The 121,896-nt window shown below is 37.7% G+C and overlaps 2 protein-coding genes and 1 non-coding gene across 3 annotated transcripts; 2 read left to right on the top strand and 1 right to left on the bottom strand.

The window, feature by feature from the left end:
- Window positions 1-39,865: 39,865 nt before the first annotated feature.
- On the top strand, window positions 39,866-39,938 carry Trnaf-gaa. The gene has a single exon. It is a non-coding gene; the product is annotated as a tRNA-Phe (tRNA).
- A 2,822-nt stretch (window positions 39,939-42,760) lies between these two features.
- On the bottom strand, window positions 42,761-111,982 carry LOC125231597 (peptide transporter family 1-like). The gene is made up of 15 exons (XM_048137056.1): window positions 111,926-111,982; window positions 107,107-107,188; window positions 106,520-106,661; window positions 105,942-106,028; window positions 96,423-96,577; window positions 89,050-89,169; window positions 83,707-83,789; window positions 60,963-61,133; window positions 60,167-60,292; window positions 58,422-58,544; window positions 56,716-57,035; window positions 49,706-49,925; window positions 49,017-49,103; window positions 43,650-43,799; window positions 42,761-43,075 (listed from the first exon to the last, which is right to left on the bottom strand). The coding sequence occupies exons 1-15, from the start codon at window positions 111,968-111,970 to the stop codon at window positions 42,902-42,904; spliced, it is 2,085 nt and encodes a 694-aa protein (XP_047993013.1). The 5' UTR covers window positions 111,971-111,982; the 3' UTR covers window positions 42,761-42,901.
- On the top strand, window positions 90,462-92,399 carry LOC125231598. Its single transcript, XM_048137057.1, has 4 exons — window positions 90,462-90,729; window positions 90,832-91,007; window positions 91,471-91,590; window positions 92,247-92,399. The coding sequence occupies exons 1-3, from the start codon at window positions 90,636-90,638 to the stop codon at window positions 91,534-91,536; spliced, it is 336 nt and encodes a 111-aa protein (XP_047993014.1). The 5' UTR covers window positions 90,462-90,635; the 3' UTR covers window positions 91,537-91,590; window positions 92,247-92,399.
- Window positions 111,983-121,896: the final 9,914 nt, after the last annotated feature.

Raw genomic sequence — 121,896 nt, forward strand, 5'->3', positions numbered from 1 at the left:
CGGAGCCCATAACCATAACCATAAGGCGCGTTCCTAGCACACAGTCTAAGCTCGTGTAGGTGAACGCGTACTACGCTTGTATGAGTGAAATATGACAGGTCGACTGTTCGCGTTTTTGACAGGCGGTAACTGTGAGGTAACCGAGAGGGAGTGGGCGGCACTTTCAGCGGGGAGCGGTAGTGGCCATACTGTACTATAGTACTCTTTATTATACTGTGGTAACGGGTTCAAACGCTTATTCTTACCAATGAGTTTTTCGATATTTACTTATGTGCGAAATGTCATTTTGATATTTGCCAGTCGCTTTTCGGTTAAGGGAAACATCGTAAGGAAACCGGACTAATTCTCAATAAAGCCTAGTTAACCTTCTGGTTGGAAAGTCAGATGGCAAGCACTTTCGTAAAAACTAGTGCCTACGCCAGATTCTGATAGTGAGAGGATGATGAGAATGCAGAAAGTAATTACCTTTAATTCAACTGTAGCCAAGAATAAAATCGGTGACGCTCCGTAGTAGTATTAAGTATCATAGCTACATACTTATATATTTAGCTCTCCGTATTTTCTGGTATTTTGAAGAAATTATGATATGGATGTAAATAAAAATACCATAAATAACAAGTACATCGTATCAACGAAATTCTTTGTAGCTAAAGGTATCTTAGAATATTCTCGCTAAAGAAAAATCTAAAATACGTAGAACATTGCAATGTTTGCAATTTGGGATATCTGTTGAAAATGTTGAAATGCAGTAAGCGAGGCTTTTTCTTTGCTCACGTTCTTGTCTTGTTTCAAAGGTTTTCAAAATCTCATTACTTTTAGTAAGTTTTAGAGAAAAATTCTACTGCTAGAAAAGAAATTTACCTTGTGAAAACAGGAATGAGATAGACTGTTAATGTTAATTCCATCATAACATTCATAAAATTAGCTTATAATCTAAGGCATACACCAAATGACATATTCAGATTTTAATAGTTATTTGTTATACAAGGGGGCAAAGTTGTATTTTAACGCCGAATGTGGAATTGAAAAACGAGCAAGTGAAAGGATTCTATAGTTGAACCACGAGCGAAGCGAGTGGTTCGAGAATAGGATCCTGAACTTGCGAGTTTTTTAACACACGAGAAGTAAAATACATTTGCACCAATTTGTAAATCATCTTTATTACTAGATTCACCTACTTATATAAATCTTAAAGCAGTTAATTTGACTTTATTCAAGGTCAAATTACTTTACCCACTAGTGGATAAAATGCGTTTTTACCCGCTGGTATTAAAGGACAAAACACGTGTTTCCGAGCTAGTGAGGGCATAAACTACATATATACAGACTAGTTCGTCCCGTACAACAAAATGCGACCGTCAAAACGAAACTCTATTGATTCCAGCGAAAATGATAGATGTCACTCATAGTCCCATTTGGCATTGATCTAAATTTAATAAATTTTGAAACATGGCTAATTTTTAAATTTACATGTTAAGATCTAATTTTCTTGACATATAGTAATAAAAACTGTTTCAAAAAACATTAGAAACAAATTAAATCTATGTTTACAGATAATAGAGCAAATTTTTAGCGCCATCTATCAAAAAAACAAAAAATCACTGGTATCTAAGCGGTTAAGGTTTCAAATTTACCTGAACAATTTGACAAAATAGACGTTTAGCACATACAAATATGGTCGAATATTAAATGAATAATAACCGAAGCCGAAAAATTGGGACCGTGTACAACGAGAAGTAAGTAAACATTGTGAAAAAATTAATGGAATCTTGTGTTATTTTACTATATTAGACAATTTTGGACGATGGTGGTTATAACATTATCGCCAATAACATTAAAATTGTTGTTTTCAGTGAGAAATTAACAAACTGGTGACTAAAACGGGGTTTCGTGCCATCACTCACGAAATCATTTTCCAACCTGAGACAATGAATAAAGGCAAGAAATTGGTTCTAGCTGGGCATTTTCTAGAGATTGAAGACATTATTCCACCATTTGTACTTATGTGCAATAAAGTATAAATAAATCATTGGCTTTTGAAATTGTTGATATGTCATTTTCATAGGCTAACTGTAGGTATTATATCATTCAGGGACAGGGTACAGGGTTTATTGTAAAATAAAAAGAAACTAGCTATAATAACTTTTAATTATAATATACATTACAAAAACTTGTTTCATTTACTTGAAAATATTAGAGGTTTACCATATCACATCAAATATGTAATCATCAATGCGATGAAATAAGTTCTCAGGAAATTTATTTAAAATGTGATAAGCCTTTGGTGGATGGCCTGCTTCTGCTTTTCTTGTTTTCGTGCTCCTTCATCCCATTGAAACTTCGATATTTACGCATTTTTGTCAATCCGTTTCGATTTGTACACAGGAGCAGACATGAGGAAACAACTCGAATGATTTTGTAACATACTCGTAACTGGGATTGGCTTCCACATCGGCTTTTCTACCTCCAATAAAGTTTGCACTACAAATTCACCGTAAATTCAATGCAATACTTGTACCAAATGATTAATGCACTTTAAATAAAACTTCAGAGGTTAGATGGCATATTTCTTCTTACGGCAATTATCCACTTAAACGGTGGTTTCGTTTCCACCACGGTCTTGGAAATAGCTAGAATTTAGTCGCTATTTTTCTTGGTGTTATTACAATTCACCATAACAATTTTTACTAGGCCCATATTAAATTTATCTCGAAAATTTTTACTGCAATATGGATTTGACAGCGTAAGTCAGGAATGTCAATTTTGGCCATAGTGAGCGCTGTGATCCTTTTAGTTACCCCCTCCATCCGCTTTGCACCCTGCACCTTGCCAATACAGTACAGACTTGTCATCCCATACATCCGTCTCACGTTTTTCTCTTCGATCATTTGACAGGTGCAACTTACTAACCTAAGTATTTACTTTTCAACAGGGAACATCGAAACGCCTGACACATTAGCGAAAGCTAGATGATGGCGAATTTCGGGCCAATTGTCAAGGCACGTTATGGTCTCGTTTGAAGTTGGTTTGCTTTTCAAGCCAGATATCACTGGTTCAAATCCCGGCGGAGAGACACAAGTTTAGTGAAGATAACAGTTTTTTTGGGTTTTATTTTATGGTTTTTGATTTTTTTTTGCATAAGTTTTAACGATAATTCTGAATTATCTTGAACGTACATTCCAGGATAGGCAAAATATGCTACGTAAAATATTACAACTCTAAGTGCGTTTTCACATTATCCGATCCGCGATATCGGATGAAGGAAGAATTTTAAAGGCGAAAATCAAAGATGGCGGCTTAAATATATATGTGATATCGATATCGGTCCTACGCACTAAGACGGAAGTATTACTTTCTGATTATTTTATTTTTAGTAGTATAAAAATGTTTTACCACAAACAGCTATATAATATCAGCACGACAGAGTCAGACGGCACTATGATCAGAATGAGACAAAAGTTGTCAAAATGATTTACGGATTTTTTAGATATTGTATATTAATGGGGAATAAAACAATATATTAATAGGCCAATTTTATTCACCAAATTCTTAGAAAAGTTTCTTCATTTACCATACTAAGTGTTGGTCCAGATTGTTAAAACATTGAATATTGGTAGTTCGGGGTGTAAAAACATTTCAAACACTTATTTTCCCATCAAATATAATGAATAAAAATAAATCAAACACAAAGTATTAAAAAAATACAAAAAGATTCACAAAAAAGCCAGGTCTCCGGCGAGATTCAAACCTCTGATGCTTAAGTTATCGCAGCTAAAAAGCAGTAGGTATCTTGACCGCCACACCAAACTTCTACTTAATCAGAGTGACGAAATTAGGTAACTTATAGGTATAATATGAGTAGTAAGTCATGAAGACTTTTCGTGACAAATTGAATGAATATTAAATGTTTTGTTACTTAAAAATGCAACGTTGCCAGACTGCAGACTGCAACGTCGCATAACTCTAGTTTGGTCGTAAACTGATTTAGACCTTAGTAAATTATTATTAAAAATCAATTTAGAAATAGAAGATGATGGCTACACGGCGCTGGACTGATGGATGCGTTTTGTTATATAAAAAGAGTAGGTACAAAATTCTGAAATAATTTTTATCTTCTTGCTTTAAACTCAAAAATCATCTTGATATTCATCAATTATCATCATTTTGATATTTTGATATTCGTATATAATTAATAACCTAGATACAAAAAGAACATAATTAATGATACTTCGATATTTTAACAGTATCGAAACGCAGTATGTTGGCCATGACAGCCAGTGACAGTACTAGTATAGTACTAGTACCTAGTACTGAGGGCTTATTGCTGTCACCTGGGTTAACACATTGCGGACATCTTTCTCTTTTACTCCTATCCAGGCATATAGAGTGACATATATAGCCACATAGCGCAAACTCTAGTGTTCGTGGAAAACTTCCTATCTAGACTTGCCATTCATTCATTGTAAAAAGATTATGACTCCAAAGACTACTGTTTAAGTGAGTTTCAGTCTTATGTCAAAGCTGATTAAGACGTCGATGGCGGCAAAGCTGTAAATACATATATTGAATCACGGAATTAAGCAACACAAGGCAATTTTTGTTATGTATTTATATTCCGCGTTTTGTTTAAGCCGTATATTATATCGTTTTTCATAACAAAATGCGTAAATAATTTACACCTTAGTCTGAAACGTATACGCAAAGGTTCCTGAGCGAAACCAAAATCGACAATATCCACCTACACTCAAAAAAATCTTTATTTATTAATTATATTATAAAGCAACATCTGTTGACGGTTTGTAATTGTCGATATTAATATATCTAGACTAACTTTCAGCTTTTTTAATTCATTTTTTTATGTTTTATTTATAATAACTAGTCACAGTTTCGTTTTCTTTCAACCCCTTATTTGCCAAGAGTGGCACTGAAGCTTTAGTAGTTTCATGTGTTCTGCCTACCCCTTTATGGGATACAGGCGTGATTGTATGTAGGTATGTATTAGTTATAACTAGTTTGACGAGTACAAGCTACTGCAATGACATTAAATACAAGGACGCACAATTCATAACAAAAATGTTTTAAAAATCTGGGTCTAAATGACATTTATAACATTCTTGTTGATGCTAATAACGTTAACTTCTTATCTGCTTAGGAAAAAAATCGTTCATGCCATAACCAACTTCGTGTATTAAGACCTAAGTATCAAAAGTGCAAATGGAACTGCGATACACTAAAAACTCTTTATCAAAATACCTTTTGTCGCAATATGCACAAATGACTTACGTCAAAATGAATTGCGAACGAATATTGAACGAATAGAGCCGCTATCAATATATAATAAGTATGTATTAGATATTTCCAATTTATTCCATAAATAGAAATACCTAAAAAAGGCCGCAATTTTACTTCTTCATTACATAAACTTTAAAAATACCCTACTGTATCATCTTTATCTTGGTCACTTATACTCCGTTTATTACAATAAATGTATGTAATGTATGTATGTGTAAATTTCCTGAAATAAATGTCATATCGTATTGTCACAAAGAAAAAATTACATGGCTTCCAAGAATCTATAGCTGGAAGGATACAAATTAAAATATTTTCTATGAAAATAATTTAATTCGACAGCAGACACCCCAAAGGTTAATCGGATTTATTTATTATAGGCATTTGTTTTAAATTAAATACCAGTGGCTATCTGATAGTGGGATATTCTTTAAAATTTATTTTCAAAAGGAGGTTTAATGTTGGTAATGCCATTCAAATAATATTAGAAGTGTCTACGTGACAAATTCAAAAGTAATGATATAGTTCAAAAACTAAGGAGTCTTAGAACGCGAGTGTTCAAATTTCATTATAGGATAACACATATTGAAAGTACTGTAAAACGGGTACAAAAGCCTGCCTATTGAAATATAAAATACATAGCAAAAAGTGTAGAAAGGACCTACGACTTTTAGACTTTTTATTTACACTACATACCGACCATACAAATGACTCTAATTAATCTTGGTTTTAAAAAGTGTAAAATGTAGACCTAAGTGCGTTTTCACATTATCCGATCCGATATCGGATGTCGGACCGATATCCCATACATTACAGGCGCCATCTTGGATTTTTCTATTGAAATCTTTCTGACATCCGATATCGGATCGGATAATGTGAAAACGGTCTAATAGCGACTCAATAGTTTTTGATCCTTGACGGTCTTTAATTTCAACTAATAAAATTATTTATTTAAGTCCATTAAATTACAACGAGTATACATTCATTTTGTACTGTAATCCAAAGAAATAACTTATAGAAATATATTCCACCTTTTTGCTTGTTTTCTGATTACTATTTAAGCAATTATTCATTGACCATTTTCGTCATACCGGACAACTGTCACTGTACATTTGTAATCCTTATTACAAGGGCATAACGTCTAGCGATGGTTAGCTAAGATAGAGTATTGCTGTTAGTAGGTACGATGTTGAACCTTATGTTACCTTCAATCAATACTAATACTGAAAGACAATTTTTAAACTTATTGCATTACATGTGTCTAAAAAAAGTTCAATGAAATGGGTTGTGAATCTAATACTAAAAAACATCAATATTTAAAAAGAGAGGGGTGAAAAGGGTATAAAAGATTTAAAAAAAATAACAAGAAAAAAAAGATTTTCACTGCCGAGGATCGAACCCACGACGTCAGAGCCGCGTCCATCGTCTTACGCTACTATAACTGAGCTATTTAAGCGATAGTAAAGGTGGCGAAATATTAACTAACTTTCAATATGGTACATGCATGGCGTTACGAGTCCTAAATTTCATTATATTCTTTTAAAGATTGATGTCTCGAAAGTGACACTTAACGCCATCTAACAGTGATCTCAAGGCAACAAGAAATTTGTAGTGACGCCATCTAGATTTGGCGTGCTTTTAGGCGGTCGCATTTTTTTGTATGGGATGGATATATCTACTAAATCCATAATCTCTGGTGAGGGGAAAAATACATTAATTAAAGGAGCCTACAGGGTACGTACTTACGTAGTGAAATGGACAGATTCAGATTCAGATCCAGATATATTTATTGATAATTTTAGATCTCATGTACATGTCAAAAATAAATTATTATAATTAAATTAAAATAAACGGTTATGATATTAACGTTATCGTAAGCTATATCTATCGGTCTTCTGTATTGGCGCGACAGAGCCAAACTGCGTTTCGATCGGCGTCTAGCGTCAACGATAGTACCGAATAGCGTCACCAATTATCTCTTCGGCACGTAGCGTCAACAATTGCCACTTCGGCACGAGGCTATTTTCAATTTTTGCACGTATCGTAAAAGATTGTCACTTCGGCACGTAGCGTCAACGATTGTCACTTCGGCTCGAAGCGTCAACTATTTTCACTTCGGCACGAGGTTATTTTCAACTTTCGCACGTGTAAGAGTAATTATTTATTAATGCCTTATATTTTGATTTATCTTACTGTTATTTATGATGAAAGTATTAAAGAATATCAATTGACTCATACTAGTCACTGATTCCCGCCATCTTGGATTGTTATAAAAATGGCGGAAATGCAGTGATGGGGTCCAGTTCGAGTACAGCCGAGTTGTAGTGAAGAAGTCTTGAATTATTTATTGTAAATTGGTTGTTATTATGTTTGTTATAAACGAATAAAGTAAAAGTGTTGGTATAAGTAATAGTTTTCATCATCAACCTAGTAATATCCCCAATACATGTATCGTTAACGACTGTCACACGTAGCGTCAACGCTTGTTCGGCATACCGGCTGATGTCTATACATTAACTTGTCTCTGTCCTAAGGAATTTCCGCCATGCTTTGTTTAGTCAGTCTCCTAAGTCCCAGGTCTTACATAGCCTTTAGGCACTAAGCTGATTCAAACTCGGTGCAATCAAAACGTTCATTCCACGAGCACTAGGGACTTAGAAACGTTTCTATGCAATGCGAAATTGTAATTTATTTTTAAGTAGGGCTTTCTAGAAATGACTAGCTTCTTTTGAGATCAAGCTTTTAGTGTTGTTAAAATGGTTTAAAGTTCAAAGTTTTTATTGTATGTAAGAATCAGGTTACATTGCAGGTCGAAATATACAATTACACATTCAGTTACACTGAGACTTTACCTTTACAGGCATACATACATTTACAGCTAAACTTAAATAAAAATATTATTATGAGTAACTTAAATAATCATTTACTGAGTAAAAACATTTTTCAATCAGCCACATTTTTACATTAAACTTATATACCTAATTTAATGTCCATGTGTTTAAAGCGATCAGGTAACTTGTAGATTGTGATACACATGATATGGGTGTTTTATTTTATTTATTTAATCTTTATTGCACAGTAAAAATATACAGTTACAAAAGGCGAACTTAATGCTACATGGCATTCTCTACCAGTCAACCTTTAGGCCAAACAGAGAAGACCAAAAAAAGGTGCGGGATATGTAAAGAACACTAAAGACTTGATTTTATTGGACTACGTTATAGAAAAAAAAAATAGGGACATATAAATATATTTACCTATTTAAGACACTAATAACTATAATAAATACATATATTAAAAATTATAGATTTAAAAATTATAGATTTACTTAAATATAACATATATACATACATATACATTTAAATATATATATATATATATATATATATATATATATATATATATATACCTGCTCTAAATATACTTAGTCTTGATACTTCTCAAAAAGGTGTTTATTGCAGTAAGTGACAAGTTTACATACGGCTTGGGCAATCTATGTTTATACTTAGGTCTAGTTACTCTGGAGCATAAAGTGTTTTGAGCTACACGATAGAAGTACTGAAATTTAAAAAGAGTGACCATAAATTAACAACTGATCTCTGAAGCCTACTATAGCACACAAGACTACATGAATGATGAAACACTGTGGGATACAAGTATTGCTGAAAACCATTAATTATATAGCTTATTAATGATGATATTGATAATTCAATGTATTTTTATACAATTTTTTTGACATTTAGAATTTATTCTAAAAGTTTTTATACTAGTATTTTTTTATACAATTTAGATTGATATCATTTTATTAAATCAATGTAGTTTTAAAACAATATTGTTTATTGCACCAATAAATTGCTCTGATATTTAGAATAAGATGAATATTGTACACTGTTGACAATTTAAAAGTGCTTATTGTAAGCCTATTTGAATAAAGAATATTTTGATTGATTGATTGATTGAACATACGGCCAAGTGGGTGACAGGGCCTGACAGGAGTAAAATGTTCCGATTGACACGCCCCCTAAACGAGGAGAAAAATGAGGTTTCGGAATACTTTGTTCATTCGAAATCTTTAGTAGTTACCAAGAACGATATAATACGGGACTAACAAAGCCCATACAAAAAAGCGTACCACTGATTTTTTTTTTAACTAGATGGCGCTATTACGCAGCCGGGAAATGGCCATATTTTCCCCAAAAATATATCAGACATATTTCTTTAAAAAATATACACATTAAAAAAAAATTAGGCGTTATTATCAATGTAGTTATGACAGTATTTAATAGGTGGTGCCATCTATGGCATCTATAGATTAAATACAAGAAGATCATACCATCCCATACATTAAAATGTGACCGCCTAAGAGCGCGCATACACTACATCACACAGATGGCGCCACAAAAAAAATGTCTTGTAGCTTTCGATTATACTTGTAGATGACGTTAAGTGCCACTTTTGACATTATGTCTCGAAAATGACACTTAACGCCAATCTACAAATAATCGATGGCAAAAAGGCATTTTTTTGTGGCGCCATCTATGTGTGGTGTAGTGTATGCGCGTTCTTAGGCGGTCGCATTTTAATGTATGGGATGGTATGATCTTCTTATATTTAATCTATGGTGGTGCTAAAACATGGAGGTACGATTTTTAGTATGAAGATTGTAAATCCTCTGTAAATAATCCTTGGTTTTAGTTTTTTATTTTTATTTAAATGATGTTTCTAACTTTGCTCACAGCGTGTAATGTTCAAATGGTTCTCACGTAGTAGAGCCTACTTTGTATTCTCTAGCTTTAAACCTCTATAATATACATGTAAGTAATACGTGTATATATACTGAATTCCGGGAGTTATGAGTTTTGCCTACTTGCGAGTGGTTTCAGTGAAAGTCGAATGGGTTATTCTGTAGGAGCACAGAATAAACAATGATTAGTTAAATTTTAGTAACGGAAACACTACGTCGTCGTTTTAGATGCCTCAACCTCACCGTCCATGGCCCTAGGTCACGCGGCCGCGGTAGGCCTAAGAAGCGCTGGCTGGACGTCGTGACAGCGGACATGGAAGAGACAATCTCTCACCTCAGGATGCCGAAGACCGGGCAAAGTGGAGAAGGCTGAGCAGGAAAGCGGACCCTGGCGCTAGGCCGGGAAAATGCTAGGTTGAAGAAGAAGAAGTTAAATTTTAGTAACCTACAGAATGGAGACTTCTCGAAACCGAAGTTTGACAGCTGATCAGAGCCCGTAGCCGAATGGCATTTCTACGACGCGAAACGAAAACGAAACTCCGCGAAAGGTAGTCTGGCTCTGTCGCGCCAATACGCAAGAGCGATAGAGATAGATATCTACGAGCGTTTCGTTTCGTGAGCGTTTCGTGAGCGTTTGTGCCATTCGGCTACGTACCCAGGGGTACGTTAGTGGCACAGGGATGACGACTACATAAAAAAATGGTATTCTGTTTAGTCCGTTATTAGATCGTCCAAAAATACTGAACACATATTTTTCGCTTTTTCTAATTAATGAGAAAATACAAAGATATAAAGCATCAAAGTTCCGGAGTGGGGGCTTGCGACGTCACTTCTAAATAAAAATTGTACAGTCAACCAATTGGAACCCTAGGCCACTGTAGAACTATGTCATAGTGACGTTATAAATCAGATTGTAAGAAATCTCTTATTGCTTGTTATTTTGACATGGTTGTAGAGTGGCCTATGGTTCCAATTGGTTGAGTGTACCTAGGCGTGACGTCACGCGAAACTTCAACGTACTGTACCGTCGTCATTTTTTGTTTACGAGAAAAAAGAAAAAATACGTGTCTAAAATTCTTTGATAATCTAACTGACGGACTAATTAGTTTTTTTAGTCGTCTCGCCTATTATCGTTATCGTAGCTATTAGCTATCTCTATCGCTCTTACGTATTGGCGCGACAGAGCCAGACTGCGTCTAGCGTCAACGTTTGTCATTTCGGTTAAACCGGCATGGTCGAACCGTGTTGTCTCTAATGCATTATCAAAACAACCATCACTAATTTAAAAGGGGCACCATCCCTTCCGAAGATTTAATGTAATTTAAAATAAAGTTAAAAATTCACGTTGAAGATTCATACGATTTCTTTAATCCAGATGAAACTTTGTTTTTTTTATACCACGTCGGTGGCAAACAGGTATACGGCCCGCCTGAAGGCGGTCACCGTAACCTATGGACGCCTGCAACTCAAGTGGTGTCACATGAGCGTTGCCGACCCATTAGAAACTTGTAGGTACACTCCTTTTTTGAAGAACCCCATTCTGTAGGTAGTTCATTGGGAATACCTGGGCCATTTTTTTCAAAGTCCACCCCACTTTTTTTGTAACATTGGTATTTTTTACGCGATTCATACTCAGAATCGAGAGCTCTTTCGATCCTGATAGGAGAAAAACAATGTCCCAAGATTTCCATACATTTTTTTGAACCTTCCATTCCGTTACCGCAATACAAAATGTATGAAAAAATGGTAACGGAATGGGAAAAAAATCTTAGGGCACTTTTTTTTCTCCTATTAGGTCTGAAAGAGCTCGCGATTCTGAGTGGAAAACGCATAAAAATTTCCGAATCTAAAAAAAAGTGGGGCTCATTCCACAGCCGGAGCGTTCTGTGCCGCTTATTTGACCTCCCTCCCTCCTCGCTTATTCCCTCGTTGCTATTATATTGCACACAGCTGCAGGTGAAATAGCTCCAACTTTAATGAAAACTGGGAAATGCGTCGGCAGTGCAAAACCTCTACTATGATTTATTTATGATATGATTTAGATAGATAGATATACGTTTATTTGTTTGTCACAATACACAAAGAATACACAAAAGAAATAATTTACAAAAAAGAATTAGAATACATAATAAGCAAATTGGAAAACAGGAAATTACACAGATTTTTACCATAGCGTACTATGATACTGTGCGCGTCGCAACAAGACAAAAGGGTTACGGCTCAGTATTAGGTACGCTACGCCCTGAGGCAGCAGCACTGATATTCTGCCGGAACCAGATCAGATCATTTTTGATTATGGTTCACGTTTATGACTCAGAACTGGGAAGCGCTGGTGGCCTAGCGGTAAGAGTGACTTTCAATCCGGAGGTCGCGGGTTCGAACCCCGGCTCGTACCAACGAGTTTTTCTGAACTAATGTGTGAAATGTCATTTGATATTTGCCAGTCGCTTTTCGGTGAAGGGAAACATCGTGAGGAAACCGGACTAATTCCAATAAGGCCTAGCTACCCTTTGGGTTGGAAGGTCAGATGGCAGTCGCTTTCGTGAAACTAGTGCCTATGCCAAATCTTGGGATTAGTTGTCACAGCGGACCCCAGGCTCTCATAACGCAAGGAGGGTGACCCAAAACTTCCATACATTTTTCAAACCTTCCATTCCGTTACAAAATCTATGAAAAAATGGTTACGGAATGGGAAAAAACCTTGGGACACTTTTTTTCTCCTCTTAGGATTGAAAAAGCTCGCGATTCTGAATGGAAACCACGTAAAAATTTCCAAATCCAATAAAATGGGGTGGACAACTTCGAAAAAAATGGCCCATGTGCGATCTTCTTCCTTGCTATATCTGTGGTGGTAACTGGTAATCTAGCGGTAAGAGCGTGCGACTTTCAATCCAAACGGTCTTTAGAACTAAAAGTTACTGACATTTATCTTTGTGTTTTCGCTACCGAGAAATTCATTCTGTCAATAACTCGCGGTAGAAGCTCCTAGCACAGTTTGTACAGGAAGTTGGCAGGTAGCTTATTTTTGTTTAAAAGTTGAGGCAATGTTAAACAGTAGTTTCTGAACTCTCAACAACCTCAATCCGACATTAGAATATTAATTTAAATTTGTGTACTGCTGGACTTCTAGTAATAATTTCATTTAAAGAATGAGATTACCGTGTAGGGACATGATCTGTCATTAGAGAAATCATAAACACATAACTATATTTATTAGATAGAAAAAATAATAACAAGTATAAACAATAACTTATTTCACTTATTTGAGACTTAATAAAAAACACGAAAAAAAAAATATTTTAACAGCAATTCCCGTTAAGTTTGTACATTTGGATCACGTCTCCGATTTGGATAAAAATTGGTAGGCTGATAGAGTCCATGAGGCTGAGCAAGATCCACTAGGTTTCCCAAAATGTCCTAAGTTGATTGTATGAAACTTTCCTTTTTTGTTACCGAAAATGTATAGAAATCTGGTAACAAAAAAGGAAGGTTTCATACAAACTACATAGGACATGTTGGGAAACCTAGTGGATCTTGCTCAGCATCATGGACTCTATCAGCCTACCAATTTTTATCAAAATCGGAGACGTGATCCAAATGTACAAACTTAACGGGAATTGCTGTTAAACAGGTTACTCATGTATTAAGTCGATATAACGCTCGACATGTTTCACTCCATTTTTTTCAAGAGTAACAACCCCGCCTCTACGCGTCGAGAATGCGGCGCATGTACACTTTTTTTTTTTAATGTCTGAGTCTCACGGGTAGGTTTACTTAAGTAGAGTTAACATTTTATTAGTTCCCAATTCGCCGGATTTTTGATTCCAGGCCCAGTAGCCGAATGGCATTTCTCCGACGCCAAACGAAAACGAAACGCCGCGCCAGTTAGTCGGGCTCTGTCGCGCCAATATGCAAGAGCGATAGAGATAGATATCTACTAGCGTTTCGTTTCGTGAGCGTTTGTGCCATTCGGCTACGCACCCAGGCGCTTTAGCGGAAGTAACAATCGTTGACGCTAGACGCCGACGAAACGCAGTCTGGCTCTGTCGCACATTGGTATCCGTATTGACGGATGACCGATAGAGATAAGTGGCTACGGTAACGATAATCATAAGCGTTTGTAAATTCGGCTACGTTCCCCGAGCTCTTAGTTCGTAATAAGTATTAAGACGCTACAGGAGCGAAAATGCTAAACGACACCGATTTAAAATCGTCTAGGTCTTTTTAGGGTTCCGTAGTCAACTAGGAACCTTAGGTCCGTCTGTCCGGATAATAACAGTAACCGTTAGCACTAGAAAGCTGAAATTTGGTACCAATATGTATATCAATCACGCCAACAAAGTTCAAAAATAAAAAATGGAAAAAAATGTTTTATTAGGGTACCCTCCCTGCATGTAAAGTGGGAGCTCATATTTTTTTTCATTCCAACCCCAACGTGTGATATATTGTTGGATAGGTATTTAAAAATGAATAAGGGTTTACTAAAATCGTTTTTAGATAATATTAATATTTTCGGAAATAATCGACACACTCTTGGCCGGTTTTTCAATTGGTCTAACTCTTTCTTTATAGCACTTTGTTCTCGCATTACCTCGATATCATTGCGTATAATAGCCATTTCTTTTACCGTTCTTGTAGCATCTAAATGCTCGAAAAGAACGGGCGGCAGACAAACAACACAAAGACAAACAGAAAGACAACACAAAGGAGCCCCCCCTTTTAATTTTGGAATTTTAGTTAAATGTACTAGTGTTATTATACCGGTCTGGCTCAGTCGGTAGTGACCCTGCCTGCTAAGGCGCGGTCCTGGGTTCTAATCCCGGTAAGGGCATTTATTTGTGTTATTATTATTAACTAGATTTATCGAAAAAAAATTGTCTATTCAGAACAACTCAGTAAAAAAGATATTGCAAAAAAATCTTTAAAGTGGAGGTTCCGCTTTCGACTGTTTCCTCTTTCAAAACTTAATCAATCGTAACGACACTTGAGAATCTGAATAATAATGAAATTATCTATATCGGACCGTTTTTTTTTTGGTTAATTGTTACCACTTTTGAATACCATACCTTTTTTTGCGCCATAATCAATAAGGCCGTTTTTGGAAATGTTTGATGGGCTCTAGCATCTTTAAAAAAAAGAATATCAAAAAATCTTCAAAAACCAGGGAGGAAATAGTCGAGAGCGTTTGTATGGAGAATGGACCCCTCCTGTATCGTCTTAAGTTATTATTTATTCAGAGGTTTATCGTTAAACTCTCCTATTTAATCTTCCCTTTGACCGCGTGTATCTAAATATACTCGTAGATATTCAAATGGCTGAATAAACCATCTTAATAAACTCGAATTGGTTACGGCTTTGAATGAAGAGATTAATATTTAATCTTATCAAAGGTTACTGGGGAAATATTTATTATTCAATACATTACGTAGAACTCTATTTGTAACGTATTTTTTTATAATTATTGTGAATGGGCTTTTATTAAATTTACTCTTGAGCACAGACTAGCCAAAGGCAAAGACGTGGCCTACGATGGAGAAAGCAGACCCAGAAGATGCCTGTTCACCCTTGATTTTAGGGTTGCCGGTAAATTTTGCGCGTAAATATTATCGCTTACTTGATCCTAATGTGAGGTTCTTGAAGCTTTCCGTGATATTATAATGAGAGAGCGGATTTCAGGTAGTGATTTAAATATTAATATGGATATGACTCGCATAAATTATATTTTTTTCTCAAACATGGTATGAAATATTGATGTCATGTGCCTTATAATTGGCAGCGAAGTATGACGTAGCAGGTGCGGCTAGGACGATTGATAGATAATGGAATTTCATACAAACCTTGCAGGCCAAGGCCGGCAAAGTCTTCTTTTTTCATTTCCAAACACAGATAATTGTGACATAACATCCAGGATCCAGGTATTTAGCCAATTAAAAAAAAACTATAAGGGGCTTTATAGACGTGCCGACTGCAACTGGTACGGGCCCTAGACAATATTTGATTTTGGGGTGCGTTTTCATACAAAAAAAATTTTTTTCGTTTTTTTTTTAATTTTTTGTTTTTTTATGCGAGGCCGGATTATATGTCTTCGGCCGGCAACCCCATTTGTCCCGGCCTCTGTAGTAATGTACTATTTCTACACACAAAAAATGTATCGGAACGTAAAAATTGATGTTTTTCTGAATATTGCGCAAATGATATGACATGATAATAATGACACTCGGGTGCAAATGTATTTTACTTGTCGTGTGTTAAAAAACTCGCAAGTTCAGGATTCTATTCTCGAATCACTCGCTTCGCTCGTGGTTCAACTATAGAATCCTTTCACTTGCTCGTTTTTCAATTCCACACTCGGCGTTAAAATACAACTTTGCCCCCTTGTATAACAAATAATTATTTTTGTTTGTATCTTTTTATAGCCAGTTCGTTTCATATCGAGTCAGAGTCACATATTACAATGGGGGCATCACGCATCCTACATTATTCATCTCTTCTTATTATGGTCTCGCATTTCGTCATATGTACTCGAATATTACTAAGTTAATATCCTTACGAATACAATAAAAACCGTATTTACAACTACATACATATATATAATCACGCCAGTATCCCATAAAGGGGTAGGCAGAGTACATGAACTACTAAGTTTCAGTGCCTCTTGGCAAAAAGGGATTAAAAGAAATCCAAATTGTGACATTGCATTGCAGTGACAGGTTGCCAGCCACAGTTTAACCCACATCAAACAGTCGACTTCTACGATAGCGACACCCACGGGAAGAAAGGGGGTGGTGAAATGATTAACCCGTCACCACACGGGGCATTTATAACTATTTATGTATAAATACATAAAGTAGGACAATACATTAGGTATCTTATCTTATACCTTTAAACGAGCAACTCTTGTATTTTTTTTATATAGATATATATTATATACCGTCGAACTCGGAAACCGCTCTAACGATTTAGCTGAAATTTGTTATGTAGGGGTTTTCGGGGGTGAAAAATCGATTTAGCTTAGCCTTAGGTCTCGGAAAACGCAAATCTTCGAGTTTTCATGCGTTCTTCTTTCGCGTTAGTATGTAAATGCAAAATACGGTCGTTTATTTCGCCGACCGCGCATCGGCTGAGCGTAGTTTAGTCGTAAGAGGTCGGTCTAATGTTCGCAGGCACATCGCGGGTGTCAGGGTTTCGAAACCCGGCCAGAAATAAAGTTTCTTTTTGTACTTATGAGTTTTTTTTTTGTCTAAAGACGTGATATAATAAAATATTAGAACCGAGCGAAGCTCGGTCGCCCAGATGTTTAGGTACGTATAAGTATAAACGCTCACACCAGCACGGGAAGCATGGTCGCGCGATAGACGATAAAATAGCAGGCCATCCCTATCGCACTATTTGTAAGTGCGATCTGGACTGTATTACAACTGAACCATTTTTGCGATTTTCTCAGATTGAAAATACCTGTACTTAAGCATTGTTATAACAAAACAAACTATCGCTAAACGAAATAATCATTCAATTAGTCTGAGACCTAACTTTCTTTTCGTGTACGCAGTAATAAAGCAAATTGATCTCCTAATCGAATCCATGTCAATAATCAAAAGCTTTCACCCACTTATTATAGTCTGGTAACAGTCGTCCATATTGACTTGTTAGACCCAGGCTGTAAGGGTGGATGGTTACAGATAAAATATTCAAAGAAAGTCAACTTTGGGAATTAATGAACGCTCGAAAAAACTCTCGTCATTTTGAAATCACAGTCATAATGTAGGAGAAACTACATGAAAAGTACATACGCAATTACGCAAGCACGCACGCACGGAAAAAGTATTGTGGATAATCTACATAGTAAAATGCTACAGGGAGCCGATTTTTGAATCTCGCATGCGGGAATTTGTCATTAGAATGCCGGTTGAAAACAGTGACTTGCTATTTTTGAAAGTCATGAGAATGAATTCGAGATTTGAGTGGTGTATTTTCGTATAGATATTAAATATTTCGTATAGATATTTTCAAGTGCATTTTAAATACTTAGGTAACTCTTGTAGCGACTAAATTAACGGCGAAAATAACGGCGAAACGAAAACGAATCGCTGCGAAAGGTAGTCTGGCTCTGTCGCACCAATACGCACGAGCGATAGAGATAGATATATCTAGTGAGCGTTTGTGCCATTCGGCTACGTCCCCTGAACAGGACAACAAATTAACGTATTTTTAACCCCCGACGCAAAAACGACGGGGTGTTATAAGTTTGACGTGTCTGTCTGTCTGCCTGTCTGGTAGATTCAGTTTTTTTCAAAGCTGAGTTAGTCGGAAGTGTTCTTAGCCATGTTTCATGAAAATCGGTCTACTATGTCGCGGTCGGGGTTTTTTTTTTTTTTTTTTAATTTTGTAAGTTTTTTATAAAGTCAAGTGGTAACTCTGTTGTTCTCTATGGTTGATTAGAAACTGGCGGCGGTGACGCACAGAGAAAGTTCATCTTTGTGTCACGAGAAACTTTGCATTGTACGTATTTACAGATTACACGTGTAAGATAGGTACGTGTACCTACTCTTTGAGGATGTTTTGGTAAGAGACTTATTCAAAATCATACATGTTTACTCACACCAAAGAGGATCAAGTATAATACAGAGTTACTGTCAAAGTAAAATTTGTAATCACAGTGCATTAGACTGCCATCTCTCGACACAAGCTTAAAACTTTTGAACCTCTGTTTTGACAATTTGGCTCATATTGTTAGCTTGATATGTCGTCACTACTTTTAAAAAAACTTGTATATTCGTCTGTCAGTGAAAATAAAATTTTAGTAAGTATGTATGGAATGCATAATATATAGACTTACTGCGTTTAAACTTTGAGGAACAGCGTGAGATACGAGATTTTTTTAAAGTAGTGACGATGTGTTGAAATGACAAATTTTAACATTAGCGCCATCTAGCCGAGCGTTCCCCAAAGGTATAACGCCATTTAGGCCACCGTACCTTTTTCTCTATGGCTTTGAGGTACGTTTTTTTCTCAGACTTATCCGTCTATACGGAGTTACATATGTCTTTGCTCACACGTACCTACTTCCAAAAGTGCATAGCATAGCAGAGCATAATTATCAAACCTAAATTTTTATCATGCAGAATCGTTTCCGAGCAATATTCTATTCTAGCTTTAACCCGCAGCTTCGCTCGCGTTAGAAAGAGACAAAAACTAGCCTATATCACTCTCCATCCCTTCAACTATCTCCACTTAAAAAAATCATGTCAAATTTTATGTTTAGGATAAACAAATTTTGCTATTCAGCGCGGTAAAGGTGCGAGTGTGATGGGCACCTTTGCACCATGGGTTGCGCGGGGAGGCCTCTTCCAGTAGGTTTTTTTAACACATTTTACTTTTAGAGTTATTTAGGTTTTTAGATTTATTTTAGCTTTATTGTAGGCTAATTTGTATCGCTAACAAAATCATAGGTTTAGTATTCTTCAAAGACTCAAAACTGATTATAAGTTTTTTTTTCAGCTTTAAAGTTTCATAATGTGAAGAGCACTTAAAATATTTACGATCTAAGGATTCTAAAATATTTATATTCTATACAACTACTTGAAGTTCGAAGTCTTAGAAGACAAATACTTATTTAATAGGATCTTAAGTCAAAAAATCTTAAACTTTGTTAAGAAACCATGTTTACAAAGTTTAAACAAGTTTTTATCTCATTTGCCGGGTTTTACTATGTATTAGGCATTAAATATTCAATGTTTAGTATTTCAAACTCAAATTAGATCCATTTTGTCCCAATTATATTTAACATTTATCGAAATTGTTAAAGTTGTATTGGGAAACGCTTTAGTAAATGAAACTATGTTGGTGCCCTGCCTATCCATAGGTTAAATAATATGTAGTCATAATAATATATTATAGTTGAAGTTTGACCTTTTAAAATACCATTTGCATTTGTTTAGTCGTTAGCTGCGTCGCGCGATAAATGATTTTTCTACGATCTACCTACCTATTTCTTATTAGTTTTCTAAAATAACTATCGTGAAATTCACAGTTTGAAATTCAGACGCAAAGATTTGTACCTACTGCCAGCGCAGCTGCCCAAAGCCATCCCCCGCCGGCTTCCCGCGCACCGCACGCCAAGCCACACAATACGTTTTCAATTTTTTCGTTACTGCGCGCATGCGTGGAAAGCCGCGGACGCTGGCTTTGGGGAATAGACTTTTATGTACGGTTTTAAAGACCTATGCACGACCTTGTAAATGACGAATAACAGTTCGGGAGTAGAAAAAATGATAAAACATGGGTGCCCTCTATTTCGCCTATCATTAATTCGCATAATTTGAATAAGCATAACAGATTTGGCATAACATAATTGTTCATAACATTGAATAAGCATAATATTAAAAATGCATAATTCTTATTTCGCATAACAATGAATCTGCATAATTGAAATTTGCATACTATTATTTCGTATAACTTTAATTATCCTAAAATGAATGGCCATACTTACTAACTGTATGGAGCAAGCGATAGGATCAATCAGGGGCTGATTAACCAATTTCGAGCGCTCGATTTTGAGTGTTTAATTTTATACTGTCTCACTTATTAAGCATGAAAAAAATAGGGCTAAGTAAGGTACAGCGGGGCAAATATCGAGTGGGGGGCAAATGTAACTGGTCAATTTCTTCCATGTTTTACAATGTTTGCATTATTAAAAAAAACTGTTTATTTTTAAGAAACATACATGCATTTATGAACTTATCTGCTAATCTCAAATTAAGATTATTTGAGTTAAGGAGTCTTTATTTTATTTACACATTACTTATTAAGTTTTTTCGTTTTTCATAAGTGTTTTTCAGAAAATAGAGTGTCTATCAGTTATGTAGGGTTTATGCGTCGTTGGACTAAAAGTAAATATGGCGATGTATAAAAATGTCTACATATAAAATAAAAATTGGTCCGAGTATTAGAAAGCCAATACTTCAAAATGTTTAAGTCTTATCAAGTCGGAATATAAAAATGACTACTTTCAAAGTATACAAATGTCTAAGTCTTATCAAGTCGGAATATAAAAGTGACTACTTTCTTTACATAGGTCCAGGCCCCTATTTCACCAAGTTGACAGGTTCTACAAACTATCTAATCTTGGCTCACTGCCTGCGGACGACCTTCTTGAGAAAGCGATTATTGTTATAATTTTAGCCATTTATTCCTTAATAAATTTTACATACATACATTTTCGTTTCTCATAATAAATATAACAAAGAGTAATTTTAAAATACATCGCCATATTTACTTTTAGTGTCGCAACATATTTATATTTGTTCTAATATACAGATGCACATTTTTATACTTCGTCAAAATTATATACGCCCGAATTTATGTAAGTGGACATTTTTATACATCGTCATATTTACTTTTAGTCTAGTGCCGCAACATATTTATATTTGGTCTAATATACAGGTGGACATTTTTATACTTCGTCGAAATTATATACGCACGAACTTATGCAAGTAGACATTTTTATACATCGCCATATTTACTTTTAGTCCAACGACGCATAAACCGTTTTGCCTTTTAGTCTAGATTTGCCCCGCTGTACCTGTAGTATTTAAATAATATTATTTCATCGTTCAGATTTTCGCAGATCGCACGTGCCAATACTGATACACGAGCAAGCGGAAGATTCCAATATTGAACCGCGAGCGTAGCGAGTGGTTCAAAAAGTGGAATCTTGAGCGTTGCGAGGGTTTCAAGGCACATTAACCTTCGTACGGCACGTTAAACATTGCCACCGAGATTGAAAACCAAATTTTTCACCACCCCAACACGAACAAAATACTGACTATAAAACATCAAACTAAATCAAATCCTTTTTTTTAATATTTATGATTCAAAATCATCATTTATAGGTAAATTTCTATCAGCTAGCTTAAGACATTAAGTTAAAATTTGTATGAAATTACTTTGCACTCTTGTGGATAAAATGCAATTTTGCTATATGTTTTCGAACAGAAAAGTAAGCCGTTACCCGTTAGAGTGGTGAAAATATAATTTTCTTGTATGCCAATTAAACATTCTATGAAACAAAGTTATGCTTATTATAGTTATACCAATTCATCGTTATAACAATTTACATTATGCGCATTAGCATTATACGAAATCTGTTATGCGAAATAATGATATGCGTATTAAACGTTATGCGTAATAAACGGTATGCCAATTCATATTAGGAGTATTCAGTTATGCGAATTAATATAGACCCATAAAACATCGGGCCGTCCCTATCGCACTTACAAATGTTTTATCTTTTATCTTGCGACCATGCTATCGTTGCTGAACTGACTCCTCAAAGCCTGCAAAGGTAGAGTAGTTAAGTCCAAAATAAGTTTGCAACGATTTTGACAGAACCAGAATCAGAATAGTATATTAATATTAACATATGGTACATGATGTTGAGGTACATTAAGTGACAGTATTCAGTCGGTGAACGACACGCAAAAATTATAAAAACATGTCATTATCGATATCAACACGATAGCATTTCCATAGCACACCTTAATACAATTACAATCAATACGAAAATCACACTAAAATTACAATGCAAACAGCCTCACCGGTGCAAATGAGATTACAACGTCAAGCTTCGATGGAATTGTGATTCTGACTCATAAAATTCTCGGATGTGGACACCCTCCTAAAAGTTAATGTGGACGCACAAAAAAAACCTTTGAAAACATTGATTTCTCCCTTCTCCCTTTTACCCACTAAATTACGTCCGACCAACTTCATTTGAAGTAAATTATCTTAAGCACCTCATTTTTTGACGGAGGGATGAATTTTATATGGAAATAAAGTTAATACGCTTTTAATTTATTTTCCTTCAATTCTTTATTGTAAGACGGTTTTAATGGGACTGAGTTTTGAATTTCATTCATGGTTAGTTTGATGGTGGAGAAAAAGCCGGAAAGCGGACCCCGGGCTCCGAAGCGCCCGAGCTGAGGATGCAACCGGGAAACCTTAAGATGAGAGAGAGAGAGTTTGATGGTGGAAAGACCTGGACTCATTTTTGTGGCGGCTGGCGAGAGCATGCACAGAGCCGTGACGAGTGGTGGAAAACAGGGGAAGCCTTCGCACTGGGGATCAATTTTATGAAAGAAGCGCGTTCCTAGCACACAGTCTAAGCTCGTGTAGGTGAACGCGTACTATGTTTGTATGAGTGAAATATGACATGTCGACTGTTCGCGTTTTTTACAGTTTATTTTATCTTTATCTTTTATGCCTCTTTCATGGATTTCCATTCCCTTCTATATGAGGTTGTTCTGTGCCAGGTCGGCCCTGCCATCTTTTTGATGTCGTCCGACCATCTGCCTCGTGGTTTCCCGTCACCTCGGCTTCCCAGTCTAGGTCTCCACAGCAATACTAGCCGGCCCCATCGGTCGTCATCTCTGCGACAAATATGACCGGGATATACCTAGTGATTACTTTTTGTTGAGCTCCCGATATTCCTAAAATAATATTATATTTATTGAAGTTATAAAACACAAAAAAGGTAATTAGTAGGTACAAAGATATGGGACTTCAGAGTAAAAGTACTTAAATAAGTATATATTTTGAGTCTAAGAGTCATTAAAATATAATTGAGTACATATGTTAATGTTTTCATAACAAAATTTACCTTTTGGCCGATAGAATCACGAAAATCTAAAACTTAAAATAATTCTAGGGCAAAAATTATGAAAATTGCTTCTAAAAATTTGCTATATCGTGTTTAATGAGGGTACTTATCAAGGTATTTTTCCATTCATTTAATGTAACTTAACTTCAAAGCGTTTATTTCACTAAAATTCGTGCGTAGACCTTTTAAAATATTTCAAAACGCTTTCGTTTCGTACGTATTTTGTGGTTCTCACTTTGAAAGGTTCGTGAAGTCAAATAGTTTCACTTTACATTTCAAAAGCCATTTTACAAACAGAAATAATAAAGGACTAAGAGCCCAGAGCCACCAGACCTTCCTCATTTTCTCAAGGATGAAACTTTGGCATAATGTAGAGTTCGTATCGACGTTTAAAGTCTGCATATTACCTAGTTCGGCCTGTCGGCCATTTTTTTGCTATAAGGTTATTTTTTTAAAAACACTAACTTCCCGTAAATTCTCAAGGCTGATTTTGATATTTGTAATAGAAAATACTGTAAGGATGTGATAATCATCAATTCTTGACCATTTTTCACCAGACGCTTGGAAGTCTCTCTAACTTACCCTAATTTCTTAAGTTACGGCCGGCGCAAATACTTAGTTATTAGAAAATGATTATTATCAATTCCTAACAGTATTTTCTAACACATATATAAAAGTTACTGTTTTAAAAAAACCTTATAGCAAAAAAATGGCTGACGGGCCGAACTAGGTAATATGCATATTGCATACATTAAACGTCGATACGAACTAAATGAATAAATAAATATTTAAATAAATAAATAATAAATATTATAGGACATTCTTACACAGTATAAGTGTAATTGAGTACTTAGTCCAGGAAGCATTAGCATGTAATAATGATAACATAAGCTTGCGCACTGCATGTAAATAGTTTTAAGTTTATTAATGCCTAACAAATATGTAAGTACCTATAATATGTAAATGTTAAAAATGAGCGCTATCTCGCCAACAAACTGCAAGACAGTTTGGCGAGAAACATAAATGTGAATTATATAATGTACTTATTTGTTAAATAAATAAATAAAAAAACTATTATCTCAAAGCTACCTCCTTGAGAAAATGAGGAAGGTCTGGCGGCTCTGAGCTCTTAGTCCATAACATTTTCATAGGAACTATTCCATAACCTCAAATTAAAAGTTGTAATGGATTTAACACCCGCTTTCGTTAACTAGGTAGTTAACTTTTTAGCAGCGATTTTTTGTCGCCGTTTGTTGTTAACTTGTTAGCGATGTGACTCAAATTTCATTTAACACTGATTATTTTAAAATTTGACTTAACAAAAAATACAAAGTTACTTTTTCATATTTTCACGACACATTTGAAAACTCAAATAACTTTTCAAACCAATGTGTTTAGACCTCTGGTTCACTGAATGTAAATCATTGAAAATTATCCATAAGCCCGCTATGGATTCGATTTCACGTCGCCCGCCAGATAGCCTGGAGAGAATAATTATGACGGGCAAAGTTGAAGGCACGAGAACTCAGGCACCTCCCCCATGCGATTAAAACTGCACGAGGCCATGCGCTTGGCGAGGAACAGACGCCTATGGAGAGACCTAGTCTTCAACAGAATGACATGATGTCACGACCCTCAGCATTGAGGGAACGACTAAAGAAGAAGAAGAAGAAGAATGGATTCGATACGCAGAAAGTTCCACACTCGCGTTCGCGGCGTCGCGCCGTGATTCGCTCGCATAGTCTGGAGCGGGCTATAGAATAAACCCTTTGAAGGAGTAGGTCGAATCAGTCATCCTGTATATGTACTATGCTTTTCATCACACTATTACTGGAATATAAAAAAAACATGTATACGAAGTACTTACTATTATAATCTTAATTGTTTTCCTTTCCCTGACTCCCGAAGACATAAATTGAAAGAAGAATTTGCGAACCCTCATTCCGAGACGTTAGGGTTCCGTACGTGCTATGGAACCCTTATTTAATGGTCACACGTTGTTTGTTAGTCCTTGTCACTGCAATATCACAATTTCGCAAAGAGGGACATTGAAACGATCAGAATCATATCCCCCTTTTTTTTTGTCGGAGTGGGGAATGCATTACGCACCGTCCCCCCATCAGCCGCGAAGAAGCCGGAGAATCATATCCCCTAACCCTTTTAGGAATACAGGCGTGAGTTTGTGTACAAGCGTGTGCGTCTACATAGTTTGTTTGTCCTTCTATCACGGCAAAACGGAGCAACGAATTAACGTGATTTTTTTCATTTTTTAAGCGGAGATAGTTGCAGGGATGGAATGTAATATAGGCTACTTTTCGTCTCTTTCTAACCCCCCACTTCCCTAAAATGAGGGGTGGAAGTTTGTATGCAATTTTCGAGTTTCACGCGAGCGAAACCGCGCGCAAAAGCTAGAGCTATAAAACCGCTATATTAGATTAAAATGGTTACGTATACTTAGTTTATGAAATTTGTTTTTAAATGTCTACAGAACCATTCACTGACTCCATCACGATCTTGTCAAATATTCTTATTCATTTTACTCTCTTGTATTTTTCTATTCGGGAATTCGTTTGCGTAATAACTTCCACATTATTCTTAAACGTTTCCGCAAAAACCGTATAAATCTTTGGCTGGGTATTTAATTTGTTTTATGATAGACTTCTTTAAGCCCCACCTGTGTAGGGGAGAGCGGGACAAAACGGGGTAGGGGGTAAAACGGACTCAATTTAGTCAAAGAGGATGTCTAGCGGATTATTTGTTTTAGGGAAATAATGCATAGATTACCATTCAAAATGGCCAATTTGTGTAAAGCGGAAAATATTGTTATTACGCAAATTATATCATCCATACTAATATTATAAATGGGAAAGTGTGTGTGTCTGTTTGTTTGTTCGTCCTTCACGGCAAAACGGAGCGACGAATTGTCCTGATTCATTAAGTCAAGATAGTTGAAGGGATGGAGAGTGACATAGGCTACTTTTTGTATCCTTCTAACGCGAGCGAAGCCGCGGGCAAAAGCTAGTTGTATATATTTATCGAAAATATCGTGATGAAACTGGACTAAACCCTCTGAGTTGGAAGGTCATATAGCAGCGGCTTTAGAAAAAACTAGTGTCTACGTCAAATCCTGGGATTATATGCCAAAGTAAGCTAAGCTGAGAATATATAACACCGTAATTCGACCAATCCTAATGTATGGCTGTGAGGCCTGGACACTAACACAAAAAGAGGAAAGCCGGCTCCTTGTAGCGGAAAGGAAGATATACCGGAAAATCCTGGGACCTGTCAAGAGAGATGACGGCACGTGGAGGATAAGGAGGAATACCGAAATAGAGGAGTTGGTGGGCGAAGCGAACATCATCGGCGTAACCAAATCCCACAGACTTCGCTGGTTCGGCCACCTACTAAGAATGGGAGAGGATCGGACTGCCAAGAGGGCGTATCTGGGAAGACCAACTGGTGGCCGCCCGGCGGGTCGGCCCAGATACCGCTGGGGAGACAGCGTGATGGCGGATCTGTGTCAGCTACAAGCCGATAATTGGCAGGAAGCTGCGCAGGATCGGGATAAGTGGCGTGCTCTCGTTTTGGAGGCCGGGATCCTCTTTGGATCACAGTGCCATACTAGTTAGTTAGTTAGTTATATGCCAAAGTGGAACCCGGACTCTTGTGACCCACGCAAATGCCAAGACAACGCTAGGAAGAAGTATTCATAATAAGTAAATAAAATAACCTAATGGCCACGTCTTTAGGTATTTCTGAAGTACAATAGTGATGAAATTAAATAAAGAAAGCAGTTATTATATTTTCAACAAATAGGGATGACGACTACATAAAAAAATGGCATTCTGTTTAGTCCGTCAGTTAGATCGTCCAAAAATACTGAACACATATTTTTCGCTTGTTCTAATTAATGAAAAAATACAAAGATATAGAGCAACAAAGTTCCGGAGTGGGGGCTTGTGACATCACTTCTAAGTAAAAAATGTACCTAGGCGTGACATCACGCGAAACTTCAACGCACTGTACCATCGTCATTTTTTGTTTACGAGAAAAAAAAATACGTGTCTAAAATTTTTTGACAATCTAACTGACGGACTAATTAGTTTTTTTTAGTCATCTCGCCTATTTAGTGCAGAAACAATCACTTTATGCACATATCCCACTCACCACCTAGTCTTTCAGGCCATTATACTTTAATGAAAACATATTTTCTACCAAAAACTTCTAGTGAAACAGGCTCAAATTATAAACAATAGGTTGATTAAAAAAAAACCGGCCAAGAGCGTGTCGGGCCACGCTCAGTGTAGGGTTCCGTAGTTTTTCGTATTTTTCTCAAAAACTACTGAACCTATCAAGTTTAAAACAATTTTCCTAGAAAGTCTTTACAAAGTTCTACTTTGGTGATTTTTTTCATATTTTTTAAACATATGGTTCAAAAGTTAGAGGGGGGGGGACGCACTCTTTTTTCCTTTAAGAGCGATTATTTCCGAAACTATTAACATTATCAAAAAATGATTTTAGTAAACCCTTATTCATTTTTAAATACCTATCCAACAATATATCACACGTTGGGGTTGGAATGAAAAAAAATATCAGCCCCCACTTTGCATGTAGGGGGGGTACCCTAATAAAACATTTTTTCCCATTTTTTATTTTTGCACTTTGTTGGCGTGATTGATATACATATTGGTACCAAATTTCAGCTTTCTAGTGCTAACGGTTACTGAGATTATCCGCGGACGGACGGACGGACGGACGGACGGACGGACGGACGGACGGACGGACAGACAGACATGGCGAAACTATAAGGGTTCCTAGTTGACTACGGAACCCTAAAAAGTGCTTTTATTGCGTTGCGTTCGTTATCAGATATTGAAATTTTGGTACAATTTATCGTGAAACAAAATGCTGTTTTTCGAAAGCTTTCATTTGTGCTTTTAATACTATTATACAAGTTGTTTCGTTATTTTCATTTTTTTTTGTATCCATCTAACTTTTGTGATTTACCGGCCTGACACTGTACTATCGTAAATAAATTTCGGCACGGACAGAGGGATTTAATCATTCCATGCAAACAAAACCGTGTGATGGAGCTCACCCAACTCAAATCTTTCAAATAAAAAAATAGCGCCCTTGTGTCAACAATGTAAACGTGTCAACATTTTTTGTAACAAATGGGGTACAAAGGTTAAGGGTTGAACACTTTCGAGTACATTTCACACTCCATCCAGCAGGTATAAGTCCCCGCTGATCCCAGAAATTGAGATTAATGACTTCTCCCATCTATCACCCGGTAAGTGGATTCGGTGCCGCGGCTCGGTTGCAAAAGCTTGCGAACCTACCCATTTGGTATTTTCTATTTGGTGTAGTCAAAATTTTCAGAACGTAATAAATACGCGTACGAGGGGTGGAAGTTCAATGTTGCATACGAGAGTAAGTTAAGCCCCCCCCCCCCCAACATCTAGCATCTCGCGTAGCGTCAGGCCAACTGTATGGAAAAAGACTCCGCGTCGGCGCCGTGGCCCTAAATCACGATGGCTGCCGAAGCCATTTGTCGTTGACGCTACGTGGATGTCGAAACGCGGTTTGGCATGATGGGCCACTACAGAAGAGATAGCTAATATACAAATCCGCTACACGATCGATATGATACGATCGGCTACGGGGAGTCTTGGAGCGGTTTTGCATTACGTTTGATCCGAATCCTATACGAATCGCTGTTTTTTTTTTGTTTTTCAAGTCGAGTCTTGGGAGTTTAGAGGAGACCTCTATCAACATTTAGTTGACATTTAATGAATGCGTGTGAAAATAAGAGTAGCGTAGTAGCATGGTTTCGGATCAGATTCGGATTGGACGTAGAGCAAAACCGCTTGACGCTCTCAAGGACGCTTACTTGAGATCTTCAAGCATGTAGAACGTACCGTCAATCTGTCCGTTCCTAGATCGGAAGAGATGAAGGAACTCGGAATGTATTAATCATTTCGATGTAAATCTGTCTTACTCCGCAACCCATGCAGCGATTAAACAGTTCACGGAAACATTTTTGCGGCTTTTAAATAGCTCAATTAATTGTAAAAAACTTTTTCCTGGCATTGAAATGACGGGACTGATTTAATTAAAGTGTTGACCATACTAATTTAATGATAGAAACTGATTTAATTAAAGTGGTGAACCAACTATTTAAATATATATACAAAAAAAATATGTCGATAGGAGGCAAACGAGTCTCGCCTGATGCCAAGCGATCACTGCCGCTGGACATCTGAACGGGTGTACGCTTTTTAGGGTTCCGTAGTCAACTAGGAACCCTTATAGTTTCGCCATGTCTGTCTGTCCGTCCGTCCGTCCGCGGATAATCTCAGTGACCGATAGCACTAGAAAGCTGAAATTTGGTACCAACGTGTATATCAACCACGCCTACAAAGTGGTAAAATAAAAAGTGGAAAAAAATGTTTTGTTAGGGTACCCGCCCCCCTACATGTAAAGTGGGGGCTGATATTTTTTTTCATTCCAACCCCAACGTGTGATATATTGTTGGATAGCTATTTAAAAATGAATAAGGGTTTACTAAGATCGTTTTTTGATAATATTAATATTTTCGGAAGTAATCGCTCCTAAAGGAAAAAAAATGCGTCCCCTCCCCCTCCTACTTTGAACCATATGTTTACAAAATATGAAAAAAATCACAAAAGTAGAACTTTATAAAGACTTTCTAGGAAAATAGTTTTGAACTTGATAGGTTCAGTAGTTTTTGAGAAAAATACTACACTGAGCGTGGCCCGACACGCTTTGGCCGGTTTTTCTTGAATATTTGAAATTATCATATAAAAACTGACATTTATACAAGAAAGGACTACTACGTATTTTAAGTATTAAAACAAATCAATAGTTATTGCTATATTCTCTAAATGTTAAATACCTACGAGTCATTAAATGAACAAATTAGTTAATTGGACCATATTTAAACTCAAAAGGCTTCTTCGAATGCAACGTTCTTAGGGAGAACGAAATATACATATTAACCCCCTTATTCATAAAGGGATGTAACGGAGCTCTGCTTCTGCTTCCGTTTCTGCGGAACTTCCGTTTCGTTTTTCACATCCGCTTCTGTTATTTTTCAAACGGAAGTTATAACGGATGTCGGAACCTAGCGCGACGGTGGGACATGAGCGTCATTCGCTCATCTCTCCGCTTGCCACGTGCTGCGATACTAAACGCCAAGTAGCACGCCTAACGAAGACTTTTAACTGTCCGTCGGCGGAAATAATTGTGTATAGGCGAATTTTTGCACAGTTGTAGGGAATGGTGTTCTAATCCACATACTCAAAGTACTGATGGGTAGGGGAAGAGCTAACGGGTGGAGGGGGGTGTAATGGTCCCTTTTTTTAGTTTTTCGCTAATAACTCTTAAATTGTGGCACATAGCAAAAAATGTTCTGAAACACAAGTAATCTTCATAAAATTCTCTACAAAAAAGTCTTATACACTTTTTATCTGGGACCAATCGTTCATGAGATATGGAAGGGAAAAGATGGACAATAAAGGAATAAACTCATTTGTTTATGAACAATACGTTTATTCTTATAGAGACGCGGTAGCGTGTCAAGCCAGGTTCAAGTAACAAAAGTAGCAAGCAGCACCGTGTGTAATATTACACAAACTGTTTAGAACCACATTTGACTCAAAACCTTCTAACTCAAAAACTATTTCACATAATGCAACGTAAAAAGAAACCAACGCGCGTAGTAAAAATGTGAGCTTTAAGCGCTCCTAAATGAGCCCGGTACTAGCAGGCCGCCTTAGTGCGTTTTCACATTATCCGATCCGATAGGAAGGCCAAACCAGTTCTTAAATTATTAGTTCGTAAACAGTAAACACCTAAAAGTTCTAGGTAATTTAATTAGTTTTGGTTTATGTTATAATACCTGTGTGGTATTTTTTCTTTTCGTTTTTAACATCCATAAGTTCCGCTTCTGGTTCCGGTTCCGCTTCTGCTTCCGTTAAACTAAATTCAAAACTTCTGCTTCCGCTTTCGGTTCCGTTAAAAACACATCCGTTACATCCCTGCTTTAGAGTACGTGTGAATAAGGGAATTAATCTTCAAACGCATATTAATTTCTCCTGTCTTTACCAAAATGTTTGTACTTAATAGAAAAACGGTGTTTTATTACTCATAATACTGCTTTGAAGTGCATATACACCGTGTTTTTTTTTCCGTTAAATTCGACACGTCGTTAGGTTCGTTATCAGGAACCAGCCTGTATATCACTTTTAGTTAAATTCGGAAAAAAAAATTCATCGTATTCATACATAATAAATGAATTAATTAGTGTGAGAGACACCTAAGAATAATATTCAAGTTAATGTCAAGTGAGTGACGGCAATGGCACATGTCAAATCAAATAACATTGGGAAGTGGTAAAGGCTGTCACACACGTGTTCAGTAATTATTTTTATTTTTTTTAATAACTCGATAACCGGTAGAGTTAAGACGCCAGTTTCTTAGACAAATTAATTGTATTTGATCCAAAGAACCATCCCTTAAAGTTAACGAAATTCAATAAAAACAGGGTGTACATTTAAAACTTTAATAGAACACATAAACGAATATAGCAAACGTTAAATAAACATGTTTTTATGCCACAAAACCACTTGAAAGGCAGTCATAAACGGCTTTGAGTTTTCGCAGGATTTCAACATGAATTAATAATTAAAATAAGTAATAAATAAAGATTTATTTTGGACACTTAATTGTAAACATTTGGTAGAATATAAAATAGTACCTACGTCAAAGATCAAAAGCTGTTTGAAGTACTACTTTTATAGCGTTTTAATTAAGTATATCTGACTGTGGACTACAGAGTGGAACAATAAGTTAGATCGTTAAGCCAGCTCATTTTACTTATAGGAGACATTCCTTTTTTTGAAGAAGAAAACACACAACATACTATTTCTATGTTTTAGGACGTAATGTCTAAAGGCTAGGTGCCTTTGACCAACTCTAAGGGCACACACATACACTACACACTAGAGAAATTTCGACGGGTACCTCTGCGGTCGGGGTGGTGTAGCGGTTTAGCACGTCAGCCGCGATAGCTGGAAACCCGCGGTTCGATTCCCGGCTTCGCCACCAGTGGGCTTGATCGCATTTTTTTAGTGTATGGTATGTATTTCAGTTTATAATTGAGACAGATAATGAATTTTTCATCGCAATCGCACACTGAAGATTTTTCTTTTCTTTCCTTTAAGAAAAGATTTTTTCTTTAAGAGAACAATTTTTTTTGCCACCCAATGTATGTACATTGAGATGTTCATTTGGTTTCATTTTACGGAATACTAGCAAAGTTACAATAAGTACTAAGTACCTACTTAATACCTCCTCCTTGCGTTATCCCGGTATTTACCGCGGCTCGTGGGAGCCTGGGGTCCGCTGTGACAACTAATCCCAAGATTTGGCGTAGACTAGACAGTAGTTTTACGAAAGCGACTGCCATCTGACCTTCCAACCCGAAGGGTAACTAGGCCTTATTGGAATTAGTCCATTTTCCTCACGATATTTTCCTTCACCTCATTAATACCTATATAATTTTAGCTGCATACTGTCGAGTTCAAAATTAGTGTATCAAGTTTATCTTATATATCCAATTTTCTTCAAAATGAAATAGGTTTCACAAAGATATTGCTTCGACTCATGTTGTAGGCAAGAGTAGATTCTTTATTGAGTTGCTCATGCCGTGAAAGCATACAGGGTGGTAAGAACTCATGCAAAATTCTGAATTTATTTTTAAACTAAAGGAAACATGGAAAAATTCACAGCTCCAGCAGGACTCGAACCTGCGACCTACTTGGTTACCGGTCCAAATGAGCCACGGAAGCCTCTTGGATGTGTGCGAATTTTTGCATGCCTTCTTTCAATTTCAATTCTTAAACACGCCTGTGGCGTATAGCGGTATCTGCCTGTAAGAATGTATTTTAATTTTTTTAACAGGCACTGGAGTCCCAATTTACGTTGAGAATTAGCCAGTAACAATTTGCTACCGTAAGGTGTTTAAGAACTCAATTCAATTCAACGACCGGTCTGGCGTAGTCGGTAGTGACCCTGCCTGTTGCGCCGCGGTCCCGGGTTCGAATCCCGGTAAGGGCGTTTATTTGTGTGATGAGCACAGATATTTGTTCCTGAGTCATGGATGTTTTCTATGTATATAAGTATTTATATATTATATATATCGTTGTCTGAGTACCCACAACACAAGCCTTCTTGAGCTTACCGTGGGCCTCAGTCAATCTGTGTAAGAATGTCCTATAATATTTATTTATTATTTAATTCAAAATATCTTTATTCATGTAAGTACCCATATAACCATAATCGGTCGTCGTTCCTACGCAAATCGTCCTATTTTGTGTACACACAGGTCTTCGGGTCTCAATGCTTAGTCGCAGTACAGTCGACGTTTAGTCGAGGCGACCCAAATGGGGACGATTGGTAACAGGCACAAATGGTCACAGAAGTGACAGAAGTGTGCACTACGCGTGCACACATTGTTACCGTTTGGCGACTACTTTCCCAAAATCATTCGTTCATTTCATTCTTTTCAAATGGCGACTGTCAGTGACGTCAAAGTAAAAAAGAAATAAAAACATTTGACATTAAAATGTAATGGCGTAAGAATTTGTTAAAGATAAATATTGTTTGCATTTGTAATATAATGTGGGCTAATTACCATGGCCAATTAAATTGCTCGAGTGATTTCATAAAATAAGTCTAAATTTATCAACGCGCCATCAATTTATCTCAGTTTAACCAGCAATAATATTATTGACTACTCGGTGTTTGTGTAGGTACATATATAACATAACTGTATTGATTGGTGAAGTTTTAGTGCTTCGGTGCATATACTATACTGAAATAATAAAAATAATGCCTAGAAAAGCAATAAAGTTGTTAAAATATGGATTAAGACTGGGTAATATTCTATGTAAAAAACAGTCGACAAACGGTCACCAAACGGTCAACAAACGGTCGCAGAATGGTCGTAGCGTACACGCGTGACCGAAAGCAGTGAATCTTTATTTATTGGATTTACAAAATGGCTTCTTGTATTCATTTTTTCCAGGTATCCATGGTTGTATGGGTAGGCCTAATTACAAGCTCTTATGAATAGTTCACTGAGGGAAGACATGGAAAAATTCGCACACATCCAGCAGGCTCAGTTCGTCAGAGTGGTTGGGTAACAAATACACCAAAGAGGATCGAATATATATTTATGTATAGATAATTAAAACTTTTGAACCTTAGTTTTGACAATTTGGCCCATATTCTTAACTTTATATATTATTATGTGTTAAAATTGTCAAATATGGCAGAAGTGCGTGAGTGTCAACTGTCAGTGTCACAACACAGCCAAATACTTGTCAGCTGATTTATGGCCACTTGCACCAACGAAAATGGAGGGTTAACCCACCATTTTATATGGAATTTGACAATTGACAGCCCACTAACCCCGAGTTTATTTGGTGCAAGGGGGCCTTATTGATCTCAAAAAATAGCAGTTTTATTCCGTTTAATATTCAAAATAGGACGTGAAGTGATATATCAATGATAATAGTGTCAATGATGTGCTTTAGCCTCCTTCTTGTGACGTATTATTGAGAAGTTAGGTTAGGGGTTAGATTATTTCTGAAGTTAGCCCCGGTACCACGACACTAAACGACCGTAATGCGATATCCAATCCAAGATCCATTGACTGTAAAATTTAATTTGAATTGCTCTTTTCTCCAAATTTAAGGACTTACGGACATTAAGATATTTTAACTATGACTACATTTTAATTTATTGCTCCTATTACAGGAAACATCCTGTATCTTGTCTCGCACTTTAGCCGTAATTAATCGTTTGATATAGTATTGTTTGCAGACGACACCTCACTTATTTTCAAACTCAAACGACAGCAACAAGCTCACAGTGATGTAAACAATGCTATCTCTAAAGTAGTGAACTGGTTCAATGCTAATAATTTATTATTAAATGAAAAAAAGACTAAATGTATTAAGTTTGTCACTAATAGTAACGTAAGGAATGAGCAAACAAGTGTCGTTGTGAAGGATGAGGAATTAGAACTGGTAGATAGTACAGTTTTTCTTGGTATAACTTTAGATTCTAAACTTCAGTGGGGTCCCCATATTGTTAACCTCTCGAATAGACTTAGTTCTGCAGCTTTTGCAGTGAGCAAGATCCGTCAGTTAACAGACGTGAAAACAGCTCGATTAGTTTATTTTAGTTACTTTCACAGCATTATGTCATATGGTATTTTACTTTGGGGCAGTGCTTCAGAGATAAATACCATATTTATTCTGCAGAAGAGGGCTATTCGAGCAATATATAAAATGAACCATAGAGACTCACTTAGAGATAAATTTAAGGACATTAATATAATGACAGTGCATTGTCAATATATTTATGAGAATATTATGTATGTACATAAAAACATTTGTAATTTTGAGAAAAACTGTGATGTACATAATATAAATACTAGAAATAAACATAAACTCGCGGTGCCCTTCACACGGCTCTGTAAAATTAAAAAATCATTCATGGGTAATTGTGTTCGATTTTATAATAAACTTCCGAATCATATTACTGACTTGTCAATTAATAAATTTAAGAATCATGTAAAGCGTGTACTCATTTCCAAAGCTTATTATACAACACAAGACTACATGAATGATAAAACAACGTGGGATTAATTGTTATTCGAAATGGTTTCTTATTTTTACGTTTATTATTATTATTATTGTTGATGAAATTAATATTGTATTTTTTTGGACATTGGATTTTTCCTAGAAATATTCTAGACATGTATTTTTATATATACATATACCTAATTATATATTTTTTGTTTAACGATTATTTTTATATGAAATTGTATATTATAGACTCAATATTATTATGAACAATAATTTACAACAATAAATTGCTCTGATAATTAGATTAGATTAAGATCATAATATATATGTAATGAACTATTCATAAGAGCTTGTAACTAGGCCTACATGAATAAAGATATTTTGAATTGAATTGAAAAGTTTTCCCTATTATTTGCAATTAATTTCGCCGACAGTCTTCTTGATGGGTGTTTACGTGGCGGGTGTTGCCAGATTCCCCATATATTATACTAGCGCCATCTACCCGAGTTTCAACCAAAGGTGAAGCGCTAGACGTCCGTATATTTTTCTTGACGGTTCAGAGGCATGTTCTTTCATCTCCTATTCTACCTCTAGTAACTATGCGAACGAATTGTAGAATGCAATTTTTAACTCTTAGGTCCATTTGAATATTGGCCACTATGATTTATCACCCTGTATAAAGCGCTGTGCAAGAATGAAAGCAGTAATCTCGGGACGTAATATCAATATTGGAATATGAAGACCGGATATTCTTAGAGAATACTCTGCATTTGTGCATATCCGCTTCGTGTTTCGTAGGATTTTGATGTTGTGAATAGATTTTGTACATGCTTGTATTCCTAAGAGAGTGGGCTCATTGAAGCTACGGGTGACCAGAGGGCTGGTTCGTTTCTTGCGCAGCGAATAAGCATCGCGATCGCGGCAATGCTACCAGCCTTCTGGGCACCCTACCATCCGGCGCCGAGCTTGCCCCTGTATTTTATTTGTAAATATTTGTATGTACATATATTTATTCTGTGTTAGATTAAGTTTAGTAGTTTAAGACAATACGGTAGGGGTCAATTCTCCATACAAACGCTCTCGACTATTGCCTCCCTGGTTTTTGAAGATAGAGCAATGATTTTTTGCAACACAGAGTGCTATTATTTTTATCTGTGTCGGACCGTTTTGATTTTTTTGATATTCTGCTTTTTAAAGACTCTACATAGAGCCAATCAAAAATTTCCAAAAACGGCCTTTTTCATTGTGGCGCAAAAAAGGGTGTGATACTCAAGATTGGTAACAATTAACCAAAAAAGCTAAACGGTCCGACATAAATTATTTCATTGTTATTCAGATTCTCAAATTTCGTTCCAATTGATTAAGTTTTGAAGAAGAAAAGAGTCGAGAGCGGAACCTCGATTTTAAAGATTTTTTTGAAATATCTTTTGACTGAGTTGTTCTTAATGGACATTTTTTTTTTCGATAAATCTAGTTAATAACACTTGTATATTTAACTAAAATTCTCAAGTTGAAAGGCCTTCCATTTTAGCATTTTCGCTACCGTATCCTCTAAGTTCTTTTTGGTTTTTTATACAGATGTACTTACTGTTTTTATGAACAAAGAGAGTAGGCAGAATGCATTGAAACTGCTCAACATTCAATGCCAAGGTTAGCAGGGGTTGAAAGAAAACTACTATTTGTTATTGTAGTTACAACTTGTTGAACCCATATCCCACAGTTGACTTTTACGAAGGGTGGTGAAATTCTTAACCCGTCACCACACGTGGAACTCAATACATTTTATAGGCAATTTTTTTTAAAGAAAAGCGATATACAGGGTGGTTCCTGGTGATGAACCTAACTGCGTATCGATTTAACGGAAAACAAAAAACACGGTGTAGGTATAAGCACACTTCGGACACTGGCGATCAAATATATGAAAGAGGCGCGTTCCTAGCACACAGTATAAGCTCGTGTAGGTAAACGCGTACTATGCTTGTATGAGTGACATATGACAGGTCGACTGTTCGCGTTTTTGACAGGCGGTAACTGTCAGGTAACCGAGAGGGGGTGGGCGGCACTTTCAGTGGGGAGCGGAAGTGGCCATAATGTATGATAATACTCTTTATTATACTGTGGTATAAGGGTCCATTCAGGGGGTATATATTAGTATTATCTTTTTCAAACTAAAGTGTGAAGTGACTCAAATAGATATATTAGTAGGTACATATTGTTAAATAAAAATATCCTGCTTCAAATGAAGCGCATAATACGGAATTAGGTATTTATATTTTTAATGAAAAAAAAATACATTATAATTATAGAAATATTATACGAAATGATTCAAATATAAGTAATACCTATACTTACTAATAAGTGAACAAATAAGTAACCTGCAAAAACACCGATAAAATACTGTTCTGACCAAATAACGTACCTAATTATTTCCATCATATTAATTAGAGATGGGCCGAATATTCGGTAAATATACGGTATTCGGCATATTCGGCAAGTTTTTCAATGTTCGTATTCGGCCGAATAATTCGGTTGCTTTGCCGAATATTTACCGAATAAACAAAGTAAATAAGTACCTAATGAAGATCTTACGTATTCCATTGGATAATAATAGCTCCTATTTTAGTAGCTTTCTAAGGAACTACTAAAAAGAGATAATTATTACGTCAAAATGTAAAAATAACCGTAGTTTAAGAGTTGATAAAAGTTCAGAGTTGTTTTAACTAAGTTTTAGTTATCCACTAAATCATAAGAACATACTAATTATAGTATGTATAACCATTATCAATCATTTCATAGTTTTAATCTTAACATCCGCTTTAAAAATATGGCATAACCGAATATTCGGCCGAATGTTCGGTTCGGTAAGTGCTGAACCGAATGTTCGGCCGAATATTCGTATTCGGCAAAGTCCATATTCGGCCCATCCCTAATATTAATATTTTCCCTACTTATGTTTCATTGACGCGCTGTGTTAATTATCGATAGTCGATAAAATATAATAAGGGTTCTCTCCCTTTGACAATAAATAATAATATCTCTTTGCAAATAATACATTTCGTATAGTAGATAATTGTATTGTTTAAGTAATAAATATTACTATAATTAAATGTTACACTAGCTTTTGCCCGCGGCTTTGCTCGCGTTAAATTCGAAAAGTGTGGAATGCCTCATAAAAAATGCCCCCCCCCCCCTCTTTTAGGGAAGTGGGGAGTTATAAAGAAACAAAATGTAACCTATATCACTCTCCATCCCTTCAACTATCTCCACTTCAAAAATCACGTTAATTCGTCGCTCCGTTTTGCCGTAAAAGACGGACAAACAAACAGACACACACACTTTCACATTTATAATATTAGTTAGTATAGTATGGACAGGTATAGATATCTACGTATACTTACATTGTTCATTATCAGAAAGCGCTGATAGCACGAAAGAGATAAAGAATATAAAAAGTTAAAAACAGTGGTAGTAATTTTCATCCACTTCAGCACAGCCGAAATAGCTCAGTTGGGAGAGCGTTAGACTGAAGATCTAAAGGTCCCCGGTTCAATCCCGGGTTTCGGCAACTTTTTTTTAAATAATTATCTTAACTGAACACTTATTTTATACGTGAAATACTTTGTGTATTTTTTTCAGGGGGCTATAATAATTACAAAGTAGCTATCTGATATTTCTGGAGTTGCTGAAAAACATCTAATAATAAATTTTGTAGTAAAATAATGTGAAAATGGGTTAGTTATTATTAATTAAAAACGTTTTTTACAAAAAACAAAACTTTAGATATTTTATATATTTCTTAATTAGTGTATTAATATTTTTCAAAATCAAACTAACTTATAGTGCCTACTTAAAATAATAGGTATAAAGCGATAAGTCCCCACAGACTAAATAAATAAGATTTATATTTATTACAAAAATATATAATATATATACAATTATTTACATTCATTTAATTTTATTGAACTTTATGGCCAGAATGGAATACAGATACATTTATTATTAATATAATAAATACTTGCATTAATATTTTAAATTAATTAAATTTTAATATTCTTCTTTTATGGTAATCAAATCTTAAATTTAACTACTTAAAACTATATTACCGACTAGATACCTATTACAAAAATAAATATTTATAATCTGATCATACTTAATATACCAAAATTACTAATTAATATTACTATTAGGTCAAAAAACACATATAGCTTTGGGACGAAATAAAATAGCAACTATTTCATTCGTATTTTTTTATAACTATTAATAATAAGATTATCTATGAATGTTGTGGCAAAGCTGGTAATGGAATTTTGCATGGACCAGATTTTAGTACAAGTACTTTCAATATTTTTTTCAGTACAGATGGTGTTTTTTTACGCACTAGTGCGAGAAGTGGTTCATTATATGTCAGGTCGATACTTCGGAGGTCCATCTGTACTGAAAAACGTCGTTCGATACACGTGCGAAAAGGGAAGTCGTAACTCGTGTCGATTTAAAACACTCCCTTCGGTCGTGTTTTAATTTATCGCCACTCATTTCGAACTTCCTCTTTTTCGCACTTGTATCGAAATGTACTATTTCAGTATAGATGGTGTTTTTTTACGCACTAGTGCGAGAAGTGGTTCGTTATATGCCAGGTCGAAACTTCGGAGGCTCATCTGTACTGAAAAACTTTGAAGCTAGATCAATGATTTTTTCAACACAGATTCTTATTATCAATATCTGTGTCGGACCGTTTTGCTTTTTTTGATATTTTGGTTTTAAAAGGAATTAGAGCCTTAGAAAGCTGGCCAAGTGTGGTATTCAAAACTGAGATCAATTATCCAACCAAAAGGAAATTCGTAACTCGTGTCGAACTTTCTTTTTTTCGCACTTGTATCGTAATGTACTATTAAATACCTACCCCCTTATTCATAAACGTTCACTAAAGTTATCAAGCCGATAAAGTTCGTTTGTCCCTTTCTATCACACCAATATGTCGGAAAGGGACAAACGAACTTTATCGGCTTGGTAACTTTAGTGAACGTTTATGAATAAGGGGGCTAGTGTTTTAATGAGAAGGTCAATAGTGTCAATACCAATTATTGGAGTATAATTTTCAAATAAGTACTTCTTATATGATACATTGCAAAATTTAAAAGAACACAATAAATTAATAATATTTTTTCAGTTCAGATGATGTTTTTTTTACGCACTAGTGCGAGAAGTGGTTCATTATATGTCAGGTCGAAACTTCGGAGGGCCATCTGTACTGAAAAACGTCGTTCGATACACGTGCGAAAAGGAAATTCGTAACACGTGTCGATTTAAAACACTCCCTTCGGTCGTGTTTTAATTTATCGCCACTCGTTTCGAACTTCCTTTTTTACGCACTTGTATCGTAATGTACTATTTACTTATTTATTTATTTAAGTACAGATGGCCCTTTGTGGTTTCGAACTGACAAGAAATTAACCACTTGACGACCGGTCTGGCTCAGACGGTAGTGACCCTGCCTGCTGAGCCGCGGTCCTGGGTTCGAATCCCGGTAAGGGCATTTATTTGTGTGATGAGCACAGATATTTGTTCCCGATTCATGGATGTTTTCTATGTATATAAGTATGTATTTATCTATTTAAGTATGTATATCGTCGCTTAGCACCCATAGTACAAGCTTTGCTTAGTTTGGGGCTAAGTTGATCTGTGTAAGGTGTCCCCCAATATTTATTTATTTATTTATTTTATTTTACTTCTGGCACTAGTGCGTAAAATAAATTTATAGTTTAAAAAACACTAGAAATACACGCTTTTGTAATGCACGTAAAAGCCATAAATAACTACAAGGCTTTTGTAAGAAACCCAAAAACAGTTATGATACGATGTTCCATCAGGTAGTTCCAGTTCATATCTTCCGGCTCCATCATATCAGTTCAACAGTACCATATTATTGTATTGTCATCAGAACTACATACAGCTGCCAATTTTCATTACGCTACGATCCCTGAAAGATGGTTGAATTAGCAGCTACCTTAGATTCCATTACATAGTTAGTTACATACACGACGACCTAACAAAAGCGTGTTAAAAAGCACCATCTGTACTGAAATAGTTATTTGTTTTACAAGGGGGCAAAGTAGTTGTTTAACCGCACGTGCCAATATTGATACCCGAGCAAGCGAAAGATTCCGATATTGAACCGCGAGCGTAGCGAGTGGTTCAAAAAATGGAATCTTGAGCGTTGCGAGGGTATCAAGGCACGAAGGTTAAACAAACTTTGCCCCCGAGTGAAACACAAAATTTTTCACCACACCAACACGAACAAAATACTGACTATAAAACATCAAAATAAATGAAATTTATTCAATATTTATGATTCAAAATCATCATTTATAGGTAAAATCTAGCAGCCAGATTAAGACATTGAGTTAAACTTTGTATGAAATTACTTTGCCCCCTTGTGGATAAAATGCAATTTTGCTACTTGTTTCCAATAGCAAAGAAAGCCTTTACCAGTTGGTGTGGTGAAAATTATATTGAAAAGGTGATTGACCGCTAATGATCCAGCAGGTCCTCAGTCTGTGCAACCTCCAGATACATGGCGTCGCTGTTACTCCTCTTATCCTTGATTTGATCGGTTTCCTCTCTGAACTGGTAGTTCCGAGCCATGAAGTGGAAGATAAAGATGGCGACGAACATGAGGCCCGTGTAGAAAAATAGTTGGGTTTCCTGAAAAAAAAACGGTTATGAAATGAAAAATATTTATTTATTTTAACTTTATTGCACAAAAATACAAAAGGCATTCTCTACCAGTCAACCATAGGGCCAAAAAGAGATTCAATACAAATAGTGAGGAGAGAAAACAAAAAGGTGATGTACTAAGAAGAAAAGCAAACTATACAATGTATAGACTACATATACTTTTACATAAATAGACCCTGTAAATGACGAATAACAGTTCGGGAGTAGAAAAAAGTAGTAAATTACTTCGACAAATGCACATGTCTGGATAAAAGTCCGTGTCCGTACTTTCTTCTACATACGTTTTAAAGTAAGTAACTATTAAAACTTTTAAAATTCTTACCAGTTATTATGGTAAAATCGTAAATTACACACGTCTCAGATCACGTACATCACACAGGCGGAGCCTAGGTCAATAAACATGTGATCTGAGGCTTTTTAATTTTTTTTTTGTGTTCGGCGGAGCCGGGAATCGGTGACTTTGTTTAGCGCAGCGCAGCGGCTTGAAACCTGACCCTTACCGGCCCGAGGCCAGAAAATAGTTTTTACAACTCGTACATACCTTTTCGTAACCCGTCATGAACCTCGTGACGATAATGATAAGAATGTTCCCCATGGCTTCCGTCAGCATCCAGATGGCCGACATCACAGCCTTCATGCTTTCTGGTGACTCCTTGAAGGCAAACTCGTTGCCCGTTACGCAGAACAACACCTTTAACAAAAAGGGAAACATTTTTTAACCTTTTGAACGCTTGGCCTCTCGCATCAAAATGTGACCTATATGCATCAATACCTCTGCTAGTAAATAACGAAAATAAACTTTATCTGTCTGCAGGACAATTGCTTTCACAGCGTCCGCCATAGCAACTTTAGACGCCGCGTCGTGGGCACGACGTCACACGACGCCTTTAGGCGTTCTTGGCGGACAAAGGGTTAAACACCATGCTCTTTATTATTTTGTCATAGCTCATTAAACAGACGTGACCTGGCTGAACCCCCTTAAATGCTGTATTACACATATTGGTACCATATAGGTACTACACAGAAAATACTCAAGACTTATAATAGTATAACATTTTATCAGAGTATTAACTCGTTAGATATTTGTTTAAATCTATACCTATGGGCAACCATGGGGCAACCCTATCGTCGGTCGCTGCTCGCGTGCAGTTCTTTTGTTAATAACAATTATGTAGGCACTTAAAAAAGCGGCGTTTCTAACATCAAAGCAGTCGTGAGCCTTCTGTCTTGTACTATTATAATCATATTCTGTGCCTTGTCGAAATCGCATACGATTTCAATTACATTGCGGACTGTTGAGGTTACATAAAAATCAGCGCACCAATCAAATACCGCTATAATAATAATAATGAAAATAAATACTGAGAATAATAATAAATAAATCTTTGGGGACACCTTACACAGATCAACTTAGCCCCAAACTAAGCAAAGCTTGTACTATGGGTGCTAAGCGACGATTTACATACTTAAATAGATAAATACATACTTATATGTACATAGAAAACATCCAAGACCCAGGCACAAATACCTGTGCTCATCACACAAATAGATGCCCTTTCCGGGATTCGAACCCAGGACCGCGGCTTAGCAGGCAGGGTCACTACCGACTGAGTCAGACCGGTATATATTGAAACACCTACACCGCACCGGCTATCTATATTGAAACACGCATTAGAGTACTTGCACCGTCAAAATTACCCCCTTTTGGCTCCTGTATTAATTCTAGAATATGCGATATATTTAAAACGTTCGTAGCTTGGTACCGTATCTTAATGAGGACAAAAAATTAGAGCCAGCCCAGCACATGACGCAAAATTATTTCACCCGCGAGATAGACCACCCATCTTTTTCTAACTGTATTAGTTTGAGTGGGACGGGTAGTATATCTCACGGGCGAGGTACTGTCGCGAACATAATGCCTGCAATGGCAAACACTTTCGAAACCGGGCTCTACGCGGCGCTACGACATTTTCGCTACATACGGGGAAATCCATGTAATCGGCTACGCTTCTACGAGCGGTGTGCCCGACAGTCGGGTTCTTGGTAGCGAAAGTGTTAAGCGTATATTCAAAGGTCCACTTTAGGGTTTAATTATTAAAATGGTCGGTCTTTTTTATACTTGTGATTGTTGTTGTGATTGGACAGTGTGTATGGACTATAAAAGAGGTATCTGCATGTATTTAATTTTTCCATTTTAATAAAAAGTGATAATATATCAAAGACCTTGTTCTTCTTCTAAATAAATATTTTTCTAAAAGCCTTTATTAGAAAAAAGTAATTACACTTATATCTTTAGAATATTGTATTTTTGGGCTCATTTTACTAAGAACCTTATTACGTGGTATGTGTCCCAAAATTTCCATTCCATCGAACGTGACAGACTGGAAAATTAGTTTTTAATACAAAATTTTGGGACACATTCTTTCAAGCATGAGGCGTACAAATAGGTAGGTACAAACAATTCTAAGTAAAATGAGTCCTAAAAGATTTGAATACATGAATGTACACTTTTTTTGACATAACGCGCATAGTATGTGAGTGTGTTTAGTAAAATGTCCCACTTTGTCGGTCACCATTAAGGCGAGATTTACTTGTATTTTTATATGAATAAACTGACAAAGCGGCTTTATAGCAATCGACAAAGTGGGACGTTTTCCCGTGCACACTCACATATTATGTCTATTGCTTTAATACTTTCATTAGGCGCATAATAGTTGTAAAAATGTTTTCTGGCAATAGCAGATAAAAATTAAATCCAGAGAACCCAACACACGAAATAAATGTATGCGTTTTAACTAGAAGTAATAACTGCAATTGCAACTGATCCATTTTTTCCATGTTTTACAATGTTTGCAATATTATATAATAGAGTGTCCACCGGTTATATATGGCACGCGTATTTTGTGGATACATATGGAACTCAACAGTGTAATAGTGGAAAAATGGATCAGTTAGAATTGCCCCCAAATTAAGTGACAGAACATGGTAATCGCGAAAAAAATGATGTTATTTTATGAATGTCGTTTGTCTAACCCTAACATTTTCGTAATTTTTGCGCTATTTGGGACGTGGTGCCATAGTAAAACTTGCTCATTTATGCGAAAATAATCAATTGATTGATTGACACACATTTTTTTTTTCCATGGAATTTTTTTTTATATGGACATTATTACTATTATTAGTTTTACGTTTATTCTCTATTAGTAGGTATAGTGTGAATGTGAAGTAACGGAAGTAAATTTAACGACAATTAACTTTCAAAATACAGGGTGAAATAAAAAGGACCGTTAAAACTTTGCAAAGTGACTTTTGGGGTCATAATGAACAACTTTTATTATGGGACCAATGCTGACATGGCAAAAAAAATTGGCTGTGTCATACATTTCGACTGTCATAATGCCGCTCATCAGAAGCAGCGACATAAGATCTAAAACAAAAATCATCGACGCACTAGAAATGACTGCAAAATTAAAATGGAAATGGGCCGGGCACGTCGCAAGACTAAACGACAACCGATGGAGCCAACGTATCTTGCACTGGTTCACCAGACGAGCAGAGGGCAAACGGAAAGCAGGCCATCAAGCAAGCAGCAAGCAAGCAGCAAGTCAGCAGCAAGTCTTGAATTAATATAAATTTCCTTTCTTTATACGATAATTTGTAATACTTTTTGGGGAATAAAGGCTATTTTTAAATTTTAAAATTTAAAAGAAAAATATTGGCTGTTCCATAGAAATGAGCGGAATAAAGACTATTTTTAAATTTTAAATTTTAAAATTTAAAAATAGCCTTTATGCCGCTCATTTCTATGGAACAGCCAATATTTTTCTCGAGATTTAGCACGCCCAACGAACACTTTTAACTGCCTGTCGGGGGAAATAATTCGTGTATAAGCGATTTTTTTTTTTATGGGATAGGAGGCAAACGAGCAGACAGGTCGCCTGATGGTAAGCGATCACCGCCGCCCATGGACTCCCGAAACACCAGAGGTGTTGGAGGTGCGTTGCCGGCCTTTAAGATGGGTAAGATGGGATGTAAAAATTTTGGCATAGTTGTAGAGAATGGTGTCTTAATTCACATACTCAAAGTACTCGGGGGTGGGGGCGGAGATAACGGGTGGAGGGGGGTGTAAAGGTCCCTTTTTTTTGTTTTTCGTGATACCTCTTAAACTATGTCACGTAGCAAAAAATGTTCTAAGACACAAGTAATCTTCATAAAATTCTCTACAAAAAAAGTATGTAAGTACACTTTTTATCTGGGATCAATAGTTCATGAAATATGGAGGGGAAAAGATGGACAACAATACATTGTGCAACAAGGGGAGGAAGTTGAATAATACTAACGAGAGTAAGTTGGCTTGCCGGAGCGATTTAAAGACTCGAGTTAGTAATATTCATACTTCCCTAGTTACACACAATGTTTTTCATCACACTTGCATTATTAAAAAAAATCTTTTCTGTCCATCTTTTCCTCTCCATATTTCATGAACTATTGATCCAAGAAAAAAAGTGTACATACTTTTTTTGTAGAGAATTTTCTGAAGATTACTTGTGTCTTAGAACATTTTTTGCTACGTGGCACAGTTTAAGAGGTATTCACGAAAAACTAAAAAAAGGGACCTTTACACCCCCCTTCACCCGTTATCTCCACCCTCACCCCCGAGTACTTTGAGTATGTGGATTAAGACTTCCCTACAATTATACTCAAATTCGCTTATACACGAATTATTTCCGATGAGGTAGGCTTCGTTGAGTATGCTAATTTCAGCATTGGTCCCTTAATAAAAGTTGTTCATTAGAACCCCAAGAGTCACTGTGCAAAGTTTTAACGGTCCTTTTTATTTCACCCTGTATGTGCACATTGCAAGTCTGTGCTGTGCCTTTTACCTGTTTTCCAATTTCTGACAAGTAAAATGTAATTTTCCCGACACGTTTTCGCTTTCGTAATGTTTTTATTTTGACAGATGCAATTAATCGCTTCTTTATTCGAGACAGCTGCGGCACTCAGAAACACATTAATCAGGGATTTTAAATTTTGCTGTACTTTTCCTTCCCTAGAGGGCAAAAGGGGCAGGTTGCACTCAGGGGGCAGAAAAGTGACGCAAAATAAGGCCCGATTTAAACGGCGCGCGAACTCGCATGCGATTTTAATTACATTGCGGGCTGTTGAGGTTACATACAATTTTGCACAGCCATCAAATACCGCAATGTAAATAATAATGTCGTATGCGAATTCTCGTACCGTCTAAATGGGCCCTAAGCCCTAAGTCTTTTACAATCTGTGAGAAAGTAATAGGCTTCTTGTAGTCTAAATAACCGTATAAAAGTATTAACTGCTTTGCAAATTTTGATATTTTGTACTTTAAAAAAAAACATACTCCAGAAAAACTTTTTTTTTCATGTTTTTTTTTCAAGCCAGAAAAAAAACCGTTTTTTTGCAACCCTACGTCAGCGCCAATCTAAAACGCTCACATTTTAGTCCAGTGCGGATCGCTCCGCGCGACACTAAAACCAGCCTAAATACACTGAGAAAAAATACAACCAGTTTTCATGTTCGTTCAACAAGTTTTTTGGTTAAAATAGCGCCTACGTGCTCTTTGGTTCAAACAACAAGCTACTTGTCATTTGAATCAACAAGTCGATTTTATAAAAACAACCTGACACATATTGTTTTAAACATACGTTTGGCTGATTCAAACGGATAAACCGCAACAAGTCAAACTTGTTAAATTCACAATGCAAATTTCTCTCAGTGTATAATAAATAAATAGTAATTAATAAGATTCGTTCTCTTTCAACCCCTTATTTGCCAAGAGTGGCACTGAAACTTGAATAGTTTCGTGTGCTCTGCCTACCTCTTTATGGGATACAGGCGTGATTGTATGTATGTATGTATGTAATAAGATTCTCACCTCCGCCACAGCCATGATGAGAAACTGCGGTAACAGCCAAGCCATGGATATGGAGTTCGGCTCCGTGACCACTACCACATTTGCTTTCTGAAAAATATAATTAAATTAATAATAAAAATATATGTAATCAATTTAGGGCGACACATTAGTGCAAGCCCTGGCCCCGTAGCCGAATGGCACAAACGCTCACGAAACGCTCACGAAACGAAACGCTCGTAGATATCTATCTCTATCGCTCTTGCATATTGGCACGACAGAGCCAGACTATATAGTCACGACTATATAGTCAAGGTATATACCTTGCGCGTTTCGTTTCCGTTTCGCGTCGCAGAAATGCCATTCGGCTACGCACCCTGGTACCGTACGGCACCACAGACAGACACACACAGACAGACAGACACGTCAAACGTACACTGAGAGAAATTTGCATTGTGAATTTAACAAGTTCGACTTGTTGCGGTTTATCCGTTTAAATCAGCCAAACGTATCTTTAAAACAATATGTGTCAGGTTGTTTTTATAAAATCGACTTGTTGATTCAAATATATGCAGATTCAAATGACAAGTAGCTTGTTGTTTGAACCAAAGAGCACGAAGGCGCTATTTTAACCAAAAAACTTGTTGAACGAACATGAAAACTGGTTGTATTTTCTCTCAGTTTTTGCGTCGGGGGTTAAAAAGAACACTTACATATTCATCACCATCTTTATCCACAAGTACAGTGTACACAGCGCCCTCTTTCATCTCCAAATGCCTCGTCACCACGTCATCACCCACCCAGACGGAATACGTCGAAGCGAACACCTCCATTTGTTGTGACACTCCCACGCTCATCTGTGTTTCTATCTCGTTCCTCTTTTCGTTGTAGAACTTTATGTCTGTGGCGTTCACTCGGTGGGATACTAAAAATCTGGAAAGATTGAAGGTTGTTCAAACACGTCCAGATCTGGTGAAATTCGATACTCAAGATTTATTTCGAAAAACACCCTGAAACATTTAAATATACATAAACTCTCGTCTGTTTTTCGCGCTTATTTGAATCTTGCTCCATGACAAACTTCCATTCCACCCCAAGTGAGGGGTGAAAAGAGACAAAAAGTACTGTCACTCTCCATCCCGTCAACTATCTCCACTTAAAAAAAATCAGTGAAATCACATCAATTCGTCACCGTTTTGCCGTGAAAGACGGACAGACAAATAGACACGCACATTCTCCCATTTATAATATTAATATGGATTACATCATCAAAACCAAATTCTCTTAAATTAGATTTTTGAATCAAGATGTTTTATCTTTATACTGGCCGTAATTTCCGGTTTTTAGACGGACAATATTTTAAGAAGATAAAAGTAATTAACGCGTAAAATTCTCTCAGTGTGAAAATTCCAAAAGAGCCAATGAAGTGGTTCTTAGGGCGTTTACAAATTATCTGACCCGATATCGGATGTAGGAAAGATGTCAAAGGCAAATGTTAAAGATGGCGTCTTAAATACATACTTATAGGCCAAGGATTATTTATATAAGGATTTACAATCTTCATACGTTGTCTGTGTTCATACTAAGAATCGGACCTCGATTTTTTAGCGCCACCTATTAAATGCTAGAGTCTGGCTTTTTTTTTTTTTATACTACGTCGGTGGCAAACAAGTATACGGCCCGCCTGATGTAAAGCGGTCACCGTAACCTATGGACGCCTGCAACTCAAACAGTGTCACATGCGCGTTGCCACCCCATTAGAAACTTGTACATTCCCTTTTGCTGTGTTAAGTACACAGCAAAAAGGAGTGTACAAGTTCCAAGGAGGGTTCGGGTTGCCGACGACTCAAAGGACAATAAACGGAACAAGTTAGTTCCGTAAGTCCTCCCGTCATCAGCACACCGCACCCTCGTTGAGCTCTGGCAACCTTACTCACCGACAGGAACACAACACTATGAGTAGGGTCTAGTGCTATTTGGCTGCGGTCTTCTGTAAGGCGGAGGTACTACCCCAGTTGGGCTCTGCTCTAGATTCGAACGAGACGATATCCGCTGTGCTGTGCCCTACCACACAAAGCGGAATATCATTCGCTATGCCCTACCTCCTACTAAACTGGCTAATGAAAGTTGAGCCCGAAAAAACGTGGCAATTTCAAAAAAATTGGAGCTGGCAACACAATGATAACATGGTTTCTTTTTTATTATTTCTAATTTATTTACAGCACTTACTTTGCTAATTTTTATGGTGTTATTCATTATTATTTATAGATTTCGGTGTTAACTTTTACCGAAATTCGTTAAACTGACAGTCACACTGACAGATGACAATCGATGATATGACATCCAGAGTTGCTGTTTTAAAAAAATACTGGGTTCAACTTTCATTAGCCAGACTCTATCATAACTAAATTGATGATGCCATAAATTAAATGTAACAAGATCATACCATCCCATACATTAAAATGCGACCGCCTACGAACGCGCTTACACTCCACCACACATAGATGGCGCCACAATAAATTCCTTGTTGCCACCGATTATTTGTAGATTGGCATTAAGTGTCAATTCCGAGTCGTAAATCTATGTCAAAAGTGACACTTAACGCCATCTACAAGTATAACCGAAAGCTACAAGACATTTTTTTGTGGCGCCATCTATGTGTGGTGGAGTACGTAAGCGCGGTCTTAGGCGGTCGCATTTTAATGTATGGGATGGTATGATCTTGTTATATTTAATTTATGATGATGCCTACTTTTTTTTAAATGTGATATTAAAATAAAGATGTTCTTATAAAAAATAAGAACACGCAAAAATATTTGGGGATAATATGATTTTGCCACTTCCTGCGAAACAGCGCCATCTACTTTTAAGCCTAAAAACCCATACCTTTGTCAGTCCCGTATTATATCGTTCTTGCATAGGGTATCGGTCCTACATCCGATATCGTATCGGATAATGTGAAATCATACTTAGGCCGTTGCGCGTTGCAAAGATACTACACTAAAATTTCAGCAGTTTCATGAGCTCTGTCTACCCTTTTGGGTAATACAGGCGAGAGTTTATGTAGTTATGTGTATGTTGTTGTTGTTTGACGACCGGTCTGGCGCAGTCGGTAGTGACCCTGCCTGCTACACCGCGGTCCCGGGTTCGAATCCCGGTAAGGGCATTTGATGATAACAGATGTTTGTTCCTGAGTCATGGATGTTTTCTATGTATATCATTATTTGTATAATATATATATCGTTGTCTGAGTACCCACAACACAAGCCTTCTTGAGCTTACCGTGGAACTCAGTTAATCTGTGTAAGAATGTTCTATAATATTTATTTATTTACATTATTTTCTTGTACAATAAAGTGTACAATTTACTTCAATTTCGATGTCTGGAAAGTGCATTTTTCATAATAATTGGACACTTTGAAGGGATGTTGTTTTATTGCGCCAATGTCTTGTGATTTATTATTGTGTAATGTCGTTTTATTGGATTGCTATGAAACTTTAGTCATTTGTTACGTATGATCTAGGATTGTTTTATTTAAGTTAACCTCAAAAAGTTACGCTAAAAGCTATCTTACTTTAAAAAAAAACCGGCCAAGTGCGAGTCGGACTCGCCCACCGAGGGTTCCGTACAAACTTTCTTTCAAACTACATATAACTCTAATGACTTGACTAGAAGCTAGAAGACAAAAGTATAGGCACTAATGAGTATTATTGTGTATAGCGCCATCTCCCGGTCAATTTGCTAACTAATTTGCGCGACCTGGTTTTTCAGGGATAATTCTTTATAATGTTAACCGATTTAAACAGTTTTTACTTTATTGGACAGAAGATGGTTTACGTAACATCTCGTATTAATTTGAAGTACGATGTGCATCCGCAAGGGTGGGTAAATTGAAAGTAAAAATCTGAAAAGTTTTTTGTGAATAAAAAAAAAGTAAGTATTCAAAATACAAACACGATTATATTTTTCCTGTAATATTTAGCATAAAACCAATGTTTACTAAAACTTTCATAATTTTTCGTTGATAAACTTCGGAGATAAGGGGGGGAACGGTATTTTTTTTACATTTCCTTCAAAATTCATTTTTTTCCACAACAAAAAAAATATAAAAAATAGCTTATTTACGTTCAATTTGAGCTCTTTCCAACGATACCCCACTTGACCTAGTAACTTGAAATTTACAGTTTGCCCCCCTTTCATTTTGGCCATTTTCTACAATTAAAATTAATATATTTAAAAAAATTATACTTTCTATTTGTAGTGGTTTACAATGTTCACAACTATTCCAAATTTCAAGTTGATAGCATTAGTAGTTCTCGAGATATTTAGGAATGTGACAGATGGACAGACAGACGGACAGAGTCGCACCATAAGGGTTCCTTTTGTACCTTTTTGTTACGGAGCCCTAAAAAAGGTTAAATATTTTTAAACCTTTTATGTCTTTTTATTTGTATTTTAGGTATTTTTGAATTTCCACCGTGTGGTGCCGGGTTAAGAATTTCACCAACCCTTTTCTTCCCGTGGCTGTCGTAGAAGTCGACTGTGGGATATGGGTTAAATTTTGGCGTAAGTGAGACTGAGAGGTTGGCAACTTTTCAGCCCCTTAATTGCCAAGAGTGGCACTGAACCTTCAGTAGTTTCACATGAAACTACTAGTACTTCTTTTTTTATACCACGTCGGTGGCAAACAGGCATACGGCCCGCCTGATGGAAAGATAGTCACCGTAACCTACGGACACCTGCAACTCAAGGGGGTGCCACATGCGCGTTGCCGACCCATTAGAAACTTGTACACTCTTTTTTTGAAGAACCCATATTGACTGATTGCGGCGGTAAGCTCAAAAGGCTCGTGTTGTGGGACAACGATATAAATATACAATTTATACACTCTGTTTTTATTGAATTCCGTTAACTTTAAGGTATGGTTCTTTAAATAAAAATAAATAAATAAATAAATATTATAGGACATTCTTACACAGATTGACTGAGGCCCACGGTAAGCTCAAGAAGGCTTGTGTTGTGGGTACTCATACAACGATATATATAATATATAAAATTATAAATACTTATATACATAGAAAACATCCATGACTCGGGAACAAATATCTGTGCTCATCACACAAATAAATGCCCTTACCGGGATTCGAACCCGGGACCGCGGCGCAGCAGGCAGGGTCAAGCTGCTACCGACTGCGCCAGACCGGTCGTCGGTCTTTAGATCAAATGCAATTAATTTATCTAAGAAACTAGCGTCTTAACTCTTACGGTTATCGAGTTATTAAAAAAAAATATAATTGCTGAACACGTGTGACAGCCTTTACACTTCCCAATGTTATTTGTTTTGACATGTGCCGTCAGCAATCACTTGACACTAACTTGAATATTATTCTTAAGGGCCTCTCACACTAAAAATTCATTTATTGTGTATGAAAACGACGAAAAAATGTTTTTGTGTATTTAACTAAAACTGATATACAGGGTGGTTCCTGATAACGAACCTAACGACATGTCAAATTTAACGGAAAACAAAAAACACGGTGTATACATAGAAATCATCAATCTTGCCATATGTCACTCCTATTGTTAGTGTAGAATACAAAAAAAAATAACAAAGCCTCTTTTCTGAAGCTTTTAATAATTTGGCTCCAAATAAAATGAAAACCAAATATTCAAGAAAATACAACAGAATGCCAGCCGTCAATTTATTCAGCCATGATAATAAACACATTATGACAAGTTTAGTAATCCGCGGGGGAATTTATTATGGGGATGGTAATGACCTTAGACCTTGACCGCTATGCGTATGACCGTCAAGGTCAGACCACACCTATTATTTTAATAATAGGAGGTTAAGAATGACGAGTAGTTAATAAACTCGTCGTCAATACAAATTGCGAACATATTCTAGTCTAGCGCTACGAGTATTTTATTAGGTGCCTACTAGTTTTTGCCCTCGGCTTTGCTCGCGTTAGAAAGAGACAAAAAGTAGCCTATGTCACTCTCCATCCCTTCAACTATCTCCACTTAAAAAATCACGTCAATTCATCGCTCCGTTTTGCCGTGAAAAACGGACAAACAAACAGACACACACACTTTCCATTTATAATATTAGTACGGATTTATTTACGTCTATTATCATAAGTTTTATAATGCTTTGGAACGATAAGCAAATTGTATACAGGATGATTCATGAGTCGTAAGCAGGAGTGAACAGGGTACTGGGGAGGGTCACACTGAGCAACTTTCATAATGGGGCAACACTGAATTGTGATTTCTTTTTCTTAAGTATGACTTAATTGATAGGTACTTAATTGATAGCTAATTATCAATTACGTTCTAATTATGACTTAATTGATGATTAACTATCAATTAAAAAAAACATAATTCAGTGTTGCCCCATTATGAAAGTTGCTCAGTGTGACCCTCCCCAGTACCCTGTTCACTCCTGCTCACGACTCATGAATCACCCTGTATATGAAGAAAGTAGATTTTAAAATTAGTTACAACCTATATTACTTATGGTTCATTAAGTTTTTTCTTGTATGTATGTACATATTTACCTCTAGGTAGTTTTTTCACGTTAAAAATTTTCGTCGGTCACCCGTTGACCACGAACGCCCTCGAACGGGGTGTATTATAAATTTATTATACCCGAGATAATCTGTTTTCAAAGTTTTAAAGTCTATGAGATGTTTATAATTATTATACGACTACAAATTGTATAAAATAAAAGGCATTACGTCGTATCACACGCTAAAATTACTTTTTCAGTACAGATGGTGTTTTTTTCACGCACTAGTGCGAGAAGTGGTTCATTATAATGCGAGGTCGAAACTTCGGAGGCTCATCTGTACTGAAAAACGTCGTACGATACACGTGCGAAAAGGAACACTTCCTTTTGCACTTGTATCGTAATGTACTATTTCGATGCTTAGGTACCTATAACATTTCAAGCCGCGTAAGTTTTCACAGTATCCGATCCGATATCGGATGTAGGACCGATATTCCATACATTACGGGTGCCATCTTGGATTTTTTCATTTGAAATCCATCCGACATCCGATGTCGGATCGGGTAATGTGAAAACGTAGACGAACATATTTGTTGAGTTATTGTGTGTTGATAAAAAATACACCTAAAAATGTTTACATCAAATATTGACTAAAAGGAAATCCAATAGATTAACGCCTACATCCCGCGCCCGTTTCCGGTCTCACAATGGCGGCGCTTCCGGTCGATTTCGTACAGGATTCACGGTTTTATTTCCGGTGGGATTCGTTCTACAGTTGGTTAGTTTCAGAATTTAATCGTGAACTAGTGACACAAACAAGAACACACACTTTTAAGATTAATCACGAATACACGACAAATAGGTTCTTCGCTACACCTTATAAAAAATATAAAACAAAGTCACCCGCCGCTTCTGTGTGTGTTTGTGTGTTCGCGATAAACTCAAAAACTGAACGTATTTTCATGCCTATGAATAGTCTATGAATCCTATTTGTTAAGATTTTCTTTTAAATTGATTGAAGTATGGCGATATTCGTTTGTTATTCAAGTCGGTAAAATTGGCGCTGCGCAAGGTCTTTAATCAAATACGCTGCCCATACTTCTGTTATTGCAGGTGCATTTTACCGTCAGGCGACATGTATGCTCGACAGCTCGTTTAACTCCTATCTCTTTAAAAAAACTTAAAAATTAAAAAAAACTAAATATACTTACCTCACTATAGGCAGCCCTGATTTACTCTTATCCACATTATCGAAAAATCCGTACACTTCGCCCCCGTCCAAGAAATACGAGTTCGCTTTATTCTCCTCTAAAATAAATTCTCTCTCGAAAGAATCTAGATATTCTTCGTTGATAGATAAATTCAATGTTAAATTCTCTGTGTCGTGTGTTTCGAAGTCTTTTTTGACGAAAAAGTTATGTTGTGGGATAGAGTATGATATGTTGTGGTTTGATATGTTGACAGAGTATGGATTTCCGTTAAATATCCGAAGTTGTGCCAGGCCGGGAGTTGGCAGTTGAGGGTAGGTCGTCTGTAAAGGAAATAGGTTAGTGAGATGATGTTACTTTAGATTTTTGCAGTGGTTGGACTGTTGGACACTCCCGATCGGGCGATTTCGGCTCCGTTCGGCTTGCATGGCTATGAAGCAATTATCATCAATAATTATCATAGTTTAGGTATTGGCTTAAAATTATATTATGTTAGAGCTTACTTACAATTTTTGCATGGATATTACGAGATTTATTTATGTTTGCTTTCCTAAACTAAGCCTCATTCTAATTGAAGCAAGCACGAAATTCATATGTGGAATTTTTTGACGAAAATATGGTAAATGCTGTGATTGCTATTCTACTTATCATGTGGCACATAACGGGAAAAGTTCGTCATATTTTAACAAAAAACTAAAAAATAGTACTACTTACTACAATATAAACTTAGTCTCCATCCGAATCACAAAAAGATTTCTTAACATACTTTTAGGATAACTTTAATGTTGCTTATCAAATATTTGCTCCTTATCCGTAAAACTTCTACTGCACGGACAAAACTGCAGAAATACTTGCAATTCTTTAGCGAATTTGCAAGTTTTAAAAAGTTTCTATCTAAAACCGCTAGTCTAGGAACTTCAAAACTCCGTTCGGATTGTCTACAAATGTTCTTTTACTATTACAATGGAAGGAATTTTCAAGTTTTAGTAATATAACGCGAAATTTAAACTAAAATGAATACGAAAATTCTGTTTCTTGAGTAGGTATCTTAATAAGGTTTCTTGCAAAAACTTCCACCATAATTGAAGCTCATTTTACCCTCCGTGTAAGGTGATGTAAGGTACGGCACACCACGACACTGGCGATCAAATATATGAAAGAGGCGCGTTCCTAGCACACAGTCTAAGCTCGTGTAGGTGAACGCGTTCCATGCTTGTATGAGTGAGATATGACAGGTCTACTGTTCGCGTTTTTGACAGGTAACCGAGAGGGGGTGGGCGGCACTTTCAGCGAGAAGCGCTAGTGGCCATACTGTACGATAGTACTCTTTATTATACTGTAGTAAAGTATTAGTGCTAGACACCCAATATATCACACTCTTCTGTCACATTAATTGACAATTGACAATGACTTAATATTGAAAGTGGCATTTACTGGGTGACTTTCGAGGACGGGTGTAAAATATTTTGATACAATATTTTCTGCAATTTGTGCAACAGTTATGCTCTCCCATTTTTTTTTAATGTTAGGCTGGTTTTAGTGTCACTTTCGGTTAAGAAAAAAACATCGTGAGGAAACCAATTTTAGGTCTAATTCCCTCTAGGTTGTAAGGTCCGCCTAAGGACTATCTACGCCAAATCCTGAGATTATTTGTCAAAAAAATACCCCAAACTAACGGGAAAAGCGCTAGGAAGCAAGAAGAAACCAACCTTAATATATATTTCCATGACAGCTGACACTATGAAGGCAATACCAGCCAGGACTCCGCCCAGCGTCAGCTTATGTAGAGGATTTACTAGCATGTTTCGTCGTGTGAAAAACGGGTACACGTACTGAAATAAAAAATATTATTGTTTATAACTGTTTTCTTATATTATTATTATTAAGAGCCCGTATTGTCCCACTGTTGGGCAAAGGCCTCCCTCAAATTCCTCCACGCATCCCTATTCCCTGAAGTCTCCCACCAGTCCTCATCAAAGGCCTCATACTCGTCACGCCATCTTTGGCGAGGTCTACCGCGACGCCTTACAATTTGTGGTACCCAACGTGTGGCTATCTTGGCCCACAGGGCATCCGGCATCCGGCAGACGTGTCCCGCCCAGTCCCATTTAAGCTTGGTGGCAGTTGCAGCTACGTTGCCGTTATTCCCGTTCTGGAGTGCAGTATTGTATTTCTAATGCGATCGGTTAATTTCACGCTCAAAATACTACGCTCCATGGCCCGCTGACAATCCTTGAGTTTGGATTTTTGAGCTTTTGTCAAAGACCAAGTCTGTGCTCCGTAGGAAAGGATGGGGAGAATGCACATGAACTGTTTCCTTGGAAATTGAAAACAGCTGCTAGTCAGATTGAGCGTGAACTTAAGTCAGACCATGGTCCGACATATCAAAATCGTTGCCAGCTTAGGTTGAGTACCCAAACATACAAAAATTTAGAGTTAAACAGAAATTTGCAAAAACAGCTTGTCTTTTGTAGCAGCGGTTTCAGAAAAATAGTAAGTTTTTATCCCAAAAGTGAAAAGGAATCTTTAGGTTTACCTATATCTTCCTTTTCTCCTTTTTTAGGGTTCCGTAGTCAACTAGGAACCCTTATAGTTTCGCCATGTCTGTCTGTCCGTCCGTCCGTCCGTCCGTCCGTCCGTCCGTCCGTCCGTCCGTCCGTCCGTCCGTCCGCGGATAATCTCAGTAACCGTAAGCACTAGAAAGCTGAAATTTGGTACCAATATGTATATCAATCACGCCAACAAAGTGCAAAAATAAAAAATGGGAAAAAATGTTTTATTAGGGTACCCACCCTACATGCAAAGTGGGGGCTGATATTTTTTTTATTCCAACCCCAACGTGTGATATATTGTTGGATAGGTATTTAAAAATGAATAAGGGTTTACTAAAATCATTTTTTGATAATATTAATAGTTTCGGAAATAATCGCTCTTAAAGGAAAAAAAAGTGCGTCCCCCCCCCCCCTCTAACTTTTGAACCATATGTTTAAAAAATATGAAAAAAATCACCGAAGTAGAACTTTGTAAAGACTTTCTAGGAAAATTGTTTTGAACTTGATAGGTTCAGTAGTTTTTGAGAAAAATACGAAAAACTACGGAACCCTACACTGAGCGTGGCCCGACACGCTCTTGGCCGGTTTTTTAAATGATGATTATAAATTGGCCAGTGATTGACCTTAGTCGCACCTCGCACCTGATGGAAAGTGACGACAAGGCCGAAGTTGCAGCTCACTGGTTCAGTAATAGCCTATTCACTCTTGACTTGAATACGCCCAGATTGTATTCAACCGGGAATACAGATGAGGGGCGCATGTTCCATTCCTTAGCAGTTCGCATTAGGAAAGAAGAGGCAAACTTCTTCGTGCGAATGAAAGGTAGGTCGACAACGTAAGGGATTTCAGTAAGTACCTATTAAGTACTTTAAAATAATCAAAAGCTTGAAGTAACAGCTTACCTTCTGCAGCAGCGGTATCAGTATGATGATGGATATGGGGTTAATGACCTGAAGCTGGTCGGGCTTGATGGTCACGAAGCCCAAGTTCCCGGAGACCTTCGTCGCTTGTAACGTCCAGCGGGAACCCTGCACCCAAAGAACATTAGTGCTTAGAAATTAAGGCGTTGCCGCTGTCAGCAACATCTTAATGTGCACCCAAAAACAACCTGGTCGAAAACGAAACGTTGAAAAAAGTCCAGGTAGAAATGTTATTTTATCGCGTTCGGCCAGGGTGTGACTTTAACGCGCGACAAAACGCGAGAATTTAAAGTTTTATAGTGCACCCAAAAATCCTGTATTTAACAGTTGGCTGGATATAACGCCAGATACAATAGAAAGAACAACAGGATTACGTCTATAGGCGCTTAGTAAAAAGTGTAAGTATAGAATAAGGAATATAGAACAGCAGAAGGGCATTGTCTTAGTATCCCCCCGAGTTTTTTATTGTAATATACTGTGGTCCATCCAATAGAAAGTTTATATGCACTAACAAAGCCCAGAAGACCGGAATGATAGTGAAGAGCATGAGAATAGAGAGCATCTCCTTCATATCCTCTATGGAGTGGTTCGTAGTACTGATGTCCATCCAATGGGAATTATTCAAAGACAAGCACTCACCATCTGATATCCAGCAAAGCCCAGAAGACAGGAATGACAGTGAATACCTTAAGGTTAGAGACTGATTTCCTGATATTTAAGACGCTGATGGCAGTAATATTTTCCATTCAATGGGAATTATTCACAATCAAACACTTACCATCTGATCCAACAAAGCCCAGAAGACCGGAATGACTGTGAAGAGCATGAGAATAGAGAACGTTTTCTTGATGTCCCTGATGAAGCGCTGGTCATACTGGTGCTGTGTGCTGTCCAGCCAATGCGAGTTCTTGTCTTTCTTCCGACGCAGGATTAGGTTTTTGAGTCCCAACTGTGAAGAAGATTTTTATTTAAGTATATGGTGGTTTGAAGAATGCGCGAGCACTGGTGGCCTAGCGATAAGAGCGTGCGACTTTCGATCCGGAAGTCGCGGGTTCTAACCCCGGCCCGGCTCGTTAATAAAATTTTCGGAACTTATGTGCGAAGTGTCATTTGATATTAGCCACTCGCTTTTCAGTGAAGGAAAACATCGTGAGGAAACCGGATTAATTCCAATAAGGCTTAGTTACCCTTCGGGTTGGAAGGTCAGATGGCAGTCGCTTTCGTAAGACTAGTGCCAAATCTTAGGATTAGTTGTCAAAGCGGACCCCAGGATCCCATGAGCCGTGGCAAATGCCGGGATAACGCAAGAAGGATGATGATGGTTTTGAAGACTTGTACTCGTATGTTGTGGTCTATATGTTCGTTTTAGGAATTTGGTTAAGTGATACCTATATGTATATTTGATATGTTCTCCGTGAGATACGTCGTATAGGATAGCATCTGAGGTATTTAAAGTTTTTATGGTTATCCTATGTATGTCATCTCTGCAATAAATAAATAAATGAAAGCGTATTAAAAAATCTGTCCCCGTGGACATATTCCATTCACAGATGGCCGAAATTTTTAGGCATGCTTGCCAGACCAGCCGTCGTCATAATGCCTGACCAGGGGAGTAAGGCATAAAAATGGGTAGGTATCTTTAAGAATTCTATATAAGAGATGTCTAGACAAGTCTAATCCCCAAAAACGCATTTATAACAGTGTATTTTTGGGTTTTAACCTTTAACGTACTGCGGATAAAACACATTACATTGTTACCAACTTAACAGAAATAAAACATATGAACCATCAGACATGTTTTTTCAAGCTGTCAAAATCCAGGGAACAGAAAGTATTTCACGAATTATTCTATGAAACTATTATATAATCGAATAGAATAGAAGAATAGAAAAAAACTTTATTCAGGACGCTTAAACAATATAAATTACAAAAACATGTCACAAAAATTGAATTAAAACGTCACTGAAAAGGTTTGATGTCAAAGGTACCTTTTGGATACTTTGACGCTGGTTTTCCGTGGCAACCAACGAACTCAAATAAGCATGGAAGTCGCCTTTTAATTAGAACATTACCGTTCAAATTCTCGGCACCGTTCAGCACACATACACAATTACGTCTACATTGTAGCTGAAATGCATATAATGTCACTAACTACCAATCAGCGATTTTATTCGGCTAATAACCTTCTTGCTATACGTACTGGCAGCTAAGAATTCGCGGTTCATATTTGACTAAAATTTGACATGAAAAGGGATGGGTTTATGTCATACGTTAAAGAACCAAGCAAATAATAATTTTAATTTTATGCATGTTAAAAATAACTACATAATTAATTTGTTGTTATGAAATAACAACCTAAACGTAACGAGATTTGCCCCGCTGTACCTTACATAATTTTATCAACGTAATGAAAAAGTACATTTTAATAACGGGCATCGCAAATGAAATGTGTACCGAGGGGAAATGCGTCGAGCATCCATCGTGGCTTTTACGGCAAGTTTTATGCCGCTATAAAGTGTATTACGAATAAGAGTTACTGCTTCAAAAAGCATGAAAAACTTAAGTGGTTTTGAGTATATAATTTAGTTAGATTCGTTTTTATTAAAAACTTTTTATACAGTTCGTTTTTTATGTCCGTTAATTTTGACACGTCGTTAGGCTCATTACTCATTAACAAAAGACACCTAGTTACTAGTTAAATTGAAAAAAAAAACTGGCCGGGGGGAAACGGGAGAATACGGAGTCATGGAGAAGGGCATAGAGTATATTGGATAGTATGGTATAGAGTTATCAGTCAAGATTTTCGAATGCAGCGCCATCTATTATTAAGTTACGACAACTTTTCATGTGACTTTCCATGCCTAAAGGTTTCTTCTAGCAGATAAAAGATGTAGACCCTTTAAACATGGAAGGCCACATATACATGGTGGGATCTTTAATTATGTTTGATGTAATCATTCATCAACCATTCACGTAAATAACTATTTCTACACGGACTTATTTGCCAAAAAAGATAACAATAATAAAATTTACAATTTCATTACATGTAATCAACCATAGAATGTCGTTCGCTAGTTTGCAGGTAGTACAGCGACATCTAGCGAAAAATTTGGACATCAAAAGATACTGATGCATTTTACGACAAGTCATTACCCAGTTTGCGGGGGTAACAGTGACATCTAGTGAACAACTTGCACTACGGCATATAATTGTTTTTCACGCCCTCATTGAGTTTCCTAAACATATCCTAACTACATCGGATTTACTATTTCCTTTGACTGAAAACACCCTGGAGAAGGAAGAGACCACTGCGCAGCAGTAGGACACTCAAATAGGCTAAGAAAAAAACTAAGCTAGTCAAATAGCCCGCCCCGCATGAATCGGGACCGCGATGGACAACCTCTATTATGTAAATCTACTAATTATTCAAATACTATCAATTTAAGTTTCACTGAAGCCCTTCTAATAGCCTAACTTTACCAAGTTCAAGTTTGTCTAATGTAAGCAAACGGTTGTTTACCACTAACTAGTAGATCAATATAGTTAGCTCGGTACGCGTTCTGAATGAGAAAACAGATTCTACTGTCTACTACTATTATATTCGAAGTTTTATAAGGTGCGGCGGGGCAAATCTCGACTGGGGGAAATTGTAACTAATCCATTTTTTCCATTATTACACTATGATGTTGAGTTATACTCATACATGTATCCACTGAACACGCCTACCATTATATAACCGGTGGACACTCTATTTATAATGCAAACATTGTAAAACATCGAAAAGATGGACCAGTTGTATTTGCCCCCCAGTCGAGATTTGCCCCGCTGTACCTTAGTTACTGCTAAAATGGAAAGGAGCCCCCTTTCAATTTGGGAATTTGAGTTAAATATAATAGTGTTATTAACTAGATTAATCGAAAAAAATGTCCATTAAGAACAACTCAGTTAAAAGATATTGCGAAAAAATCTTTAAAATCGAGGTCCCGCTCTCGACTGTTTCCTCCTTCAAAACTTATTTAAACGGAACGAAATTTGAGAATCTGAATAAGTATCGTATCGTCTATCGTCTTAATATTGTAAGAGTAATTATTTATTAATGCCTTATATTTTGATTTATCTTACTGTTATTTATGATGAAAGTATTAAAGAATATCAATTGACTCATACTAGTCACTGGTTTCCGCCATGTTGCATTGTTATAAAAATGGCGGACATACAGTGACGGTGCCCAGTTCGAGTACAGACGAGTTGTAGTAAAGAAGTCTTGAATTATTTATTGTAAATTGGTTGTTAATATGTTTGTTATAAGCGAATAAAGTAAAGTGATGGTACAAGTAATAGTTTTCATCATCAACCCGGTAATGTCCCCAACAGGTCAGAAATGGGACGAAACAAGAATCGGTAAAGATTTTTGCCACGCCACACGAACGTAAGGTTTTCTTTCCTTTGTTTTTTTTTTTGTGGAAGTACCATTATCTTACTTTACGAAACGTGCACTGAAATTGTTATGGTAAGTGAGACATTTATTTTTCTTTCTTTGGCGTTGAAGAACTGGTTTGATAATCTACCGTCATGACTATATTGCAAAATCTGATGGAATAAAATAATTGTGGTAAATTATATCAATAGATCAATAATACGCATAAAACAAAAGTATAATTATTGATAAAACGTGCAGTAGTCAATCACTTCTCATTATTTCTTAACATTATTGTTTTAAAAAAAAAGAAGGTGTCATCATTACATTTACTTACCCTCAGTACTGTGTATGATTAAAAGTTATAACGATTTCTTATTTTTATGAATCCAAAATGGAACACAACTTGTTCAGAAAATTGCATATTATTTTACACATTAAGCGCTACGATATGCTGCACCGGTCAATTTGTGACAGTATGTCTTTAAGAAATCGTGGAGTTATGAGTAAACTGGCACTTTGTCAATAGGAATAAACTCTTGATTAAACGATTTTTCCTTTGTATTAGCAATGCCTCGAGTTGTTAAAAACGGCTAACAAAATTTTGCTTCAAATTCACATCTCGGTTTTTGAAAAGTGGTGACATTTATTATACCAGTAAGAAAATAATCATGGGTCAAATACTTGTTACTTAATTATGATACATATTCGAACTTATCAGATTATACAGATCTGGAATAAAATTTAAAATAAATATTTAATTATATAAGCTGTGTAAAAATATGTAATCATAAAATATTCTAATATTGCAATTTCTTGAGTCACGGGACACAATATTGGTAAAAAAAATATGTATACATATGACATGTTGATTTTAGTTCAAATTGAAAATTATAATACAGGGTTACTTGATATTTGATGCGTTAAGTACGATATTGATCATAGTATTTTTAATGTATACAAAAGTCATTTCCTTCTGACACGTGGCATAATGCCGGACCGTGCCCAAATCCTGGACTAAGTTTTTAAATACTTTGTGTGAATCGAATCCATTCCATTAATCGTTAAATCGAAGTTGTGTCACTGTCATTCAATTCTGTCACTGAATTTAAAATTTAATGAAATTAACTTTATTGTATTAAAATGCCGGATTGTATATCCATCTGTTTTAATAATGTGACTTCTTATTGTAAAAAGGAAGTCTTAAGCTTAACCGTAACTAGAAAATTAAAGTTTTGCTATGTTTAATCTGATTGGCAAGAACATGATTGAATGTTACCATATAACGTTTATTTCCAATCAAACTAAGTTCTAAATCTTCATCTGTGAAGCATATGTTGTACGTCAAGTCGTTTTAAAAAACATGTTTATCGTTATAGCAGTGGTATCGTTACAGCAGTTGTCAATCTATAACAACAATCTAATAATATGATCGTTATCATTTTTTTTTTAAAGTTTGGTCACCTCTGGTTGTTCGTGAAATAATTTTCGGATATACGAGTAGTAACTTGTTATAAAACAAAAATGTTTTTCCTTATATGATCAATCATCATTAGTATAAATCTCAAATATTTTAACTGTGTTATAGATTTTACAAAGTTTAATTCCATGAAAATTGAAGTGCTTGGTCTCCTCTTGCTTGTTGACGGCAGGCAAAAGGTTACATTTATTATTACTATTCTACAATGGCCAGTGATGGCGCAAGTATCTGATCAATGTATATCAAATCATTCTTCGTATATTACCATGATGATCATGGGTATGTATTCGATGGGAAATCGACAACTAATGTATAATGCTGTGAATTTAATCAATGATATCATTGTTTGTTTCTGAAATAACACTAATTCAATATTAATTGCAATGATGATTTATATATTGCAATGGTGATAATTCAGGCAAATGAGATGACATCACTTCACAATTGTAGTCAGATGTCGAGTCAGATGTCGAGTCAGATGTAGAGTCAGATGTAGAGTTAGATGTAGAGTCAGATGTAGAGTCAGATGTAGAGTCAGATGTAGAGTCAGATGTAGAGTCAGATGTAGAGTCAGATGTAGAGTCAGATGTAGAGTCAGATGTAGAGTCAGATGTAGAGTCAGATGTAGAGTCAGATGTAGAGTCAGATGTAGAGTCAGATGTAGAGTCAGATGTAGAGTCAGATGTAGAGTCAGATGTAGAGTCAGATGTAGAGTCAGATGTAGAGAGATCAGTCATTATCAAGAGTTATATTAATAGGTGTATTAATCATGTCGGTCAATATGTAGAGTTGGTCAAAATCATGTAAAAGAACGGTCAATATGTAGAGTTGGTAATACTCATGTAACAGAACGGTCAATATGTCGAGTTGGTCATAATCATGTAACAGAACGGTCAATATGTCGAGTTGGTCATAATCATGTAAAAGAACGGTCAATATGTAAGTTGGTCATAATCATGTAAAAGAACGGTTAATATGTAGAGTTGGTCATGATCATGTAATAAGTAATAACGCGTGAATAATAAAATTCGTCCGTAGTTACAGTACACTTTTTGTACGTTTGACTATTTTGATCACAGTACAAGGTATAATATGTAGATTTGGTCATAACTCATAATCATGTAATAAGTAGTAACGCGTGAATAATAAAATATTTTGATCGTAGTACAAGGTATACAATTAAGGCTACTATGGTACTTATTGGTAGATATCAACAAGGAGGATACCTATGGCACAATGTAACATGTATCTTATGGAATCAATGTTTGATGTACGTGGACGGACGTGTTAGTGTAAAGCACGTGGATGAACGTGCGAGTCTTTTAAGCGCGTGGATGGACGTGCGAGTATTTTAAGCGCGTGGATGAACGTGCGACTTTTGAAGCGTGTAGATGTACGTGCGAAGCTTTTAATTTTAATACACGTTGGTGAACGTGCTAACGTTTAATTTTAATCTTAATAAATAATACATTAAACAATAATATAAGTAGTAGAATTCATACTGATATAAGCAATCGATTCAAAATAATCAACCAAAAATAATATTCTAATATTTCATTACACGCCTTACGTTAACAATCGGGATATGTAGTTGGGAAAGCTTAAATAAAATGTTAGTCAATTACAGATAATTTGAGGCGCAATGCCATGTTCATGAGTGCTTTTATTATTTGAGTTAAAAAATTTACTATGTTCATAAATACCTACAAAAGCATCTTAAAAAAAAAATTGTTTTATCAATGACATTATGAGAGTATATGCGTTATGTGATTTTAGTAACACGGAAAACCAACCTATTGTTAGACGGACACGTAATCTCGCTTGCCCGTATTATATAAAAATGATTACCTTAATGATATGATAGATCATTTTGTCGACTTCCAATGAAAAAAAGATCTTCGTAAATTCGATATTATTCAAGGCGATATCATGTAATATTTAATTAAAAAAATAAAGGGTAACTATATATAATATTAATTGAACACAAGTACATCGCTATAATGCATGCATAAATTCTGGTCTCATGGCTTATAATATATATGCAGTTCTTGGTTTTTCTTCAGAAAGCTTAAATCGCTCAAACTACATTGCGATGATGTTTCATAAAGCGGTTATTAATTAGTTTTATTCACATTATACCGCGAATATCGCTGCATTAGATAAGTTTTGATTTATTTATTTCATTAATATAAAAGTACACTTCAATCTTTAATAATTTATATTATGATCGACAATGTCAAACATTACAATTATGGCGACTTTTTGATTGGTTAAGTAGTACAGTAATTACATTTTTCTCTTTTGGCTACCCGTATCTAGTTCTTTATGTGTAATATAACCTTGGGTGCTCATTCTCAAAAATAAAGTAACAAAGAACATTATGTTTTAAATTATTATGCTCGAATCAGAAGTAACAATAAATTTGAATAACACACGCAACTTATACTTATTACTTAGCATAATTTGTTGGTGATATATTTGGTACATACTAAAAGTCAAGTACATATACCTCGTATCGGTTATGAAGAGACCTATCCAAGTATCTGTTATGACTCTTTGCAAGACAAATATTCTGCGATATACTTACATTCGTTAAGAATAATATAAAAGGTTCAATGTATAAACCCATTTCATAGATATCAGGAATAAAACTAAAATGTAGAAACCCAACATAATATTCATTGTCTAAATTCGCAATAGCCTTTCATGGAAAATAAAGTTATATTCATATTCATATTTATTTATATTGCACATATACATTACACGTCAGAAACATAAACATTCATTATAACTAAGTAATTCTTATTACTCTAAGAATTAAATTATAAAATTTATAAATGTGTTCTATATAATTTAAATACATTATCGCGCTAAATATTACATTTCAAGGAATTCATTGATGTCATAGAAGGCATTATCAATAAGCCATTTTTTTAATATACTTGATGTATATGTGGATAGACCTCTTGATAATTATATGAAAACCCCACAGCTTGTAAGCAGTACGAATAATGATTATTCATATACCTTATCTATGTCATTGCAGCCACATTGCTTGTGTATATAATATCTAATGGCTGTCGCTATAATAAATAGCAATTCGAATAGCAATAGAAACATGTGACAATCATATTAACTTGTTGACAAAAATGAATCTCAAAAGTTCTTTGACAAAACCTTATTTTTACTATAATCAGAAATACAGATCAATTTAATTCCACTTATATGGGCCTATAACCTAAATAAAATAACTTGGAATTAACTTACATTAATTATATCCCCAATATATAAAGAAGTTTTCTATTTCGACATACTATTGCATCAATCTTAACTAGAACCTAAAAAAAGTAATAATGATAACAGAATAAAAAAAATAAAGACTTACACCGTGCACCATAGTCGTGTATTTGCGATGGTGCTTAAATAGTTGTTTAATATAATATGTATAATACGTTACAAATGGTAAATAAATAATTAGGCACGATATTTCATTAATGACGGGTTATTTGAGTATTTAAAGATTCTGCAGATGTGCATACTGCATAAATCAGAAAAATCTTAAATATAATTACTCAGTATAGCGATATATTAATAAGTGACGACAATAATTTATTTAATCATAACGACTATCAATACATTGTGACTTATTAAATTGATTACCGAACCATAATAATTTTACCATAATTTCGAAGACAGTCGAAATTTTATGTTTCTAAAGAAAGTGTTGCAAGTTTCAGATCAAGGACCCAGGAGCGTCCAGGTGAAAGGGCCAGGGTCTGGTATTCATTTACCACCCAGGAGTGCCCAGGTGAGAGGGTCGGGGTGTAGATTCACTTCCGACCCAGGAGTGCCCAGGAGAGAGGGTCAGGGTATATTCATATTCATATTCTTTATTCAGTATTGATTATACATTGTCAGGCTTTACATTCACATATTTATATACAATTTACAAAAATATTTATCTAGTTTAAGTATAATTTAATTTATTGTACATTTTCTCATTGGAATTAAAGATTATAATTATTATTTACAAAAAGTGACATATAATTCTATTTTATTCGTATTATATTATGATAATTTATGATATTGATTGCATAGTAGGTATATAAAGATACCTCTGTTTCGATCGTCGACTGAGTCCTTAAATGCTGGCATGGTATGCGAGCTTGCGTCTGGCGGCGCAATATCCGGCGTCCGTGATGAGCAGCTGCGGCAGCAGGCTGACAGAGCTTGGGTGGCCCATGATGCTATTGCCCCCGTAGCGGCACGGGAATTCCGTTCAATCATGTGATGAGGTGGTGATATCATAAAATCGTGTAAATATCTTCTTTTTGCTTATGTTTCGCGAGTGAAGTGTGCAGTGAAGTGTTGCATTGTTTACTGAAATATGTTTATAACTTGTGAATGCCTTCTAATTAATTTAATCATCATAATTTAATTGGATGTAATGAATTCAATTGGATGTAATGAATTTAATTAAATGTAATGAATTTAATTGGATCTCAATAATTTAATTATATCGAAGTAAATCTTATTCATATATTTATTTTTCACAGGCCTATGTCTGATTAATGCTCTTTCTTTACACTTGATAAGGTTTATAGAAATATTTAAAAATCCATTTTTAGTATACATAAGTTATAGTTTTATTATAATTGAGAATTACTCTTCCATAAATAAATAATATTTTGCTAATATCAGTCTTACAGCATATCGTAATTATGTGGTAAAGGTATCGGTATGAAGTATTATATGTTTTGTATTTCTATTGTTTAAGAATTATTTCAAATGTCTTGTATTGGCTGGTATTGTCTTTCTTTTGAATTATTTCACATTAAGCTTTGGCGAAGGGTCTCGCCTCGAACAGGATGGCCGAGCTGTAAGAGTAATTATTTATTAATGCCTTATATTTTGATTTATCTTACTGTTATTTATGATGAAAGTATTAAAGAATATCAATTGACTCATACTAGTCACTGGTTTCCGCCATGTTGCATTGTTATAAAAATGGCGGACATACAGTGACGGTGCCCAGTTCGAGTACAGACGAGTTGTAGTAAAGAAGTCTTGAATTATTTATTGTAAATTGGTTGTTAATATGTTTGTTATAAGCGAATAAAGTAAAGTGATGGTACAAGTAATAGTTTTCATCATCAACCCGGTAATGTCCCCAACAATATTAACACTCGAGCCAGCGAAAAATTCCAGTATTGAACCACGAGCATAGATAGCAATTTCAAAGGTTTCAAACTCCAGTGCCCTTACGTTGTCATTCATTTACAGCTCACAAAGGAACTTTTGACTGTCACTGATTGAAGTTTGAGTCTACCCGCATTGCGGTTTCTTCGAATTTAAATTCAAACCGGGTAGGTGTTGTGTTGTAAATGTAAGGCCTCAAAGACGAACCTTTGATACAAACTGCAGCGTCGTTCACTCTCTGCGTACTATCTTCTCACTATATTTATATTGACCGGGATATAGACCGTGATTACCTTTTTGATTTTTGTCGAGCTCCCGTTATTTCGACGCAGTTACATGCATCGTGATCACGGAAAACTGAAGAACTCGCACGCATCGGCTACGTTCCCTTTCAGCGTTACCACTGGTCGCATTCACACAACTCTTTTACGCAACTTTGACGTCCACTCGCCTTCTTCAGTTTTCAGTGACCATGATGCATGTAACTGCGTCAAAATATCGGGAGCTCGACAAAAATCAAAAAGGTAATCACGGTCTTTATCCCGGTCAATTTAAATGTTATGAGAATAAACGTGAATCATTCAAAACTCTTATTCTTTTCACCATATTCGCGTCCCCTTTAATGGATTTCCATTCCGTTCTATATACGGCAGTTCTGTGTCAGATCAGTCCTGGCCCCGTAGCCGAATGGCATTTCTCCGACGCGAAACGAAAACGAAACGCCGCGAAAGGTAGTCTGGCTCTGTCGCGCCAATAGATAGATAGATATTGTATTGGAGTATTACAGGAGTAGGGAAAAAATTGAAACGGCTCGCTCTCTTAACCAACGTATAATGTCTCAAAGTGACACGTACATGACTTGACTTAAAATTAAAAAAGCGCCTGCGTCAGAGTCGCAGCAATCTTGCGTATCGGTGACATGGACGAGGACTTAAATGAATTAAAATTTTAACATGCCCCCGGGGTTGAAAGCAAGCCTTTCAAGCAGATTCGGTAGCCACAGGAAGCGGACATATCTTGCTGAAAGCCCGTCGAACGACTCCTCCAGATGTCTTCACATCAGCCACTCGAGATATGCCATCTTTACCAGGGTGAGTGGCTATAATGCGTCCAAGTCGCCATTTTAACGGAGGCAGGTTGTCTTCCTTCAAGACAACGAGGGTGTTATTCTGCAGGGAATCTTGGTTGAGTCTCCACTTGATTCGGTGCTGCAGTTCTGGGATATACTCCTTTGTCCACCGAGCCCAGAAATGTTGACGGAGCTGTTCAATTCGGTGGAATCGTGAAAGATGCTGATATGTGTGATCTCGCAGGTCGTGCACCGGCAATGACGTGAGTGAACGTCCGACAAGGAAATGTCCAGGTGTGAGCGCTGAGAGATCATCCGGATGTGATGACAGAGGTGTTAGTGGCCGGGAGTTCAGAAGTGCTTCGATGCTGATGAGTGTAGAGTTAAGCTGTTCATAAGTTAAGTTACAATTGCCCAACACTCGTTGCAAATGATATTTGACAGACTTAACACCGGCCTCCCAAATGCCTCCGAAGTGAGGTGCGTAAGCAGGAAGAAAGTGAAATTTAGTCTTTTCACTTGCCAAAGTTTCAGCCAATGAGTTGCAGTTATCCCTAAGAAACTTGGTGATTTCATTATAAGCTCCGACGAATGCAGTGCCGTTATCGGAATAAATGTTGTCTGGCTGTCCGCGTCGAGACATGAATCGAGACAGTGCTAACAAGTAAGTTTTACTAGTTAAATCTCCCACCAATTCTAAATGTATTGCCTTGGTTGTGAGGCATATGAAAATGGCAACATAAACTTTGACCAATGTGCAACCACGACCTTGGCGGCTGGCTGTCATAAGTGGACCTGCGTAGTCCACGCCCACATTCCTAAACGGATAGCCTCCAGGTGATACCCGAGAACTCGGCAAATTACCCATCAATGGAGCCATTGTTTCTCCTTTCATAATTGTGCATCGTATGCACTGATGGTAGCAAGCTTTTGCCAAGTTACGACCCCCTATGGGCCAATAGGTCTCTTTAATCGTTGATAACAACATCTGAGGCGGTGCATGCAGAAGCCTCTTATGTTCATAACTGAATAATAATTTGGTAAATCGATGTGTGGACTGTAAATTAATGGGATGTTTTTTATTATACGTAAATTCAGAATTGGAAAGGCGGCCTCCCACGCGCATTAAATTATCGCTATCTAGGAATGGGTTGAATTTTAAAAGTTTACTCTTTTTAGTTAAACTTTGTTTTTTAGCTAAAACTTCATACTCAGGAAATGATTCGACCTGGCTACATTTGGTAATCAATTTCAATGAGGTATTTAGTTCGTCGTGATTGAGGTACGTCGACGACGTAGACGTTATACTTTTACGACAGTTCGCAATGAAGCGCAGAGCGTACGCAATAACACGAATGAGCCGTGACAGGTTGGAAAATCGGTTAAAGTTTATCAATGACTCTTGAGTCTCTTGAGTTTCGTTGACGTGCAAGGAAACCTCAACGCGGGTTTCAGGTAGCTCATTGCATTGTTTTGTGGCAGGATTCGACGGCCACTGAGATGAGTCCTGTTGTAAAAAACTAGGACCCGACCACCACAAATCTAACGAGTCAATAACGCTAGCATGCGTTCCACGGGAAATTAAATCCGCGGGGTTTTGATCTGTTGGAACATGCCTCCAAGAACAACTGCCGGTGATTTCTAAAATGTCTGACACTCGGTTCCTCACGAAGGGTTGCAACCTACTCGGCATCATCTTGAGCCAACCTAACACAATCGTTGAGTCAGTCCAAAAAGTCGTGCTTCTGGCCTGACCTCGAAGTGAAGATGTGACCTTTTCATACAGATGAGCACTAACGAGAGCTCCACACAATTCGAGTCTAGGTATGGTTGTAGGCTTGATTGGACTAACTCGACTTTTCGCAATCAACAACCTAACTAACACCTGACCTTCCTTGTCTACACTTCGCACGTAGACACAAGCGCCGTACGCGCGTTCAGATGCGTCTGAGAAAATGTGCAGATCAAAGGCAACGTGTGAGCTGCAAATAACATGACGAGGGACTCTAACGTTATTCAGTGCCGGCAATCCTTCCAAGAGTTCTACCCATTGCGTGGTGATCTCTGGAGACAGTTCGTCCTCCCATGAAACCTTCTGAAGCCACAGCCGCTGCAGTAGCATTTTCATGGTGATTACGAACGGAGATAGAAGCCCTAATGGATCGAAAATCTGAGCAATCACTGAAAGCATGTCGCGCTTGGTATTTCCCTTAGAGACTATCTTCCCTATCGGAAAATACAGCTCGTCAGACTCAGGGTGCCAGCCTAAGCCTAACGTTTTGCTGGGCTCATTTGATCCTATATTCAAATCCACAGAGGATTGAAAGGGTTCACATAATAGGCGAGCCTCGTTTGACTTCCACTTACGCAGGTTCATTCCTGCGGAAGAAAGTGCTTGAGTCACTTTATGGCGAATAGTTTTCACCTCAGTAAGGTCATCTCCTCCTGTCAGCAGGTCGTCAACATAAAAATCGTGAACGATGGCTTCTTTGACCTTATCGTCCTCACAATCTAAGCCTATCTGTTTGAGACACCTGGTGGCCAGGAAGGGAGCACTGGCTGTCCCATAGGAGACAGTATTGAGCTCATGCACTAATAGTGGCTTGGTCTCTGAGCTGCGCCAAAGAATTTTCTGAAGATGGCGGTCGTCAGGATGCACCCATATCTGACGGTACATTTTCTCAACATCTGAAGAAATGATGTACCTGTGCTGCCTGAACCTAATCAGAATAGACAGAAGGTCGTCTTGCACAGTGGGTCCGACCATCTGAATGTCATTCAGACTGACACCTGAGGTAGACGGGCTACTAGCATTGTACACCACTCGAAGCTTTGTAGTGGTGCTTTCGCGCAAAATTCCGAAATGAGGTATTATATAACCCTTTTCCTCATGTCCGATCTGTCTACCTTGTGACATGTGACCCAAGCTTTCGTACTCTGCCATGAACTCATGATATAAAGCTTTAAATGAAGGCTTGGTTTTAATTCTACGCTCCAATGAGAGCATGCAGTGTTTTGCGCGTTGAAATGAGTCGCCTAGGACACTTTCGCTTTGTTTTAAAGGCAGCCTGACGCAGAATCGTCCGTCGGCTAGCCGCGAAGTATTTTCAACGAAGTGTTCTTCGCACATTTTTTCCTCAGGTGAATAATGTGACGACTTATGGCTAACTTCTTCGAGCTGCCAAAACCGCGTTAATTGGGTTTGGATGTCGTCGTTACATTTTAAATCATTATCACCTGTGTGCGAAAGACCAGAAGCAAAGAAACACTGAATGCTGGAAGGTAGACTGTCGGTAATTTCCCGACCAGCAACCAAATAGCCAAAGCGAGTTTCACAGAGCATCGGAAGTCCAATACCTAGTCGAATGATCTGAGGTCGTGTAGGAAATGAGTCCCAAAACACCTCAGCGCCTAATATAATATCGACAGGTGCGGGTTCATAGAAGTTTGGATCAGCCAAACAAATGTCGCTTGGGATATTAAGGTCTGCCAGATTAATTTGACGACAGGGGACGTCATCAGTTAAGGATGGCAGAACATAACAGTTAACTGTTACTGAATATGTGTCGTTTAAAGATTTAATAGGAACAAGACACATTTCTCCTATTTCACTAGGTTGTTTATTTACACCTAAAATTGTAGTGTTAATTTGACTTGTAGGTAAATTTAATTTCTCACAAAAACTCTGAGATATTAAGCAAGCAAAACTACCGTTGTCCAACATGACGCGAGCTACCTGCTCTTTATTATTACCATCGTAAACCTTGACTAGCGCAGTCGCAAGCATGCCATGTTTCGCTGGTGGCGAGTTAGACATAATTTGAGCCGATAGTGTTTGTACCGAGGCGGGCGAGACATCATGCGAAATATTCCCTAAACCAGAATGAGATGCAACGGGCGCGGCAGGTAACGATTGATTAACAGGAAAAATCGATTTATTATTTTTAGTTGCATTTTCCTCCTCGCCGCGGCCGGACGCGCAGGCTCCGCTCGATGTAGGTTTGCTATCGGTAACATGCACTAATGTGTTATGCTTTCGCTTACATAGCTTGCATCCTGGCTTTTTGCAATGATTAGCATAATGCCCACCGCGCAAACAATTATAACAAACCTTTAAATTCGGTAACAATTCCAATCGCGCGGCGTTACTAAGGGCGAGAAACTGTAAACAACTAGGTAAATAATGTTCACCGCTGCATTTAGGGCACTTAGCCACAGTGTTTTGTTTAGTGTCCTGTACGGACAAAGTTTTCAACTTCGGAGTGTTTTTGTGAGAAGTGTTATTTCGACCGACAGTGTTATTAGTGGACAGTTCCAACGTTTCCAATAAATCAGAACGATTTCGCATGAATGTTAGAAACGCTTCGAGAGTTATTGGCTTATCTTTATCTAAGCGACCTTTGTACTCTTCCCATTCCCGGTACGACTTAGCATCTAACTTATGTGACACAATGTAAATAAGTAACGTATCCCATTGTTTTACGGGTTCGCCTAGTGTTTCCAATGCGAGCAAGTTTTTGTTCAATTGGTCGATCATACGTTTTAACGCAAATGAAGACTCCTTGGTGATTGCTTCGATGTTAAATATGTTAGAACCTACGTAAGTTTATTAACTATGAAGTTCGTATGTGCACCATTATAAACTCTACTGGTTGAATAGAATCGTCTTCTAGACAATGTCACATTATGTAAACATGTCAGTTTTGTTCAGTTCGTTTGCCTGTGCGGTCGGCACAAATATACATTGGAAAACTATCTAGTATTTTATTTACTGTGTCCACGGATATTTCCAACTTGGTAGCAGATCATGCAGTAAATTTGCTACGATAGTAATAATTTTCCGAAGTGTTCGCGTGAAACTACATCAAATTATTTTCAAAATTTTCGCAACAAAAACAAAAGATGGCATCTGCCAGTCAGAATGGTTTCATCGAAAAACTGTCTGGAATACAGAATTATTCATCTTGGAAGTTTATGATGCGGATGGTGCTTATCCACGATGATCTTTGGGAATGTATAAGCACGCCTGAAAATAAAAATGAAGACGCGAAGAAGCAGGAGAAGGCGCTCGCGAAAATCGCCTTAAACGTAGAGCCTTGTGTGTTTCCACAAATTAGAAATGCCAAGACGGCTCGCGAAGCGTGGAGCAACCTGCAAAAGGCATACGAGGACCGAGGCTTGTCACGACGGCTCGGACTGCTACGCACATTGTTCGCCATCAAACTGAGCGAATGTGGTAGCATGGAGGTTTACGTCAACAAGGTCATGGACATATCGCAACAGCTGAGCGACATCGGGAAGGCATTGGAAGATGACTTCGTGGCCGTGATTCTACTCAGTGGCTTGACAAGCGATTACGACCCGTTGATAATGGCTCTAGAAAATTCGAACACGTCACTGTCAAGCGAAAATGTCAAAACCAAATTGCTTCTAGAAAATTCAAGACGCAATGAGAAAAGTGAAGATGCTACGGCTTTTGCAACTCGGAAAGAACGCAACCCAATTAAATGCTTCAGATGCAAAAAGAGTGGACACACCAAGAAGGATTGTCCAGAAAACTCTGACGGCAAGAAGAGTGGCAAGAAAAGCCAGACGATGCTTACTGCATTGGCCGCAGGAGCCAACCGTGACGTTTGGTACGTCGACAGTGGTGCGGCACAGCATTTCTGCAACGATCGCAGCTTTTTATCAGATTTTACTACTGATAAACCAAAGAAGGTATACATCGCGAATGGTGAAGCCTTATTGACAGCTGGGAAAGGAACTGCTCAAGCTTTGTTAAAGGACAATAGTGTGAGATCTATAAGTAATGTGTACTTAGTACCTAAATTGTCTGCAAATTTATTATCTGTTAGTGCTATGGATAGGAAAGGTTACGAAATTGTGTTTCGTTCTGGCGTGTGTAAAGTTTTAGACAAAGGGCAGGTTTTAGCTACAGCTACTCTAAGAGATGGTATTTATCAACTCGATGCCATCGAAACTCTTTCTGCTTTGTGTAGCGAGCCATCTTCGCAGGCTATGCCTTTGTCTTTAGGTACAGGTGACAGCGTAGCGGTGCCGGCACGTTCTGTTGCTGAGAGCGTGAAGCAAGCGCCACAGTTCCCTGCTACTGGAAGCCAGTCAACGCAACAAGTTTGGCATCGACGTCTGTCTCATCTGAACGCCCGCAGTATGGAGTTACTGAGAAAAGGTATGGTCACTGGTATTTCTTATGACAACAATAATTTTGAGTCGTGTGTTTCCTGTATTTTAGGTAAACAGACTAAGTTGCCATTTCCGAAGAAATCTGAGACCAGGGCTAAGGAAATCCTTGGGTTAGTTCACAGTGACGTCATGGGACCACTACCGTGTCCGTCCATAGGTGGGAAAAGATATTTCCTGTTGTTCATTGATGACTTGTCAAGAAAAACATTTGTTTATTTTCTTAGGCGGAAGGATGAGGTTTTTGAGATGTTTAAAGAATTCAAAGCTCTCGTGGAAAACCAAACCAATAAGAAAATAAAAGTTCTTCGTAGTGACAATGGTGGTGAATATGTCAATTCTAAATTTCAGAAGTTCCTGAAGGCGCATGGAATTCGACATCAGACCACGGTTCCAAGGTCATCAGCTCAGAACGGAGTCGCGGAGCGCGCGATAAGAAGCGTTACGGAGAAAGCCAGGTGCATGCTTCAGGAAGCAGGCTTGAAGAAGGAATTCTGGGCAGAAGCGGTCAACACCGCCGTCTACCTTAAGAATCGCTCTCCGACTAAGGCTGTGATGGGCAGTACACCAGAAGAAAAGTGGACAGGTAAAAAGGAGAATCTTAGCTACCTGCGCATTTTTGGCTGTCAAGCTTATGCCCTTCAGCACAAACGGGACAAACTGGATCCCAAAAGTAAGAAGTATATTTTTGCCGGATACTGTGACGACACAAAAGGTTACAGACTGATAGATCCGGAGAACCCGAAGACTGTCATAAAAGCTAGAAACGTGATTTTTCTGGAACATGCTTTTTGGAATGACATTTCATCGGATGAGTATGACAGTTCACGTTACACTCAGATTAGTTTGACGAACAATGTAACTGTCACTGATAATACTCAGGTGCAACCCGCTTTACCCGTTTTACCCCAAGAGCCCGCAGAAATATCTGATGAAAACGCTCAAGATAACAGCGTCATTACAACAGATGATTCTGAGAGCAGCAGTGAGACCCCAGATGACCCTGCGGATGAGACGTATGTCCCAGGAGATTCAACACTGGAAGACTTTGAAAACTCTACGGATGGAACGAGTGAGTTTGAGTCTGCTAATATAGCAAACACTGTATGCAGTGACACAGGGGACCCTCAAACAGTTCGCGAGGCACTGAGTGGCCCGGATGCGAGTAAGTGGAAAGCCGCGATGGCAGAAGAGTATAAATCCTTCATCGATAACAAGTGTTGGACTCTGACTGACCGCGATGCGAAGCAACGGCCTGTCAAATGCAAGTGGATCTTTAAAAGAAAGCTTGGCCTCGATGGGGAAATACTGAGATACAAAGCGCGCCTTGTTGCAAAAGGTTATACCCAGAAATACGGTATTGATTACGAGGAAACGTTTTCTCCTGTAGTAAGATATTCCACTATACGTACGTTACTAGCTTTAGCAACGGAACATAACATGAATATAGAGCATCTTGATGTAAAAACGGCGTTTTTGAATGGAGATTTAAAAGAAACCGTTTTTATGGAGCAGCCAGAAGGCTATAATATTAAGGGCCAAGAAGATAAAGTTTACAAGTTGAATAAGGCCATATACGGACTGAAGCAAGCTTCGAAGTCTTGGTATGAGAAAATAAATGGCGTTTTGACAAACAAAATGAAGTTCAAACGTTTATCTTCCGAACCTTGTGTTTATGTCAAGTCGAGCGGGAAATCCATTATTATAATTGCGCTCTATGTTGATGACATAATGTTGTTTTCTTCAGCTGATTGCCGAGATACGGCTGGAATCAAAGAAGAATTAAAGAAGGCCTTTGAAATCAAAGACTTAGGGCCAGCTCATCACATTCTTGGAATGAGGCTTTGCAGACAGAATGACGAGATTACTCTAGACCAGTCAAGCTATATTAAGAAGGTGCTAGAACGATTTCATATGTCGGATTGCAAACCTGCGCGAACACCTATGGAAACAGGTCTGAAGCTCGTGAAATCTACAAAGAAAGATTGTACGCACGACTACAGAGGCCTGATAGGATGTCTAATGTACATAGCGGTATGTACGCGACCAGATATTGCGCATGCTGTCAGCTCACTCAGCCAGTTCAACGACGCGTACGACGAGAACCACTGGAAAGCGGCGAAACGCGTTCTTCGCTATCTGAAAGGTACGCTTAATCATTGTTTAACTTTTCAGAAGTCAGGTTTAGACATCGTCGCATATGCTGATGCTGATTTTGCGTCAAATGAGATCGATCGTCGATCTTATACCGGTTTTGTGTTCAAAATCGGAAATTCTACTATCTCATGGGAGAGTAGGAGACAAAAGACAGTCGCTCTTTCAAGAAACGTGATTCTGCAGCAATAAACGTTTGTTATCGAAACGATCACACAGAAGTTTCCATGCAGTTTGATAATTTTTAGAACAGAATTCGACCGATTTAACAACTACTGCCGCTGAACCTTCTAGTGACGATCTTAAATAGTGAAACTTATTTATTTCATCGATTTCGTCATTTGAATGAATTAAGCTTAGAAATGTGTCGTGAAACTCGAGCCAATTCTCATATGAACCTGAGAACTTTGGCAACTGTATGACGGGAAGTTTAACAAGCCTATGATTGCTAGTACTAGAATTACTTGCACGTTCGCTACCCAGGTCTTCTTGCTTTTTATTAAATGAATGTAAAATATCCTGTGCTTTAGCAATTGCACTGAAGTACTGGGCTTCGAACTCAGCTCGCTCAGATAACTGAAGGTCAATGCTAGACGACAAGCATTCTAACTTTAACTGCACTTCGTCGTACTCACTAAATAATGATTCCATTCTACTGACTCTTAACTGCAACTCATTGGCGGCCACAGAGGTAAGTGAAGTACTTTCCAAAGAATTCATGTAGTTTGAGAAGTTAGTTAGCCGACCCTTATAACTGCCACGTTTTTTGATTAAATCCTTTTCTTCGGTCATTTTGAGAGGCGTGTGTTGTCAACTGAAATGTTATACAATGCAAGATTAACTTAAATGTATAAGTAATGTGTAAATGTACAGTTGTCGCCTAAGTTTATTAACTAGTTTACGTCAACAGTTAATATACGTGTAAATTTATTTTATTTACTTAGATTTAAGTTTTAACAGTAATAATCGTATATAACTTTAACGTTTTGTAACAAATATTTAATGAAATTCGTGATGAAAGCTAACTTATCTAATCTGCTGTTTTATTAAACAACTACCTTAGTCTATCGTCTGGTTAAATAATGATTTACTAACTTCACAGTTCGTATTTTTATAAGTTAATTAAAAGCCTTAGCATATATCAGTGAATAACTAATACAAATTAACTAATTACGAAATAAAATGAAAGTGAAGTGTTAATCTGACGATGACGTGACAAAAGTTGACTTTGCGTACGTGGTTAAGTTAAACAATTAAATGATACTAACCGTATTAAATTGTATCCTTACACTTAACTACTACCTGTATGACGAGTGAAGGGTGAAATTAAGAAAACTGAAAGCTTAACTCTTCTTCAACTTGGTCAAGTCCAGCAATCCAACAGGAACACGATCTTCTCTATACCTCTTGCTCTTGTCGGACGAATTTCTTAATTTATCGTTCACTCGTCAGCTCCTTTTATTATTAAATCTGGATTATTCCTCAATCTGGCTCGATCCAGGACCATGTATTGGAGTATTACAGGAGTAGGGAAAAAATTGAAACGGCTCGCTCTCTTAACCAACGTATAATGTCTCAAAGTGACACGTACATGACTTGACTTAAAATTAAAAAAGCGCCTGCGTCAGAGTCGCAGCAATCTTGCGTATCGGTGACATGGACGAGGACTTAAATGAATTAAAATTTTAACAGATATCTACGAGCGTTTCGTTTCGTGAGCGTTTGTGCATTCGGCTACGCATCCTGCCGTCTTTTTAATGTCGTCTTTTTGATGTCACTTCGCCGTCCCAGCGGTTTCATGAATGTCAATCTAGTAGAAACCTAGGTGTCTATCGAAACACTACAATGTTAACTACTACACTGTTAACTGTACATGTGTAATTGTGTAGTCCATATGACGAACGGCATAACGTTTACCGATGGTTAGTTACGGGTGTTGTCGTTTGTACGTGAGTACACAGTCTGACTTCTTTACTCGTCTGTGCCGGAACAAAACGGGTAGAATTCTAGCGAAATTCCATTTAATGTTTGTTTCTGTTAACCGAGTTTATTGGAAGGGATCTTGATTACTTTGCAAAGAGCAAGCAAAACTAAATTCTAAATTTTAAGTCAGGACTTTACTACTGGAGGGCTTGTTCACTATATATTATAACATCTATTTTAGTTTATAATTTACCGTTTATATTTATTTTATTTTATTTTTATTTATTATTAGCAACTATCCTTACAGGTAACCCTAATACAATAGTACCTACCTATTCATAGATTTGTAGTAATTTACATAATTATCAGTCCACCTTATAACATTATTTATATGTTACTGTAAAAGTCCCAAGTACGGTAGGTAAATGGTATTATTTCTGCGACGCGAAACGACACCCAATCGCCCAAGAAATGTAGTCTGGCTCTGTCGCGCCAATACGCAAGAGCGATAGAGATAGATAGCTACGAAAGAGATATTATCGTATTTATCGTGAGCGTTTTGTAAGCGTTTGTGCATTCGGGAAATTACAATGTGTCCGTGACTCGCCCTTTAGCTTACATCAAAGTGCATGCATCGGTGCACAGTTAGAAATGTGGTTTCGTGTTACATCAAAGAGCATAATTCGTTGCACAGATAAACGTGGTTTGGAGATACACATGAATTTCTGCAGAAACTGTAGCTGTAATATCTACACTAGAAACAACCATTAAATTCTAAAGTACCTAGGTATAGGTGCAAAGCAAAGCAAAGAGAATAGAAAAGTACTGTCAAAGATAAGGATGTCTAGGTAGTCACAGTGCATAGACTGCCATCTCTTGACACAGACTTTGAAGTTTTGAACCTCAGGTTTGACAATTTGACTATATGTTAAATATTAACATTAGCGCCATCTGCTGAAGAGCAACCAAAGTTACGGCGTCATCTAAACCAGCATTTTTTTATTGTTTTCGACACGCATTTTTCGTAGACTATTTGTCTTAAGACTCTTAATGCGGAGTTAGTATGTGTAAGTACTTACAGTGACGCATTTGACGAAGTCGACCACCACATTCCCTTGAGGCTTTTTGATCAGGTATCGGTTGCGGGCGCTCACGAAAATCACTGAAAATAACAAAATATATGTATAAATATCATCATCATGCCATTGCCAAGCCCCTGGGAGCCTGAGGTCCGCTTTGGCAACTAATCCCAAGATTTGACGTAGGCACTAGTTTATCCCCCCCGAGGGTGCCCACCTTGCCGTGGTGAGGGGGCTTAGTAACCGTGGACTTGTCACCCACGACGAAGCTAAGAGGTACCCAGGGCCGGCTTGTTGCTGGGCGAGCTGGCCCGAGGAGGATGCTCCAAATGGGCTTGTAAAGCCCACTTGAGACGCATTTGGGAGGACTGCCGTGGGAGGGAAGATCCGGCAGTATGGGATGCCGCTCTGTGTCCTCCCTCGGGAGCCGAGGTGGGATCGCAGGGGGAGAGGCGTGATGGTATAGCGGTGCGCCACTCTCCCTACCCCCTGCGACCTTGGCGGGGCCGCTCCGCTGTAGCGGCATTGGTGGGGCCGCAAGGGAAGAGGAGTGCCGGTATTACGGTGCGCCGTTCTCCCTATCCTTTGCGGCCGACTTGGTTAGCGGTGGAACCAAAGACCATGTCCACCGCCGGGCGCCGGAACTCTTCTGGCGCCCATGGCCTCTTTGTGGCGGACTCGAGGGGGTCCGTCACTGTACCCATAAGTGGCCGAGGAGGAAGGTGCGCCCTGTCATCTGGCGCACTCATTGTGGAGGGCCGTTGGGCATCCGCGTAGGAGCTGCACGTGGGCGGCTGCCGCCGGCGGGGTCGCCGTTGTGAGCGCAAGTGTTCCGGTAACCCCGCCAACAAGGCGGCGAGGTGGCATGTGGGGGGGTTTTTAGTGGGTATACCGTGGCCTCATTAGCCAATACGGGAGTCCCACATAACCGCTCGGGTCCCCCCTCGCACCCGAGTGGTATGCGGAACGCATTTTCCCCCCCTAAACAAAAAAAAAAAAGGCACTAGTTTTTACGAAAGCGACTGCCATCTGATGTATGGAGTTACAGCTCTTCCCTTACTTATTCCTCTATGCTGGCGTCTGTAATAATAGGTAGGTATGATATTATTCCATCGTCTGTCTTCACAGGGTGGCTAGCCGAATGGCACAATCGCTCACGAAACGCTCACGAAACGAAGCGCTAGTAGATATCTATCTCTATCGCGCTTGCGTATTGGCGCGACAGAGCCAGCGGCGTATCGCTTTCGTTTGGCGTCGGAGAAATGCCATTCGGCTACGGGGCCAGTTTAGACAAGCCTTCACTGAGTTTGCAAAGTTTATTAAACAGGTAAATAGATACTCTAGACAGGAAATAGTTCCTGCTAAATATAGTAAGATAATATCACGCTGAAAATAGACTATTACCTTCATTCTTGTAATAGGATAGAATATAGATAAATTGTAAGGTCAGTTGCTACAGTTGAATGACAAGATACAGATTTGCCTATTTACCTAAGTATTCATTGTAATACCAAAGAGTATGATTAGGTACTTTATATGTATATGTCGCAGTAAGATAGATAAAGCCGTTGTATAGTTATAACCCTAGGGATATAATTATATGTCGTAACATAGTTAAACGAAAGCGATTAATTGCTATCTTACTAGGAATATAACTATAATACGTTACTAGTTTAGTCATATAGTTATATGACTGGATTCAGTTTAGTGAAATGATTGTAGGCAGGAGTGCGGCGGTGCGGCGGAGGTATAGTTATAACCCTAGGGATATAATTATATGCCGTAACATAGCTAAACGAAAGCGATTCCTTACCATCTTACTAGGAATATAATTATAATACGTTACTAGTTTAGTTATATAATTATATCACTGGATTAAACTTAGTCTAGGGATATAATTATAATACGTCTCTAGTTAAGTAATATAGTTATATTACAGGATTAAGTTCAGTAGTATAATTGTAGCAGTGTAGTGCTGCAAATTGCACTATTTGCGATAAATATCATGTTTATCTTGTCAGATTAAATTAAAACTGCCATCGCACAAATCCAAATGCAGAAACAATTTAAAAAATGAATAAATCGGATATTTTGAAAGAACCGGGAGCACCGGTTCCTAAATTTTTGTCCCGGTTCTTTCGCCACCATAAAATTACCGGGATTTCCCGGGAAATCAAGAACTGGGAAATACCGGGAGCATGCCCTAACTGTTACGTTTTAACTAATATAGCTTGGATTCGTTTGTTTAGTAACCAAACCTTGTGTACTATGTTCGATACAAAATAAACTTTGTTCTAACGTCAGTGACGGTGTTGTTATTCCAAATCGTCCCGCTATACGTATTATAAAACACTGATTTAAACTTTCACGATTTTTACACATATTTAAAATTGCAAACGGGACTTAATACATAGTATAATACGCGATTAACTCCCGTTTGCAATTTCAAATACCGTATTATAATTATATTCCTAGTAAGATGGTAATCGCTTTTGTTTAACTATGTTACGGCATATAATTATATCCCTAGGGTTATAACTATACCTCCGCCGCACCGCCGCACTCCTGCCTACAATCATTTCACTAAACTGAATCCAGTCATATAACTATATGACTAAACTAGTAACGTATTATAGTTATATTCCTAGTAAGATAGCAATTAATCGCTTTCGTTTAACTATGTTACGACGTATAATTATATTCCTAGGGTTATAACTATATAACGGCTTTATCTATCTTACTGCGACATATATAAATATATTTGATTATGCATTGAAAGTAAATGATTAGAAAGGGAAAGCAAGGCCTTCTGTCTGGCCCAGGGTATATATATATACTAATAAGGGCTACTTGCACCAACGAAAATTGAGGGTTAACCCGAAAGTTAACCTACCATTTTATTTATTTATTTATTTAATCTTTATTGAACAAAGAAACACAATGTACAATAGGCGAACTTAATGCCATAAGGCATTCTCTACCAGTCAACCTTTAGGCTTTTTTAGGGTTCCGTAGTCAACTAGGAACCCTTATAGTTTCGCCATGTCTGTCTGTCCGTCCGTCCGTCCGTCCGTCCGTCCGTCCGTCCGTCCGTCCGTCCGTCCGTCCGTCCGTCCGTCCGTCCGTCCGTCCGTCCGTCCGTCCGTCCGTCCGTCCGTCCGTCCGTCCGTCCGTCCGCGGATAATCTCAGTAACCGTAAGCACTAGAAAGCTGAAATTTGGTACCAATATGTATATCAATCACGCCGACAAAGTGCAAAAATAAAAAATGGAAAAAAATGTTTTATTAGGGTACCCCCCCTACATGTAAAGTGGGGGCTGATATTTTTTTTCATTCCAACCCCAACGTGTGATATATTGTTGGATAGGTATTTAAAAATAAAAACGGGTTTACTAAGATCGTTTTTTGATAATATTAATAGTTTCGGAAATAATCACTTCTAAAGGAAAAAAAAGTGCGTCCCCCCCCCTCTAACTTTTGAACCCTATGTTAAAAAATATGAAAAAAATCACAATAGTAGAACTTTATAAAAACTTTCTAGGAAAATTATTTTGAACTTGATAGGTTCAGTAGTTTTTGAGAAAAATACGGAAAACTACGGAACCCTACACTGAGCGTGGCCCGACACGCTCTTGACCGGTTCTACTTTTGTGATTTTTTTTCATATTTTTTAAACTTATGGTTCAAAAGTTAGAGGGCGCACTTTTTTTTCCTTTAGGAGCGATTATTTCCGAAAATATTAATATTATCAAAAAACGATCTTAGTAAACCCTTATTCATTTTCAAATACCTATCCAACAATCCTCTTGACTCGCGTTTCACCTGTGACAGATGTGGCAAAAGGTGTCGGGCTGCCATCGGACTACTAAGCCACCAAAGACGATGTACCGGCACCACACAATAAAATCACTGCAACAATCATCTGCTAAGATGTCGTGGCCAATGATGATCCAACAATATATCACACGTTGGGGTTGGAATGAAAAAAAATATCAGCCCCCACTTTACATGTAGGGGGGGTACCCTAATGAAACATTTTTTTCCATTTTTTATTTTTTCACTTTGTTGGCGTGATTGATATACATATTGGTACCAAATTTCAGCTTTCTAGTGCTAACGGTTACTGAGATTATCCGCGGACGGACGGACGGACAGACAGACATGGCGAAACTATAAGGGTTCCTAGTTGACTACGGAACCCTAAAAAGGTTTTAAAAAAGTGTGTTCTGACATAAGGTAATTTAGATCCTGCGTAATACCCTCGGTATATATTTTGTCTATGTCTGTGGTTTAGATGGCATCGCCAATAAGCGTTTCTTTTTTCGCCACATTTTTAATGTGACATTTTGGATAAATTTTATATTATTTCTACTCAGAAATCTCTAGCTTTTTCATTCGTAATAGGTAAAAAAATTGTCGCATACGTTTTTTTTCTATTTTGTTACCGTTTTCTATACATTTTGTATGGGGTAACAAAAAGTAGAAAAATATATGGAAATTCCGGGACACTTTTTGTCTCCTATTGAGATAGAAAGCGCTCGTGATTCTGAGTACAAAACCATTGCCCTAAAATTCCCTAAAAATAAAAAATTATGGCAAAAAAGAACGCTCGAACAACGAACTCAATTTCTAATACATATTAGCTAAGTTTACTTTCCAAACAAATCACCTTTTTAGCATATATTTTTTGAAGCCTAAACTGAACTTATCTACCATGCACTAACCCTCATTGCAATAAAGTTAAAATCTTGTCAGTAAGGGTATTTTCCTCGTAATAAGACTGATAAGTATGTTAAGTGATTCCCGGGCTGTAATCAAAACCGCCCACGACGAAATTAAAACGAGAAACTGTAGTAGTCCAAGTCCAGGTTTTTTTTTTAATTTATTTAATATATATTGACCAAAAACCGGTCTACATCTTGTGCTTTTCCAATCCGTAGGTAGGGGCTAAATTATTAATTATTATTCTTAATTTTATTTTTCATAATAAATTATAATATAAAATATAAAATTTCGTATGTCGCAAGTCATTTATTAATAATATCAGATGGCGCTAATATTAATATTTGACATTTTAACACATATCAAGCTAAGAATATGGGCCAAATTGTCAAAACTGAGGCTCAAAAGTCTTTTGTATAGGGAGGACGTAAGACGCGCCCCCAGGCGGCGCAGCGCGCGCCAAGCGACGTCCCTTGCGCGTCCTTCCTATACAAAATGTACGCGGCGTGGCGCTGACGTCCGTTCCGCGTCGGCGGACATGCGTCTCTTGAGTGTGGACGGTCCCTTACACTTACACTTAAGACTGCAAAGTTTGATTCTGACTAGACTGCAAGGACTCACCTATGGAGCAGAGTACGACGAACCCAGGAGCACCAAAGGCCAGTGAGTAGCAGTCTTTATCGCCGAAACAGTGCACTTCGGAACGCAGAATCGGCGACACGGACTTCGCTATTAGACTGCCTGCGAAAACGATTAATTTAGTAAATATACTCCCAAATCTGCACTGAGAGAAATTTGCATTGTGAATTTAACAAGTTCGACTTGTTGCGGTTTATCCGTTTGAATCAGCCAAACGTATTTTTAAAACAATATGTGTCAGGTTGTTTTTATAAAATCGACTTGTTGATTCAAATATATTGCCGATTCAAATAACAAGTAGCTTGTTGTTTGAACCAAAGAGCACGTAGGCGCTATTTTAACCAAAAAACTTGTTGAACGAACATGAAAACTGGTTGTATTTTCTCTCAGTGTGAGGTAGGTACTTGGTTTTAAAATAATAATAGACGGCCTGATTTAGACGGTGTGCGAACCGAACTCGCATGCGATTTTAGTTACGTTGCGGGCTGTTAAGGTTACATACAATTTTGCACAGCCATCAAATACCAATAGCAATGTAATAAAACTCTTATGCGAGTTCTCGAACCGTCTAAATATATTGTCGTATCGTATCGTCTAAGTCTAGGGACTCCCCGGTCTCGTACGGCTGCGTTGAGCAACGACAACGCCTATGTGTCTCCATACTGCTTGAGCCGATTTCGCGTCAATAGGTTTGGGAAATAGGTTTGGGGAAGCGCTGGTGGCCTAGCGGTAAGAGCGTGCGACTTTCGATCCGGAGGTCGCGGGTTCGAACCCCGGCTCGTACCAATGAGGTCCTCTTCGCATGTGTATTATTTGTAGTAGTACGACGTTTTTCTGTACATATGGCCCTTTGAAGTTTCGACATAGGCATCTAACGAACCACTTCTCGCACGAGCCCAAAAAAATGGCCGTGCGGACTGAGAGAGATGCATTTCGGCTTCTAATTTTTATTTTCTTAATAAATCCATGAGTTTTTCGGAACTTGTGTGCGAAATGTTATTTGATATTTGCCAGTCGCTTTTCGGTGAAGGAAAACATCGTGAGGAAACCGGACTAATCCCAATAAGGCCTAGTTACCCTGTACGATACCGTACATTTAAATATACAAATAAGTAGGTAGATATAGAACTTTTAGTTGTAACGTTAACCCCGGTCGAACCAGTGTGGAAAGTGGAATAAAAACTGTAAAAATTTATGTGGGCGTTTTCCTAAACTATCCCTGCGCCCAACATATGGTCCTTCGAACCGGATGTCAAAGAAATAAAATTGCACGCAAAAATCACTATATCGCAGTCACCAATCGGAGCGCACTGCAGCAGAGCAGTGATTGGTGATTGCGATATAGTGATTTTTGCGTGCAATAGAAAACAATTTGCAGTTTGCAATTACTTCGATTTGGCGTCATAACGGTAAAAGTTGTTTGTGCAAAGTTAAAAATTGCCTTTCAAGTGTTTTTAGTGTTCGTATCGTTTAAAAACCTATACACTATAATTAAAAGTGCAAACAGTGTTTTAGAAAAGTGTTTTTGTATACAATTACATTGTAATAAGCATAATTTATAAGGAAAAATGGGTGATGCACTGAAAAAACTAGTCGCAGCCAGAGGACAAGCCAAAGGGTTTATGACCCGTTTAAGGGCTTACATAAACAACATAGATCCAGGTAACCTTGATTTACATTTATTAAGAGAAAAAAGAGATCGTTTAGTTAAAACATTCTCTGAGTATATGGAACTTAATTTAGAAATTTCATTGATTGATCCAGATGACAAAGAGGTCATAGACACGGTGGAAGCTGCTTACTTTGAGATGGCTGCATATCTCAATTCGCAGTTAATGCCTATTGGTGTCGATTCTACTCTCGCGCGACCTGCGCAAGAGGCCGGTTACGGCGGATACCAAAGGCTCCCACGCATTGAGATCAAAAAATTCAACGGCGAGGTAGGTCAATATAATGATTTTATAACACTTTATAACAGTGTAATTAAAAAAGGTCCCAAACTATCGAAGTGCGATAAGTTTTATTACCTTCGTTCGCTCTTATGTGACGAAGCCTTAAATATTATTAAACATTTACCTTTAAATGAGGAAAATTTCGAAGTAGCGCTTAAGTTACTAGCCGATCGCTATGACAATAAGCAGCAAATGATACAATATCATATTACTTCCATTTTAGATTTGCCAAATATGAATAAAACGTCTTCAGCGGCAATTAGGGATTTAGTTATTAACACTAAACAGCATTTAGGTGCTCTTAAGAACATGAATGTTCCAGTGCAACATTGGGATTTAATTGTTATGACTGTGTTACAGCGTAAGATTGATCAGTACACCCTTAGAGCTTTCCATTTAGAAAAGCAAGGTTTGGAATTACCTAAGTTGAATGATTTGTTTGAATTTCTAGAGGACCGGGCTGCGGCACTGGAAACCCTTGCCCAGGCGCAACCCCCAACAAAGAGAAGCAGCTTAGTAGTCGCTGCGACAAGTGATGGTTCTACCAAACAATCTACAAAAAACTTAAAATGTAAGTACTGTACCTCTCATTTGCACAAGATGCACCTATGCCCAAAATTCAAACTTTTAAGCATAATGCAACGTCAAGACTATGTAAAGTCAAATAAATTGTGTAACATTTGCTTAAATGAGCACTATGGTAAAAAATGCCTATTTAGTTTTAAATGCTCAGTATGTAAAGAAAAACACAACTCATTGTTACATGAGGATGTCGTTCCCGACAAAAGTACCAGCCAAGTCGCTTTGTTAGCACAGGCAAAATGCGATATACTCCTACCTAGTGTTAGGGTTAAATTAATAGATAAAAAAGGTAATGCTATTTTTACCAAAGCTCTATTAGATAATTGTAGTCAAGTTTCTCTTATAAGAACTGATTTAGCTAGACAGCTTGGCTGCACTTTAGAAGAGATACATGATACAGTTGGTGGAGTCTTCAACTCTGTCAATAGCTCTACGCTACAAACAACTGTTGATGTTTATGCAACGGCAACCAACTTTAAGTTGTCAGTGACTTGCAATGTAGCCAGTAGCATAACAAGTAAAATGCCTCAATTTAAGATTAACAAAGAGAATTTTACCATACCTCCATATGTTAAATTAGCCGATGAGGACTTTGATGTCTCTCAAACCGTTGGCATTCTCTTAGACAGTCACTTGTTTTTCCAGAATTTACTGCGAGACCAACTGCTGGCACAGCCTGGTGGTCCGTACCTCCATAACACACGTTTTGGCTACATTGTAGCTGGGAGAGTGAGTGACAGCGAACAAGCTGACTCCTCTCATCTTACAGCAGCGGTCTGTTGCAAACATGTCGGTAACAATTTAATTTGCAATAAGTTAGAGCAGTCAATTTCACAATTTTGGCAAACCGAGAAGGTGCCTGAAATCTACACTGAAGCCAATTCTGAACAAGAATTAGCAGAAAAAATATTTAAAGAGTCAGTTGTGCTAAAAGATAATAGATTTCAGGTAGCTTTACCTCTCAAACAGGATGTCAAAGAAATAAAATTGGGTGATTCACTCACATGTGCCTTAAAAAGGTTTAAAAGTTTGGAAGTTAGACTTGCCAAGGATCCTCTTCTATATAGAGGTTATAAGTCCTTCATTGATGAGTACTTAGAGCTAGGTCATGCAATTAGCATCCCTATATCACAATATGATTTAGATACTCAAGCCACATATTTTCTGGCACATCACCCTGTGATCAATGTGAAAAGTTCAAGTACACCACTTAGAATTGTTTTTGAAGGAGGAATGCCAAGCTTAAGCAAAGTTTCATTAAATGATGTACTTCTGAATGGTCCAGTTGTACAAAATGACTTATTTAGCATTCTGATCTTATTTAGATTATTTAAATATGTATTAAATTGCGACATACGTAAAATGTTCAGACAAGTTTTGGTAGAACCATCACATCGTCCGTTACAAAATATATTATGGAGGGATTCCCCCGATAAAGAAGTACAATGTTTGCAGCTTCAGACCGTGACCTATGGTCTCAAAAGTAGTAGTTTTCTAGCCTGTAGATGCTTACTCGAACTGGTCTATAGATATAAGGAGCGTTTTCCTCTGGCTGCAGACGTGTTGCTCCACAACACATATGTTGATGATGCTAATATAACTTGTAATGATAGGGACACTGTCATTAAAACTCGTGACGAGTTAATAGAATTGTTAAAATTAGGCGGCTTTAGCCTACATAAATGGTGTGCAAATGATAGTTCGCTCTTGACTGACCTGCCATCAAATTGCAAAATGGAAAGTAAAGAGGTAAACTTTTCCGAAAATAAGGAAACTGATTTTATACGAACATTAGGTCTCAAGTGCAACCTATCAGAAGATACACTAATAATAAGTTCTCCCAAGCAAGAATTAATTGAATATTATACAAAGCGAAAAGCATTGAGCTTTATAAGTAAAATGTTTGATCCATTGGGCTTGGCAGGACCCATTGTGGTAAAGGCAAAGCTCCTAATGCAGCAGATATGGCTTGAAGTCCCATCTTGGGACTCCAAACTGCCTGGCAAGCTCAATGAAGATTTTAGAGCTTTCGCAGAAAGCCTAACACAAATGCCAGATATTGTAATCAATCGAAATATAGATACACAAAATGCAAAATCCATTGAAATTTTTGGATTTGCCGATGGATCTAACCTCGCTTATGGATGTTGCATTTATTTGAGAGTTATTGATAATAACAATAAAGTTACAGTAGACTTGCTATACTCAAGGTCACGCGTGAACTCAATAAAAAAACTCACCACACCACGTGCTGAGCTCAATAGCGCTCTGCTTTTAGTGTATGACAGCATTAAGTTAAAATTTGATGCAAAAGTGTATCTATATTTGGATTCTCAAATAGTACTTTCTTGGTTAAAAATTGATCCTCTAAAGCTTACAGTGTATGTAGCAAATAGAGTAAAAATGATTAAAGATCATACAAAGGATTTTTCATGGCATTACATAAATACTTTAGTCAACCCGGCAGATTGCCTGTCAAGAGGTGTGGATCCTCACCTATTACAGCAAAACACATTGTGGTTTCATGGACCCTCAATGTTAAAAAATAGAGAATACAAACCTACGGCTGACGAAGCCATAGAGATGATGCCAGGAGAAATTCCAGAACTAAAGGTTAGTCTGGTAACTGTTTCTCAGAATAATGATCTAGCACTATTCAAAAATTGTTCTAGCATAATAAAAATGAAAAGAATCCTAGCATGGTGCTATAGATTTATAGACAATTGTAAAGCCTGTATTACAAAGAAATATACAGACAAGAAAACGGGATGTCTAACACCTCGAGAATTAAAAAGTCTTTATTGACAATCATTAGATATGAACAAAATAAACATTTTAGTGATGAAATTAGTGCCTTAAAGGAAAATAAACCTTTTAAATCGAAACTCGATGGGTTACATCCATTCTTGTGTTCCATGAACCTTCTCCGTGTAGGTGGAAGGCTCCAGCATGCAAATCTACCCTATTCTCAAAGGCATCCAATTATATTGCCTAAGGGATCAGATATTACCCGTTATATTATTGAAAATGAGCATAGAGTACTGTTGCATTCTGGAGCAAAGTTTGTGCTAAATAGCTTAAGCTTAACCTATCATATTATGAGTGGGATAAGAGAAGTAACTCATGTACCAATTAATCGTTTGAAATTCTGGCAACAATGCACTCAAATGGTTCAAAGCTTTTGGAAACAATGGCACAAGCAATATTTAGTACAGTTACGGAACCGTCCAAAATGGCGTACTGAAAATACTAACGTAAAAGTTGGTGCATTAGTGCTATTCAGGGATGACAATGTCCCTCCTTTGAGATGGCCTATGGCCAGGGTAGTTGAAACTTTCCCTGGTCCGGATGGGAAAGTAAGAGCGCTTTCCATCAGAACCAGTAAAGGTTCGCTATTAAGAACTAGTATTCATAAGATATCTGTACTCCCAATTGAGACTGATTAAATATACACGGTGTTTCCGGTATCACTCAAAACCTCAGACACTCCAACTGATTTTTATTTTTTTAAACTCATCTAGAGTATTCATCTTTTAATCTGATCGTTATTTTTTTTTAAATTGAATTTTTAATTTTCTGTACAGCTCTACTTGACTTTTAGCTCTACACTCAATAAAATAATTGCTAACTACCATCATAACCCATAAAACTATTTATTTGTGTACGTTACTGCAACGACATAAGGTTTACCTATAGACAGCTAAGATGTCACCGTAAAACACTTTAAAGCTTTGTTACAGTAAACTTCAAGTTGGACAGGTAATCGCAGTAAGCAAATAAACTCAATATTCAAAATGACAAGGTGGTAATTAGGTACGAGTTCAATTTGTTATGACTTATGATAAACATTAAGATTAAACTGACAAACAACGTCAAACTAGTAGCGGAAAAAATAATCGTCCAAGTAACCGGCCAGTATTAATACCCCTAAATACTGAAAAAAGGTAAACAACCTCTAGCAATGCGATATACACAATGTTGTATTACGAGTACAATAGAATGGGCACGTAAAAAATAACTAATAATACTAATTTAAATAAAAATATTACCCCCATCAAGATATAGCTCAATCGATTCTACTCTCGATTCTGAACAAACTGTTTTCAGGTTTTTAGTGTTAAGTGAAACACGGTGTTTTTAAAATAAATAAATAATTTCCAACATGTAACTTGTACACTAAAAATAAAATCAGAGCTCAACTGGAAGCATATAATATGGCTAGGTTTAAGATAAAAACAAAGTTAAACATTATTTTACAGTTTATTAGTAAGATACTTTTTCATTGTTATCAAGTAACTTCTTGCTGCGGTGGCAGTATGTACGATACCGTACATTTAAATATACAAATAAGTAGGTAGATATAGAACTTTTAGTTGTAACGTTAACCCCGGTCGAACCAGTGTGGAAAGTGGAATAAATACTGTAAAAATTTATGTGGGCGTTTTCCTAAACTATCCCTGCGCCCAACAACCCTCCGGGTTGGAAGGTCAGATGGCAGTCGCTTTCGTAAAACTAGTGCCTACGCCAAATCTTGGGATTAGTTGTCAAACCGGACCCCAGGCTCCCATGAGCCGTGGCAAATGCCGGGATAACGCAAGGAGGATGATGATGAGGTTTGGGGATACTGTGTATATGGGTTCAATAAAATTGTGGTGTTGACTAGGGGCCCGTCATACATTACGTCACGCAAAATTTTGTTTTTTTTATCCCCTCCCCCAAGTCACGCTACTTTTGTATCCCTTCAACATGGATTGGCACATTTATTATCAGTTTATGTGTATGTTATAAGGAAAATAACGACATTAGTATTGTAATACGTACCCGCGCAAGTATTAACGTACAGCACACTAAAATACACAGCCAAGTATTTCTCCTGTTCCGGCAATCGGAACTGGTCACCGCCGAACGCAGTGACACAAGGCTTAATACCGCCTGTGCCCACTGTTATCAGGAATAAGCCTAGGAGCGTGCATAATCTGAAAAAGAACATAGTACCTTCAAATCAAGGGCGAAAAAGCATCTTCTGGGCGAGGCAACGCCCGAAAGCTGCAAGCTGCGATTAAAGACGGACAACTCAGTGGATTTTACTGAGTTCATTTGATACGCTAAGTAGATACGTTTGCTTGATCTTTTTAAACGTGAGTGAGTAACAGCGACAAGCTAAACAGAATATGGGTTTCGCTTATAATCCAAATGACTTATCTTAAAATTTGCTTGAGACGTATAGAATTCAAATTATAATGTCTGTTTGTGTGTGTGCACTTGTGCAGTCACAAGTGCACACACACAAACAGAAAGATTTTAATCACGCATTTCTGAGGCCAAAAGTCTCTAATGTCGCCTAAATTATAACTTTTAGGTACGCTACGTCTGATTGGTTCCTTAATTTATCGTAACTAGAGAAACCTAGTTTTCCTGTGCCTCTAGCCAAACGTACAATCGTGCCGGCCTATTCAAAGTGACAACCGTTGACGCTAGTGTCACGCCACTACATAAGAGCCATAGGGAGAACTAGCTACGATATTCTTATACGAAGCTTAAAACGCTACAGGAGCGAAAATGCTAAAATTTTAGTTAAATATACTAGTGTTATTAACTAGATTTATCGAAAAAAATTGACCATTAAGAACAACTCTCTTTAAAATCGAGGTTCGGCTCTCGACTGTTTTCTCTTTCAAAACTTAATCAGTCGTAACGAAATTTGAGAATCTGCATAACAACGAAATAATCTGTGTCGGCTTTTCCAGTTTTTTTGGCTAATTGTTACCAATTTTGAATACCGCGCCTTTTTTGCGCCATAATTAATAAGGCCGTTTTTGGTAATTTTTGATGGGCTCTAGCGTCTTTAAAAATAAGAATATCAAAAAAATCAAAAATCAAATATCAAAAAAATCTGTGTCGGACACACAGATAAAAATAATAATAATCTGTGTTAAAAAAATAATTGCTCTATCTTGACTACCCCTCTGGGAAACAGGCGTTAGTGTAGGTATCTAAGAGATCACAGATTTCCATTTGCTACGATCCTGACAAACCACTTTCGCTTCACGCCTTCATAATGTTCCTCAGACCAGACATGCTCGTATACGTTTCGTATACTTCTTTTTTTAGGGTTCCGTAGCCAAAATGGCAAAAACGGAACCCTTATAGTTTCGTCATGTCCGTCTGTCCGTCTGTCCGTCTGTCCGTCTGTCCGTCTGTCACAGCCGATTTACTCGGAAACTATAAGTACTACAGTGATGAAATTTGATGGGAATATGTGTTGTATGAACCGCTACAAAATTATGACACTAAATAGTAAAAAAAAGAATTGGGGGTGGGGCCCCCCATACATGTAACTGAGGGATGAAAATTTTTTTTTCGATGTACATACCCGTGTGGGGTATCAATGGAAAGGTCTTTTAAAATGATATAAAGTTTTCTAAAAAACATTTTTCTTAAAGTGAACGGTTTTTGAGATATCAGCTCTCAAAGTCGTAAAAAGTATGTCCCCCCCCCTCTATTTTTATAACTACGGGGTATAAAATTCTAAAAAAAATAGAGGTGATGCATGCTAATTAACTCTGTGGGCGTTCTGCCACAGATTTTATGTATTTTATTAATTTTAATGTTTTTATTGTTTTACATTTTACAGTTTTACTTTTTACAATTTAATTCATCAACCAATTGAAATTAATTATTTATATCAAATCATTTTAATTTTATTTATTTACAATGAATGTAATTATGTCAAATGAATTTATTTTATATCCTAATTATTCAATTAACGATTATGTACAGTAATTTTAATTGTTGATTGGCATTTAATGAATTTTACCCTTTTAACCTTTTATTCATTACTATGAAATAATTAATCTGAACTATGAATTATGGAAAATAAAATGTTAATGTCACATATTTTGTATGTTGAAGCGGACAAACAGATTCTTGTTATTAGTAGATAGTTTAGCGCGCGCGACTGCACACAGCTGATAACGTCGCGGCGTGACCGGTTCCCAGCCGGCCGCCCTGCGCCCGCGCATGTTCCCCCGCGCGCCGCGCTCACCAGTCTATCTGCCTCTCTGACGCACAGCGCACGTCACCGCGCTGCTCGGTCGCATTCCTATCGCATTCCTTTGTGCACTCGCTCGCGCTTTATAGTTTTAAGTGCTTTTGCTTTGCCTGTCTTGCATTTCCCCTTCTGTAAATTTAAACTGTTCGCTTACGCATGTGTGTGCTCAAGAATAAAGCTTCAAAACGTATCCTGCTTGTTTGCTTTCTACGCCTGGAGCTATACCTACTGCAAGTAAGTGGAACCCGTGGGAGATATCACTACGCATCCCACATTGGTGACTCCTCGCTAAACACCTCAGCATGGCAGACGGCAAAGGCACTGAGCAAGACAAAGACAAAGAAATACCGTTACAAAATGGCGCCGAGCCGTTAACGGCTGAGTCATTTCGGGTTGGTGTGAAGATTCCCCCGTTTTATCCTGAAAAACCGGCGCTATGGTTTGCGCAGTTGGAAGGACAATTTCGGTTGTCTCGTGTTACAACGGACGAGACCAAATTTTATTACGCCATGGCACAACTTGAGCCTCAATATGCGGCGGAGGTAGAGGACATCATTACGTCACCACCGGAGGAGAACAAATTTGAAAAGCTCAAGACGGAGCTCATTAAACGACTTTCTGCGTCGCGTGAGAGGAAGGTCCAGCAGGTCCTCAACCTGGAAGAGCTGGGAGACAGGAAGCCTTCACAGTTTCTTCGGCATCTTCAGAACTTGGCGGGACCTGGGCTACCTGAGGACTTTCTACGTTCCATCTGGGTTAATCGGCTACCACAACGGACGCAAGATATTGTCGCGTCACAGTTAAAATCATCCCTGGAGGACTTGGCAGAGCTCGCCGATCGCCTTCACGACGTTGTCGCGCCCGCCCCACAGGTGGCAGCAGCGTCGCTACCCTCCACGTCATCGGATCCCCTGATGCTGCAGATCGCGGAACTGAGCAGGCGGATGCAGGCGCTGGATGCTAAAGTTGGTCGAATGTCCCGGCCTAGGGAGAGGTCATCGAGTCACACCAGGCAGCGTTCAGCGTCCAAGAGGTCCAACTCCAGCTACCGGAAATTCCCTACCTGCTGGTACCATCACAAGTTCGGAGAGCAGGCTAAAAGGTGCATCAAGCCTTGTGATTACCAGTCGGGAAACGCATCGGGCAGTCGGTGATGGCGGCGAGCGGCTGCCCTAGCAAAGGTCGCTTATTCGTCGTGGACTCCAGGTCGAAGGTCACATTCCTCGTGGACACAGGTAGTGATTTGTGTGTTTTTCCGCGTAATAAACTAAATGAACGCAGACAGCCGACAAACTATGATTTGTGCGCCGCTAACGGCACAGTGATAAACACGTACGGTTTCGTGCATCTGGTGCTTAATATAGGCTTGCGCCGTGACTTTGTCTGGCGATTTATTGTAGCGGATGTGACAAAGGCGATAATAGGTGTTGATTTTTTAATACATTACAATCTTCTTGTAAATTGCAGGGAACGTCGACTCATAGATGGCAATACACTACTTTCGGCCGCGGGTTTGCCTGCCCGACCGTCTGACGACATTGCCTCAATCAAAGTTGTAACTGGTGAGTCTGTTTACCACACTATACTACAGGAATACCCTGACATCACTCGCCCATCTGGCATACACCGCACAATAAAACACAACACACTTCACCATATCAGAACTACACCTGGACCCCCTGTTTTCAGTTCACCTCGTAGGTTGGCTCCTGACAAATTAAAGATCGCCAAGGAGGAGTTTTCTTCTATGCTCGCTAGTGGCATAGCCAGACCCTCCGAGTCCCCTTGGGCTTCTCCCTTGCATTTGGCCCCTAAAAAGGACAATGGTTGGAGACCCTGTGGCGATTATAGGATGCTCAACGCGCGAACAGTACCTGATAGGTATCCTATTCGCCATATTCAGGATTTCGCGCAGAGTATCACAGGCTGTCGCGTGTTTTCAACCATTGACCTTGTTAAGGCATATAATCAGATCCCCGTTAACCCTGACGACATCCCGAAGACCGCCATTACCACGCCGTTCGGTCTTTTCGAATTTCCGTACATGTCGTTCGGACTTCGAAATGCCGGGCAGACGTTCCAGCGCTTCGTGGATGAAATGTTGCGGGGACTTGACTTTTGTTATAGCTACCTGGACGACTTCTTAGTCTTCTCAAAGGACGAGAAGACCCATGAAGCCCATCTTCGTCAGCTGTTCGTCCGTTTGCGGGAGTATGGCATGGTGGTGAATACTGCCAAGTGCGTCTTCGGAGCCTCAGAGGTAACATTCTTAGGTTACCGCATCTCTGCCGAAGGCACAAGGCCTCTCCCGTCCAAGGTCGACGCAATCAAGGACTTTCCGCCACCCAAGAACGTGCGGGAGCTCAGGCGTTTTCTGGGTATGTTGAACTTTTATCGCAGGTTCATACCCAGTGCTGCTCAGAACCAGGCCCCTCTGAACGCTCTGTTGGCGGGTTCGGTGAAGGCTTCGCACCCGGTTCACTTCACGTCGGCGGAGCAGGACGCATTCGATCGCTGTAAGCAGGACTTGAGTCAGGCTGCTCTTTTGGCACATCCGGATGCCCAGGCGAAGCTCAGCATCGTCACGGATGCATCAGACGTGGCCATGGGGGCAGTGTTGCAGCAGTTCAACGAGGAGAGGGGCTGGGAGCCGCTGGCTTTCTTCTCGCGCAAGCTGAGTCCTGCCCAGCAGAAATACTCGCCGTACGATCGCGAACTCCTTGCGATTTATGAGGCGATTAAGTATTTTCGGCACATGGTCGAAGCCCGCGACTTCACCATCTACACTGACCACAAGCCGTTATGCTTCGCGTTTCATTCTCGCAAGGAGAATTGCTCGCCCAGGCAATTCCGTCACCTGGATTTCATATCGCAGTTCAGCACAGACATCAGGCACATCGCGGGTAAGGACAATGTCGTAGCTGACACTCTCTCTAGGATCGAGGAGATCACGCAGCCCGTGGACTTGAGCAAGCTGGCTGCAGCTCAACGCAACGATCCGGAGTTGGAGCAGCTACTCAAGGAAGACACCTCGTTGCGCCTGACTAAAGTCCAAGTGCCTGGGTCTGATGCTGAGCTGTACTGCGATGAGAGTTCCTCGACTGCCAGACCTTACGTTCCAGCAGAGTTGAGGCGTCAGGTCTTTGAAAGCCTGCATTCCTTTAGCCATCCAGGGGCGAACGCGTCTGTGAAGCTCGTGGCAGACAGGTACGTCTGGCCTGGGGTGAGAAGAGACTGTCGCGAATGGACCCGGAACTGTCTGGCTTGCCAGCGTTCGAAGGTCACTCGGCATGTCTCCACACCACTGTCATCGTTTGACGTCCCTAAGGGCAGGTTCTTGAATATCCACATTGACCTAATTGGGCCACTTCCACTTTGCCAAGGTTTTAGGTACTGCCTCACTGCCATTGACCGTTTTACGAGATGGCCTGAGGCAGTCCCAATACAGGACATGTCTGCCGATACTGTCGCACACGCTCTGCTGCATGGCTGGATAGCTCGCTTCGGGTGCCCGGTGGATATTGTCACCGACAGAGGGCGTCAGTTCGAGTCTGCGCTTTTCAAGAAGCTGTCCGAGCTGGCAGGGTTTGTACATAAGCGTACCACCGCTTATCACCCAGCGTGCAATGGGATGGCGGAGCGTATGCACCGCCATTTGAAATCTGCCATCACGTGTCACGCCACCTCCACCTGGGTTGAATCACTCCCATTGGTGTTGTTGGGCATGAGGAACGCGTTTAAGGAGGATCTCCAAGCAACTTCTGCGGAGCTGGTCTACGGTCAGCCCTTGCGTATGCCTGGTGAATTTTTCAACCCAGGGGCTGATCCATTACCAGATGTGACGGATTATTTGTCTCGGCTTCGCACGTTCACAAGGAACCTGCACCCGACACCAGCTTCCCGTCATGTAGGTCAGCGTCGTACGTTTGTTTTCAATGACCTGGCAACGTCTTCGCATGTGTTTCTGAGGGACGATACCCTATGCAAGTCGCTAAAACCAGCGTACACGGGACCCTATGAGGTTCTGAAGAGAGAACCGAAGGTGTATACCTTACTCATTAATGGTAAGTCTGTGACGGTATCTGTAGACCGGATAAAGCCAGCCTACATACTTCACGACACACATACCACTCACACTACACATAAAACACAGAACAACTCACATAAAACAACCACCACCAGTTCAGCTTTGAATGAGGAAAATGTCGTCAAGCGTACGCGTTCAGGTCGTGTAGTACGTTTTCCTGACTATTATCGCCCTTAGCAGGTCTCTGGAGGGGGGTGATGTGGGCGTTCTGCCACAGATTTTATGTATTTTATTAATTTTAATGTTTTTATTGTTTTACATTTTACAGTTTTACTTTTTACAATTTAATTCATCAACCAATTGAAATTAATTATTTATATCAAATCATTTTAATTTTATTTATTTACAATGAATGTAATTATGTCAAATGAATTTATTTTATATCCTAATTATTCAATTAACGATTATGTACAGTAATTTTAATTGTTGATTGGCATTTAATGAATTTTACCCTTTTAACCTTTTATTCATTACTATGAAATAATTAATCTGAACTATGAATTATGGAAAATAAAATGTTAATGTCACATATTTTGTATGTTGAAGCGGACAAACAGATTCTTGTTATTAGTAGATAGTTTAGCGCGCGGAGCGACTGCACACAGCTGATAACGTCGCGGCGTGACCGGTTCCCAGCCGGCCGCCCTGCGCCCGCGCATGTTCCCCCGCGCGCCGCGCTCACCAGTCTATCTGCCTCTCTGACGCACAGCGCACGTCACCGCGCTGCTCGGTCGCATTCCTATCGCATTCCTTTGTGCACTCGCTCGCGCTTTATAGTTTTAAGTGCTTTTGCTTTGCCTGTCTTGCATTTCCCCTTCTGTAAATTTAAACTGTTCGCTTACGCATGTGTGTGCTCAAGAATAAAGCTTCAAAACGTATCCTGCTTGTTTGCTTTCTACGCCTGGAGCTATACCTACTGCAAGTAAGTGGAACCCGTGGGAGATATCACTACGCATCCCACAACTCTTTCAACGATTTTTGGTTTGATCAAAGTATCTCTTATAGTTTTTGAGATAGGTTGATTTAACTGTAATTTTTATTTGCTGCTACGGAACCCTTTGTGCGCGAGCCCGACTCGCACTTGGCCGGTTTTTTTTTTCTAAAAACAATACAAAGATGCTTACTACTACAATTTCGCCAAACCAAAGTTTTAAACGGCGAGGTTATGCACTTTTATAAGTACTTATAACTATTTATTAACATGCACCATCAGTAATACAAAACTAACCACTAACACTTGAATGACCTGGGTATGTAGCCGAATGGCACAAACGCTCACGAAACGAAACGCTCGTAAAGTATTTTTTCTACTCCCGAACTGTTATACGTCATTTACAGGGTCGTGCATAGATCTTTAAAACCCTACATAAAGGTCTATTCCCCAAAGCCAGCGTCCGCCGGTTTTCCGCGCATGCGCGCAGTATCGAAAAAACTGAAAACGCATTGTTTGGCTCTGTAACCATGGCAACGCCTTATAACGACACTGCGCGAGTGCGCGGAAAGGCTGGGCAGCCGAGCTGACAGTGCAAACCTTTGCGTCAAAATACAGGAAGCAGTGTGAATTTCACGAAAGTTATTCAAGAAAACTATTAAAAACTAAGTGCATGGTCGTAGAAAAAGTATTGTATGCAACGGTGTTTAACTGAGTCAAAAAATACTCGTGGCGTCTCAATAACAATTTTCGGCTTCGCCTCAAATTGTTACCCACGCCACTCGTCTTTTTTGACCTCCTTTAAACGCCTGTTGCATAAAATACTATATCTCTATCGGTCTTGAGTATTCGCTCGACAGAGCCTGACTACCTTTCGCGGCGTTTCTTTTTCGTTTCGCGTCATAGAAATGCCATTCAGCTACGGCACCGGCCTTTTTGCAATATTCCCCCGATTTGGTCGAGAAAAGTTCGCCTAGGTCTTTCACTTCCAACAGACCCTTCCACTATTATTATTATTTATTTATTGAATTATTTATTGAATTATTATACAGTCGACAAATATTACAATTTATCACAGGCCCTGCAAAACTGTTTAACAGTTTGACTGCAGGATAAGAGTATCTTATTAAAAATAGTTACAGGAAGTAATATCTAAATAAATTTAAAATTAGGACTGAACAAGTTACTATGGCAGGCTATTTAATAAATACATTTTTAATTTTCTCTTAAATTTATGCTGGTTTGGTTCGAGACGGATGTCCACAGGTAGACTATTGAGAGTTGAGAGTGTATGGTACTTAAACGCTTTTTTAGAGTTCTGTCACCGTAATAAGTAGTTGTTAACTCTAGGCACTTCATATTTACCCGTGGACACCGATCTGGTGCCATATGCGTGTGTAGCCCCACACAGGTCGTGCTCCTGACTGTCATGGTTGTTGATGGCTAATAGGTACTCTTCTTAGTATTCTTTCCTCAGAGCATTAAATACTAAATCTGTGATTCTTTCACTCTTTTTTGAATAACTTAAATTGTTAGATGGTAACGTTGGCTAGGCACTCTAGATCTCGGTTTGATCGCAACGTATCGGGCTAACGAAGTAGACGGGGGACTTGATTGCCGTATTGTATGCAGCACATGTTCAAGCGTACAATGCGACGGTTTGACTCGCTGAATAGCGTACGGAGCGGCGTTTGAACTAAAAATACGTATTTTGATCTGACATTCGTTTTTTTTTTATAGGAGGCAATCGAGCAGACAGGTCGCCTGATGGTAAGCGACCACTGCCGCCCATGGACACCAGAAACACCAGAGGTGTTGGAGGTGCGTTGCCGGCCTTTAAGATGGGTGTACGCTCTTTTCTTGAAGATTTGAAGGTCGTATCGGTCCGGAAATATCGCAGGCGACAATTCATTCCACAGTTTAGCTGTGCGGGGCAAGAAGTTTCTGGAGAAATGCACACTTGAGGACTGCTAGCCATCATTTGTGGGAACCGTAGAAACTCTTTCGACGCTCGCTCGGAGCATAGCGTTTGGCGGGGCGAGCGTGCGTCCACCCTATACAGCGAGCGTCGACTCAGCACACTTCTATGATAATTTTAAACACAAATAACAAATATACGGCATGACAAAATTTAACTTACAAAACTACAGATTTTTTTTTTCGCCTTCAAAGTAATTGATTCCTAGAAAACTTGAGTGGTTTGTGCTGCCTACCACATTATGGGATACAGGCGTGATTGTATGTATGTATGAAAAATATTTTTTTACAAACCTTCCTGGTAAAGCAAGTTGCGGTATGGCAGTGACGGCAACCAGCAAATTACCAGCAGCGTACACAAACATCATGTACAATATCGTCCTGAAACAATCATATCAATTAGTATTCAAACCAGAGTCGTAATGGCGTCTCTCGACTGTTGGGGCACAGTAGTAACACTCCTAACAAACGTCGCGCGGTATGTATCATGTATGTGTGCGCGCCGTGTTAATACGCAACACGTAAGCGGATGAGATTGAACGAGAATGAATTTTTCAATACTGTGGTCGGGGAGTCTAGTTCGCCTTTTAGTCTATATGACATATTATACAGGTTGTATTTTGGCTGAGGGTCCTCTTAAGAGGGCAGCTACCAAATCCCATGCTGTTACGCGAAAACGGTATAACACCTTCCCTCAATTTCAAATAAATGAAGATTCGCGTTAACCTACAGGAAACAGGAAACCTTTTTGGAAAAAACAGGGTGCCAGGAATAGGTTGACATAATCAAATTGTATTGGAAAAGTTTTTTTATAGTTAACGCCAAGCATTCGGTTAGAAATATAACATACAAATAATAAAGAATATTTTTACCTGAATTTCCCAAGGTAATTGTCCGCCATGATGCCTCCAAAAATGGGGAATAAATATACAAATGTAGAGAAAACATGGTACAACTCGGTGGCTTCGTCGTCAGAATATCCCAATTTACTTCTTAAATATAATGTCAAGAACGCTGAAAGAAATATTTTACTGAATAGATGTGTAAATGCGCGTATATTTAATTTAAAACTTAGTAGCAAGGCTCAAAAATGTTTGTCATTTACAAAAAAAGAATCCCTGTTCCGTACAACACAGAGACCTACTTATATTAGAGATTTTCTTTTTTTTGTCCATTTCTTAAATATTTTTTAGTAAATTTTAGTCTTGTTCTACTGAAAATCACGATACAAAAGGTATCCAAACTGTTACTTTGTTTTTGTTACCCCATAAAAATTATAGAAAAGGTAACACAGTAGGAAAAATCGTCTGGAACACTTTTTTACCTATTACGATTGAAAAAGCTAGTTATTCTGAATAGTTTGAAATATATGTCAACTTGTCAGTCGAGTCTGAACTAAGTCAATCATATATTAATTATTTAATACCAAATAACATTATTCGCCATACTTCACGCTTACCTCTCATACCAGAGTAAGAAAATCTCTCACAAAACTCTGCCATTACTATAATTATAACTATCCGGGGAAACCGGTCCTTCACCTGAAACAAAGTAAAATTTAAAAAAAAATATTATAAAAATTAAAAACCACGGAGTAGGTACTTTTTTAACCTGCAATATTTAAGGAGGTGATCATAACAGCATAGCTGACTAACCTTAGTTTTATCTAAAACACATGCAGAAAATATTGCCGGTTATAAAAATTACACATTGACTTAACCACCGTGCTTCTTTTATTTTTCATTAAATTACTTATTTTTTAACCCCCGACGCAAAAACGAAGGGGTGTTATAAGTTTGACGTGTCTGTCTGTCTGTCTGTCCGTCTGTCTGTCTGTCTGTCTGTCTGTCTGTCTGTCTGTCTGTTTGTCTGTCTGTGTGTGTGTCTGTCTGTGGCATCGTAGCTCCCGAACGGATGAACCGATTTTGATTTAGTTTTTTTTGTTTGAAAGCTGAGTTAGTCGGGAGTGTTCTTAGTCATGTTTCATAAAAATCGGTCCACTATGTCGCTGTTGTCGGGGGTTTTTTCAAAATTTTAATTTTTTATAAGAACAAATGCCATGCTTCTTTATTTTAATATCAAGATATCACGTCAATAGGTACACATTTTGAAAAAAAATTGTATGCATCATTAGTGTAGTTATGATAGCAAAGAGGATCGAGTATTATAGAGAGGTACTGTCGGAGTAAAATGTGTAATCACAGAGCATAGACTGCCATCTCTTGACACAGGCTTAAAACTTTTGAACCTCAGTTTTGACAATTTGGCTCATATTCTTAGCTTGATATGTTTTAAAATGTCAAATATTAATAATAGCGCCATCTGACTGAGCGTACCCCAAAGGTGTAATGCCATCTAGGCCCCGTACCTTTTTCTGTATGGTACTGAGGTACGTTTTTTTCTTAGACTTTATCTGTCTATACGGAGTTATATGTCTTTGTATGATAGTATTCAATAGGTGGCGCTAAAGAATTGAGGTACGATTCTTAGTATGAAGATTGCTGAAATCCTATATACTTAAATCGTCCTTGCCTTAAAGTAACGGAAATCAATAAAAATAATATTTTCTCAAACATGCAATGAAATATTGTCTTTACGTTCCTTAAAATGGGCTGGGAAGTATAGCTTTTTGGGCGCAACAACTCGAGAAGACTGTAAAGGGATTTCATATTATTTTTTAGGCCTAGGCCTTCAAAGTAACTTTTTTTTATAAAATATTGTCCTTTAGAGCATTTTTTTTTTAATTTCATTGTATTTTTGAGAAAAGCACTATACATGCCTGGACGTGAAAACGGATTCCCGGCCTCGTATCCCTATCCGGCCTCGCTCGCACGCTCGCTCGGCCGTATATACCCACTTGGCCGGAAATCCTCATTTTCCCGGCCTCTGATGTAATGTACTATATGTACCTATACCTAAGTAAGTATATAAATAGTTAACCTTTTCACTTTGCACCGATAAAGATATAATTATAGGACAAATAAGGATTGTTCGTTGTATACACGTGTTGGTAGGTCACATCTGGTATTTTTAGGTGAAGATCATAATGAGAGATTAGATATAATTGTAAATAGGTAACCTACTTAACTTACTATCTAAATAAGGTACAGCGGGACAAATCTCGACTGGGGGCATATGTAATTGGGCAATTCCACGTAACTGTAATGTAAGTGACCACTTCATTGCATGTTTTTTTATTTATGATGCAAATTGAAGTCTTAATTTATCTCTAGATAAGCCTACTTTTAATCCTTAGATATATTGATATTTAAATTAGCACCATGAATAAAAAAACATGCAAATAATTGGTCACTTAAGTACATTACTCTGTTACATTACATGGAATTACCCAATTGGTCAATTTTTTCCATGTTTGCATTACTAAATAGAGTACATGCGAGTTCATAAATATGTGTACATTTTTTCACCTTATTGCAATGAGTTAAGGTGAAGAAATATTCACATACTTATGAACTCCACTGATGATGCCTAAATTTTTTTTTTAATAAAGAAATATGTCATTTGTTCTATAAAAAAAAAAATAAAAACACTCAAAAATATTTGGGGAAAATATGATTTTGGCCACTTTCAGGCTGCGAAACAGCGCCATCTAGTTTTAAGCCTAAAATACCAATAGGTTTAATTTTACGTGTGGCTTTTTTCGCTATGCTAAAATGCGTTTCGTATTTACAGAACATCTTTGGAATACAGTTGACAGAATCAAAAACTTAAACCTGTTGATCCCCCCTTCCCTGTACGTTCTAGAAGTTGCATCATCTGTTAGAAAGCATTTATTTAAATTTTGTGTTCTAGAACTTCCAGAACCTAAATTAGAAATATTTAAAAACGGACCATATTACACAGCCATCAATAATATCTATAATAAAATCCCCACACACTTAAAAACTGAAAAACTAGACTCAGTATTTATAAGCCGACTTAAGAGGATACGGTAGCGAAAATGCTAAATGGAAAGGAGCCCCCCTTTCAACTTGGGAATTTTAGTTAAATATACAAGTGTTATTAACTAGATTTATCGAAAAAAAATTGTCCATTAAGAACAACTCAGTCAAAAGATATTTCAAAAAAATCTTTAAAATCGAGGTTCCCCCTCTCGACTCTTTCCTCCTTCAAAACTTAATCAATCGGAACGAAATTTAAGAATCTGAATAACAATGAAATAATCTATGTCGGACCGTTTAGCTTTTTTGGTTAATTGTTACCAATCTTGAGTATCACACCTTTTTTGCGCCACTATGAAAAAGGCCGTTTTTGGAAATTTTTGGTGACTCTAGTCTTTAAAAAGCAGAATATCATAAAAATCAAAACGGTCCGACACAGATAAAAATAAAAACAATCTGTGTTGAAAAAATCATTGCTCTATCTTCAAAAACCAGGGAGGAAATAGTCGAGAGCGTTTGTATGGAGAATTGACCCCTACCGTATCGTCTTAAATCTAAACTGGTGGATAAATGTTACCACAAAATAGCAGATTTTTTAGACGATGATACAATGTAGTTTTATAGTACTTCAGACATGACATTCTGATCATAAATATTATAAATAAGCAAACTGTATTATTATTAGTATTAGTTAGTACCTAAGTGACACATTTGTACTTTGCTACACCCTTGTCAGGGTCCATGTATGTAATACATATGTATTGTATGTGGTATGCAAATAAATTCTCTATTCTAAACTTGCCATACTGGCAATTCCTAATGTCGTAAGGGACATTTTGTCGTTAGATATCCATACTAATATTATAAATGGGAAAGTGTGTGTGTCTGTTTGTTTGTCCGCCTTTCACGGCAAAACGGAGCAACGAATTGACGTGATTTTTTAAGTAAAGATAGTTGAACGGATGGAGAGTGACATAGGCTACTTTTTGTCTAGTATGTTATACAATTACATATACCTAGATATTTTTCTAGCACGAACGAAGTGACACTAGTGACTTCCTTCCGATATTTAGTTCATCGATAACTTACATTATAATATGTCATTAATTATTATAATTATGTAATTAATTATTGCCGTGCCACTGAATCTTGAGTAGTTTCATGTGTTCTGCCTACCCCGTTTAGGGAATATGGGCTTGAATTTATGCGTATAGAACATTAATGTCTTATACAAATGTCACATGTTTGAAAATAAATGGACAATAATAATAAGACGAACCATATTTCAATAGTCTACATATACGAGTAATTTCTAAAGTAGGAGTAATTAATGACCTTATGTAAGGCTATTTATCGATAAACAATCATAACATAATGTTTAATAATAGTTATTTTATTTACAAGGGGGCAAAGTTGTTGTTTAACCGCACGTAACGCACGTTCGAATATCGGTACCCGAGCAAGCGAAAGATTCCAATGTTGAACCGCGAGCGCAGTAAGTGTTTCAGAATGTGGAATCTTGAGTGTGGCGAGGGTTTCAAGGCACGAAGATTAAACAGCTTTTTCCACCGAGAGACTTTTTGTATGTACCGCGAACATTGAAAATCGTAATCGAAAAACCTCTATTCAACTTGCATATTATTCGAAAGAAACCCTTTCTAATAAGAAATATGTATAAATATTAAACAACAAATAAAAAAATATATATTAAATATTAAATAAAATAACTTTATTATAGTAAACAATATTTTTCGATGTCTGTATTTATCGATGTTTCTTGAATCGTAATAGGTATACTTACGTGTTGCATTCATTTTTGAACTACGTTGTATTTATTATACTACTACGCTGTTTTATAACTACCTACTGTTTAGGTTCACTTCCTATGTATTTTATGAACCTCCAGTTATTTGTATTACTTTCAGTTTCTGTAGGTACACTATGTACTACACCTATGTATGATGTATATTATAACTGTGTTCTAAATAAATTAAATTAAAAATATATATATATTTAGCATTTTTCTTTTAATTTGGCTCGCGAGTACCTGCTGGAATAGATAGTTAGTAGTAAGTTACCTAATTTATTGGTCAGGGGGAGGGCATCACAAAAAAAGCCCAATTACCAAGGGCGTCACAGTTGAAATAAGATTGGGAAGCCCTGGAGTAGGGTATATATAATAGTCTAAATGTCGACTTTAGTCCGTTTTTACATTATCCGATCCGATATCGGATGTCGGAAGTATTTCAATGAAAAAAGTTCCAGAATGAGCCTGTATTGTATGGGATATCGGTCCGACATCCGATATCGGATCGGATAATGTGAAAACACACTTAGGCTCCGCAAACCCAGGAGCTTTTTAGAGGTCTCACTTACCTTCGACCTGGGGTCACATTCTAAATCCTCACTGTTCTTGCTCATCCTGACACAACACTGCGGTATCTAACCAACAAATAATTATAACAGAACGTTTATTTCCTTTATATCATTCTGTAGCAAACGTGTTGTCTGAGCAAACAGACATATCACACGACTTAATCAATCAACCCTGTATCAACAGACAAATACTGAGTCGATTTGCGCTAGGTTTAGCATTTGACGTTACTTGAATTAAACTGTTCCTTTTTTTATAAAATTTCAAAATATTTTAAATATAGTTGCTTGTATGGCTAATCATAAACACCTTCAGGCCTTGAAACCCTCACTACGCTCACCCTACTTTTCGATCCGAAAGAAAAATACTAGAATCTTTCACTTCCTCGGGTATCCATAATCAACTTCATGTCATGCTCATGACCTTAAGAATTATGTCTATATACATTTGCAACTCGAGAAAGTCATAAGAATCGTAATAGTACATTACATCAGAGGCCGGGAAAATGAGGATTTCCGGCCAAGTGGGTATATACGGCCGAGCGAGCGTGCGAGCGAGGCCGGATAGGGATACGAGGCCGGGAATCCGTTTTCACGCCGAGGCATGTATAGTGCTTTTCTCAAACATACAATGAAATAAAAAAAAAATGCTCTAAAGGACAATATTTTATAAAAAAAAGTTACTTTGCAGGCCTAGGCCTAAAAAATAATATGAAATCCCTTTACAGTCCTCTCGAGTTGTTGCGCCCAAAAAGCGATACTTCCCAGCCCATTTTAAGGAACGTAAAGACAATATTTCATTGCATGTTTGAGAAATAGTACATTACGATACAAGTGCGAAAAAGTTCAAGTTCGAAACAAGTGGCGATAAATTAAAACACGACCGAAGGGAGTGTTTTAAATCGAAACGAGTTACGAATTTCCTTTTTAACCCCCGACGCAAAAACGAAGGGGTGTTATAAGTTTAACGTGTCTGTCTATTTGTCTGTCTGTCTGTATGTGTGTCTGTCTGTGTCATCGTAGCTCCCGAACGGATGAACCGATTTAGATTTTTTTGTTTGAAAGATGAGTCCACTATGTCGGGGGTTTTTTCAAAATTTGAATTTTTCGCACGTGTATCGTACGACGTTTTTCAGTACAGAAGCAGAGTGTTCAACAAGGGCATAATTAAATGTAAACTTATTTTTACTCTCGTCTGCTATTTTGGTGGTTTACAAATTTGCCTCGGGTAAAAATGGGTCACTTTATGCCCTTGTTGTACAATCTACTATTTTCCCCTCGAAAGATATGTCATCGCAAAACTTCTTTTCTTTAAGTGACATTCGAACTTCGAACACATTCAATTGTTTGCCCTGGGGGGTTACCATGACGTACTAAAGACGTTCAGTTTAGGTTGAGAGAAAGGGACACAGCTATAGCAGTTACATAGCTCCGTCCCTCTCTCTCAACCTAAACTGAACGGCTTTAGCACGTCATGGTAACCCCCCTGTATTGTATTCTCGCACAAAGTTAAAAACTGTTCCAACTAAACAAGTTCAGTAAAAGCATCAGATACATTGACTTTTTACAAAGCTTTTATTTATATTTTGTACTCCCGAACTGTTATTCGTCATTTCAGCAATTCCCGTTAAGTTTGTACATTTGGATCACGTCTCCGATTTGGATACAAAATGGGTAGGCTGATAAAGTCCATGATGCTGAGCAAGATCCACTAGGTTTTCCAAAATGTCCTAGGTTGATTGCATGAAACTTTCCTTTTTTGTTACCGAAAATGTATAGAAATCTGGTGACAAAAAAGGAAAAATAGGTTTCATACAAACTACATAGGACATTTTGGGAAACCTAGTGAATCTTATCTGATCTTATCAAAATCGGAGACGTGATCCAAATGTACAAACTTAACGGGAATTGCTCATTTACAGGGTCGTGCATAGATCTTTAAAACCATACATAAAAGTATATTCCCCAAAGCCAGCGTCCGCCGGCTTTCCGCGCATGTGCGCGGTATCGAAAAAACTGAAAACGCAGTTTACGGTTTGGCTCTGTAACCATGGCAACGCATTGTTATAACGATATTGCGCGCGTGCGCGGGAAGGTTTTGGGCAGCTGAGCTGACAGTGCAAACCTTTGCGTCAAAATACAGGAAACAGTGTGAATTTCACGAAAGTTATTCAAGAAAACTAAGTGCATGGTCGTAGAAAATTTATTTTATTGTACTAAGTTGTCGGTTACTTTGTTCTCTCGTGGATTTTCTGTATGTTGTTATTACGAGTATTAAAATTACACCTTAAGGCATCAAGTTCTCTTCTGTTTTTGAAGAATCAAGTTAATAGCAAAATTAGTTAAATTACCAATTAGTGTGGTAAAAAAAATACACGTAAAAGTAAAAACGCATTTATTTTATAAGTATCACAGCGGCAGACTGTTGGTATCAAAGTAGGTAAATAATTAGTTCAACATGCGTGATACAATATTACGTACAAAAGGTCGTTATGCTTTAAATTACAAAGAGCAATGTCCGACATATAACATAAAGGTGTAATTTTAGATATATTTTGCAGAAGTAAGGATGTAAGATATAAGTGGACTTTTAAAATAGAAACACTACACTGAGAGAAAATACAACCAGTTTTCATGTTCGTTCAACAAGTTTTTTGGTTAAAATAGCGCCTACGTGCTCTTTGGTTCAAACAACAAGTTACTTGTCATTTGAATCGGCAATATATTTGAATCAACAAGTCGATTTTATAAAAACAACCAGACACATATTGTTTTAAACATACGTTTGGCTGATTCAAACGGATAAACCGCAACAAGTCGAACTTGAGATATGATGAAGTTGGAGGGTTGAATGGAGGTTAAGTAAAACTGGTCATTATAGATGATGTGTGTTGTATTGTCGATAATCAATACAGGAGAGAGAGCAAGTAAAACTAAACATACTTTATATAGTAAATTATTGCTTACATGCTATTTTATTCACATACGTGCGTCACATGTATGTTGCAGACAGTAACGTTAAGTTACTGTTAAAGTGTTAATTAGGGATATACTACAAACTTGTTAAATTCACAATGCAAATTTCTCTCACTGTAGGGTTTTCTTATTGCTCACGACGAAACAATCGAAAATACATACATACATATAATAACGTCGACCGTGTGGTGACGGGTTAATAATTTACCACCTCCTTTCTCCCTTGGGTGTCGTAGAAGTCGACTGTGGAATATGGGTTAAATTGTGGCGTCAAGATGAAGGGCTGGCAAGTTGCAATGTCACAATTTGATTTTCTTTCAACCCCTTAACTTCCAAGAGTGGCACTGAAAATTAAAGTTTCATGTGCTTTGCCTACCCCTTTTTGGGATACTAGCGTTATTGTATGATATATAAATAAAAAATAAAAATAAAATTTGTTTATTTCCAAGAAAATACAGTCATGTATACAATTAAGCTGACCTCCACACTAGGCAGATGCCTGTCCCGTGGAGGAGATGGTTCAGGCTTAGGTATCAATTAAAATATGTTATATGTCAACCCCTTAATTGCTAAGAGCGGCACTGAAGATGACTGACTGATGTTTTATTTAGGTACTCTGTCTATTTTGGGAATAAAAGCGTTTTGCCTTATATTTTATAATAGCGTTCATAAAACATACAGCGCCATCTATTGTATGGGGGGAGTTTCCAAATCATCATCTTCCTTGCATTGTCCCGGCTTGACACAGCTCATGGGAGCTTGGGATCCGCTTGACTACGTATTCTCCTAAGTCCTGGAAGCAATAGGCTATTAGTGCGTTTTCACACTATCCGATCCGATATCGGATGTCGGAAGTATTTCAAAGGCAAAAATCAAAGATGGCAACTTAAATGTATGGGATATCGGTCCTACATCCGATATCGGATCGGATAATGTGAAAATGCACTTAGACTCATATCGAATTTGGCACAAGAAATGATTGTTTTCTGTAATATTTCACATAAGAAACCAATGTTTGTAGATTTTGGGTATTAAAAGTGTATGACTACGTATTTTCGATTAAAAATGTGTGTATTTTTTTTTTAACTTTTAAACGCTGTCAGTCATGTAGTGAGTAGTCTTACAACCTTTAACTTAATTTCATGTCCAGTCAATCACTGACATAATGATTTTTATGCCTCATACTTAAATGTCAGAAAATTTTGAAAATTTTTTTTTGAAAATCGTCTGTGCATGACGAATTCGATTGACGTCATGCACAGACAATCTATAGATTAACATGGCTAATGTTGTTTTTGCCTGATTATGTGAAAGTATACTTTAAAAATGTTTTTTTGCGGTTTTCTAGTCATAATAAAATATGGTAATATTATTTTTTCGGTTAACTGGAGAGTAATAATAATATAATATAGACGTTAAAACCCTTGGCAAGTAGCCTATTGTTTTGTTTTTGAATTTGGAACCTTTTGTTACTCAATGTTCAACATTTTTGGAATATGTACAAAAGTTTGTACACGAGAACTGAGGAGCATGTACCTAAGCATAAGTTTTTACTAAGATGTCTACCATCAGATTGAGCGTTACCGCTAAACCACCACGTACAAGGGTACAACCGATATACACAATTATACATATTGAAAGTAGAAAATGCATGCAAATGTGCATATGCGCTACAATGAATGACACTACAGTGACCGCTTGATAGGCGGTACACATGTTTACCACCTTTAAAATAATATGTTTTGTTTTCCCAATTTTTTTCTCAAATATGCTATTATTAGATCATAAGAAGTCAGTAACATAATCAGCGTTATCTTATCAAATGGGTGGTTTCCTCTTATTGTAACACATTACACAGATGTAATACCTACTAGAAGCATATTTTGACTTAGGTAGGTACCTAATTGTAGAATAGAATAGAATATCTATTCGTGAAAACAGACAAAAAAATTACACATTAGGTATTATAAAAACAGTAATTAAAGAAGTAGGTACCACGAAATGGGACTAATCTCAGCATATTGCTGGTGACGTCCAGCCAGGGGCGGCTCATTCCGCGATTCTATTGCCGCGCTATAAGTACATGCCGGCGGCCGCGAGTTCGCGGCCCATTCAGTGGCGACGACCTTCGCGCGGCGCAATAGAATTCAATGTCGGCTGCTCGCGTGCGATCCGTTTGTTAATGTAGGTAAGAATTTAGAATGGCGGCGTTTTGTGAACATCAAGGGAATGAGCCTTCTGTACTTGTAGTATTATATATTCTGTGGTCCAGCGCTAATCTTCCAATGAGACCAGCAAGACATTTGGCACCCCGGGCCGGTTGCAATAAAGTACCTACTTAAAATAAGTAACACTAAAAACCTGCTTTGCTGCCCCAAAAGCAGATTCGCCCCTGCTTGTATAGCTCAGAGCCTGGCGAAAATAGAAATTAGAAAGTAATAGGGGCGCCACCGTCTATGTAAACCGCTTTGCATATGGCAACTATTATGATACTTCTGTATGAGAAAATTAAGTGTTGCTATGATAAAAAAACTGTTCCTCTTCTACTCTTTTTTGCCAAGCTATAGGGGACAGTTCTTGCAACGCCCCAAATTGTATATCTTTGTGTGGTGTGTTTTATCGTGAGAGTCACGCCGCCAAGACGAGGTGACGTTTGGTAGGTGTGTGCTACCGTCGGCAAACAAGGATATACAGCTTGATTTATTGTATGTATTTATCAGAAATACATATTTTGGATACAGCCTTCTGTCATAGGACCATTTTCATTAGAAAAAAACCAGCAAATTTCAAAAATGTAGGCATGAATTTTAATCGCCCCACAGAAAATAATTTGGTGCCTATTCTAAGTGGAACGCCCCAAGTTTTATACCTAAGTATGTTAATATAGGTTAACTGGAAGAATTTCTTACTTTGTACTTCCTTCATCTTTCTTTTTTGTATCAAATGTTTGTTTGTTTTTAACCCCCGACGCAAAAACGACGTCTGTATGTCTGTCTGTCTGTCTGTCTGTCTGTCTGTCTGTCTGTGGCATCGTAGCTCCCGAACGGATGAACCGATTTAAATTTAGTTTTTGTTGTCGGAAGCTGAGCTAGTCGGGAGTGTTCTTAGCCATGTTTCATGAAAATCGGTCTACTATGTCGCGGTCGGGGGTTTTTCCAAAATTTTAATTTTGTGGTTAGGTTATATTTTGTAGTGGTACAATAAAGTGTGGTGTGTTTCACCGTGAGAGTCACGAGGTGACGCTGGTAGGTGTGCTACCGTCGGCGAACAAGGATATACAGCTTGATTTATTGTCTGTAGAGGTATTTATTTTAAACACGACTATTTAGAGAGTTATTTGGTGAAACAAGTTCGTTTTTGGATATGCGCCATATCGTGATTTCGTTTTCTTTCAGCCCCTTAATTGCCAGGGGCGTATTTACCCTAGGGCCAACTGGGCAGTGGCCCGGGGGTAGCAGGCTCATTTTGGGGTATCTAAAGCAGATTTCAAGACTTTTAAGCGTTAGGTAGTCAAAGCAAAAGATATTTTTTCGTCACCTAATGGAGCGACAAAGTTAAGACGATGACGATACGGTAGGGGTCAATTCTCCATACAAACGCTCTCGACTATTTCCTCCCTGGTTTTTGAAGATAGAGCAATGATTTTTTCAACACAGATTGTTATTATTTTTATGTGTCGGACCGTTTTGATTTTTTTGATATTCTGCTTTTTAAAGATTCTAGAGCCAATCAAAAAATTCCATAAACTGCCTCTTTCATTGTGGCGCAAAAAAATATGATACTCAAGATTGGTAACAATAACAATTAACCAAAAAACTAAACGGTCCGACATAGATTATATCATTGTTATTCAGATTCTCAAATTTCGTTCTGATTGATTAAGTTTTGAAGGAGGAAAGAGTCGAGAGCGGAACCTCGATTTTAAAGATTTTTTTTGAAATATCTTTTGACTGAGTTGTTCTAAAGGACAATTATTTTTCGATAAATCTAGTTAATAACACTTGTATATTTAACTAAAATTCCCAAGTTGAAAGGGGGCTCCTTTCCATTTTAGCATTTTAGGCCCTGTCAATGTGCTCGGCTTACCCCTTTTGGGATAGCAGGCTTATGTGTATAAACCTTTTCCCATGAATATAACGAATGAACAAGCAACCGCCTGTACATAGTATGAAAACGTCTTATATGCCACGTCATTTGATAAATATAGAAGATAAGTTTTACTTAGGCTAATAAATCTAAAATAAAGTTGATTATATATATTTGTGATGTTTTATACCTAATGCAATTAACATAAGGAACCTTTTGCTATTCACGTTTAGATGCATGGCAAAATAAACAACAAAACAAGAACGAACATAACTTTATTTAGCCTTTACAAACAAGTAGGTACTTATAGCTTTACAAGGCAATAACATGTAGTACAACGAAGGCATCATAAATATCTGACATGAACTTATTTACTGATTTAAACTTTCACGATTTTTACACATATTTAAAATTGCAAACGGGACTTAAGTAGTCGCGTATTACCAAGTGCGGGTAACATAGTAAAAGATTAAGTCCTGTTTGCAATTTTAAATACGAAATGAGACGAAATTATTTGTAAAGCTGTCAAAAATCCCGTCGCCCCGTGTAGAGACGGGCATAAGTAGATTAAATATAAGATCATCCTAAGAACGCACAAACACTACCTACACCACACATAAATACTTAAGAGATTGTTAATAAGGCATTGATTAGATTTGTTTGGTTACGTATATTTTAAATTAAATTAATATTTAACAGCTTATCGTATATAGCGTTAACAGACTACCGCAAACCAGCAAGGCCAAGGCAAGGTCGACCAATAAGTGCAAGCAAGGGAAAAAGATTTTCTTTCTCGCTCTCATTTATTGGTGACGTTGGTGTGGTGCCACGGCTTTGTTAACCCTGCCACATTATAGATAATTTCTATAAGAGCGTATCACATCGGTGGCTATATCTGTTAGTGAAACTTACATTTTCAACACGTTCACTGCGTTGCGAGGGTTACTTAAGTAACTGGCAACGTGTGCAAGCACCATACTTAATTAATTTACACAAATGAATAAGTAAGTAAACTTTACTTTTACTAGTTCCTTTTAGCATTTTGTAAAATATTTTATAACTTATTGTATCATCTCGCTAGAAAAGTGTTAGTCTCAGCTTTCCGAGTCCGGTCTGGGCACATTCCTACAAACAAGTTTCTGTGTATGATGGGTGTTAAGCCATCCCCACTGTGTTTAGACTGCCAGAAGACTGATGACCTGTCTCACGTGTTGTTGGACTTGAGGAATAGAATTTTTGGTGGCTCGGGCTCCATGCATAATGGACAGATCAATTGCTGGTTGGCAGAGCCAATGTCAGACAAGGCAATCAGTGTATACCACTTTATAGATCTCTCCCATCTCTCCCTTCAGTAGGGAGATTTGTAAGCACCCATGAGGCTGACATGTTCACCCAGAGTGTCCAAAGCCTCGACAAAAATAAGATTTAAAAAAAAAATTGGTTGTCTGTAAAGTCGGTTTACGGACGGTAGTTTAACGTGATAACGTCAAACATTACAGTAGTATGGCTCCCCACAGACAGTCTTAAAAATTCATAATCTTAAAAAAAACTTGTATGCAATCTGACAGTTCAAACTGACACTGACAAGACACTGACAGATTTGAACTGTCAGATTGCATACAAGTTTTTTTTAAGATTATGAATTTTTAAGACTGTCTGTGGGAAGCCTATAGGCTCCCCACAGACAGTCTTAAAAATTCATAAGCCTATAGGCTCCCCACAGACAGTCTTAAAAATTCATAATCTTAAAAAAAACTTGTATGCAATCTGACAGTTCAGATCTGTCAGTGTCTTGTCAGTGTCAGTTTGAACTGTCAGATTGCATACAAGTTTTTTTTAAGATTATGAATTTTTAAGACTGTCTGTGGGAAGCCATAGACAGGGGCGGTCAGAGTATAGCAAAAGGGGCCCGATTCTGGGACTTTTTTCACGTTTTTTTATTTATTTATTTATTAAAAATACACAAAAGTTAACAGTATTTCACCAAAGCACTTATGTGGTAATATAATTATGTACATGTTAAATTGACATAAATAAAAGCAAACACACTTAAAAGTTAAACTATGGTTATTACATTAATCACCTAAGGAGTGTAGAGTCTATGAACCTTAAGAGTTTTCTGTAAAACACACCAACACTATCAGCAAAGATGTCAATATCGTCTGTCTCCAACATGATGCGGTTAAGAGCAGCTCGGGCTCGAGCGGTGCGCCGGCCGCCGCGAACAGGCGCCGCCGCCGCCGCGCCGGCACCGCGCCCGGTATGCCAACCACCACATTCGCTCTTGGCACTTGCAGCCCCATTCTCTCAAGCACGGATGCGTCATCTACTCTATGGTGAAACAGTTGGCGGTAATGCATAATATGCAGCAGTTTCCGTCTGGTTTCTAGAGTTTGAAGACCAACCATTCCTGTTACGAATAGAGATGGATACATATATGGGTAATATTCGTACAGTCGTTTGTAAATGTGCCTACAGAACTTCCTCTGCACTCTTTCTAGTGATTTGCCAATAACTTTTGGGAATACTGGTGTGAGTAGATAGATAAAAAACCTTTAACACAATTATCAGAAGTGAATACTTACAATCTTTCCTCAAAGCTCTTCGCTCCATCCATTTACCGCAATGATGGCAATGTTTGCCAAAGCAGACCAGATTTGGCTATGAAAAAACATACGTATAAATATTATAATCCTTAAAAAATATATGTTTTACTATAATAGAAAGTAATATTGCAAATACTTACAATTTTTGGCATTGTATGACCATTTCAATTTTCAAATAAAACCTTAGACCTATATATAGGGACCCGACATGTTGTTCTATGCCATAGATTTATATATATTAAGCTAGATTGAGTTGTTAAGCCAAAAACTTTTACTAGTCTGACAACCCATATAACCATAATCGGT

This window comes from Leguminivora glycinivorella, chromosome 12 (genome assembly GCF_023078275.1).
Source record: "Leguminivora glycinivorella isolate SPB_JAAS2020 chromosome 12, LegGlyc_1.1, whole genome shotgun sequence".
In the NCBI taxonomy this organism is placed as follows: domain Eukaryota; kingdom Metazoa; phylum Arthropoda; class Insecta; order Lepidoptera; family Tortricidae; genus Leguminivora; species Leguminivora glycinivorella.

Coding starts and splice junctions, on each gene's coding strand:
- LOC125231597 (XM_048137056.1), bottom strand. CDS start 111,970: ATGAGCAAGAACAGTGAGGATTTAGAATGTGACCCCAGGTCGAAG. Junction 106,662..107,106: donor TTCTTACTCTGGTATGAGAG/GTAAGCGTGAAG, acceptor TATTTCTTTCAG/CGTTCTTGACATTATATTTA. Junction 96,578..105,941: donor CAACTTGCTTTACCAGGAAG/GTTTGTAAAAAA, acceptor GTTCTTTTTCAG/ATTATGCACGCTCCTAGGCT.
- LOC125231598 (XM_048137057.1), top strand. CDS start 90,636: ATGGGTGATGCACTGAAAAAACTAGTCGCAGCCAGAGGACAAGCCAAA. Junction 90,730..90,831: donor CATAAACAACATAGATCCAG/GTAACCTTGATT, acceptor TGATTGATCCAG/ATGACAAAGAGGTCATAGAC. Junction 91,008..91,470: donor TCAAAAAATTCAACGGCGAG/GTAGGTCAATAT, acceptor TTGAATTTCTAG/AGGACCGGGCTGCGGCACTG.